Source organism: Pelophylax lessonae (genome assembly GCF_965119305.1).
Source record: "Pelophylax lessonae genome assembly, chromosome: 6".
In the NCBI taxonomy this organism is placed as follows: Eukaryota; Metazoa; Chordata; class Amphibia; order Anura; family Ranidae; genus Pelophylax; species Pelophylax lessonae.
In genome coordinates, this window is record NC_138773.1 from 26,443,312 (window position 1) to 26,587,490 (window position 144,179).

The 144,179-nt window shown below is 45.2% G+C and overlaps 2 protein-coding genes across 5 annotated transcripts; both read left to right on the forward strand.

Moving 5' to 3' along the window:
* Nucleotides 1-1,320: 1,320 nt before the first annotated feature.
* Nucleotides 1,321-37,452, forward strand: LOC309557931 (nuclear factor 7, brain-like; the record flags this gene model as incomplete). The annotated part of the gene is made up of 9 exons (XM_082260803.1): nt 1,321-1,525; nt 6,076-6,150; nt 17,196-17,347; nt 29,070-29,537; nt 29,621-29,716; nt 33,399-33,632; nt 33,722-33,744; nt 35,348-35,478; nt 36,725-37,452. 9 exons carry the CDS (start codon nt 1,321-1,323, stop codon nt 37,261-37,263), a joined length of 1,923 nt encoding a protein of 640 aa, XP_082116929.1. The 3' UTR covers nt 37,264-37,452.
* Nucleotides 37,453-52,699: 15,247 nt separating this feature from the next.
* BCKDK (branched chain keto acid dehydrogenase kinase) lies at nt 52,700-115,345 on the forward strand. 4 transcript variants are annotated; one of them, XM_082260792.1, is made up of 15 exons: nt 52,700-52,787; nt 79,933-79,989; nt 93,960-94,013; nt 101,218-101,283; nt 101,362-101,562; nt 102,092-102,160; nt 105,651-105,761; nt 107,032-107,079; nt 107,172-107,291; nt 110,104-110,202; nt 110,817-110,890; nt 112,431-112,559; nt 112,636-112,725; nt 113,966-114,127; nt 115,111-115,345. In XM_082260792.1, the coding sequence occupies exons 5-15, from the start codon at nt 101,371-101,373 to the stop codon at nt 115,253-115,255; spliced, it is 1,239 nt and encodes a 412-aa protein (XP_082116918.1). In that variant the 5' UTR covers nt 52,700-52,787; nt 79,933-79,989; nt 93,960-94,013; nt 101,218-101,283; nt 101,362-101,370; the 3' UTR covers nt 115,256-115,345. The 4 variants fall into 4 exon arrangements, with proteins under 4 accessions (XP_082116918.1, XP_082116917.1, XP_082116919.1 ...); XM_082260791.1 differs by having other exon boundaries at nt 93,963-94,013; XM_082260793.1 differs by lacking the exons at nt 52,700-52,787; nt 79,933-79,989 and adding an exon at nt 87,713-87,982.
* Nucleotides 115,346-144,179: the final 28,834 nt, after the last annotated feature.

The following is a 144,179-nucleotide window of genomic DNA, read 5'->3' on the forward strand; positions in this document are numbered from 1 at the left end:
GATGTAATAGTGATTCAGTATAAAAGGTGAGTTTACTGCTAAAATAAATGTAAAATTCAAGACTTGCGCGTTTGCAGTTTGTCGCTTAGCAGTGCGGGGTGTACCAAGATGGCCGTCACCACCTTCTACCTGCAGGTTTCTCACTATATTACTATAATGCAGATGTAATAGTGATTCAGTATAAAAGGTGAGTTTACTGCTAAAATAAATGTAAAATTCAAGACTTGCGCGGCATTTGCAGTTTGTCGCGTAGCAGTGCGGAGTGTACCAAGATGGCCGTCACCACCTTCTGCCTGCAGGTTTCTCGCTATATTTACTATAATGCAGATGTAATAGTGATTCAGTATAAAAGGTGAGTTTACTGCTAAAATAAATGTAAAATTCAAGACTTGCGCGTTTGCAGTTTGTCGCTTAGCAGTGCGGGGTGTACCAAGATGGCCGCCGCCACCTTCTACCTGCAGGTTTCTCGCTATATTTACTATAATGCAGATGTAATAGTGATTCAGTATAAAAGGTGAGTTTACTGCTAAAATAAATGTAAAATTCAAGACTTGCGCGGCGTTTGCAGTTTGTCGCTTAGCAGTGCGGGGTGTACCAAGATGGCCGTCACCACCTTCTGCCTGCAGGTTTCTCACTATATTACTATAATGCAGATGTAATAGTGATTCAGTATAAAAGGTGAGTTTACTGCTAAAATAAATGTAAAATTCAAGACTTGCGCGGCGTTTGCAGTTTGTCGCTTAGCAGTGCGGGGTGTACCAAGATGGCCGTCACCACCTTCTACCTGCAGGTTTCTCACTATATTTACTATATTACAATGATAATACAAATATAATACTGTGATTTAGTAAATGAGGTGAGTTTACTGCTAAAACAAATGTAAAATTCAAGGGTTGCGTGGGTAAGAAGAGGTCTGTCGCTGCTTCGTGTTCTGTCACATTAGGAAACCTGTTGGAACGCATAGCGGCCATGTTGGAACGCATAGCGGCCATGTTGGAACGCACGGCGCATGCGCAGTAAGTTGGTCTAGTCCTCGCGTCACTTCCGGTAGCAGTATTCTGACAGGACAATGGCTGGGACTGTGTGGTCTCCGGGAAGATGGCGGCGCTCTGAGCTGCAGACAAATCACTCAAAAGATGCTTTTTTTTTTGGGGGGGGGGGGGGGGTCTGTGTGGGAGGAGCCTACGGAGCGGAAGGGGAGGTCCAAGCGTGTTTCCTCCTCCTTTGTGTGGTGAGCTGTGTTAGTCTCGGTGTGACCTTTTCTTCCCTCACAGCATCTTCTCCGCCCATCCCCCGCCACCTGTACCCCCCGATCCCGCCATGGCCGCCGTGTCCCAGCAGCCGGAGAATGAGAAGCTGGAGGTGAAGGAGGGAGGAGAGGAGATGGAGAGCAACCCGGAGGAGGAGGAGGAGGAGAACATGGAGGAGGACGGAGAGGAGGGGGGAGGGGAAGACGACCAAGAGGAGGACTTCACCGTAAAAGTCGGCTCCACCTACTCCTGTAAGAGGCAGGACGGCACCTACCGTGAGTATAATATTACCCCTCCCCCCACCTACCTACCTCATCCCTCCCCCACCTACCTACCTCACCCCTCCCCCACCTACCGTGAGTACTTACCTCATATCTCTATAATATTACCCCTCCCCCATCTACTACCTACCTCACCCCTCCCCCACCTACCGTGAGTACTTACCTCATATCTCTATAATATTACCCCTCCCCCCACCTACTACCTACCTCACCCCCTCCCCCACCTACCTACCTCACCCCCTCCCCCACCTACCGTGAGTACTTACCTCATATCTCTATAATATTACCCCTCCCCCCACCTACTACCTACCTCACCCCCTCCCCCACCTACCTACCTCACCCCCTCCCCCACCTACCGTGAGTACTTACCTCATATCTCTATAATATTACTCCATCCCTGAGTGTTAGAATGAGTAATAAAGGGGGGGTGTAGGTGAGTTTGGAGGGGGGGATGGTTGTTGGTGTCAGATGTGTCGGTCGGAGTATTTCTGGGATTCTCACACCCAATCATCTCTCAGGATTACAGAGAATGGGGGGGGGGGGGGGAGAGAAAATATCCAGTGAGCGGGGGATGGGTGGAGGAAAATGTCTTGTTGATGTCAGAGGAGAACGGGCAGACAATGGTTCCAGATGACAGAAATAACCTCCCATTACACCCAAGGTATGCAGATTACTATCTTTGAAGGAAGCAGATGGGCTACAGCAGCAGAAAACCACACCAGGTGCCGCTCCTGTCTGCTACCTTGGATGTAATGATTGGTTATGAGTTATTGTTGTGTTTCTATCATCTGTAACCATTGTCTGCCCGTTCTCCTCCAACATCAACAAGACATTTTCCTTCACCCATCCTCCGCTCACTGGATATTTTCTCTCCCCCCCCCCCCTTCTCTGTAATCCTGAGAGATAATTTGTGTGTGAGAATCCCAGAAATACTCAGAGCGGTCACCTGACACCAACATCCATCCCACATCCAAACTCACTTTCTTCCCCCATTCTGATGCTTCAGCAAGTCCTCTTCACCACATCTAGAGTTGCTGCCATGTGATTGGCTGATTATCAATTTGTCTTACCAACCAATTGAACAGTTGTACCCAATAAAGTGTCCGGTGAGTGTATATTCTAGGGATCGACTGGTTACCGGCAAAGCCGATATATCGGGGGCTTATATGCACTTCCCCCGATATATTGGAATCGGCCTCTGAGGTTACTGATATTTGGGGAAAGTGCTGTACTGAAGTCATTCCTGCAGCTAGAGGCGTCACCCCGGTACCGGCGTTCCGTGAGAAAAACCTACCCTCGTCACTTCCGGCCAGGAACAGCTGAGGATCAGACTAGTGCGCATGCTCACAGCCCCCGATACGTAATGGAAGAGCTGAGGATCAGACTATTGCGCATGCTCACAGCCCCAGATACGTAATGGAAGGGCTGAGGAGCTGACTAGTGCGCATGCTCACTAGTATCAAATGATCACGGTGTCCGTGAAAAAAACCTACCGACACAGCGGTTACATTAAAACAGCTGTGCTGCACTACGAGTCATCTCTGCTCCTGTCCCTGTCACTTCCCTGATCTCGGCTAGTAAATAAATATAAAAGCGGCTGGCGGCTCCGTGATTTATGTTCTCATACACCCGCCGCCACTTTTATATTTATTTACTAGCCGAGAGCAGGGAAGTGACCGGGACAGGAGCGGAGATCACTCATAGTGCAGCACAGCTCTTTTAATGTAACCGCCGCATTACATACAGTGCCGTGCAACCGGAAGTGACGAGGGTAGGTTTTTCTCACGGAACACCGGCATCCATAGCCGACTGTCGGCTGTTTTGTAATGACAACTGATGGGGCAGAGAAGGCTCGGCTGTCATTACAAGGAGCGGGAGGGGATGTTTGGCTCTGACCAGGTCTCCATGTAAAAACCCGGAGAGGGTGTCGGGACCCGGAGGGGGATGTCTGGGACCCGGAGGGGGGTGTCTGGGACCCGGAGGGGGGATGTCTGGGACCCGGAGGGGGGATGTCTGGGACCCGGAGGGGGGATGTCTGGGACCCGGAGGGGGTTGTCTGGGACCCGGAGGGGGTTGTCTGGGACCCGGAGGGGGTTGTCTGGGACCCGGAGGGGGATGTCTGGGACCCGGAGGGGGTTGTCTGGGACCCGGAGGGGGTTGTCTGGGACCCGGAGGGGGTTGTCTGGGACCCGGAGGGGGTTGTCTGGGACCCGGAGGGGGTTGTCTGGACAAAGGTGAGTCGGGACGAAGTAGCGACGAGACATCGCTGGGAGTGGCAGCAGAGGAGGTGGAGCTGGAATCGTCAGCGTGGTTGCTGTGACAGATTCTAAAGAGAAGGGGGGGCAGTGTCTTTGCAGATACAAGCGCATACTGATTGCTATCTGGTAAGAGGCCAACCCAGGTGTTTTGCACGAGGTGATTGCTTGTTCACTAAGGAGATCGGATTTTGTACAGCATATGAGTTTATTATTTGCACCTTACCTTTTTCCGTTCGGTAAGGAGGAATTTCACTTGGTGGTGGATACACTTCGGATGTGGAATTGATTTAAGTTTTTCACCCATTTGTCATCACCCATTTATGGACACTTATGAACTTTTGTGTTTTTGCACATACTGAATACTCACCAATATCTTTGTATATTTAAGTTTGGTTATAAGTTATAATTTTGTTCATATATCTATTGTTGTTTAGCGCACCCCAACACACCATAGAATAAAGACAAATTCTTACCTTTTTAAAATTGATTGCAGAGCGCGGCCATCTCTGGTGTGGGCATCTGAAGCTGCTGCGTCCCTCTTCCTGGTTCCTGGCTACCCAGAATGCTGATCACAATCTCACGCATGCGCTGTAGATTGCGATCGGCAATCAGAGTAGCGGCCGGGGGCCGTTCCCATTGCACCCTGGGATTGATGACGCTCATCTCCCAGGACGCAATGCAAAGGAGGAAGTGACATCGGGGGGCTGCGGCCGCACAAGGAGGAAGGAAGAGAAGTTCATTTTCTTTAAAAACAAGGAAAGTAAAAAAAAAAAAAAATATTAATTATCCAATTCTTTTTCAGGATTTTTTAATGTAACATTCATTTTTAGGGTGGAACTCTGCTTTAACCACTTGCCGACCGCCGCACGACTATCTACGTCGGCGGTCAGCCCCTCACAGGCAAACTAACGTAGGGCTACGTTGCTTGCTTGTGAGGGTCTAGGGAGCGAACGCGCGCCGCTGGAGGCGCGCTCCCGCGTGGTCACGGACCCCCCCCCCCCCGCGCGCGTGTGACCAGCGGACCCGATGTCCGCCGGCCACTCGGCGATCGGCGGGGGAGAGGGAGAATGTCAGGCAGCTTGTGTAAACAAGCCACCTGTCATTCTCCTCGCTGTAAAGACACTGATCACATGGATCTACTATGTAGATCCGTTGATCAGTGTCCTTACAGCTCAAGCCACAGCCAATCACAGTAGAAAGCACGCCCCTAGGGATACACACAGCCCCTCCCTCCCAAATAAAGTTAACCCCTTCACTACCAGTGTATTTTTACAGTAACAGTGCATATATATACCACTGATCACTGTAGTAATGTCACTGGTAACCCCAAAAGTGTCAAAAATGTCAGTCAAGGGTCCGATCTGTCCGCCGCAATGTCGCAGTACCGCAAAAAAATCGCAGATCGCCGCCATTACGCGTTAAAAAAAAAAAACAACAAAAATTACAAAAATCTTTCCCTTTGTTAGTAAACGCAATAACTTTTGCGCAAACCAATCAAAATACGCTTTTTGCGATTTTTTTTTTTTTTTTTTTTTTTTTTTTTTTTACCAAACATAGGTAGCATAAAACAAATTGGCCGAAAATGTTAAAAAATTTTGATTTTTTACATTTTTTTGGGGGGAATTTCATATAAAAAATATGAAAAATATTGTTATTTTTGCAAAATTGTCGCTCTTTTTTTTGTTTATAGCGCATGATCAAAAAATCGCACAGGTGATCAAATATCACCAAAAGAAAGATCTGTTTGTGGGAAAAAAAGGACGCCAAATTCGTTTAGGTACAGCGTCGCACGACCGCGCAATTGTCCGTTAAAATCACGCAGTGCCGAATCGCAAAATACCCCCTGGTCGGAATGGGGGTAAAATCTTCCGGGGCTTAAGTGGTTAAGTGCAGAGGAAGGGTTTGGGGTCCCTCCACAAAAGTACCTGTGGAAAAAAAAAAAAACTTTTTTTTTTTTTTTTTTTTTTTTTTTTGAATGTCCGAAAATAGCGGCCGTTACCAATATCCAATGACCAAAATATCGGCATTAAAAAACAATATCGGTCGATCACTAGTATATTCTATATAATATAAAACATTCCTGATGCTTTCTATTCATTTTAAATGTAGAGAGTTCTGAGTGCAGAGATAGATCTGCCGCAGGATGTTGTCCAGTGTTCATCACATAAAGTTTATTGAATGGGAGGAAGGCGGCTGTAGGTCGGCTCCCGGCTCTCTGCAGTGATTGGCTGGGGAGGTGATCCTCGGTTCTCCTGGATAATTATTGTATATTCTCTTTTATTGCAGATGATGCGGAGGTGGTGAAGACCAGAATGAACAAGCAGGCGGGGAGGGAGGAGTATTTCGTCCATTACGCCGGCTGTGAGTACACCTTGTATATGTAGTGCAGAGCCCCGGAACTTCTCAGTGTCAGCCACAAACATTGTAACCATTTCCTTTGTAGTCACCTTTTCTATAAAGTTTTGTCTCTTATTCTATAGTTTTTATTTTATTTATTTCTCATTTACCAGACTCTGTGTCAGCCACAAACATTGTAACCATTTCCTTTATAGTCACCTTTTCTGCTTGAAGTTTTATCTCTTATTCTATAGTTTTTATTTTTTTCTCATTTACCAGACTCCGTGCCGGCCACAAACATTGTAGCCATTTCCTTTGTAGTCACCTTTTCTATAAAGTTTTGTCTCTTATTCTATAGTTTTTATTTTTTTCTCATTTACCAGACTCAGTGCCGGCCACAAACATTGTAGCCATTTCCTTTAGGCCCCTTTCACACTTGTGCAATTTCAAAGTCGCACGATTTTACCGCGACTTTGTTGCTGCGATTTTAATGCGAGTTTGACTGGGCTTATGTCTTTTCCTCAACGCATCAAAATCATGCTGAAAGTAGTGCAGGGACTACTTTGAAGTCGGTGTGACTTCAAGTCACGCAGATGTGAATGGGGCTCATGGGGAAGGACTTGTCATACATTTTTTTTGCAGTCCCAAATCGCATGACAAGTCGCAGAAGTGTGAAAGGGGCCTTATAGTCACCTTTGTTCTATATGGAGTCTTGTTATTCTATAGTTTTTATTTCTCATTCATCAGACTAACATGGCCAGCCACAAACATTGTAGCCATTTCCTTTTATAGTCACCTTTTCTATTTGTCTCTTATTCTATAGTTATTTTTTTTTCTCATTTATCATAGTAATGCTGGCCATACACGCACAGAATTTCGGCCATTTGCAGACTGAACGATTATTCATCGGTCGAAATCGAATTGGCCACTAAGTGCCGGTTCACATTACTGCGAGTGCGGCGATCGCATATAATTCGGAGCACACTGCTCCTTCATTACATGCGATCGGAGGTGTCGATGCGAATTCAGTCATACACTTTGTATGGCTGAATTCGCATTTTATCCGCACCAAAGACGCACAGGACCCTTTTTTCCAGCCGCATCAGGATCGGATCGCACAGTGGTTCACACTTGTGCGATCCAATCCTGTGCGAACTGTCAGATCGCACTGCGATATGCGATCAAACTGGGGGTGTCCTTAACATTTAATTGATACCCCCTGCGTATCTCATATGGCAGTGTGAACTGCCAGGGGTGCGTTTGCTATGCGGGAACAGGCTGCGAATTCGCAGCCTTCCCGCATCGCACAAGTGTGACCCGGGACGAACTGACGGAATAAACTCTTTTACATAATTTGTTTTCATGATCATAATGATCATTTGATAACATGCGCAATACGAGTCAGAATATTTACGTTTCAATTTTACCATACACATTGAAACGATAAAATTTTTCGCTATGGATCCATCGACATGAGCCGGGCACACGATCAAAATCGTCGGTAAACTTATGTTCACTAACGGCCCGATTTTCAAACGATCTTTCCTAAAACGACCATTATCGGCCGAAATTCTGTGCGTGTATGGCCAGCAGTGCCAGCCACAAACATTGTAGCAGTTCCTTTATAGTCACCTTTTCTATATGGAGTTTTGTCTCTTATCCTTTAGTTTTTTATTTTTATTTTTTTATCCTTTGCATTTAAAGGGTAAGTTCCCCTTCTTACAAAAAATGGAAAAGGTTGTCTAACACAAAATATCCTGGCCCCTCCCCACCCGGACCATGCTGTACATAAACAGCCATCATCACCGGTGTATCAGATCTTATGTTGTGATGCAAAGCCTTGGATTGAGTATCCACCATAATGCACTCATTGGTCAGCACAGCCAGGTGACCACAAGCATCTCTGAGACTGCGCCTTCCAGTAAGGTGTCCCAAAATAAAACATTGGTTCTGATTGGTCTCGTGGTCATACTTGCCAATTAGCAGTTTGCCATCACAAGCATTTTAATCACTTGCCGACCACCCCACGCAGATCTACTGCGGCAGGGCGCTTCTCGGCTGCGCATAATCACGTAGATCTATGATTAGACACAGCGGGGGGGGCAGACTGCGGGAGGAGCGGGCACAATCGCCGCCGGCCTCCCGCGATCTTCAAGGAAACTGACAGGAGAGCCACCCGCCTATGTAAAGCAGACGGCTCTCCTGTCAGGCACAGTGAGATCGGTGTCTCAGCTAACACCAATCTGTGTGCCTGTCACAAAATCCCCCCCCAGTTAGTAAGCACAATAAGGCTCACACTTAACCCCTTGATCACCCCCAGTATTAACCCCTTCCCTGCCAGGGTAATTTTTACAGTAACAGTGCATGTTATTTAGCACTGATCACTGTATTAATGTCACTGGTCCCCAAAAAGTGTCACTAATGGCTCGTTTCCACTGAGCGGTACGGTACGCAATGTTTGCTGTTTCCATTGTGAATGGTACCCTAATTCCGTACCGTACCACTTTTTTGGGACCCCTCCGTTGGGGTACCAATCACATTAGTACCGTACCAACAGGGTGGAGCTACACTCTGTAGAACTTTGGTTGACAGAGATCGTTGATCACTGCTTTCCGGCTACACCACGCCTATCATGAAAGGGTACTATTGGCGGTGGAAACGCAAGGTGTACCGTTCTGTACCGTACCACTCATTGGAAATGAGGCATTAGTGTCAGATTTATCTGCCGCAATATCGCAGTCCTGCTAAAAATCACTGATCGCTGCCATTACTAATAAAAACAGCAAAAAATAAAATAAGTCCAAAAATCTATCCCATAGTTTGTAAACGCAATAACATTTGCGCAAACCAATTAATATACACTTTTTGGGATTTTTTTTTTTTACCAAAAATATGTAGCGGAATTGGCCTAAACTGATAAAAAAATTTGATTTTTTTTTTTAAATTTTTATTGGGAATGTTTTATAACAGTAAAAAAAAATATATATATATATATATATATATATATATATATATATATATATATATATTCTAATATAATAAAAAAAAAATTATTTTTTTTTCAAAATTGTCGCTCTTTTTTTTTGTTTATAGAGCAAAATCTAAAAACTGCAGATGGTGATCAAACACCACCAAAAGAAAGCTCTATTTGTGGGGGGGGGGGGAATGACATCAATTATATTTGGGTACAGCGTCGCATGACCACGCAATTAAAGTAACGCAGTGTTGAATCGTAAAAACTGGCCTGGTCATTAAAGCGGAGTTCCGGGCACAGAATCGTTTTTTTTTTTTCAATCTCCCCCTAACAATCACCCTTACACATCGATACATCCGCTAATCCTGGTTAGAATGGTGAAATAATGAGTTTGCAAGAATAAAATCTTACTTTATATAATTTCTGATGTGCGGCGCCATCTTTGTTGTGGATTGCCGAGTCCGTTGTGGGGAAATGTCTTCCCTTCTTCCTGATTCCAGTGGGCGTAGGCCTGTGAGTCAAGAAATGAGAACAGTGGTCGGCCGCCCATGTGACTGCAAAGTGCATCATGGGAGGGCCGAGGAAGAGCTCCCAGGACGCATTGCGGCAGGAAGTGACGAGGAGAGCCAAGGCACAGGAGGGAGGAAGTCCTTTGAAAGGTGAGTATACAAACCTCTGTAAACAGGTAAGTGAAAAAAAAAAAACTATGGGAATATCCAATTCTGACTCAGCGAAGAGTAAGGAATACAATGCAGTAATTATTAGAAATTGAATTTTGTGCCCGGAACTCCGTTTAAGGGGGTTAAAAGATACCAAACCCGGCACTCCGGGCCATCACAGGCACAATGTACGGTGGGCTCTGGAAGGGGTGGCCAGGATATTTGAAGCTCACCTTTTGGTGTTGTGAAAAGGTGGACTTGCCCTTCAATGAATTTGTAGGTCTTGACTTTGACCTTCTCCGCACTCTTCTTTAGGGTGAACAGATATCTGGGTAGGATTTAATGGCTGGTATGGAAGACGAGTTCAGTGCAGGACCACTCCTTCATATTCTTGTACCATCTTTTCCCTTCTTGACTCTTAATTATGTGACCGTTGGTGCTCTCACACAACGCTTACATATGGCCATCACTTTGGATTGACTGAAATGTTTGATAATTTACCAGTCAAAAGACTTTTCAAATGGCTTTATCCACAAAAGAGAAACCGAAAATCGAGAAAGCCGGATGGTGCAAAAAAAAAAAAAAAACACTTAAATTATAAATTTGAACCTAAAATAAATTGGCTTGATTGGTGCACATTAGCATGAAGAACTCGTTCAATGCCAAGGTTTACCAACAGTTACTTTGAGCATGCTCACTAGGCCACCGGCAAAACCAGAGACGCTAGCTTGGGATTGAAAATCTGAATAAATAATCTGCAAGGGCCAAAGGTAAGACCACTACAAGAATATCCCAATAGTTGGTGGTGAGGAGACCTGTCCCTGAAACATGTTAGTGCAGTGGAGGTACTTCAAGGGATACAATTTCTGTTCCTCCCTGAACCATCTATTGGAACATTCCTGTAGTTCTTTTCCTGTTGAACCAGCTATTGGGGTTCTTACCGCTCCCTTTCCCTTGTCTCTCCTATTGGACTTTCTTGTAGATCCCTTCCCCCCCCCCCCCCCTCGAACCTGCTATTGGGACATTCTTGTAGATCCCCCCCCCCCCCCCCCCCGAACCAGCTATCGGCACGTTCTTGTAGATCCCTTTCCCCTTTGAACCAGCTATCGGCACGTTCTTGTAGATCCCTTCCCCCCCTCAAACCAGCTATTGGCACGTTCTTGTAGATCCCTTTCCCCTTCGAACCAGCTATCGGCAAGCGTTCTTGTAGATCCCTTTCCCCTTCGAACCAGCTATCGGCAAGCGTTCTTGTAGATCCCTTTCCCCTTCGAACCAGCTATCGGCAAGTGTTCTTGTAGATCCCTTTCCCCTTCGAACCAGCTATCGGCAAGCGTTCTTGTAGATCCCTTCCCCCTTCGAACCAACTATTGGCACGTTCTTGTATATACCTTCCCCTCTTGAACCAGCTATTGGCACGTTCTTGTAGATCCCTTTCCCCCTCGAATCCACTATTGGCACGTTCTTGTAGATCCCTTCCCCCCTCGAACCAGCTATCGGCAAGCGTTCTTGTAGATCCCTTTCCCCTTCGAACCAGCTATCGGCACATTCTTGTAGATCCCTTCCCCCTTCGAACCAACTATTGGCACGTTCTTGTAGATCCCGTCCCCCTTCGAACCAACTATTGGCACGTTCTTGTAGATCCCGTCCCCCTTCGAACCAGCTATCGGCACGTTCTTGTAGATCCCGTCCCCCTTCGAACCAGCTATCGGCACATTCTTGTAGATCCCGTCCCCCTTCGAACCAGCTATCGGCACATTCTTGTAGATCCCGTCCCCCTTCGAACCAGCTATCGGCACATTCTTGTAGATCCCGTCCCCCTTCGAACCAGCTATCGGCATGTTCTTGTAGATCCCTTCCCCCCCCCCCCCCTTTAAAGTAGCTTTTGGGATGTTCTTGTAGATCCCTTCTCTTTGAGGTGGACGCTGCAGGAACCAGATTATCCATCTCACATTTCATCTCACCTTTACAGCTACTGTTGGTGGGATGCCATTGGAGGAGTTACTGTAAAATGTCAAGATTAAGTCGCTCTCATTTTTTTTAATCCACTAGAATATCTTTTATCTGCACTATCCAGTATATTCTTTCTTTTGCATACATATATGTCCTTGAGGATAAAATCAGATCTGTGTTGGTAGCAGAGTGTTTCATTCATGTGAGTCATCAGGCCAGACTCTGACATTTGTTTTAGTGTGACCAGATTTTATTTTTTTTATTATTATTATTATAACACTTTGGAATGAGAGGTTGTTTGCACTATGGTTATTTTATCTCTCCCTGTGGATCTTGTTGTGAGGATGTCTACTTGTGTACATACCACTATAACACAGAGGGTATCACTGGGTTTGACCACTATAACACAGAGGGTATCACTGGGTTTGCCCACTATAACACAGAGGATATCACTGGGTTTGACCACTATAACACAGAGGGTATCACTGGGTTTGACCACTATAACACAGAGGGTATCACTGGGTTTGCCCACTATAACACAGAGGGTATCACTGGGTTTGCCCACTATAACACAGAGGATATCACTGGGTTTGCCCACTATAACACAGAGGGTATCACTGGGTTTGCCCACTATAACACAGAGGATATCACTGGGTTTGACCACTATAACAGAGGGTATCACTGGGTTTGACCACTATAACAGAGGGTATCACTGGGTTTGCCCACTATAACACAGAGGATATCACTGGGTTTGACCACTATAACACAGAGGGTATCACTGGGTTTGACCACAATAACAGAGGGTATCACTGGGTTTGACCACTATAACACAGAGGGTATCACTGGGTTTGACCGCTATAACACAGAGGATATCACTGGGTTTGACCACTATTACACAGAGGGTATCACTGGGTTTGACCACAATAACAGAGGGTATCACTGGGTTTGACCGCTATAACACAGAGGGTATCACTGGGTTTGACCGCTATAACACAGAGGGTATCACTGGGTTTGACCACTATAACACAGAGGGTATCACTGGGTTTGACCGCTATAACACAGAGGGTATCACTGGGTTTGACCACTATAACACAGAGGGTATCGCTGGGTTTGACCACTATAACACAGAGGGTATCACTGGGTTTGGTTCTCTTGAAGAGGGTTCTCCTATATTGCAGTTTTTGTCCTGTTGGTCTGGTGAGTGCATTTCAATCCTTTCTCTGGTGGTCTCACTTCTCGCTTTTACACACTTATCACTTTATTTGACACATTGTATTACCACCTAAATCATGAAAACGCATCTGATGTTGACCTCCATGCTGTATATTGTTGTCACAGGCCGCTTGTCCACTCCATATCCCCAGACGTTGCGTGACTTTTGTTAAAGGCTAACTCCCCCTTTAAGACCATGGTATACCAATATTTGGGGTGTAACGTGGTGCCAAGCAAACCTTCCCATTCCCATGTCCTTCATTCAGATCTGTGAATGAATAAACAAGTCCTGGACTTCTCAATGGAACACAAGTGTGTTGATCGCCATACTCAGACCATTGACACGTCCTGCAGCTCTCGCACCAGGCATTTATACCTCCAGGACAGTCTTGGAGCTGGAGAAAGAATCTGAAGGAGCCCGAAATTGCATCTGACATCAGTTGCAATGCTTTGTAGACTCCGTTGCAAAAAAAAATATATATATGCACATTTTTTTTTTTTTTGTTTTAATATGTGCATATACATTTTTCTTTTGGTGGGCTTGGCCTTTAAAACACAAGTGTGGGATATGGAAAAAAACAATCAATCATACTCAGAGGGCTGCAGCAACAACCTGATGCTACAGCTGTCCTCCGCCAGCTCTAAGACTGAGAATTGAGCCATCACATGACCTCTGATTGGTTCTCTGCCTTCAGTGACGCTCCACCCCCTTCAGCACTCACTGGAAAGCCAGGCTGTGGAGGGGGGCGGATGGCTCAGGTTCTCAGCACACCGCTAGGACTGAACCAGCGTCTGGTCAGGCATCTAGATGGATCCCGACATTGTTAGGATACCTGGAAAGCCTGGACCAGCTCTGCGAAGTCATCCAGCAGCAGTACGGGTCACAGGAGTGCAGAACGAAGTGCACTCCTGTAACCTACAGGAGCAGTATGGCCAAGAGAGATTTAGCAATACTTCTTTAAATAAAGAAGTTCTAAGGTAGCAAGCCCTGCCTTGGCATTTCTGAACAGTGGAAGCCATGGAGTTTGGCGCCTTCAAATCTTCATTTCTCAGGTCTCTCAAATCAAAGACCTGGTGGCCGGTGTGCTTATCTGTGTTTACCTGCAGTGTAACGCACCCTTTTACTGTTGGTAAACTCAGTGAGTGTCCAATGTGAAATGATGTGGGCTGTTAGAACAGAACTAAAGGCATAGTCTGCATAGGGTTTTGTAGAGCTCAATGGAGCAGAAGTGCATGATGTCAGTACACTCATAGTTTGATTACTTCCTCCAGCCCCATAATGGTACCTTGGTATGGACTTGGAGCTGGGGGGAGAAGTCTGCAAAAATCTGCGCCCTCGGTGCATTAATCATGGTTGTAAAGTTCTGCAGGCACCAGTGCAAAAAAAAAAAACCCCGAGAAAATCATGTTTCTCTTATGTTCATTGACGGACACAGCTCCTGATCTTCTTAACCAGTTGGGTTATACTGCCCCCTACAGGAGTAGGATACTAGGCAGAAAAAGTCTGGCTACACCTATGGGCAGTCCCAGGGGGTATACTCCCTCTCTCTGCTATAGGTACTCAGTTTTTTTTTTTTTTTCTGCCTAGTCAGGAGTAAGGACCTAGTTCCTTGCTGGGAATTCTGGTCCTGGCAATATTAACATAAAAAAATATGAGTGGTGACTAAACAGTCCAACAGATGGACGTGAACAAAAAGCCAGCAATGTCCTTCAAAGCAGTGATCAAAAAATGGAATACAGTCCTCTTGTACACCAGTGTGCTTAAAACATCCACCAGTCAGACTGGACACTCACCACAAGGATGATCAATCTGCGCCTGTAATAGCAAAGTAAATGCTCCTCCTCCTCCTCAAAGAATATCAGCTGCAGATCAACTCCAGGTCCGTGTCTCCAGTTAAAATGTTCTCATAATGGCAACATGTGAATAAACACAAAAGCAGGGACTCCTAGCGCGATTCTGTATTTTTATTAAAGAGGAAGTAAAGTCCCCCAAAAAAACCGAGGAAAAAAAAAGCCCTGGAAAGAGGCATAATGAGCTAGTATGCATCGCATACTAGCTCATTATGTAGTACTTACCTTAAAACGAAGCCCCCGCCGTGCCGCCACCTCAGCGACAGGACAGCGACCTGTCCGGCCGTCCTGCTTCCGGGTTCGCGTCCTCCGGCCATCTGATTGGCCGGAGGTGCGATTACATCAATCCCGCGCCTGCCGCCGTTCACGGCACTGAGCTCTGAAGGAACGGCACGGGTGGCCGTTCCTTCAGAGCGCCGATGACGTCATCGGCAGTATGCACTCTAAATATCTCAAACGGTGCAAGTTTGGGAGATATTTATAGCACCTATAGGTAAGCCTTAATATAGGCTTACCTATAGGTAAAAGTTTGTGAGGTGGGTTTACAACCTCTTTAAACCAAGCACACAGCACACGAATCCCCCCTTCCCAATGGAAAACTACTCACACGTTTGCAGAAAGAATGTCAGCGTTGTACAAAAATAGAGCCGTCATTCCGACGCTGCACCCATCGAATACAACCGCTCGGTACCTGAGCCGTTGGAGAACTGCAGCGTGGCGTCATCAAGGTGACTGCGTACTCACGCCCTAACGCGTTTCATCATCACAGACTTCTACGGAGGGCTCCATTGGGTAGGGGGATTCATTTTCTGTGTGTTTTTGTTAAATAAAAATAAAGAATCGCGCTATGAGTCCCCCTGAGACAATGAGTTCAGGGAGATTATTACACCCCCCCCCCCCCCTCTCTCCAGGTTGGCTGCAGGAGTGGACACATGTTACAGATTTCCCTCTAGTAATGGGTGTAACCTGTTCCTAAAGGTGAACTTATCCTTTAAGTGCCGGTTCACACTCACATGGTACTGGAACCTCATGCAGTTTTGAACAGGAATCGCACTCCTCTTCTTTTTTTTTTTTTTTTTTTCAAATTCCATGATGTGATTCTTCAGCAGTCCATTCGTTCTGTGTGTCTCAAATTGCACTGCATCGGCACCAAAATTGTAAAGGGCCCTTTTTTTTTTTTTTTTTCTCATCCTTCAGGACACTCAAAACAGACCAAGGGGGTGAGCCGTGCCCATGTGTGGTCAGAATTGGCAGACAGAAGCCAAATTTCAAAGACTTCCCCAAAATTGGCTTTATTTCACCCTGCTTACTCTGCTATGATTGGTTTGTCCCATTTTTTGCATTGTGTAAAATTGGCAGAAAACTCATTAGTATTAGCGGGGTTGTATTTGACCCCCCCTTTTGATATGATTAACCTACTTTTTTTTGCCACTCTATTTTTTTTTTTTTCTACTTGGTTTCATTTTTGAATCCTATCTTAGTCATTCTCTATATTGCAATTTCCTAAAGCTGAACTCCAGGCATACAAATATTTTTATCCGCTAAGGATATCTGTTTACTTGTGTGCACCAAATGCCATTGATATTCAAGATCTTGCCTTGCAAAAAAATGGGAGGGGCCCAGTAGGCTCCACCCACTACAGGCTGCCTGCAGAAAACTACAGGAGTTGGTGGAGAAAAGACCAGTCGACCTGCACAGGGAGAGAGCAGCAGCAGTGAGCGGTCTTTGCCTCTGTAATGCAGTTTCAGTGTGTTACTGCACAGATCTGGAAGAAATGATGCACGCTAAGATTCAGGAAGATTTCACATTACAGTACTTCCTTATCCTGGAGTTCAGCTTTAAAGGGGTTGTAAAGGCAGAAGGTCTTTTATCTTCATTCTATGCATAAAAAAAAAAAGTTGGGTGCAGCTGCAGCCCCCTCGGCTCCCCCTTACCTGAGCCCCTTCCCATCCAGCAATGTTGCATGAGAGATTCTGCAGTCCAGGACTGTCCCTCATTGGCTGAGGCAGCAGTCAAGCGCCATTGACTTCCTCTGCTGTCAAAGTGAGTGAGCCAATGATGAGAGAGGGGGCGGGGCTGGACCTCTTCTGTGTCTGAATGGACACAGGGAGCTGTGACTCGGCTCAGGTGCCCCATAGCAAGCTGCTTGCTGTGGGGACACTCCACAGGAGGGAGGGGCTAGGAGCACCGAAGAGGGACCCGAGAAGAGGAGGATCGGGGCTGCTCTGTGCAAAACCATTACACAGAGCAGGTAAGTAGAACATCTTTGTTATTTTGAAACAAAAAAGAGACTTCAGTATTCTAAAAATCTTAAAGTGATACTAAAGTCTTGTTGGAGCTCAGAATTGAGCCAAGTGTTCCACGCTCCCTCGCTTTTGTTTTATTATGAAAATGCTTATTGTGAGCTTGCTTTTCTCCTGCAGTGAACCGCCGCCAAAACGAGTGGGTGGACAAAACCCGACTGGTGCTGCCTAAGCCAGTGGAGGATGTGGGCAATGGACCGGACCAGGAGGCCTTGGATAACGAAAAAACACCTCAGAAAGCAAAAACGGAGGAGGGCGAGCCTGAACCGAAGGTAACGCGAGGCGCGAGTACCGCCTGTCCATCCGTCAGCTCTCACCGCATGATTGGAATTGTTCGTTCGTCCCGCTGATGGCGGCTCAGTGCCTCTGGCAAGTTGCGAATGGCGTTTCTTATGTGCGCTTGTGTCTGTGCCAGAGACGTGGCGTCTGTTTGATGTAGCTGACGTTCATCCTGAGCGGTCTAATGTGTGCGTGTGGAGAATTTCCACTGGTGCCAAATGGGGGACTGGATAAGAGTTTATTTCCAGTGTTCCATGGACACCTAACCAGTTAAAGGAAAAGTGTGCTTTATTCTCATGCCCCATTACCCTGCTCAACATGTTGCAGACATGGGGGAGATCTATTCTGTGACCTGCACAGGTCTTCTGTTGGGAGCCTTCTGTCAGCATTTGTACTTTAACCCCTCCCCGGCATCCCCTAAATTCTGTTCATCGGGGGGTAAGAGATTGGCTGATCATGTGACTAATGTGATTGGCTGTCACAATAGTCACATGATCTGGAGCTAGTCCTGCCGGGTCCAAGAGCCGTCCTTCACAGCTGCTTCTTTGTGCTGTGAGCACACGACCTCAACCGCCCAAGGAATGCATATGTGTGGCATGTTGGCGTTAAAGTCCACCCTTTTGCCGCCTCACATGTGTTAGGCGGTTGAAGAGTGTTAAAGCGGTAGTAAACTGCATCCAAAAAAAAATGGGCAGTTTGTCATAAAGTTAAAGTGCTAGTATGCATACAAGCACACTGACAGACTTACCTAAAAAACAAAACCCTCCAGCCCTCAACGCTGGAGGCGCTTCCATCTTCACCCAATCTTCTTTCTGGGTTCGGGCTTCGGCAATATGAATGGCCGAGTCAGGGATGACTACACTGTTTATGGCACTGCTCTGAAGGAACGTCTCATTTCTTGAGAGCGCAGGTGACGTCACTGGCTGCATGCAAAGTAAATATCTCCTAAACGGTGCATATTTACAGTACCTATAGGTGAGCCGCCTTATATGTTTACCTAGAGGTAAAAACTATACATGGGAGTTTACTCTCCCTTTAAGACTGGTGCATGCACAGCAGCCTGTGGGGTTTACACATGCCGCAATGCTTGGCTTCATGCTGAAGCAGGAATTGCACCCCCTGTCGCTTTTCAAAGGGATTAGCACTTCCTGGGCGCGGCCCATTCAAAATGATGGGGACGCTGTGCAATGGCCCCCCGAAAACATGCAATGCATTGCGGTGGTAAAGCGATATTGGAGATGGTACTGGGATGCTATCCTCTGAGCTTCGGTGACAATGTTTGGAGGTCTAATGCTGTCCTTCCACAGCCAATATCCCTTTTCAGTATCCAGCAGAACTTTACTACTGCTTTTCTGAACTCTGTACTACAAAGGTGCCCTGAATCTAATTCAATGCAGGATGACTGCAGTGGACTGTCACTAGAGACCTCCAGACACTTTTGTCACCAAACCCCAGAAGATCCACGAGGGCCTGATGTGTTTTAGTGTTTGAAGACGTTTGCCTGAAATACTATGGACATCTGCAGAAGTTTAGCGAAATTTTAATTTTGGCATAAAGCTCCCGGGGCCCATTTTTGAGGCAGAGGTTTAATTCCACATTAAAGATGAGCCTGTATATATGGGAGGTCTACCTCTGTAGTCAACAGATATCTGTTGGCATGATGGAGCAGAAAAGGGGCATTAGGTTGTACATCAACTGCCTCAGCCCATGGATGCTATCAGTGACCACCATGTTCTCTTGCATTCAGTCCATGAATTTGTACAATGGACTATAGTAATATGTGGTAAAACGCACTTTTTACTTGCAGCGGGAACACGGTATTGTTAGGTTAGCCTTTAAACCCCAACTCTGAGCACAATAAGTTTACTAGGTTTAAAGCAGCTGAAGATTCCGTTTCTTCAATCTCCACCCCCTTGGTGATGGCCCTCATCTAAATCCTGGCAAATCTCCTCCACATTTACATGTTGGGAGAACTTTGTCAAAAGGTTTATACGCCATATTGACCAGACTTCTGATCTTAAAACCCAAGTCTGGTCCTGATAAGCTTACTAATGGCACTTTTCCACTGCAAGTACCGGCTCGGCTCTACTCGGCCCTGCTTGGCTCGGTTTGCTTTTCCACTGCATGGTACGGTGTTGGAACAGTTCGGTACGGTATGGTTTGCTTTTCCACTAAAGTAGTACTAAAGTTAAGTGGGTGGGATAACAACGGGGTGGGTGGGATTCTCTGACCAATCAGTGGCTAGTAGTGACTGCATGCAAAGGATTGTGGGATATGGAACCACAATCGAGGTGGTACTGTTTTTGAGAGCCGTACCGTTCGGTTCCATGCAGTGGAAAAGCGCCGCCGTACCGTACCGAACCGTTCCTACACTATACCATGCGGTACCAGCAGTGGAAAAGCACAAAAGCGAGCCGAACCGTTCGGTTCCATGCAGTGGAAAAGCGCCATAAGGTTCATGCAGTTAGACTATGTTGTATCAAGCCACCTCTACGATGACGGCTTTCTTCTACATCCAGCAAATCTGGTCACTTGTAAGGATTATTGGCTTCCACTGTACACCCCCCCCCCCTGCTGTACTTTTGGGATGCATGGATGTAAACGCTGTAGGTCTCACTCCCAACCCTAAAGGTGTCTCTCTGCCTTCTTCTCCTCCAAGCCATTAAAGTGTTACTATACCCAGGAGCCTGTATTCACTAGATTTGGTCTCCCACAATACATTTACTAGATCTGGTCTCCCACAATACATTCACTAGATCTGGTCTCCCACAATACGTTCACTAGATCTGGTCTCCCACAATACGTTCACTAGATCTGGTCTCCCACAATACGGTCACTAGATCTGGTCTCCCACAATACGGTCACTAGATCTGGTCTCCCACAATACGGTCACTAGATCTGGTCTCCCACAATACGGTCACTAGATCTGGTCTCCCACAATACGGTCACTAGATCTGGTCTCCCACAATACGGTCACTAGATCTGGTCTCCCACAATACGGTCACTAGATCTGGTCTCCCACAATACGTTCACTAGATCTGGTCTCCCACAATACGTTCACTAGATCTGGTCTCCCACAATACGTTCACTAGATCTGGTCTCCCACAATACGGTCACTAGATCTGGTCTCCCACAATACGGTCACTAGATCTGGTCTCCCACAATACGGTCACTAGATCTGGTCTCCCACAATACGGTCACTAGATCTGGTCTCCCACAATACGGTCACTAGATCTGGTCTCCCACAATACGGTCACTAGATCTGGTCTCCCACAATACGGTCACTAGATCTGGTCTCCCACAATACGGTCACTAGATCTGGTCTCCCACAATACACAGAACAGGGAAATGCAAATGTAAAAGCTGCTAAATACCATCAGTAGTATATAGCAGTCTTGTGATTTCTATCAGTTCCTGGCGAGGCTGCAGGGCTCCTTACCCTCTGTTTAGACAGTGCTGATTGGCCCTGTGCTGCTTAAATGCACTTGCCCCAAGAATAAAGAAACCTGTCTAGCAATACACACCAAACTGTGCATGTGCAGCCTGGCTCCAAAGGCTGCCTTATCCGGACATGGTTTGGAATCAGTGGAAGGAGGAGAGGATCTGTGCATACAGGATCAAGCAGCCTTTTTACACAATGCAGAGGATAACCCCTTGGGTTCCGCAGTGAGCATAGCAAGCATGCTTTACTGCATATACAGACTGATTTCACTGTTGTGGGATTAGAGCCGCTTTAAAGCACACAGCCCAAGAAAGCTCTAGAGAAGAGGGAGGTAGACGCGACCAGAGCACAGTAGTCTGAGACCTGTACATCTGAGTTGCCCAGTGCAAGCTCCAATATTCCCCGAATGTGAACAAGCAGATTTGCCAGATGCAGAAGAAAGCAGCTATCGACGAGGTGGCTGCTGAGACAATGGAGTCTACAAACGCGTTAACCCTAGTGAGCTTTCTGTGCCAAAGTTGGGCTTTACGATTAGAAGTCTGTATTGCAGTATAGGCCAGTGATGACGAACCTTGGCACCCCTGATGTTTTGTAACTATATTTCCCATGATACTCATGCACTCTGCGGTGTAGTGGGGCATCATGGGAAATGTAGTTCCAAAACATGTGGGATGCCAAGGTTCGCCATCACTGGACTATAGGCACTTGCCTAAATTCTACAGCATGTAAATGTGGAGATTTGCCAGGATGTGGTAGAAAGCCATCACCATAGGGGTGGCTTTTGAAACAATGGAGTCTTCAGCTGCTTTAACCCTTGTAAGCTTATTGGGCTTTAAAGGCTGACCTCACACTATTGTGCTATTCTCTTGGCAAGAAGTGTGTTTTAACCCATATTACTGTAGTTCATGGCACAGATTCACAGCTTGAATGGAGGACAATATGGTGGCCACTGGTGGCATTAATGGACTGAAGCATTTGGTGTATGACTTCATGTCCCTATCTGCTCATTCATTGTGCTAACAGATATCTGTTGACTACAGAGGTAGACTTCCCTCATGCACGGGCTTATCTTTGGTTGAAAGTGAAATTAAACCTTTCTCTTCCTGGGGGATTTATGCCATAATGTACTTGTATGCACTGCATATTGGCTGCTTATGGCAGACTTGCCTGGCAAGCAATACCTTGCAGTGGTCCTGTGTCAGTACTTTCAGCTATCACGGGCGCCTCCTTCTTCACCCAATCTTGACGGAGTTCGGACGTTGGACCGTACACGATGGCGTCACTTCCGTACATGGGCGCGATGGCGTCACTTCCGTACATGTGCGCGATGGCGTCACTTCCGTACATGTGCGCGATGGCGTCACTTCCGTACATGTGCGCGATGGCGTCACTTCCGTACATGTGCACAGGAGTAGCTTCACAGCACAGAGTGATATAAATGTACACTGAGCTGCACATGCATGGCCCCGTGTACAAATAAACTGACAGGCAGGGAGAAGGGTTTATGACTGAAACCAGTAAGGTCCTTTCTGTCATACAAAACCCTCCTGTTAGTGTTTATTTATTTTTATTTAATTCTGTTTTATCATGTCTGTCACCCCAGGTGTGGAAATCTTTCAGGTACTGGGTCACCCTTGGTTGATTATACCTAAATTATTTAATGAGTTCCATGGGGGGAATTTTTTTTTTAGATCTTACAATTTTAAAACCCTGACTTGAGGTTATGCAGCACCTGATTATGGATTGAAGTCGTACAAAATGCGGGTTAACCTTTCCTGAAAGATTCATTTTTTTTCTTTTCATCACTGCTTCACTCATCTTCCAGTCTGTCGCTGTGTACATCTGTATAATTGGCTCTAGCATCCATTTTCACTGAAATAAAAAAACAGAACTAAAAAGTTTCCCTTGGGGCTTGTTTACACTTGTGGTGTTCTCTGAAGAGCCATGTGTTTGTATCACTCTTCAGAAAGCGTTTCACAGGCAGTGAGGTGGTGTATTGCCTCTTCACCTCATGCTTAAGAGGAAGTAAACCCTTTTTTTTTCTACCTGCAAAGTAAGTGCATTGCATACTAGCACATTATGTGACACCTGCAACGAAGCCCGCGTTGTCTCCACTGCCGGCCGCATCCCTCTTCACCCGTCTTCCTTTTTGGGTCTGAACTCCGGCTGTATTACTGGCCGTGTGATGTCACTCCCGCGCAGGCCGCCGGTCATGGCACAGGGCTCTGAACAAAACGGCACGGGCGGACGTTTCTTCAGAGCGCATGCGCCGATTATGTCATTGGCTGCATGAAATGTAAATATCTCCTAAACAGTGCAAGTTTAGGAGATATTTATTTACAGTACTTATAGGTAAGTCTCATTATAGGCTTACCTATAGTTAAGTCATCAAGTGTGTTCACATGCACTTTAACCGCTTGTGGGGTGCACTATCGTGCTGCAACTGTTTGAGTTGCTTGCCGTTGTGGAGTGCTTGCAGTGTGGTCCTATTCGCTTTAGTGTCACATTTTAGCGGGAGCTACACCTTCCAAAAGCTATGGGGTAGAATTCCTGCCATGGCCATAAAGCAAACCACCATGGCATGTTAACACCCCTGGCTGCGCCTTCTGCAGATAAGGGCAGTTGGGGGAACAGTAAAAAACATGGGGCTTTACCCCCCTGTACGAACCCTTAATGCAGTAGTAAACTGTAGCATTACAAAATAAAAATTAAAAATCCCTGCAAGGCAATGGCATAATGTGCAAGTATGCATCACATACTAGCAGATTATGAAATGCCTTAAAAATGAAGCCCTTCATTGGTTTGCTGTCACCACTGACAGGGCTTCTATCTTTACCTGGTCTTCCTTGTGGATCTGCGGGTTTTGGCTCAGTGGCTGGGGTCGTGATGTCACTCCCGTGCATGCGCGTGGGAGTGGCACTGAACTTTAAAGGACCGGCACCGTATGCCAGACCTTCAGAGCGCATGTTCGGTGACGTCACTGGCTGCATCCAGTGTGAATATCTCCCAAACACCGCAGGTTTAGGAGATATTTACTGTAGCTACAGGTAAGCTTTATTATAAGCTTACCTGTAGGTACAAGGTCAAGAAATGACTTTACTACCACTTTATTGAAGTCATAATTAGGAAGAGCCTGGCTGTATTCTACAAATACATGAACATTGGCAATTCCAAAGGTTGCCTTTACGTGAAGGTTTGTTACTTGAGACCAGCATTGCCCGTGCTTTTCCTGAACACTAGGCCGTCAGTTATAGTAAAGTACTAGGACTACATAGTTATTGTAGTTCACACAAAGGTAAAATGTGACTGTAATATGACTTTCTCTACTAAATGTTTCTCCAAGTTGGATGTCAGATTTATACCTACTGAAATAAAATTGATGTTTGGTAAAGTTGATGATATCTTTCTTTACAATAAAGTGTTAAGATTTGTCAGCACCGGCTTATCTTTCCATACTCGGCCTCATGCACACGGGACGTTTTTACAGACGCTGTTTTTGGCTTTAGGTGATTTTTTTTTTCTGCAGCCAGTAAACTCCCCAGCATGTTGTTCTAGGTGTCCATGCACACGCAGGCTGTTAACAGCGTTTTTTTTAGCAGGGGCGTTTTCTGGCTGGGGAAAAAATCCAGAACTAGTGGGTTTGAAGAGGAGGTTTTTAGCTGTAAAAACGTTCTAACGCTGAAAAACGCGGCTGTTTGGCATTTGAGATTTTGAGCCATAAGCTTTTCTGGGAGTATAGTTTTGCTAAAAATGCAAACGCTGCAAAACGCTTAAATTATAACATTGCATTCTACAGCTAAAGCTACTGGCATTTTTTAAAATGTCCAGTGTGCATGAGGGTTGATAAAAGGTAAATTCCATCTTTGTAGTATTTGGGGGGGAACCTCACATCCCAACCATTTTGGTCGTATTGCTTTCATTTAGGGATGCACCGATCTGATATTCGGATCGGATATCGGCCCCGATACAGGCAAAATAGCTGGATCAGTAAAATTAATAGATCCACGGGCCGATCTGGTTTTGCTCTTTATGGGCTCTTTCACGCGGTCCGCCTCCGTAGGCGGATCCGTGCTGCTCAGCGGGGATCGATCCGCGGTCCCCGCTGAGCCGGCGGATGACACCTCCGTCTCCGCATGCAGTGTGGAGAGGGAGGTGTCACAGCCCCCGCTGCTCTCTATGGGGAATCGGATGAGAGCGGACCGCCTGTCCGCTCTCATCCGATCCCCAGGATGGATGGAAAATAGGGTTTCCATCCGTCCGGATTTCACGGACAGGATCGGATGTGGATGGCAGCGGGTGTCAGCAGACATGTCACCGCTGACATCCGCTGCTCCATAGGGCTGAATGGGGCATCCGATCAGATCCGCCTACAAAACTGACAGGCGGATATGATCAGACCGCCCGTGTGAAAGAGCCCTTAAGCTTGTGAGGGAGCAAAGAACAGCTGTCAAAGAAAAAAAAAAAAAAAAGAGCCTCCTGCAAATGCCTTTCAACTCTCCCAGTTAAGTAAACACAATGATTACAATGTATCTTTTCCTTCCTCTGCCGGAGGAGGGAAGTTTAACCTCTTAAAGACTAAACCCATGACATTTTAGATTTTGAATGCACAATGTTATAAGGTATCTGCCGATACCGATCCGGAAGTATTATTTTGTTATAAGCTCCCAAAACAGTACTTCCGGATCGAACTCAGGATCGGCCGTTTCACAAAGCGTAAGATCGGGACCAAAAAAGTCGGATCGGTGCATCCCTACTTTCTGTATCATAAAATGTATTCTCGCATATGAAAATTGCCAAATACACTTGTCTGAAATCCATGTTCTTTTGCTAGTTTTGGATATTTTTATTTTTTTATTCTATTTTTTTTTTTTGTTTTCCCTGTCCTGAAAAGTGTATTTACTTACAATGGGGCCTCTAAAGTAGATTTCCAGCCTAAGCCTAACTAGTCTTAAAGAGGAAGTAAAGCTTCCTCTGTAACTTGTGCCTATAATAAGGCTTACCTTACCTATAGGTACTGTAAATATCTCCTAAACTTGCACTGTTTAGGAGATCTTTAGTTTGCATGCAGCCAGTGACATCACTGGCGCATGTGCTCTGAAGGAAAGGCCGCCTGTGCCATTCATTCAGAGCCCTGTGCCGTGAATGGTGGCTGCTGCGCACATTTGCGGGAGTGATGCCATCGCGGCTCCGGCCAAGCAAATGGCCGGAGGACGCAAACCCGTAAGAAGGACGGCTGAGCATGTCGGCCGTGTCACCGGTGAGCGGGCGGCACTGCGGTGGCTTCGTTCGAAGGTAAGGATTTCATATTGTATAAATATAACAAAAAACTATCAACGCAAAAACATGTGACTAATAAAAGTGCATATAATAAACTGTGCAATAATTCAGTGCAACCAATAATAAATATAAATAACGAGACCGGCAGCATACACTCAATGTGCCTACACCTCACAATCCAAGCTAAATGAACAAAAAATAGTGATGCGCCAGTCAAAAAGTGCACAAAGTGTGATTTGTGCACTTTTTGACTGGCGCATCAAGATTTCATATTGAGCTAGTATGCGATGAGCACCATGGCTCTTGAAAAGACAGGACAGGTAAGTATATCTCTTTTTTTTTTTTTTTTTTTACAGGAGTACCGTCTTCTCTTCTACTATAATTTGTAATGCAATGTTGGTAGTATTAGGAAGCGGTGCCTGTATTAGCTGAAGAATAGCCTGGGGACTCATTCACTATAAATTCTGAAACTTGGCACCCTTTAAAGAGGAAGTGAACCCTCCTCTGCAACTTGTACCTATAGGATAGCCTATAATAAGGCTTACCTATAGGTACTGTAAATATCTCCTAAACTTGTACTGTTTAGGAGATATTTACCTTACATGCAGCCAGTGACATCACTGGCGCATGCGCTCTGAAGGATTGGCCACTCGTGCCATTCTTCAGAGCCCTGTGCCTTGACCGTCGGCTCCCGCGCGCATGTGCAGGAGTGTCCAGCCAATCAGATGGCCGGATGAAGGGCGACAGAACATCTCACCCGTGAGAGAGGTGAGCGGGCGACACTGCGGGGCTTCGCTCTAAGGTAAGTATTTCATAATGAGCGAGTATGCGATGCATACTAGCGCATTATGTGTTTTGTCTTTCAGGTGTTTGTTTTAAAAAATAAAAAAATTCTGAGGTTTACAACCTCTTTAAAAATTATGGACAGTCTTGAGGCACCCCATTCTAAAATGTAAAAACTTTTCTAATCGTCTTATATAATGCAGCAACATCCACAATTCTGAGTAGGACACCCAACATTAGAGGTGATTTATTCTTTCAAATCAAATACACTTTTGTAAACTGGTACTGACTAGTATTCCAATGTTTCTCTTCTCCCTCAATTTTTCTCTATCCATCTAATGTGAGGGGCAGGGGAGGGTCAAACAGGGATGCTATGCAGGCGACTGAAATCCTCATCAACTGATTATGACAATGGTTGTTAGGACGCCGGCAGTTAGAAGGTTGTAATTATGCACAATGAAAACCTTTTTTTGAACATAATTTTTAGCCGCTTTGCCAAGGCACCCCAGAAGAAACCGCAAGGCACCCCAGGGTGCCTGGGCACACTGGTTGAGAAGGGCTGTCCTAAAGGATCACATTACTTTGCTGATTTGGAAAACTGTTTTGGACCTGTGATTACAATAGCAGTACCAGGTTGCTGGTAGGAAGTCAGTGTGGCAAGAATCAGAAGGTGACTTCTCTGGGAAATCAAAGCTGAACTCCAGGAATTCTCTCTATGGCATAGCTACATTGATCCAGCTTGGCTCAATATAAGTATTCATATCTCATACCTGAGGGCATGCTGGGAAGGCTGACAATCGCTGTAGTTGACGGTGCTGCTACAGTGATTACCAGAACCTTCTGGTTCTTGTGTCTCAGCACTGCTGTCATTCACAAGATGCTTATTTATTATACATACATACATACATACATACATAGATTAGGTGGAGAGGTGGTGTATGCAATAAAATGAATGGTGGTAGTGGTAGTGCTGGGCAAGCAACTCCCTGGGAGGATCACAGCAGTCACTGTAGTAGCACCAATTTCTACAGAGGATGTTGGCTTTCCAGCAGTCCTTCTGGTATGAACTATGCATACTTGTATCGTGCCAATATATAAAAGTTTGGTGCAAAGCACCGGTTCCCTGCGCTCAGAGAGGTGTAGTCTCTTTTCCACCTCTATTGGGATCTTGCAGCTGTTTCTGGAGCTATGGACACGACAACCCAGGAAAAATACTATGGCCTTGCTGCCCCTTGAACGATCAGGGAAGTCTGGAAACACTGTAAACAAGCAAGCAAACACAGGGGCGCACCGGCCTAGTGAATTATCCTTTGGAAGGTTTATTTTCTTTTCTTTTAAATAAACCTTCCCAAGGATAATGCACTAGACCGGTGCGCCTCCTGTGTTTGCTTGTTGTTTACATTGTATCGTGCCAAGCTGGACCAACGCAAGCAGGCAATTAAGATTATACCTGAAGTTCAGTTTAGTGCTAGATATTAGTGGCGCACCGAAATGAAAATTTTAGCAAATCCCCGGTTATTGGAAACCCTGGATGTGGGTTGCCATCGTCCCTGTGTAGTGAAAACGAAGGAAATCTTCCTGGGGATGGGACTGTCCCCAGGCAACCCTACACAGTCCCACCCCCAGGGAGATTTCTTTTGTTTTCGAAATAAAAATTCCAATGGCCAAAATGTAAATTTACCATACACTTGGCTGAAAACTGTAACCGAAATTGACATTAAAAAAATATTTTAAATGAATGTGGCTGGTGTTTTTGCATTAAAGTCGGTGGGACGCAGTTATGCCATTATCCCCTTTTTTTTTTCCTATCTGCAAAATGCAGGTAACTCTCAATTTTCTGCCAATTTCATTTTCTGTGCATCCCTACTATTTGCCATTCCTCAGAGTGTGACCAGAACTGCTGAAAACCAATAGATGGTACGGAAGTGGTACTGTCCTTGAGTTGTCAGTGTTCTGAATTAGCAGAGACAATGGCATGCATTGTATACCTCGAGGGAAAGGCAGCCACTTAAGTCCTGCCATGTAAACATGGCATTGTTGCACAGATCTTTGGAGAGCCTTATCTACATACATAAGGAACAATGCTTGCAGTTCTCTGGTTGAGCTCCAGCGACGTTGCTTAATAATTTGTTAGGAATTTTTACAGAAATGCTTTGTGCAGACCCTGCCGCTGATCTGTCCCCTACCATCTTGACTCTTCTTTCTTTTTCTAGAAAGCCAAGGTGGAGGTCCATGAAGCCCCCCAGGGTGGTTCTGCCGCGGCTTCTGGGGATTTTGCTGAAGAGTTGACCTGTCTGCTGTGCAATGAGCTCTTCAAGGATCCCGTCATGGTCGAATGTGGCCACAACTTCTGCCGCAACTGCATCGACAAGACCTGGGATGGTCGGGATTCCTTCATATGCCCCGACTGTAAGGAAGAAATAACTGATAAGCGATACACCACCAACCGAGCCCTGGCCAACCTTGTGAAGAAGACTGCTGGTGCTGCTGCCACTGTGACTCCCTCCAAACCTTCAGGGAAAGAAAGGGCCCGTCCTCTCGAGAAATGCCCCGAGCATGACGAGAGGCTGAAGCTGTATTGTAAGGATGATGGAACCCTGAGCTGTGTCATCTGTCGTGACTCCCTGAAACATGAAAATCATAACTTCCTTCCCATCCTGGACGCGGTGGGCGTGTACAGAGTAAGTGATATGGTATGATGGCTGGTCATAAACCGTTGTGGTTGGGTTCTCCGTTAACCCTTTTTGCCTTTTGTTCCCTACAGACAGAGATGTCTGCTATAGTGTCTCCGCTAGAAGAAGCCTTGAAGGTGACTGAGCAGCTGACCAACCAGCAGAATGAGAAGATTGAGAAGCACAGTGTAAGTGAACACATACAAGTGGCTTGCAGGAGCATACAGGTTGTTAGTGGTTCTAAAGTCACAATTTTTTTATTTTCTATAACCTTAATGCATTCTCTGCAAGAAGGTAAAAAAAAAAAAAAGCCCCGCTACCTCTCCTACCCACCCGCATCTCTAAACACTTACCTGGCTCTTGTCACTAGTGTTAATTTTGACATCAAATTTCGATTTAGTTTTAGTCTTTTGACTAAAATGCCATTTTAGTTTTAGTCCTGTTTTTTAGTCGACTAAAATCAAATAAATTTAGTTAAATTTTAATGCATTTTTTCTTAACCACTTAAGCCCCGGAAGATTTTACCCCCATTCCGACCAGGGGGTATTTTGCGATTCGGCACTGCGTGACTTTAACGGAGAATTGCGCGGTCGTGCGACGCTGTACCTAAACGAATTTGGCGTCCTTTTTTTCCCACAAACAGAGCTTTCTTTTGGCGGTATTTGATCACCTGTGCGATTTTTTGATCACGCGCTATAAACAAAAAAAGAGCGTCCATTTTGCAAAAATAGCAATATTTTTCCCTTTTTTTTATATGAAATTCCCCCCAAAAAAAATGTAAAAATCAAAATTTTTTTAAAATTTTCGGCCAATTTGTTTTATGCTACCTATGTTTGGTAAAAAAAATCGCAAAAAGCGTATTTTGATTGGTTTGCGCAAAAGTTATTGCGTTTACTAACTAAGGGAAAGATTTTTGTCATTTTTGTTGTTTTTTTTTTTTAACGCGTAATGGCGGCGATCTGCGATTTTTTTTTTTTTGCGGTACTGCGACATTGCGGCGGACAGATCGGACCCTTGACTGACATTTTTGACACTTTTGGGGTTACCAGTGACATTTCTACAGTAATCAGTGCTATACATATGCACTGTTACTGTAAAAACACTGGTAGTGAAGGGGTTAACTTTATTTGAGAGGGAGGGGCTGTGTGTGTCCCTAGGGGCGTGATTCTAACTGTGATTGGCTGGGGCTTCAGCTGTATGCAGAGTGATCAACGGATCTACATAGTAGATCCATGTGATCAGCTCTCATACAGCGAGGAGAATGACAGGCAGCTTGTTTACACAAGCTGCCTGACTTTCTCCCTCTCCCCCGCCGATCGCAGAGTGGCCGGCGGACATCGGGTCCGCCGGTCACACGCGCGGGGGGGTCCGTGACCACTCGGGAGCGGGAGCGCGCCTCCGGGGGCGCGCGCTCGCTCCCTAGACCCTCACAAGCTAGTGACGTAGCCCTACGTCACTTTGCCTGTGAGGGGCTGACCGCCGACGTAGATAGTCGTGCGGCGGTCGGCAAGTGGTTAAGAACTGTCAAACATACTCTTACAAAATAAATCTAAACATTAAAAAAAAAATCTAATATGTTTTGGGTTGAACATGCACTACAGACACACATTTAGCCATTTTGATGTGAATTCAATTTAGTTTTAGTCAGTCTTTGACTAAAATGCTGTTTTAGTCGTATTTATTCATCTGATTTGTATTTGTTTTAGTCTACTAAAATCCTATTTAGTCGCAGAAATTAACTCTGCTTGTCACTGTAACGGAACCGTGACCCACACTGTTTGTGGGCTTCCATTAGTATAGGGCTTCATTCAGTCTTGAACATAGATATCAGATTTTCCAGCCGCCCCCCCATACAAAATTAGCCAACAACTTAGCTTGTACTGGAACCTTCCCCTTTTATTGAATAGTCACACAGTTTATATACAGTATGGACATCCCCCTCCTGATCAGATTACCACTCACAGATCAGGGGTTGTCTGATTACATTATCATATGCAGATGAAATTGTATACAGAAAGATTTAACCTAAACTAATTATCTAGCCATCTGGACAGAAATAATATGTGAGTTGATTAACAATTAACAATGGGACAGACAGGCTTAACAGAATCCACATCCCACCTCAATACACAGACAATAGGAAGCGACTGCCAGTGACAGATTGTCTGTCTGTCTGTCTGTCTGTCTGTCTCTGAGATTGAAGTACAATACACATTATCAAAATTGTCTCTTCATTGAAGTACAATACACATTTTTATAAGTGTAAACACAGAATCCATTTGAAGTAATCCAAACCATATTCTCAGTGCATGAAGTACCTGTCTTTCACTCTATTAATTTATAACCTGAACAATGTGTCTATGTATATATACAGTCGATTGAGATATTGATAGAGATATATATATATTCTCAATCTATAACCAGGCCAGCTGTGAAGTTAATCTCGTCTGTGAGGTTACGTGTTCTAATGACCAAGAGTGGGGCAGGAGTTCACAATTTCTGGAGGTGATGAGGACAGGAGGTCTTGGGGAGTAGTAAAGAGGACTGTTTGGAGAATATATTGAGATGTGGTTGGTGCTGTAGCTCAAGTTGTGGATGGCTTTGTATGTTTAGTATTTTAAATTTTATTAGTTGGGCGAGCATAAGTCATTGGAAGAATTGAGATTGGCAAAGAAGGAATTGGATCATGAGTGCCTTCAACAATATAGCTTCACCATGGAAATCTGGAATATTGGCTTACCGACTGCCTCACATAGGAGTATGGCGTCAAAGCACTGCTGCTGCGCTGGATCACTTACTTAGATACGTGATCCAGCACTTTCTGGTAGGGACCATGCACGTGCGCTGCCGCCGCAGACTGGCTTTTCTGTGATTAGTCACAGCAGAAGCCGGGTAGCGGGTCCCGGCCAATGGATGACCCCACCTGCACCCACTGATTGGCAAGGAGGAAGACAGACAGAGCTCTATCAATGTAAACAATACAGAGCTCTGTCCTGTCAGCGGGTATGTGCCTTTTTTTGTTTCCCTGCAAAGCACATTTTTTAGTAAAAGCAGCACACAGTACACCTATAAACACTGGTTAGACACGCATTTAACCCTTTGATCGCCCTAGATGTTTTTTTTTTTTTTTAATTAAATTCATTTATCAATATTTTAATTATTACAAAATTCATTATAAACCTTGAATAATACACAATCCATAATTCTGTATAATACAAGGTACAATTAATTTACCAAAACTTCTTTTCCTCCCCCTGCTCCCCTACCCCGCCCTAGATGTTTAACCCCTTCCCAGCCAGTGTCAGTACAGTGACAGTGTATAATTTTAGCACTGATCACTGTATTAGTGTCGCTAGTATCTATACCATAGTTTGTAGACACTATTTTGTGCAAACCAATCAGTATACGCTTATTGGGATTTTTTTTTTGGAAATGTTTTTTATAGCAGAAAGCAAAATAAATAAAAAAAAAAAAAAAAATATATATATATATATATATATATATATATATATATATATATATATATATATATATATATATATATATATACATACATATACATATACATATACATTTTTAATTTATTTTTTTTGCACAAGAAATAACCCAGTGGTGATCAAATGCCACCTAAAGAAAGCTCTGATTGTGGAAATAAAATGATATAAATTTTATTTTGAGTGCAGCGTTGCATGACTGCACATTTTGTCAAAGTAACGCAATGCAAAAAATGGCCTGGTCATGAAGTCTTGCCAGAAAATGAAAGGTGTCTTTGATTTCTTAATTGATGGATATTGGGGTGCAGCTAAAGTTGTCTCTTGAATGTAAATCCTGTCTATCTCTGAACTGTAACCTCTTCTCTTCCAACTCCAGTCCAACATGAAGGAATACCGGGAGCACATTGTCTCAGAGTTTGAGAAGCTGCACAAGTTCCTGAAGGAGCGAGAGGAGGAACTGCTAGAGAAGCTCCAGCATGAGGGTGACAGTCTACTGAAGGAAATGGAAACCAATGTGGCCAAGATGCAGGAGGGTGGAGACAACATTAAGCAGCATATCACTGTGGCCAAGGAGAGGTTGGATGATACAGACTCAATTTCCTTCCTGACTGTGAGTGGAACCATCCAGTTCTCATTGAATGTTGGGTCTTTTAGTTGTCCTTGAATCTCCCCTTACATTTTTTTTTTTTTCTTTTGCAGGACATCAAGTCGTTCATTGAGACGTAAGTTAATTTAATCTGTTTAGCTTCATTGCTTTTAGTAATCTTATAGAATATGTAGTAACAGAAATCAGGCAGCAAGGTAGACATGCTTTCTGTTAACTGCCAACTGAATGAAAACGGTTTACCCATTTTTTTTTTTTTTCCCCGTAATCTGAGTTTTTTTTTTTTATGTCAACTCCAAAACAGGCTAGCCAAGTAGGGTTTTCTGCTTAAAGATCTTGAACTTAGCTGTTAATTTAGGATCTTATACTGTACAACCTTTTCCTGAGAACTGCAGATTACTTTACCCCCCAAAGGAAAAAATAGAGCACGTGACCAGAAGCATTGCCGATCCTCACATTAACATAGCCTTGACTAGAGGTGTTTTTACGTAATCATGGAACACTTGCATCCAGGGAGCCATCATCAGAGGAGTTTGAAGGCTGTCATGAAACTCGCTCACATCAAGGTATCCATGCCCAGACAAGGTGCAGGTTTTTCATGGAACACACTTGTATCAAGATGACCATGATCCGAGGATTTGCCGGTGATCATGGAACACTTGCATGAAGGTAGCCATGACCAGAGGAGTTGCCGGTTCTCGTGGAACACTCGCATGAAGGTAGCCATGACCCGAGGAGTTGCCGGTTCTCGTGGAACACTCGCATGAAGGTAGCCATGACCAGAGGAGTTGCCGGTTCTCGTGGAACAATCGCATGAAGCTAGCCATGACCAGAGGAGTTGCCGGTTCCCAGGGAACACTCGCCTGAAGCTAGCCATGACCAGAGGAGTTGCCGGTTCCTATGGTACACTCGCCTGAAGCTAGCCATGACCAGAGGAGTTGCCGGTTCCCATGGAACACTCACCTGAAGCTAGCCATGACCAGAGGAGTTGCCGGTTCTCCTGGAACACTTGCATGAAGCTAGCGATGGTCCGAGGACTTGCCGGTTCTCCTGGAACACTTGCATGAAGCTAGCCATGATCAGAGGAGTTGCCGGTTCCCATGGTACACTCGCCTCAAGCTAGCCATGACCAGAGGAGTTGCCGATTCTCCTGGAACACTTGCATGAAGCTAGCCATGGTCCGAGGACTTGCCGGTTCTCCGGGAACACTTGCATGAAGCTAGTCATGGTCCGAGGACTTGCCGGTTCTCCTGGAACACTTGCATGAAGCTAGACATGATCGGAGGAGTTGCCGGTTCCCATGGAACACTCGCATAATGATAGCCATGACCAGAGGAGTTGCCGGTTCTCGGAGCAGTGCTGCCCTTGAGGGTCCTCTCCAGCTTCTGGTTGTGCTGGCTAAGCTTGCCTAATTGACTCCTGTGATGGTAGTTATATGGGAGCATACTCGTACACAGGATGGGAGTTCAGATTTGTCAGGTTTCAAGAAGTACGTGCTTGTTTGAGGTCATTGCCTCACTAAGTAGTGAACCCAGCACATAGACGATAGGCCTAGAAACCCGCACCTTTAAAAGTCGTCTTTTTTTCTTTAGAAGTGCCTGAATGTTAATGTAATAGGGTTCCTGCTCTTTGCAAGGAGGCCTTTTTGGGTCATGGACCCTTACATGTTCCTTCAACTTGTAAGTTCTACAATGTTCAGTTTACTTGTGCTTCCCTTCTAGGTGTCAGCAGCAACAAAAAGAGGTCATGTCCTCTGCAAACACTCTAATTGAGAAAGACCTGTGCCAGGGGACTTTCAAGGGACCAATTCAGTACTCGGTGTGGAAGCAGATCAAGTCTGTTGTTGTGCCGTGTAAGTTCTGTTTTCAAAATATTTTCACATTTTAGAATACAATATTCGTACAGGACAGCTCAGTATTATCAGGCAAGGCATTTCTACCATGGTACCTGCTAAGGACTTTACCTTCTAGTACATAGGGGTGGCCCACAGTGTGTGCTGGGTTAGGCCCTGTTTTTAAATGGAGCTTTGCCAAGAAACTAAACATTTAGGTCCCCTTAAAGATGTATGAGGTTTATAATTAAAATAAAACATCCATACTCCTCTCCATGCTGCAGCTTTCCATTGCTAGCTCTAAGCCCAGGAACTGAGCGATGACCTGAACCCTGACCACTCTGGTCTGTCTTTTTGGAGCAGAGGGTGGTGACTCATTCACTGCTTTCCATGCAGCCCCTCCAGCGCTCAGTGGGAATTGAGGAGGGTGTAGCTGGCTTCGCATTTCGGATGAGAGCTGGAGCCAGATGTCAACCGGGTGGCTGGGTGAATCCCAACAATATGGTCAGGATCCTTCCAGATGCTGTAGCTGCTCGGTGACATTAGCTGACAGAGGACTCTTCCCTTAAGTTGGCTGATTCTGGGTCACAAGAGCAAAAAGCTTTAGCCATTTTTTTAAAATAAAATGAGGCTGTCATGAGTATATTTTATGATCTGGTTACTGCTTTCCAGCACTTGAACTAAAGAGAAGCCTGGTATGAAAGTCTCTTTGGCCAGGCTGTCGCTATTCAATTTTATTTTTTAAGAAATAAGGCAGAGTCACTGCTGGAAGGCTGGATCAGGGGCAGATGAGCTACTGGAAAGCAGGAGCAGGGGGAAACAAGCTAATGATTCAATACTGGGGAGCAGGGAGTGGATGCACTACTAGATCACTGCTGGGAAGCAGGAGCAGACTGAGATTGCACAAGTCACTGCAGGGAGTTTGGGAGGTGAGCTATGGAGTCACTACTGAGGTGAGAGCAGTAGGAGATGGGCTAGGGACTCTTTTTTGGGAAATGGGGGGCAAATGAGCTATTGAGTCATTGCCGAGAGTTGGGAGCAGAGGTCAGTGTGCTGCTAAGCCACTTCTGGGATGTGAGAGCAAGGGAAGATGAGCTTCTAAGTCACTGTTGGGAGACAGGAGCAGAACTACCACCAAGTTACTGCTGGGAGGGGAGCTGAGCTATCTAGTTGCCGCTTGGAAGGGGGAGCCCTGCTGTTGCTCTTAACTTTGGTATTGACCATCTCATTTAAACTGAGAATTACAATGCATTTTGTTGTCTTTCAGATCTGACTCCGATGTTGCTGGATCCCAGCACGGCCCACCCCAATCTGATCCTATCTGATGGGCTGACCAGCGTTAAATATGGTGACAACAAGCTCCCCCTTCCCGACAATCCAAAGCGTTTCAGCCAGTGTATTCTTGTGCTCGGCTCTCAGGGCTTTGATTCAGGTCGCCATTACTGGGAGGTGGATGTGGGAGACAAGACTGCTTGGGATGTCGGTATGGCCAGCGAGTCCAGCAACCGCAAGGGTAAGATCAAGCTGAATCCCAAAAACGGCTACTGGGCCATCTGGCTGAGGAATGGCAACGCCTACAAGGCCCTGGAGTCACCATCCAAGACCCTGATTCTCCAATCCAAACCAAAGAAAATTGGAGTGTATGTGGATTATGAAGGAGGCCAGATATCCTTCTACAATGCCGATGACATGACTGCCATCTACACCTTCAATGCCACCTTCACAGAGAAGCTGTACCCGTATCTGTCTCCATTCCTGCACGATTCTGGGCGCAATGCTGATCCTTTACGTTTTGTTCATAACTGATCATCTAGGTCGTGTTGGTGGAATGGTTAATATTGCATTGTTTTAATGGTTTTTTTCATAACTGCTTCCAGTTATTATTCTAGTTGAACAGTATTACTTCACTGCAGAATAGTCTGTTGTCATTTCGTTTAGATGTCAAAATGAAGGTTTAACCTGCACATGATGTAGATCTCACATTGGTTGTATTTTTTTGTTGTAATAAAAGTAAAATGAAATGTAATTTATTAGTCCTTGATCTGCAAATAAATTAAACCCTTCCCACTTACAGGGCCTACAGCTTATTAAAGGTAGATGTAAAGCCAAACCATGAAATTGACTGAAGAAACTTAAGGTCTAACTCTGTGCCACTGGCTCCCCCTGGAGGGCCCTTCTGCTATAAAGATCTTGTTCAGGGACTTAAAGTGGAGTTCCGGTCGGCGATTACGTCATTCGGCGATTCGCAGTGTGTGCTGGGATGTATCTCAGGGCATGAAATCTCGCATTATTACACAGAAGATGAGCTCTGCCCCGCCTCCTCTCAGTGAGCTGTATGTAGTGTATTGAGGCCATGCTCTGCCCCGCCTCCTCTCAGTGAGCTGTATGTAGTGTATTGAGGCCGTGCTCCGCCCCGCCTCCTCTCAGTGAGCGAGGACTGAAAGCATTATATCCTCACTGAGCTCACTGAGAGGAGGCGGGGCGGAGCACAGCCTCAATACACTACATACATACAGCTTACTGAGAGGAGGCGGGGCAGAGCATGCAGTGCAGCTCATCTCCTGTGTAATAAAGCGAGATTTCATGCCATCCCAGCACACACTGCGAATCGCCGAATGACGTAATCGCCGACCAGACCCGGAAGTGAGAAGAGGATAAATAAAGCAGAAAATAAGGTATTTACTAGCAACAAAAAAAAAAAAAACTTTTCATTGGTAAAAGTCGTTTTAATTTTAAAGGGGATTACATACATCTATGTAATCCAATTTATTAAAAATGGGTGGAACTCCACTTTAAGCATTGTCAGTTACAAGCACCCCTGGAGGGATCTAGGAATGGCTTTCCTGGGGGGGGGGGGGGCTGGGTTGCCAAATCAGTCAATTGACTTTGATTGCAGAGGCCACAAGTGAGCTCCTCTGCTGCCTTCTGTAGATTCTATGTCTGATTTGCATCCAGCTTTAGCAGCTTCAAAGCCAGCTGATTTGCAGAGATTGAGTCACTCATGGACTGATTAGCTTACCTTACCCAAAAAGAGTCAGTCTTCTGCTATTACTCCCAACGTAAAGGAAACTGTTTAGGCAAGGACTGCAGTGACTTTTCCATTACACCCACTTTTTTTTTCTTTTTTAAAGTTTTTTTATTTAGTGCTTTTAACAAGAAAAACATTGGGCCACGCAGGGCGAGGTACAAAACAAACCAAACAGTGGAAATCACAAACACCCCCCGATCAGGTGCACCAAACACCCAGGAACAGCTCAACTTCAGGATATGTACCTTAAGGGGAAAAAAAATTGTGCATTCTCGTCACATTCTTACATGTTCATGACCAGGCAATACAGAATATCAACTCAATGTATCATAGGTTCTCATGCTATGGAGGAGGGATGTTCAATCCAGACCGTGTCAAACTTCCCTGAACAGCCCCTACTTAAGTACGTGGCTTTGTAGAGTGGGATCACCTTATTCACCAATCCCTTCCAATACAGAAGGGGTGGAGCCATTGTCTCATTCCAATAAAGAATGATTGCTTTGCAAGCATAAAACAATACCAAACTGATGAGCATGCGCTGAGCCCTAGTGGGTACCAAATCTCCCACCAGGCCCAGCAAGCAGTTGGAGATTGTTGTGGGTACAGGCACGCTCGTAATGTCAGACGATATGACCGAAGTCTGCTGGGGAGTGCGTGCATCACCAGCACTCCGCCGACGATCCTGGGAACACCCTGGAGAGTCTGGCGGGCGTATAATAAATTCTGTGTAAAAATTTAAATTGAATGAATCTGTCCCTAACTGATATCAAGTGCGAGAAAGGAAGGCTCCAGTCTTCACCCTCTAGATCTGGTACCTCCTCCACCCACCTTGCCCTGCACTTGACCTCCGAGAGGGGGAGCAACCTGAAATAATGCCTGATAAAGTTCTGACAGTGTTTTTTTTTCATAGATTCCCTGTGCATAGCATCTTCCAAGGCCGAGGTCATAACTTCCACCCTAGCGGACCCAAACTGTGAGATGAAAGCATGCCTCAGCTGGAGGTATCGGAAAACAAAAAAGGGGGATTCAGTAAATCAAATCTACTCTTTAAGTCATCAAATGAACACCGTAAACCCTCATTTGTAAGGCCACCTAAAGTCTTGACTCCCTTGGACACCCATATGATGGGATCTGGTGTGGACAGAAACTCCTGAAGGCGAGGGTTGAGCCACAGCGGTGACGCGGGTGACTGGGAAGTAGACCCGGACGCCGTCGGTGTCTGCATATGGTCCCAAGACTTAATGGTGGCTCTCATGGTCCCTGTCAAAGGGAAATCGGCCCCCAGTCCCCGGTGCACCAGTTCCTTTGAAATAATGGTTTCATTGGTTTTACTGTAACCTGTTCACATTACACAAAACCCTGACCGTCATCTGTCTTTGAACAGATTTAGAAATTCTGCATGAAATCCACTAAATCTGGTGCCTCCTTTCACCAGGGAGACTTACTGCCTTGTGTAGACCTTAAAGTGATTGTAAAGGCAGAAAGTTTTTTTTTTTTTCTTTCTATCTTAATGCATTCACAAAAAACCTGCCTGTGTGCAGCAGCCCACCCCTAATGCCTACCTGAGCCCATCTCTATCCAGCGATTTTGCAGGAGAGACTCGGCTTATTGGCTGAGACAGCAGCGGGAGTGCCATCAGCTCCTGCTGACAGTGAGCCAATGAGGAGAGAGAGGGGGTGGAGCCTAGCTGGGGCTCAGTGTCTGAATGGACACATGAAGCTTTGCTTGGGTTCCCCATAGCAATGCGGTGGGGCACTCATCGAGAGGGAGGGGTCAGGAGAGCCAAAGCGGAGGATCCGGGCTGCTGTGTGCAAAACCACTTTACAGAGCAGGTAAGTATAACATGTTTATTATTTTTGGGCAAACAAAAATGAGATTTTAATATCACTTTAAGGATGCTTACCTTCATGTCTCTATCCTTCCAGCACAACAGCAATTTATGTTTTGCTATTGGGCCTCTACACTACCAGGTTATGTTCCCATCCTTCGCTCTCTTTTCTGCATCTCAGGTATTCACCAACGTGCTGGCTCCAGTATTGGCCCTGTTGAGATCTCAATGCAAACCCATTGTGGGATACATGCCCAACCTCCAAGATGACTTGTGTTACTTCTGCAGAAGAAACTTCAGACTCTCCAGTCCACGAGTCGTCTGATTCTCTGCTTTTGCATATACTGTATATCCAAAGCCTGATGGTAGCCTCTTCTAAGGCTGTTCCATTTGTCCACTCTCACTCCAGACACCTACGTTGTAATGTTCTGTTGTCATGGGATAAGTTGATATAGTCTATGGCAAGACTTATTGGTCTATCCATGAGGGCCAGGTTGTCCCTGGTTTGCAGCTCAGGAATTGGTCTATTGAAGGAATGTATTGTTTTCTTTAAATCTTGTGGAAAATCCTCATGCCTGATAGGCTGGGGAGAAGTTCTTGGCACTCTGCCATTGAAGGGGACATGGTAGCCAGAGTTGTCTTGCAATCAACATCCTGGAGCATCAGGCGATCTGGCTCTGTCTGCAGCATTGGAGCATCTTATCCAGCTCCAGTCAGACAACACTATGGTAGTGGTGTACGTCAATCAACAAGGAAGTCTTGCTGTGGCCAAAGAGGTAGACTGGATCCTGTCTTGAACAGAACTTCATGTTTTAGGCTTGTTCATGTACATTCCAGGCATGAGCAATTAGCATGGCAGATTTCCTCAGCTAGCAGCACCTGGACCTGGGGAAGTGAGCTCTAAAACTGAAGCTTTTCTAGGACCTGTGTCACAGGTGGGAGGTGCTGGATGGTGGACCTCTAGGTTCAGCAACAAATTAAACAGGTTTAATTCTGGGTACAAGAATCATCTATCCGAATCAATGGATACTCTGATGGCTCCAAGGGATCAGTATAGCCTAATAGTATGCCTTCTCTTGTTTAAAAATTCTTCCTCATCTTGTTTGCAAGATCTAGATCAGTGGTTCTCAACTCCTGTCCTCAGGACCCACTAACAGGCCAGGTTTGCAAGATAACTGAAATACATCGCAGGTGATATAATTTGCTGCTCAGTGATTGCAGCATTCAAGTCTGCATCTCCCCAAGGTAATACTTAAACTCTGGCCTATTAGTAGGTCCTGAGGACTGGAGTCGAGAACCACTGATCTAGATGGAAGGTAATTTTGGTGATTTCTATTGCACTGGACTGGCATAAGCATGTATTACACCAAACAGATGCTCAGTGGGCACTGCCAGATCAACAGGATCTTCTGTCCCATAGACCGATTTGCAATCCTACTTCACTGTCCCTGGGTTTAATAGCATGGCTGTTGAAGCTCTGGTTCTGAGGGCCAAGGGAATCTCTGCTTAACTGCAGGATACTGTAGCAAGTTTCTCTTCAGGCTCATTGAAAGACAAAGCTGGATCTCTAGATTGTTACACTTGGGTTATTGGGCCACCTGCAGGATTAGGACGCTAAGTACAACAAAGAAAGTAACATCCTAGGGGGCAGCTCCTGCTAGTGCCCAACCCCCCATCTGCAACTCACAGCTCAGTTTTTTGCACAGCACTTAGAAATTAGGATCTAGAATTTATTTATTTTTTTACAGGTTTTTAGTTTATGTGGAAGGATTTTTTTTTTTTTTATCTTCTATCAACTGTGATGCTGGGTGACAGGCCAGATATATACAGTAGATCCTGGTAGTCTACCCAGTACTGCATCCAAACGCGTTTCCTTGCTTTGGCGGGATTGGCTGTGACAACTTTACTTCTTGTGGAGTGGCTCAGAGGGGCTTAACTCCTCAGTGGACATGTACAATGGATTGGTTTGTTGTTTTTGTCCTGTTACCGCACCACGATTGGGCTGGTGACGCCCAGGTTGCAGAAAAAAGGCGGCCCTTTCCCCCTAGAGACACCTTTCCTTTGGGAAGGTTACCGCTGTTAGACTGTAGATCCCCGGAGCTACTGCAAAAAGTGTTCTCCCTGGGCTGGCCGTATTTTGAGTTTTCCCTTACCCCAGGTTGTCTTTTCTCTGGGTCCTCTGGTGGGTACTGTTGCTGGTATCACCTCTGCCAACCACTGCCGGTTTCCCCCTCCAAAGACAAGCCTGCTAAGCCTACCATGTCTCCTGTTTTCAAGTGTCCCTGGCAAGCCCAAGTCTACAAAGTCTGCAGAAAAGCCCACCTCTGCATGAATGTTCACCCCACCACAACATCTCAAAAGTGACCATCCAGTTCTGGATCTGAAGGCCTTGAATGCCTTTTTAAAGGAGCTGAGGCTTCAGATGGAATCAATGAAAGCGGCGGTAGCCTCTCTGCACCAGGGAGATTTCCTGGCCTTTGTTGACATCAAGGACAGCCACACCCTCATCTTCTGCCATTAGCGTTTTCTCCTGTTTGCAGTGGGGGAGTTGTATTACCAGTTTATGGTGTGTCCCTTTGGTCTTGCATCTGCGCTGTGGGTCATCACCAAAGTGCAGGATCCCTATCATGCGATACTGGATGACCTATTCCTCTGCGAAGACCGCGTTGGATTTGGAATGCGATTTTTCAGTAATGATTTAGTTGCTGAAGGACTTTGGGAGGGTCTTGAATCTTTGCAAGTTACCCTTGCTCCCCTCCCGTCTGTTGGGAATACTTAGGGCTCTTTCACACGGTCCGCCTCCGCAGGCGGATCCGTGTTGCTCAGCGGGGATCGATCCGCAATCCCCGCTGAGCCGGGCGGATGACAGCTCCGTCTCCGCTTGCAGAGCGGAGAGGGAGGTGTCTCAGCACCCGCTGCCCTCTATGGGGAATTGGATGAGAGCGGACCGCTTGTCCGCTCTCATCAGATCCGCTCCGCTCCGATTACTGAACGGATGGAAAAATAGGGTTTCCATCCGTCCAGATTTCAGCACAGGATCGGATGCGGATGGCAGCGGGTGTCAGCGGAGGTGTCTCCGCTGACACCCGCTGCCCCATAGAGCTGCATGGAGGATCCGATCAGATCCGCCTAAAAAACTGACAGGCGGATCTGATCGGACCGCCCGTGTGAAAGAGCCCTTAAGCTTTTTTCTGGACACCAGGGTGGCCAGGGAAAAACTTTAGATAATTCATCTTCGTTTCAATCCAGTGGGGTTGATTTACTAAAACAGGAGAGTGCAAAATCTTGTGCAGCTGTGCATGGTAGCCAATCAGCTTCTAACGTCAGCTTATTCAATTAGGCTTTGACAAAAAAAATAAAACTATTTTGCACTCTCAAGTTTTAGTAAATAAACCCCCCTGTCTTCTCTCTGGGCCTGATGGTGGCTTCTTTCACTTTCAATAGTTTTTTTTAATTACATTTTTTAGAATACAATCATAGCAAAGTGCAAGTAATAATGTAAAGAAGCAGAGTGATATAACAATTGCATGTTGAGGATAATAGAAGCTTCTTTCGAAGTGGTAGCTTACAGTGACTTGCGAAAGTATTCGGCCCCCTTGAACTTTGCGACCTTTTGCCACATTTCAGGCTTCAAACATAAAGATATAAAACTGATGTCTGTGATTGGTTGACAGAGATCACAAGGTACAGAGCCACTCTGATTGCTCTGTTCATTGTGGCTGTGATCTAGGCTGTCCAATGACAACCAGATCACAGCCATTCAACAGCTGCACTGGCCAATCTGTGCATGTGTATTCTGCAGTGCCATTTAAAAATGGCGCTCTCAGGAAATTGTGTCCAACGCTCCGCTTTATTTATTTTGGCATGGCAGTATTGAGGTGGTTAACCATTTGCCAAAAACTATAGGGCAGGTGCGCTGTTCAGAATCACACCCACACATGTGTGTGTGTGTGTGTATATATGTATGTATATATATATATATATATATATATATGCACACACATATACATACAGTGCCTTGCGAAAGTATTCGGCCCCCTTGAACTTTCGGTGGAATGGCCAGTGGGCTGCATCTCTGATCAGTCTTCTCCTTGTATGAGCTGAAAGCTTAGAGGGACAGCCAAGTCTTCGTAGATTTGCAGTGGTCTGATACTCCTTCCATTTCAATATTATCGCTTGCACGGTGCTCCTTGGGATGTTTAAAGCTTGGGAAATCTTTTTGTATCCAAATCCGGCTTTAAACTTCTCCACAACAATATCTCGGACCTGCCTGGTGTGTTCCTTGTTCTTCATAATGTTCTCTGCGCTTTAAACAGACCTCTGAGACTATCACAGTGCAGGTGCATTTATATGGAGACTTGATTACACACAGGTGGATTCTATTTATCATCATTAGTCATTTAGGTCAACATTGGATCATTCAGAGATCCTCACTGAACTTCTGGAGAGAGTTTGCTGCACTGAAAGTAAAGGGGCTGAATAATTTTGCACGCCCAATTTTTCAGTTTTTTATTTGTTAAAAAAGTTTGAAATGTCCAATAAATTTTGTTCCACTTCATGATTGTGTCCCACTTGTAGTTGATTCTTCACAAAAAATTACAGTTTTATATCTTTATGTGGGAAGCCTGAAATGTGGCAAAAGGTTGCAAAGTTCAAGGGGGCCGAATACTTTCGCAAGGCACTGTATGTGCAACATCATGCCAGTCTTCTGTAGCAGGAGATTCTGGTCAAATTCAACAAGGTTCTGGGGCCACTGAACAGGACCATTTTCCTATTCCACCTGACAAAGGAATTGCTGTCCTGGTGAGCTTGCCGTCTCTTACTGCTGTCTAGAATGTTCTTTCTCCGTCTTCATTGTATGATCATTAAGACCAAGGCAGCCATCAGAAAATTTGGGGCCCCTTACACAGCTTTAGGCCTGGGCCCCCCTGGGCTGACCACCAACATTCCCCATGGTCCGCCCACTGGCCATTCCACCGATCCGTTCAGTGCACCCACTTTAATTTTATTACTCTTACAACTTAATATTTGAAAATGAATAGTGTATTCCAAGTCATCAGTGCACCTACCAACCATAAGACCCCTTAACACCTGCCTACCTCTCTTTAAAACTCCAGATACCAGATATTTTTTTCTCTCAGTTGGAGGATTCTGTCAGGGAGGAGACACACACCCACACACTCACCTAAGAGAGGGGAGGACATTGTGGGGAGAATACACCGCATTATAAAATCTCTGTCACCTCAGGAGCCTCCATCTCCTCATAGACAGCCTCTGTCCCCTCAGCCTCCTCTCCCCTGACAGAACTTTTTTCTTGCCATGTCTGAGTAGGGTTGCCTTTCTCCCATCAGACATACTACAGGAGACGGTCAGAGACTGCAGGCATACTACAGAAGATGGTCAGAGACTGTTGGAAAACTACAGGAGACGGTCAGAGACTGCAGGCATACTACAGGAGACAGTCAGAATCTGCGGGCATACTACAGGAGATGGTCAGAGACAGCAGGCATGCTACAGGAGACGGTTAGAGACTGCAAGCATACTATGGGAGATGATCAGAGACTGCAGACACATACTACAGGAGACGGTTAGAGACTGCAGGCATACTACAGGAGACAGTGAGAGACTGCGGGCATACTACAGGAGACGGTCAGAAATGCAGACACATACTACAGGAGACGGTCAGAGACTGCTGGAAAACTACAGGAGACATTCAGAGACAGCGGGCATACTACAGGAGACGGTCAGAGACTGCAGACATGCTACAGGAGATGGTCAGAGACAGCAAGCATACTACAGGAGATGGTCAGAGACTGTGGACATACTACAGGAGAAGGTCAGAGACTGCAGACATGCTACAGGAGACGGTCAGAGACAGCAAGCATACTACAGGAGATGGTCAGAGACTGTGGACATACTACAGGAGACGGTCAGAGATGGCGGACACGATACAGATTTTCAAACTGATTTAGCAGACTTGCCCTGTTTACTCACTGTGTCTGCCTTCTCAGTGTGGTGTGTCCTCTGTGCCAATGCCGAGCCAGCGCTGTGCCTTTCTCCTTAGTGTTATCCTGTCAGGCTGGTGGTAGGAGACTGCACCGGAGGCCACAGCGGGACAGAGAGCAGCTGTAGGCAGACTGACAGAGGATGGAGCAGCAGATCCAGGCAGTATTGCAGCCAGAAAGATCTACAGCGGGACAGAAGCTCCAGTGAAAAAGATCCTCTCATGCTGTGCTCGGCCGCACCCCCTTCAGCCCTCCTTAGCTATTTATAAAAGGCGCCAAGCGGTGCCATGACATCACTGGCTCCACCCTCGGACGGACAGTTGGCAACCCTGTGCACGGGCCCCCTACAGGTGTATCAGCTGTACCACCCTGATGGCGGTCCTGATTAAGACAGATGTCAATTTGATTGGGGGGAGTGATGCGTCATTTGTCAGTGAGGTCAAGGGACTCAGGAGGAAACCAGCTTTCCATCAGCATTCTGGAGCTCAAGGCTATCCATCTCTCTCTCCCATCGGATGGCTCTTCTCGAGGGTTACCTGATCCAGGTTCAATCGGGCGATGGCGCGGTTGTTGCCTACATCATTCACCACAGCAGTACCAAGAGTTTGACAGCTGTGTAGGAAGTGGCTTGGATCCATGTATCGGCCTTATCTACTATCCAGGGAGTAGTCTACACACAGATGTCCTAACCAGATTTGTGAACGCTGGTGCATACCAGACGTAGATCTCCCTGCGTCAAGACTCAATCCGAACATTCTCAGGTTTGTGGCCAGGACAAGGGATCCCTGGGTCGGTGCTATGTATGCCCTGGTGGATCTGTGAGAAAAGTAATCCCTGATTTATTCCTTTCCTCCCCTGAACCTCCTACCCTGGTTGTTTTGGAGGATAGAGCAGAAGGGCATTCCAGTAATTGTGGTGGCCCTAGGTTGGCCATGCCAGGCCTAGTTTGTGGATCACATCTGGTTGGTTGCTGATGTGCCGTGCCATGCCATCTTCCACTTAGGCCGGACCTTTTCTCCCAAAATCCAATCCTGCGCCCTGCTTTACAGTAGCTGGCTTTGACAACATTACTGTTGAAAGCAAGGTGCTGAAGGAGAAGGGGATGCTTTGGGCTCGGAGGTCTACTTCCTGTTTCATTTATTATCGAATATGAAAGCCTTAGTTAGCCTATTGGACCTTCCTTTAACAGGGTGTCGACCAACAGATGCAAAAAAACCAAACAACAAATGGTGCATTGGCCTAGTGCATTATCCTATGGATACTTTTTTACAAGTCAATAAAAAACCCTACATGGTTTGTGAGTATATATATTTTTTATTGACTTTTAAAGTATCCACAGGATAATGCACTAGGCCTGTGCGCCCATTATTGCAGTGCTCTTTGGACCACCCCAGTCATCAGAGGGCAGCAGCAAGGCCTGGTTTATCCCTTATAAGGAGTGCGCCTGTGTAATCGTCCCTAGTCCACCACGTTCATGCGCAGGAGGTATTTAAAACGTTTATCTTGTGGGACCAAAAGATGGCCATGAGTACCATGAAGGGTCAGGTTTTTGCCTCAGCCTTGCTTTTTCAAAACCCATTGGCTTCCCTTTCCCTGGCTCGTACCTTCATTCAGAGAGTTAAGCAAGTTGTTCTGCCTACAAGACCTCCACTGATACCGTGGGATATGAATCTAGTTTTGTCAGCCCCGCAAAAGCCTCCCCTGGAGAACGTCCGCAAAATTCCTCTTCTGACTCGCTTGCAAAAAGTGGTCTTTCTGGTGGCCATAACTTTGGTGTGCAGATTCTTCAAGCTAGCGTCTCTTTCTGGTAAGCAACTGTTTTTGGTGGATATAAGGGATAAGGAGCCTCAGTTGTCTTGCCTGCTGAAGTTGATGTTGACGTTTTACATCTATGACATCATCTTGCCTTCTCTGTGTCCTAATTCTTTCCTATGCTAAGGAAGTGGTGCTTCATTATTTGAATGTGGTTCAGGCCGATAAAGTTTACTTGAATTATACCACCTCGATTCTGAAATAAGATTCCCTGTTGATAGTCACAGATGAGCCTAGAAAGGGGCAGGCGGACTTGTTGTCCACCATTTGTTGTCAGACTATGGTTCAGGCCCATGGCCACTTGGCCTGGGAACCTTTTGTTTTCCTTTAACCACTTCCCGACCAATGGTGTCATATGCCTGATGAGGGAGCTTTAGGCCTCATTCTGATCCCGAGCCTGGGCATAGTTCATGGGCGGGGTTAAAACCGGGACCCTACTTGAATAAGCCTCACAGAACCCAAAACATTGAGCCAGCTGCCCTCTTACTACAGACTCCTTGGTCTCTTTGTAAGGTGCCTCCACTGCATCAGGACCTGGCGAACTGCTTCCAGCCTCAGATCCCCAATCCCATTCTGTTTCATCTTCAGACCTCCAATTGTCAATTCCTTCCTCAATTGACCTGAACTTGTTTTGGAAGCTTTGAGACCCCACATTGATGGCCCCGGCCTCTTCCTCACCGCTCACACTGGCCGAAGGAGTCCCAACTGCCGCCGGTCTTCTCTCCTTAATAGGGATGGGAGCAGACCCTGTCACTGCTGCGGGGACCTTCGGTGCATCAGGTGGCCACTTCCCGGCCCTCACTACCTGCATGCACCCTTTGATTGGGTTTCCTTTGATGGGTAAGCTGAACCACTGCCAGGTTGCATGGCCTCCATCAATACTCTGAAGAATCCCCTCCCTCCTCCGTGGAGGGGTCCCGATTCCATAACTGTCATAGCTCGAGCGATCCCTGTCTCCCACGACACACATAACTGTCTGGGGCGACCCTCGCTCTTCTCAGCCCGCAGCAGCAGATAGCCCGCACTGGCTCCACGCCCGCACCCGCATGGTCACACTCACACACTGGGGACATACCAGGCCTAAGTGTTCCACGCCTCCTCCGGTGCACATTGCCAGTTCTCCATCAGGCACCATCCACACTCCTGTATCCCACAGGATAGTCACCTCCGACTCTTCGGTCTGCTCCCGGGTCTGCCCAACAGGTTCCCTGCCGATGAGTGGAATAGTCGCGGCTGCGCACTTTCATTCTCCAGCAAACTCCATGTTGCTTCTCCTCTCACGTGTCTCCCTCTCAGCCACACCCGAAGGAGGAAGTCATTTAAGGACTTCCCTTGTCACTCCTGATTGGCAGGGTGTGACCGACGTCTCCACCCACATTCCTTGTTTGGCGGTGGCTCCTCCTGCTAGGCAGAATTTTCTAGCTCACGCTTTCCCGCGCGGTGCAGTAACCCCTACAATGCCACGCTCTCTCACCTCAGCCGACACCGAAGTTACTGCAAAGCGGACCATGTCCCTCACCAGACATGCATCCACTCTTCTTGCTTGTAGCAGGGCCCCAGCTGCGCCTCCATCACCTTGGGCCAGCTGTCCCTCTTTGCCAGTCCACTGTCGTATGCACCGTCAACAGTCCTCCTCCCAGCACATGTACAAGAAAGGCCCGTCACCATACTGTCTCTGAAGAAAGCCCCACTGCCCTTCCCAGCATGGCTGACTGCTATCTTCACAGTATTGACACTGTCGCTATACAGAATAAATGTCCCGCTGTCGTATGCACAGTCAAAAACATTCCATGTAGCCTTGAAACTCACACAGCCCCTGGCACACCGATCCACATGCCCCTGGCCGCCATTTTCTCTGTCCACATTTGCACCTTTTCCTGTCAGGCAGATGCAGTCTTTTTGCACAGTCAAAGGCCTTTTTCGGACCGTCCAGCATTTTACAGTGGCATACAGTTCATAGCTCAGATGGGAGATTCACACCATTTTACAGGTCTGACTGAAAATTTTGCGTTGTGTGGCAACCTTCAAAGAGCACTTTTGTCTTCATCCCACTCTCCCTATCTCCTGTAGAGCAGGCCTCACACTTGGATTGAGTATTAGAACAATGTCCCGGACATAAAAATTGAGATTGTGAAAATTTTCTTCGGCCATTGCCATTAGCAACCGGGCCAGTAACCCAGGGCGACATCCCAGACGAGCCCCCAAATGTAGCACTACTCCCAAGGGTGCTGCTGAAGACGGGTTCCCCTGGGTTACCATTAGCAACAGTAGAACATTCAGACATGTTTCCAAGTGATTTTACCTCAGACAAGGACCAGTCCAGTTTCTTTGGGTTTTGTGATTTTATTTGTAACTTGGATAGGAGAAGGGATGAGTGGGATACTCCAATAACTGAACTATGCACAAAAAAGCAGGGACTTGTACAAAAAGTGCTGACTGATGCTGGTTAACGCTGACTGACTCTGGTTAACGCTGATTGAGCTAGTCACAGCCAAGCCGCTTACTGTATTTCGCCTTTGACTGTGAAAGAGTCTACAGGTACTGTGGTGGAGGGATCTGGGGGTCTAAAAGACCCCAAACCCCTCCTCTGCACTTAAAAGCATTCAAAACGCCAAGTTTGGCTGTTTAGAATGCTGTAAGTTTTTTTAATTCGGCGCCGCCAGTACCCAGAAGTGATGTCATGTCATGACATCACTTCCGGGTACTCGGTGGCACCGAATTCAAACAAATGGAGACCCGGTCAGACGGCGGCGGTGTAGATGGGGACCCATTCTGACGGTGGCGGTGCAGATGGGGACCCGGTCAGATGGTGGCGGTGAAGGTAGGATGCCTGGGTCTCCCGGTGGGACAGGAGACCCGGGCGTGCCACGGAAGGCGGCGGGAGGGGGGGGGACGTCCCCTCCCGCTCCTTGTAATGACAGCCGAGCAGCTTCTCAGCCACATCAGTTGTCATTACAAGACAACCGACCGTCGGCTATGGACACTGGTACCGGGGTGATGCCTCTAGCTGCAGGCATCACCCTGGTACATGTGTTTCCCGAAATATCGGTAAATCAGAAGGCCGATTCTGATATATTGGGCAAAGTGCATATCGGCCCTCGATATATCGGCTTTGCCCATAATCGGTCAATCACTAGTTTGTGCTATCTTGCCATTTCAGGGCCTCTGAAACTGTGATAGGTAGTGAGGAGTGAAATCAACAATTTACCCCCTTAGAAAGCCTGAAGGTAGTGATTGGTTTTCGGGGTCCTGTACACAGCTAGGCTCCCAAAAAGTCTCACATATGTGGTATCCCCATACTCAGGAGAAGCAGCAGAATGTATTTTGGGGTTTATTTCACATATACCCATGGCATGTGTGAGCAATATATCATTTTAATTACAACTTTGTGTAAAATAAGTTTTCATTTTTTTTGTCATTTTTCAAACACCTTTTTTTTTTTCAACAAAATTAAATATTTAATGGGCTCAACATGCCTCAGAATATTTCTTAGTATGTCTACTTTCCAAAAAGGGTAATTTGGGGGGGGGGGGGGGGCGGTTTGTACTGCCCTGCCATTTTAGCACTTCAAGAAATGAGATAGGCAGTCAGAAAGTAAAAGCTGCGTAAAATCCAGTATTTACACCATAGTTTGTGGACGCTATAACTTTTGCGCAAACAAATAAATATACGCTTATTGAGATTTTTTTTTATCAACGACATGTAGCTAAATACACTTTGGCCTAAGGCTGCATTCACATGTCAGCGTTTGGATCGTGGGCAGAATCGCCGCGATTCCGTCCGCGATACGGAGATTATTGCAAATCGCGGGACGCCTGTGCGTTGCCCGTGATTTGCAATAGCCCCCCAAACGCTGAGCGATGTTGCCGCGATTTCCGCCTGCCGAATCGCGGTAACATCGCGCAAAAAAAAAATCGTGGGACGCATTACGCCCAAAAAAGTACAAGAGCTTCTTTGGAGCGTATTGCATCCCGCAATTTTTTTTGCGCGATGTTACCGCGATTCGGCAGGCGGAAATCGCGGCAACATCGTGTGAATGCAGCCTAAATGTATAACAAAAAAATTGAGTTTATTGGATGTATTTTTTAAAGAAAAAGCAGAAAATTATTATTTAATAAACTGATTGCACTACAGGAGCAAATTGTATGTGATTATATGATGAATGGACCGATGACATCATTCATCAGTGACATCATCACTCCATATATACAAATTACTGGGCTGACAATACCTATATAATATCACAGTTCTCCATATCCCACATAATCAGTGCAGGACACACAGGGAGCTCCCATCTCTGTCATATAACATACAAGTGACATCACCCAGAACATGTACACTAATCATGTCACCATACAGTCATTGTGAAGATCTGTCTAAGTGGTAGCAGCTGGATGTGGTTGCCATGGGGATGTGTAGCCGGGAACATTGTGTTCTCTGATTCTGCGGTGACTCAGCTTTCTCCTCCTCCATCCTCACATCCTGATCTCACACAGCCCCATCCTGGGCTACAACAACATGGCCGCCCGGCCCCGCCCACCTCCTGGCAGCGACATCACTGGCTGGCTGCGGCTCCGCCCCTGGACTCGCTGCATGCTGGGAGGGAGAGTGCTGCTGAGGGGTCGCCTGGAGGAGTCAGGGGAGGCCGAAGAGACAGGTGAGTGTGTGTATATACTGCCTGATATATACAGAGAGAGGACTGTACTGACTGATATATACTGTATACTATACACAGAGGACTGTACTGCCTGATATATATTATATACTATATACAGAGAGAGAGGACTGTACTGCCTGATATATATTATATACTATATACAGAGGACTGTACTGCCTGATATATATTATATACTATATACAGAGAGAGGACTGTACTGCCTGGTATATATTATATACTATACTCAGAGAGAGGACTGTACTGCCTGATATATATTATATACTATATACAGAGAGAGAGGACTGTACTGCCTGATATATATTATATACTATATACACAGAGAGAGGACTGTACTGCCTGATATATATTATATACTATACACAGAGAGAGGACTGTACTGCCTGATATATATTATATACTATATACAGAGGACTGTACTGCCTGATATATATTATATACTATACACAGAGAGAGGACTGTACTGCCTGATATATATTATATACTATATACAGAGAGGACTGTACTGCCTGATATATATTATATACTATACACAGAGAGAGGACTGTACTGCCTGATATATATTCTATACTATATACAGAGAGAGGACTGTACTGCCTGATATATATTATATACTATATACAGAGAGAGGACTGTACTGCCTGATATATATTATATACTATATACACAGAGAGAGGACTGTACTGTCTGATATATATTATATACTATATACAGAGAGAGGACTGTACTGCCTGATATATATTATATACTATATACAGAGAGAGGACTGTACTGCCTGATATATATTATATACTATATACACAGAGAGAGGACTGTACTGCCTGATATATATTATATACTATATACAGAGAGAGGACTGTACTGCCTGATATATATTATATACTATACACATAGAGAGGACTGTACTGCCTGATATATATTATATACTATATACAGAGAGAGGACTGTGCTGTTTGATATATATTATATACTATATACAGAGAGAGGACTGTGCTGTCTGATATATATTATATACTATACACATAGAGAGGACTGTACTGTCTGATATATATTATATACTATATACAGAGAGAGGACTGTGCTGTTTGATATATATTATATACTATATACAGAGAGAGGACTGTGCTGTCTGATATATATTATATACTATATACAGAGAGAGGACTGTACTGCCTGATATATATTATATACTATATACAGAGAGAGGACTGTACTGCCTGATATATATTATATACTATATACAGAGAGAGGACTGTACTGCCTGATATATATTATATACTATATACAGAGAGAGGACTGTACTGCCTGATATATATTATATACTATATACAGAGGACTGTACTGCCTGATATATATTATATACTATACACAGAGAGAGGACTGTACTGCCTGATATATATTATATACTATATACAGAGAGGACTGTACTGCCTGATATATATTCTATACTATATACAGAGAGAGGACTGTACTGCCTGATATATATTATATACTATATACAGAGAGAGGACTGTACTGCCTGATATATATTATATACTATATACAGAGAGAGGACTGTACTGCCTGATATATATTATATACTATATACACAGAGAGAGGACTGTACTGTCTGATATATATTATATACTATATACAGAGAGAGGACTGTACTGCCTGATATATATTATATACTATATACAGAGAGAGGACTGTACTGCCTGATATATATTATATACTATATACACAGAGAGAGGACTGTACTGTCTGATATATATTATATACTATATACAGAGAGAGGACTGTGCTGTTTGATATATATTATATACTATATACAGAGAGAGGACTGTGCTGTCTGATATATATTATATACTATATACAGAGAGAGGACTGTACTGCCTGATATATATTATATACTATATACAGAGAGAGGACTGTACGGCCTGATATATATTATATACTATATACAGAGAGAGGACTGTACTGCCTGATATATATTATATACTATATACAGAGAGAGGACTGTACGGCCTGATATATATTATATACTATATACAGAGAGAGGACTGTACTGCCTGATATATATTATATACTATACACAGAGAGAGGACTGTATTGCCTGATATATATTATATACTATATACAGAGAGAGGGCTGTACTGCCTGATATATATTATATACTATATACAGAGAGAGGACTGTACTGCCTGATATATATTATATACTATACACAGAGAGAGGACTGTACTGCCTGATATATATTATATACTATATACAGAGAGAGGACTGTACTGCCTGATATATATTATATACTATATACAGAGAGAGGGCTGTACTGCCTGATATATATTATATACAGAGAGAGGGCTGTACTGCCTGATATATATTATATACTATATACCGAGAGAGGACTGTACTGCCTGATATATATTATATACTATATACAGAGGGCTGTACTGCCTGATATATATTATATACTATACACAGAGAGAGGGCTGTACTGCCTGGTATATATTATATACTATATACAGAGAGAGGACTGTACTGCCTGATATATATTATATACTATATACAGAGAGAGGACTGTACTGCCTGATATATATTATATACTATATACAGAGAGAGAGGACTGTACTGTCTGATATATATTATATACTATATACAGAGAGAGGACTGTACTGCCGGATATATATTATATACTATATACAGAGAGAGGACTGTACTGCCTGATATATATTATATACTATATACAGAGAGAGGACTGTACTGCCTGGTATATATTATATACTATATACAGAGAGAGGACTGTACTGCCTGATATATATTATATACTATATACAGAGAGAGGACTGTACTGCCTGATATATATTCTATACTATATACAGAGAGAGGACTGTACTGCCGGATATATATTATATACTATATACAGAGAGAGGACTGTACTGCCTGGTATATATTATATACTATATACAGAGAGAGGACTGTACTGCCTGATATATATTATATACTATATACAGAGAGAGGACTGTACTGCCTGATATATATTATATACTATATACAGAGAGAGGACTGTACTGCCTGATATATATTATATACTATATACAGAGAGAGGACTGTACTGCCTGATATATATTATATACTATATACAGAGAGAGGACTGTACTGCCTGATATATATTATATACTATACACAGAGAGAGGACTGTACTGCCTGATATATATTATATACTATATACAGAGAGAGGACTGTACTGCCTGATATATATTATATACTATATACAGAGAGAGGACTGTACTGCCTGATATATATTATATACTATATACAGAGAGAGGACTGTACTGCCTGATATATATTATATACTATATACAGAGAGAGAGGACTGTACTGCCTGATATATATTCTATACTATATACAGAGAGAGGACTGTATTGCCTGATATATATTATATACTATACACAGAGAGAGGACTGTACTGCCTGATATATATTATATACTATATACAGAGAGAGGACTGTACTGCCTGATATATATTATATACTATATACAGAGGACTGTACTGCCTGATATATATTATATACTATACTCAGAGAGAGGACTGTACTGCCTGATATATATTATATACTATATACAGAGGACTGTACTGCCTGATATATATTATATACTATACACAGAGAGAGGACTGTACTGCCTGATATATATTATATACTATATACAGAGAGAGGACTGTACTGCCTGATATATATTCTATACTATATACAGAGAGAGGACTGTACTGCCTGATATATATTATATACTATATACAGAGAGAGGACTGTACTGCCTGATATATATTATATACTATATACAGAGAGAGGACTGTACTGCCTGATATATATTATATACTATATACACAGAGAGAGGACTGTACTGTCTGATATATATTATATACTATATACAGAGAGAGGACTGTGCTGTTTGATATATATTATATACTATATACAGAGAGAGGACTGTACTGCCTGATATATATTATATACTATATACAGAGAGAGGACTGTACGGCCTGATATATATTATATACTATATACAGAGAGAGGACTGTACGGCCTGATATATATTATATACTATATACAGAGAGAGGACTGTACTGCCTGATATATATTATATACTATATACAGAGAGAGGACTGTACTGCCTGGTATATATTATATACTATATACACAGAGAGAGGACTGTACGGCCTGATATATATTATATACTATATACAGAGAGAGGACTGTACTGCCTGATATATATTATATACTATACACAGAGAGAGGACTGTATTGCCTGATATATATTATATACTATATACAGAGAGAGGACTGTACTGCCTGATATATATTATATACTATACACAGAGAGAGGACTGTACTGCCTGATATATATTATATACTATATACAGAGAGAGGACTGTACTGCCTGATATATATTATATACTATATACAGAGAGAGGGCTGTACTGCCTGATATATATTATATACAGAGAGAGGGCTGTACTGCCTGATATATATTATATACTATATACAGAGAGAGGACTGTACTGCCTGATATATATTATATACTATATACAGAGGGCTGTACTGCCTGATATATATTATATACTATACACAGAGAGAGGGCTGTACTGCCTGGTATATATTATATACTATATACAGAGAGAGGACTGTACTGCCTGATATATAATATATACTATATACAGAGAGAGGACTGTACTGCCGGATATATATTATATACTATATACAGAGAGAGGACTGTACTGCCTGGTATATATTATATACTATATACAGAGAGAGGACTGTACTGCCTGATATATATTATATACTATATACAGAGAGAGGACTGTACTGCCTGATATATATTATATACTATATACAGAGAGAGAGGACTGTACTGTCTGATATATATTATATACTATATACAGAGAGAGGACTGTACTGCCGGATATATATTATATACTATATACAGAGAGAGGACTGTACTGCCTGGTATATATTATATACTATATACAGAGAGAGGACTGTACTGCCTGATATATATTATATACTATATACAGAGAGAGGACTGTACTGCCTGATATATATTCTATACTATATACAGAGAGAGGACTGTACTGCCGGATATATATTATATACTATATACAGAGAGAGGACTGTACTGCCTGGTATATATTATATACTATATACAGAGAGAGGACTGTACTGCCTGATATATATTATATACTATATACAGAGAGAGGACTGTACTGCCTGATATATATTATATACTATATACAGAGAGAGGACTGTACTGCCTGATATATATTATATACTATATACAGAGAGAGGACTGTACTGCCTGATATATATTATATACTATATACAGAGAGAGGACTGTACTGCCTGATATATATTATATACTATACACAGAGAGAGGACTGTACTGCCTGATATATATTATATACTATATACAGAGAGAGGACTGTACTGCCTGATATATATTATATACTATATACAGAGAGAGGACTGTACTGCCTGATATATATTATATACTATATACAGAGAGAGGACTGTACTGCCTGATATATATTATATACTATATACAGAGAGAGAGGACTGTACTGCCTGATATATATTCTATACTATATACAGAGAGAGGACTGTATTGCCTGATATATATTATATACTATACACAGAGAGAGGACTGTATTGCCTGATATATATTATATACTATATACAGAGAGAGGACTGTACTGCCTGATATATATTATATACTATATACAGAGGACTGTACTGCCTGATATATATTATATACTATACACAGAGAGAGGGCTGTACTGCCTGATATATATTATATACTATATACAGAGAGAGGACTGTACTGCCTGATATATATTATATACTATACACAGAGAGAGGACTGTACTGCCTGATATATATTATATACTATATACAGAGAGAGGACTGTACTGCCTGATATATATTATATACTATATACAGAGAGAGGACTGTACTGCCTGATATATATTATATACTATATACAGAGAGAGGACTGTACTGCCTGATATATATTATATACTATACACAGAGAGAGGACTGTACTGCCTGATATATATTATATACTATATACAGAGAGAGGACTGTACTGCCTGATATATATTATATACTATACACAGAGAGAGGACTGTATTGCCTGATATATATTATATACTATACACAGAGAGAGGACTGTACTGCCTGATATATATTATATACTATATACAGAGGACTGTACTGCCTGATATATATTATATACTATACACAGAGAGAGGGCTGTACTGCCTGGTATATATTATATACTATATACAGAGAGAGGACTGTACTGCCTGATATATAATATATACTATATACAGAGAGAGGACTGTACTGCCTGATATATATTATATACTATATACAGAGAGAGGACTGTACTGCCTGATATATAATATATACTATATACAGAGAGAGGACTGTACTGCCTGATATATATTATGTACTATATACAGAGAGAGGACTGTACTGCCTGATATATATTATATACTATATACAGAGAGAGGACTGTACTGCCTGATATATATTATATACTATACACAGAGAGAGGACTGTATTGCCTGATATATATTATATACTATACACAGAGAGAGGACTGTACTGCCTGATATATATTATATACTATATACAGAGAGAGGACTGTACTGCCTGATATATATTATATACTATATACAGAGGACTGTACTGCCTGATATATATTATATACTATACACAGAGAGAGGACTGTACTGCCTGATATATATTATATACTATATACAGAGAGAGGACTGTACTGCCTGATATATATTATATACTATATACAGAGAGAGGACTGTACTGCCTGATATATATTATATACTATATACAGAGGACTGTACTGCCTGATATATATTATATACTATATACAGAGGACTGTACTGCCTGATATATATTATATACTATATACAGAGAGAGGACTGTACTGCCTGATATATATTATATACTATACACAGAGAGAGGACTGTATTGCCTGATATATATTATATACTATATACAGAGAGAGGACTGTACTGCCTGATATATATTATATACTATATACAGAGGACTGTACTGCCTGATATATATTATATACTATACACAGAGAGAGGACTGTACTGCCTGATATATATTATATACTATATACAGAGAGAGGACTGTACTGCCTGATATATATTATATACTATATACAGAGAGAGGACTGTACTGCCTGATATATATTATATACTATATACAGAGGACTGTACTGCCTGATATATATTATATACTATATACAGAGGACTGTACTGCCTGATATATATTATATACTATATACAGAGAGAGGACTGTATTGCCTGATATATATTATATACTATATACAGAGAGAGGACTGTACTGCCTGATATATATTATATACTATATACAGAGGACTGTACTGCCTGATATATATTATATACTATACACAGAGAGAGGACTGTACTGCCTGATATATATTATATACTATATACAGAGAGAGGACTGTACTGCCTGATATATATTATGTACTATATACAGAGAGAGGACTGTACTGCCTGATATATATTATGTACTATATACAGAGAGAGGACTGTACTGCCTGATATATATTATATACTATATACAGAGAGAGGACTGTACTGCCTGATATATATTATATACTATATACAGAGAGAGGACTGTACTGCCTGATATATATTATATACTATATACAGAGAGAGGACTGTACTGCCTGATATATATATTATATACTATATACAGAGAGAGGACTGTACTGCCTGATATATATTATATACTATATACAGAGAGAGGACTGTACTGCCTGATATATATTATATACTATACTCAGAGAGAGGACTGTACTGCCTGATATATATTATATACTATATACAGAGAGAGGACTGTACTGTCTGATATATATTATATACTATATACAGAGAGAGGACTGTACTGCCTGATATATATTATATACTATACTCAGAGAGAGGACTGTACTGCCTGATATATATTATATACTATATACAGAGGACTGTACTGCCTGATATATATTATATACTATACACAGAGAGAGGACTGTACTGCCTGATATATATTATATACTATATACAGAGAGAGGACTGTACTGCCTGATATATATTCTATACTATATACAGAGAGAGGGCTGTACTGCCTGATATATATTATATACTATATACAGAGGACTGTACTGCCTGATATATATTATATACTATACACAGAGAGAGGACTGTACTGCCTGATATATATTATATACTATATACAGAGGACTGTACTGCCTGATATATATTATATACTATATACAGAGAGAGGACTGTACTGCCTGATATATATTATATACTATATACAGAGAGAGGACTGTACTGCCTGATATATATTATATACTATATACAGAGAGAGGACTGTACTGCCTGATATATATTATATACTATATACAGAGAGAGGACTGTACTGCCTGATATATATTATATACTATATACAGAGAGAGGACTGTGCTGTCTGATATATATTATATACTATATACAGAGAGAGGACTGTACTGCCTGATATATATTATATACTATATACAGAGAGAGGGCTGTACTGCCTGATATATATTATATACTATATACAGAGAGAGGACTGTACGGCCTGATATATATTATATACTATATACAGAGAGAGGACTGTACTGTCTGATATATATTATATACTGTATACAGAGAGAGGACTGTACTGCCTGATATATATTATATACTATACACAGAGAGAGGACTGTATTGCCTGATATATATTATATACTATATACAGAGAGAGGACTGTACTGCCTGATATATATTATATACTATATACAGAGAGAGGGCTGTACTGCCTGATATATATTATATACAGAGAGAGGGCTGTACTGCCTGATATATATTATATACTATATACAGAGAGAGGACTGTACTGCCTGGTATATATTATATACTATACACATAGAGAGGACTGTACTGCCTGATATATATTATATACTATATACAGAGAGAGGACTGTACTGCCTGATATATATTATATACTATATACAGAGAGAGGACTGTACTGCCTGATATATATTATATACTATACACAGAGAGAGGGCTGTACTGCCTGGTATATATTATATACTATATACAGAGAGAGGACTGTACTGCCTGATATATAATATATACTATATACAGAGAGAGGACTGTACTGCCGGATATATATTATATACTATATACAGAGAGAGGACTGTACTGCCTGGTATATATTATATACTATATACAGAGAGAGGACTGTACTGCCTGATATATATTATATACTATATACAGAGAGAGGACTGTACTGCCTGATATATATTATATACTATATACAGAGAGAGAGGACTGTACTGCCTGATATATATTCTATACTATATACAGAGAGAGGACTGTACTGCCGGATATATATTATATACTATATACAGAGAGAGGACTGTACTGCCTGGTATATATTATATACTATATACAGAGAGAGGACTGTACTGCCTGATATATATTATATACTATATACAGAGAGAGGACTGTACTGCCTGATATATATTATATACTATATACAGAGAGAGGACTGTACTGCCTGGTATATATTATATACTATATACAGAGAGAGGACTGTACTGCCTGATATATATTATATACTATATACAGAGAGAGGACTGTACTGCCTGATATATATTATATACTATATACAGAGAGAGGACTGTACTGCCTGATATATATTATATACTATACACAGAGAGAGGACTGTACTGCCTGATATATATTATATACTATATACAGAGAGAGGACTGTACTGCCTGATATATATTATATACTATATACAGAGAGAGGACTGTACTGCCTGATATATATTATATACTATATACAGAGAGAGGACTGTACTGCCTGATATATATTATATACTATATACAGAGAGAGGACTGTACTGCCTGATATATATTATATACTATATACAGAGAGAGGACTGTACTGCCTGATATATATTATATACTATATACAGAGAGAGGACTGTACTGCCTGATATATATTATATACTATATACAGAGAGAGGACTGTACTGCCTGATATATATTATATACTATACACAGAGAGAGGACTGTATTGCCTGATATATATTATATACTATATACAGAGAGAGAGGACTGTACTGCCTGATATATATTCTATACTATATACAGAGAGAGGACTGTACTGCCTGATATATATTATATACTATACACAGAGAGAGGACTGTATTGCCTGATATATATTATATACTATATACAGAGAGAGAGGACTGTACTGCCTGATATATATTATATACTATATACAGAGGACTGTACTGCCTGATATATATTATATACTATATACAGAGAGAGGACTGTACTGCCTGATATATATTATATACTATACACAGAGAGAGGACTGTATTGCCTGATATATATTATATACTATACACAGAGAGAGGACTGTACTGCCTGATATATATTATATACTATATACAGAGAGAGGACTGTATTGCCTGATATATATTATATACTATATACAGAGAGGACTGTACTGCCTGATATATATTATATACTATATACAGAGAGAGGACTGTACTGCCTGATATATATTATATACTATATACAGAGAGAGGACTGTACTGCCTGATATATATTATATACTATATACAGAGAGAGGACTGTACTGCCTGATATATATTATATACTATACACAGAGAGAGGACTGTATTGCCTGATATATATTATATACTATATACAGAGAGAGAGGACTGTACTGCCTGATATATATTCTATACTATATACAGAGAGAGGACTGTACTGCCTGATATATATTATATACTATACACAGAGAGAGGACTGTATTGCCTGATATATATTATATACTATATACAGAGAGAGAGGACTGTACTGCCTGATATATATTCTATACTATATACAGAGAGAGGACTGTATTGGCTGATATATATTATATACTATACACAGAGAGAGGACTGTACTGCCTGATATATATTATATACTATATACAGAGGACTGTACTGCCTGATATATATTATATACTATATACAGAGAGAGGACTGTACTGCCTGATATATATTATATACTATACACAGAGAGAGGACTGTATTGCCTGATATATATTATATACTATACACAGAGAGAGGACTGTACTGCCTGATATATATTATATACTATATACAGAGAGAGGACTGTATTGCCTGATATATATTATATACTATATACAGAGAGGACTGTACTGCCTGATATATATTATATACTATACACAGAGAGAGGACTGTATTGCCTGATATATATTATATACTATACACAGAGAGAGGACTGTACTGCCTGATATATATTATATACTATATACAGAGGACTGTACTGCCTGATATATATTATATACTATATACAGAGAGAGGACTGTACTGCCTGATATATATTATATACTATACACAGAGAGAGGACTGTATTGCCTGATATATATTATATACTATACACAGAGAGAGGACTGTACTGCCTGATATATATTATATACTATATACAGAGGACTGTACTGCCTGATATATATTATATACTATACACAGAGAGAGGGCTGTACTGCCTGGTATATATTATATACTATATACAGAGAGAGGACTGTACTGCCTGATATATAATATATACTATATACAGAGAGAGGACTGTACTGCCTGATATATATTATATACTATATACAGAGAGAGGACTGTACTGCCTGATATATAATATATACTATATACAGAGAGAGGACTGTACTGCCTGATATATATTATATACTATATACAGAGAGAGGACTGTACTGCCTGATATATATTATATACTATATACAGAGAGAGGACTGTACTGCCTGATATATATTATATACTATACACAGAGAGAGGACTGTACTGTCTGATATATATTATATACTATATACAGAGAGAGGACTGTATTGCCTGATATATATTATATACTATATACAGAGAGAGGACTGTACTGCCTGATATATATTATATACTATATACAGAGAGAGGGCTGTACTGCCTGATATATATTATATACAGAGAGAGGGCTGTACTGCCTGATATATATTATATACTATATACAGAGAGAGGACTGTACTGCCTGGTATATATTATATACTATACACATAGAGAGGACTGTACTGCCTGATATATATTATATACTATATACAGAGAGAGGACTGTACTGCCTGATATATAATATATACTATATACAGAGAGAGGACTGTACTGCCTGATATATATTATATACTATATACAGAGAGAGGACTGTACTGTCTGATATATATTATATACTATATACAGAGAGAGGACTGTACTGTCTGATATATATTATATACTATATACAGAGAGAGGACTGTACTGCCTGATATATATTATATACTATATACAGAGAGAGGACTGTACTGCCTGATATATATTATATACTATACACAGAGAGAGGACTGTATTGCCTGATATATATTATATACTATACACAGAGAGAGGACTGTATTGCCTGATATATATTATATACTATATACAGAGAGAGGACTGTACTGCCTGATATATATTATATACTATATACAGAGGACTGTACTGCCTGATATATATTATATACTATACACAGAGAGAGGACTGTACTGCCTGATATATATTATATACTATATACAGAGAGAGGACTGTACTGCCTGATATATATTATATACTATATACAGAGAGAGGACTGTACTGCCTGATATATATTATATACTATATACAGAGAGAGGACTGTACTGCCTGATATATATTATATACTATATACAGAGGACTGTACTGTCTGATATATATTATATACTATATACAGAGAGAGGACTGTACTGCCTGATATATATTATATACTATACACAGAGAGAGGACTGTATTGCCTGATATATATTATATACTATACACAGAGAGAGGACTGTACTGCCTGATATATATTATATACTATATACAGAGGACTGTACTGCCTGATATATATTATATACTATACACAGAGAGAGGACTGTATTGCCTGATATATATTATATACTATATACAGAGAGAGGACTGTACTGCCTGATATATATTATATACTATATACAGAGGACTGTACTGCCTGATATATATTATATACTATACACAGAGAGAGGACTGTACTGCCTGATATATATTATATACTATATACAGAGAGAGGACTGTACTGCCTGATATATATTATATACTATATACAGAGAGAGGACTGTACTGCCTGATATATATTATATACTATATACAGAGAGAGGACTGTACTGCCTGATATATATTATATACTATATACAGAGAGAGGACTGTACTGCCTGATATATATTATATACTATATACAGAGAGAGGACTGTACTGCCTGATATATATTATATACTATATACAGAGAGAGGACTGTACTGTCTGATATATATTATATACTATATACAGAGAGAGGACTGTACTGCCTGATATATATTATATACTATATACAGAGGACTGTACTGCCTGATATATATTATATACTATATACAGAGAGAGGACTGTACTGCCTGATATATATTATATACTATATACAGAGGACTGTATTGCCTGATATATATTATATACTATATACAGAGAGAGGACTGTACTGCCTGATATATATTATATACTATATACAGAGAGAGGACTGTACTGCCTGATATATATTATATACTATATACAGAGGACTGTACTGCCTGATATATATTATATACTATATACAGAGGACTGTACTGCCTGATATATATTATATACTATACACAGAGAGAGGACTGTTCTGCCTGATATATATTATATACTATATACAGAGAGAGGACTGTACTGCCTGATATATATTATATACTATATACAGAGAGAGGACTGTACTGCCTGATATATATTATATACTATATACAGAGAGAGGACTGTACTGCCTGATATATATTATATACTATATACAGAGAGAGGACTGTACTGCCTGATATATATTATATACTATATACAGAGAGAGGACTGTGCTGTCTGATATATATTATATACTATATACAGAGAGAGGACTGTACTGCCTGATATATATTATATACTATACACAGAGAGAGGACTGTACTGTCTGATATATATTATATACTATATACAGAGAGAGGACTGTACTGTCTGATATATATTATATACTATATACACAGAGAGAGGACTGTACTGCCTGGTATATATTATATACTATATACACAGAGAGAGGACTGTACTGCCTGATATATATTATATACTATATACAGAGAGAGGACTGTACTGCCTGATATATATTATATACTATATACACAGAGAGAGGACTGTACTGCCTGGTATATATTATATACTATATACACAGAGAGAGGACTGTACTGCTTGATATATATTATATACTATATACAGAGAGAGGACTGTACTGCCTGATATATATTATATACTATACACAGAGAGAGGACTGTACTGCCTGATATATATTATATACTATATACAGAGAGAGGACTGTACTGCCTGATATATATTATATACTATATACAGAGAGAGGACTGTACTACCTGATATATATTATATACTATATACAGAGAGAGGACTGTACTGCCTGATATATATTATATACTATACACAGAGAGAGGACTGTACTGCCTGATATATATTATATACTATATACAGAGAGAGGACTGTACTGCCTGATATATATTATATACTATACACAGAGAGAGGACTGTACTGCCTGATATATATTATATACTATATACAGAGAGAGGACTGTACTGCCTGATATATATTATATACTATACACAGAGAGAGGACTGTACTACCTGATATATATTATATACTATACACATAGAGAGGACTGTACTGCCTGATATATATTATATACTATATACAGAGAGAGGACTGTACTGCCTGATATATATTATATACTATACACAGAGAGGACTGTACTGCCTGATATATATTATATACTATATACAGAGAGAGGACTGTACTGCCTGATATATATTATATACTATACAGAGAGGACTGTACTGCCTGATATATATTATATACTATACACAGAGAGAGGACTGTACTGCCTGATATATATTATATACTATATACAGAGAGAGGACTGTACTGCCTGATATATATTATATACTATACAGAGAGAGGACTGTACTGCCTGATATATATTATATACTATACACAGAGAGAGGACTGTACTGCCTGATATATATTATATACTATATACAGAGAGAGGACTGTACTGCCTGATATATATTATATACTATATACAGAGAGGACTGTACTGCCTGGTATATATTATATACTATATACAGAGAGAGGACTGTACTGCCTGATATATATTATATACTATACAGAGAGGACTGTACTGCCTGATATATATTATATACTATACACAGAGAGAGGACTGTACTACCTGATATATATTATATACTATACACATAGAGAGGACTGTACTGCCTGATATATATTATATACTATATACAGAGAGGACTGTACTGCCTGATATATATTATATACTATATACAGAGAGAGGACTGTACTGCCTGATATATATTATATACTATATACAGAGAGAGGACTGTACTGCCTGATATATATTATATACTATATACAGAGAGAGGACTGTACTGCCTGATATATATTCTATACTATATACAGAGAGAGGACTGTACTGCCGGATATATATTATATACTATATACACAGAGAGAGGACTGTACTGCCTGGTATATACTGTAGTGTTTGCGGCGTATGGTCTGAGCACTGACAGGCTGACCCCCCACCCCTTCAACCTCTGCAGCAATGCTGGCAGCACTCATACCTCTATTTCCCAAAGACAACCTCTGGATATGACGCTGAGCACGTGCACTCAACTTCTTTGGTCGACCACAAAGAGGCCTGTTTTGAGTGGAACCTGTCCTGTTAAACCGCTGTATGGTCTTCTTGGCCACCGTGCTGCAGCTCAGTTTCAGGGTCTTGGCAGTCTTCTTATAGCCTAGACCATCTTTATGTAGCGCAACAATTCTTTTTTTCAGATCCTCAGAGAGTTCTTTGCCATGAGGTGCCATGTTGAACTTCGAGTGACCAGTATGAGAGAGTGAGAGCGATGACACCAAATTTAACACATCTGCTCCCCATTCACACCTGAGACCTTGTAACACTTAGGGCTCTTTCACACGGACATTCCATATGTCCGTAAATCACCCCATCCATTTGCGGATGATATACGGACATAATGTATGTCAATGGGATTGCAGATGTCAGCGGAATACCATCCGCTGACATCCGATTTTCGTCCTTTCAGTTCTGTTCCGTTTTTTGGAACGGAACAGAACCCTATTTTTGTCACGTTTAAAAAACGGAACGGATGCAAAATCGGATGTCAGCGGTGTCATATGCTTTGATCTAAAGTAAACATTCCATTGTATCTCTGGCTGTATGTTTCGGGTCGTTGTCCTGCTGGGAGGTGAACCTCCGCCCCCAGTCTCAAGTCTTTTGCAGACTCTAAGAGGTGTTCACCTTGCCCCTGTGTTCACCTTACCCCTGTGTTCACCTTACCCCTGTGTTCACCTTACCCCTGTGTTCACCTTACCCCTGTGTTCACCTTGCCCCTGTGTTCACCTTGCCCCTGTGTTCATCTTCTGTCCATCTTCCCATCAACTCTGACCAGCTGCCCTGTCCCTGCTGAAGAAAAGCATCCCCACAACATGATACCACCACCATGTTTCACAGTGGGGATGGTGTGTTCAGAGTGATGTGCAGTGTAATGCTGGCCATACACGCACAGAATTTCGGCCGTTTGCAGACTGAACGATTATTCGTCAGTCGAAAGCGAATTGGCCACTAACTTACAGAATAAACTCTTTTACGTAATCTTTTCCATGATCATAATGATCGTTCAATAACATGCACAATACAAGTCAGAATATTATTTTAGTTTCAATTTTACCATACACGTAACAACTTTTGTAGAAACGATAAAAGTTTTCGCTATGGATCCATCAACATTAGCCGGGCACACGATTGAAATCGTCAGTAAACTTATGTTCACTAACGGCCCGATTTTCGAACGATCTTTCCTACAACGACCATTTTCGGCCGAAATTCTGTGCATGTATGGCCAGCATTAGTTTTCCTCCACACATAACGTTTTGCTTTCAGGCGAAAAAGTTAAATTTTGGTCTCATCTGACCAGAGCACCTTCTTCCACATGTTTGCTGTGTATGAATACATTTAATGCACGCCACACTTTTCAGATGTATATTTGAAAAACAAATTTGAAAACTATTTATCATTTTCCTTCCACATCACAATTATGTGCCACTTTGTGTCGGTCTATCACATAAAATCCCAATAAAATACATTTATGTTTTTAGTTGTAACATGACAAAATGTGGAAAATTTCAAGGCATATGAAAACTTTTTCAAGGCAATGACCCATCTACACTCTTTGGGCACTTTATTAGGTACACTAGTACTGGGTTACTGGATTGGACCTCCTTTTGCCTTCAGAACTGCCTTCATTCTTCGCAGCATAGATTCAACAAGGTGTTGGAAACATTCCTCAGAGATTTTGCTCCGTAGTGACATGATAGCATCACGCAGTTGCTGCAGATTTGTTGGCTGCACATCCATGATGGGAATTTTCCATTTCACCACATCCCAAAGTTGCTCTATTGCAGTCCTCAACTCCGGTCCTCAGGGCCCACCAACAGGCCAGGTTTGCACGATAACTGAAATACATCCCAGGTGTAATAATTTGCTGCTCAGTGATTGCAGTTACTCTAGTCTGCATCTCCCCAAGTTAATACTTAAAATCTGGCCTGTTAGTGGGCCCTGAGGACCGGAGTTGAGGACCACTGCTCTATTGGATGAGATGTGGTGAGTGTGGAGGCCATTGGAGGACAGTGACCTCATTGTCATGGTGAAGAAACCAGTGGTGAGAGGATTGGAGCTTTGTGATATGGTGCATTATCCTGCTGGAAGGAGCCATCAGAAGATTGGGGCACTGTAGTCATAAAGGGATGGGCACAGTCAGCAACAATACTCGGGTAGGCTGTGGCGTTTAAACGATGCTTAATTGGTACTAAGGGGCCCAAAGTATGCCAAGAAAATATCCCCCCCACACCATTACACCATCAGCCTGAACCGTTGATACAAGGCAAGATGGATCCATGCTTTCATGTTTGTGCCGAATTCTGACCCTGCCATCTGAATGTCGCAGCTGAAATTGAGACTCCTCAGACCAGGCAACATTTTTCTAATCTTTTATTGCAAGGCTTGACAAATGCCAGGCGCCAGGTCGCCATGGCAACTAGATATTGTTTCCTGGCGCCTGGGGTTTTGTCATTTACAGGTGCTTCAGCTCGGCTGCCATTACAGGGCAGGCTTCAGGGCACCACTATCATCATGGGGAATGTAATAAGGGGGGGCAGCGGGGATGAAGACGACCCAGGAATGGAGCAGGAAGAGAGAGGTGCAGCATCTGCTGACATAGCTGGAGGACCAAATGGCCAGCAGAGTGCAGTAAAGTTAAGGGATCCACAGCAACTGGTCATCTACGCTGCTGCTGCGAGGTATTGCTGGTGTAGGCTGAGAGATTCGGCGGCAAGGCTCAGGGATGTGGAGGCTCCAGAGTCCTTGGCTTCTGCTCCAGTGGCATAACGTGGTTGAAGTCAGCCACAGAAGGAAGCAGAGGGAACGAAAGAAGAGCAGGCACTGGGAGCGGAGCTGCCATTCAGATAATCAAAGCCAGGGGGCCGAGGGGGGATTTATTGGCCCATCCACCATCCTTCCTCTACAAATGTGTGCTACATGTCTGCTGCAGAGAGGAGAACTACGTGATCTCCAATGTCTGAGGAGGACTAAGATGTAATGTTGGGAAAGGTTCCATTTGCGACTTCTGCTGTGAAGAAGGGGGGGGGGGGGCTCATCTCCCAGTTAAGATCTGATGAGGGGGGAGAGAGGAGAGCCACTATCTGATTCAACCACCTTTGGATTATTTGTACGTTACACTTTGTGTGTGTTTGTAGTCACAGATGGGTTGGAGAAGCCCCTACTCGGTTATTTTCAGGTTGGAGAATCCCCTGCTTGGTTATTTTCAGGTTTGTGAAGCCCCTGCTCAGTTACTTTCAAGTTGGTGAAGCCCCTGCTTGGTCACTTTCAAGTTGGTGAAGCCCCTGCTCGGTTATTTTCAGGTTGGAGAAGCCCCTGCTCGGTTATTTTCAGGTTGGAGATGCCCCTGCTTTGTTATTTTCAGGTTGGAGAAGCCCCTGCTCGGTTATTTTTAGGTTGGAGAAGCCATTTTTTGGTTATTTTTAGGTTGGAGAAACCCCTGCTCAGTTATTTTTAGGTTGGAGAAGCCACTTTTTGGTTATTTTTAGGTTGGAGAAGCCACATCTTGGGTATTTTCAGATTAGGAGAAGCCCCTGCTCGGCTATTTTTAGATTGAAGCCCCGGCTTTGTTATTTTCAGGCTGGAGATGCCCCGGCTTTGTTATTTTTAGGTTGGAGAAGCCCTTGCTCGGTTATTTTTAGGTTGGAGAAGCCACTTTATGGTTATTTTTAGGTTGGAGAAGCCACATCTTGGGTATTTTCAGATTAGGAGAAGCCCCTGCTCGGCTATTTTTAGATTGAAGCACCGGCTTTGTTATTTTCAGGCTGGAGATGCCCCGGCTTTGTTATTTTTAGGTTGGAGAAGCCCCTGCTCGGTTATTTTTAGGTTGGAGAAGCCCCTGCTCGGTTATTTTTAGGTTGGAGAAGCCCCTGCTAGGTTATTTTCAGGTTTGAGAAGCCATTTTTTGGTTATTTTTAGGTTGGAGAAGCCACGTCTTGGGTATTTTCAGGTTAGGAGAAGCCCCTGCTCGGATATTTTTAGATTGAAGCCCCGGCTTTGTTATTTTCAGGCTGGAGATGCCCCGGCTTTGTTATTTTTAGGTTGGAGAAGCCCCTGCTCGGTTATTTTCAGGTTGGAGATGCCCCTGCTTTGTTATTTTCAGGTTGGAGAAGCCCCTGCTCGGTTATTTTTAGGTTGGAGAAGCCATTTTTTGGTTATTTTTAGGTTGGAGAAACCCCTGCTCAGTTATTTTTAGGTTGGAGAAGCCACTTTTTGGTTATTTTTAGGTTGGAGAAGCCACATCTTGGGTATTTTCAGATTAGGAGAAGCCCCTGCTCGGCTATTTTTAGATTGAAGCCCCGGCTTTGTTATTTTCAGGCTGGAGATGCCCCGGCTTTGTTATTTTTAGGTTGGAGAAGCCCCTGCTCGGTTATTTTTAGGTTGGAGAAGCCACTTTATGGTTATTTTTAGGTTGGAGAAGCCACATCTTGGGTATTTTCAGATTAGGAGAAGCCCCTGCTCGGCTATTTTTAGATTGAAGCACCGGCTTTGTTATTTTCAGGCTGGAGATGCCCCGGCTTTGTTATTTTTAGGTTGGAGAAGCCCCTGCTCGGTTATTTTTAGGTTGGAGAAGCCCCTGCTCGGTTATTTTTAGGTTGGAGAAGCCCCTGCTCGGTTATTTTTAGGTTGGAGAAGCCCCTGCTAGGTTATTTTCAGGTTTGAGAAGCCATTTTTTGGTTATTTTTAGGTTGGAGAAGCCACGTCTTGGGTATTTTCAGGTTAGGAGAAGCCCCTGCTCGGATATTTTTAGGTTGAAGCCCCGGCTTTGTTATTTTCAGGCTGGTGATGCGCCCGCACACACCTTGTCTGGGCTCCAGACAGCCTCGGGCTTTGTTTGTACTCTTCTTTCCTAGAAGTTTTATGGCTTGTTACAATAACATTAAAAAAACTGCTCCTTCAAATGGGGGGTCCAGGAGCTTCGTCTGCAAGCACATTTTCAGCCAAACTTGTTTTGATAGGGTATGGAATGGTGAAACCCTATATTGTGTGTCTCTACTGTTGTCTCATGTACAGTACATCAGAACACACAATATTCTGCAGGTGTCAGAGGAAGAGGGGAGCTCATTTAATGGGGACACCTGAGCCAGTGAGAAACATTGAGAACCTGTGCTGAGTTCCCAGGTCTGTACACCTGCTGTGCCCATTATGAGGGGTTTCCACCATCCCTGTGCTGAGTTCCTGGGTCTGTACACCTGCTGTGCCCATTATGAGGAGTTCCCACCATGCCTGGGCTGAGTTCCTGGGTCTGTACACCTGCTGTGCCCATTATGAGGGGTTCCCACCATTCCTGCTGGATTTATTTATATGGAATTTTATATGGAAAATCTAACTGGAGAAGCAGGAATTCACAAAGATGGTCGGAGACACCCAAAACACCCAGCATTGAAGTGCAGGACCTCTGTCTCTGTCCTATAAAAGATCAGGCAAGCTCGTGGGAGCATAAAAACATCACATGAGCCTTGTCGGATTTATGAACACACCTCAAGGTCTCTTTTTAGAAGTTAAAACGCTTGCAGGTTTTATAACGTGTAATGCAGTTTTTTTATTATTGCTTTGCTGCCCTTGACTCTTGCAGTATCCAAACCTACCCCATGTGTGATCCCTACAGTCAGTCCTGGGCTGGTCTCTGCTCCTGCATGCTGGGATTGGTGGTTACTCTCCAGCTGGGTTTGTGATTGTTGTACAGACAGATCCTTCCCTTTCCCGGAGTCTCTTGTCCCCGCAGGGCCTCAGTACAGAATGTACAGAACATATACTGTACACACAGACTACATTCCCGGTAGATTAACCCCCGCCGTGCCTGCCCCTCCCTGGATGGATGGAAGTATTTATGACCAATGCAAAAGCTGCTCCATACAATGTGGAATCAAACGGGCACCTATTGGGTTATGGGTAGGAACGCAGGTTATATTTTTCAAACAGGCACACATCCTTCGAGAGACAATTGTGTGTTTCCTGTTTACAGCTTTAGAAACTAAAACTAGTAGGAAGAGCTTTCCAGGCATGTGCAGTGTGTCCTGGGGGAGAATCGGGAGTGACATTTGGATTTATTTAGCAATCTGGAAAAATACAGTGGCTGCAAATCTGTTTAGCTCGCATGCCCTCTCTCTGTCTCGCTTGTGTACCCTCTTTCTCTCCCCCCCCCCCCCCTCTCGCTCTCTCTCTTGCACATGCTCTCTCTCACTTGCTAATATGCCCTCTTTCTTTTCCTCTCACCCTCTCTCTCTTGCTTTGCGTGCCTTCTTGCTCGCGCTTGCTTGCGTGCCTTCTTGCTCGCGCTTGCTTGCGTGCCTTCTTGCTCTCGCTTGCTTGCGTGCCTTCTTGCTCGCGCTTGCTTGCGTGCCTTCTTGCTCTCGCTTGCTTGCTTGCTCGCATGCCTTCTTGCTCTCTCTCGCTTGCTTGCGTGCCTTGAGCTGGCTTTTTCCACATGCTTTAAAAGGGGGCTTGTTGGAGTTGCTGCTGGCTGGGTTTTTTCCTGGTGCACAACTGAGGGTTGAGCAGGGTTCCCCTGCTACCCTGGGGGTTGATGACTAGGGCAGGGATGTCCCCTGGGCTCCCTGCTGCAGTTGTTGAACTGGGGGAGCGGATGGTTTGGCGTCCATGTCTCGCACGACCGGATCCGGCCCCAAATTTACTGGTTGGCAGCTATGTGGGGCAGCCCCAGTGAGGGTGGCTGAAGCTACTACCCTCCGTTTGGGCATCCGCTCTCCCCTCTGCTTCCCCTGGGTGGTCGGCTTGGCTGAGGCTCGTGCCCCTTTTAGCGCTGCGTGCCCACGTCACGTCGGGCGGCCCCCTTTAAAGGGGGCTATTTCCTTTTGTGCAAGCCTCTATGGAGGGGCTCGGAGGGCAACCCCCTTGATTTTTGCAGAGTCCATTAAGTGGTCCATTTGTGGACCCTGGGACGGCGTCCCCCTTGTGAGATCGTTGTCGGGGGGCCCTGCCCTGATTGTCTTTCCGGGTGACCTAGTATATAGTGTCTACCGCCCTCCCCTGCCTCATCTGTCCATCAGATCCTGAATCTGTTTCGGCTGCCGCGGACGCGACTCACCCTACTGGGTCTGCGTCCACGCACCCTGAGTGCTCAGGCAGTGAGGATGTTTCCTCTGCTCCTCTAGCCGTGCATGAAAAGGCGCTGGTGGATGCACTGAATGTGTCAGAGCATGAAACTTTCAACATGGCGAAGATGCTGCATCGGAGGCCCCTTTTGACACTACAGGTCCTCCACTGTGGCGGGGATGTTCCCCTTTCCCGCTTACTTTGATAACAGTGGGGTTGTCCAAAACACACTCTTGTCGTCCCTAAGCTTTTTGCTATGAGGTATCCTTATAAAGATTCCCTGCTTAAAAAGTGGATGGTCCCACCTGTAGTGGACTCGCCGGTTGAGGAATTAAGCTACCTTAATTCCGGTTGAGAAGTCCTTGGCCTTTAAAGATCAGGTTGATAGGAGAGCAGAGGCTTTGGCCCGCCATATGTTTCACTATGGCTGGTTCGGCTTAGGCTGGTATTTACTATTGCTCTGGTGTCGTAAACTGACAAGTGAGCTAAATTTTTACGCTGGGACTTGGAGGGGAAATGGCTTCCCCTGCCTTTGCGGAGCTGGCGGATCAGTTAATCCAGGGGCTACAGTTTATCTGTGATGCCTCTTTGGATGTGGCTCCTTTTGATTAAGCTGTCTGTATCAGCAGCGGTCCTTTGGTATCTTATCTGACATAGCTGGTCAACAAGACTTGATACTTGATGGGGTGATTGTCCCGGTTCCGGCTTTGGGATGTTTTCAGGGATTTTACTCAAACCTGTTTACAGTTTTCTGGAAGGAAGGCAAGGTACGTCCAATTCTAAACCTGGACCTAAAGGAGCTAAACTGCTTTGTGCGGTTACAGAAGTTCCGAATGGAGTCCATTCGCATGGTAGTGGCGTCCCTACATCTGGGGGATTATCTCACTTCTATCGACATCAAGGATGCCTACCTTCACATTCCAATATGCCTTGGGCAAGGAACTCTGCTTTGCCTTGGGGCGAGGAACATTATCAGTTTGTGGCGTGTACCTTTTTGGTCTCGCCTCCGCTCCTCGGGTCTTCACAAGTGTTGGCCCCGGTGCTAGCATTGTGGCGTCAGTGGGGGATCGCGGTACTGGGGTACCTGGATGATCTTCTTCTGAGAGCCGAGTCTCCGACTGCTCTGATGGACACCTTGCAGATTGCTCTGCGATCTCTGAGGGAGTTCAGCTGGATTCTGAACCTTCATGATGCTGCTCCTGGTTCCGTCTCTAAAACTGGACTATCTGGGTGGATTGGGACTCAGCCAGAGTGTTGCTTCCTCTGGAAAAACTCCAGAAATTGCAGAAGGCAATTCAGCCTCGGTTGTCCAGCAAACAGTCATCCCTTTGGGCTTGCATGCAGGTGCTGGGTCTGATGGGGTCTACCTGCAAAGCGGTTCCGTTAACACAGTCCCACACGAGATCTCTGCGAAAAGAGATTCTGGTGAAATGGGACAAGAATACACAGTCTCTAGAGGTGGCTTTGTTCTCCGGCGCTTCGACAGGGAAATCCTTCTCCCCCTATACTGGGCGGTTGTCACCATGGTGCCAGCCTGTCCGGGTGGGGAGGTGTCCTCGGCACAGCTTGTGCTCAGGGGGTCTGGACTCGGGAAGAGTCTAGACTTCAGATCAATGTACTGGATTCTGAGCGATCAGACTTTGTCTGGATCATTGAACAATTCGTCTTCGGGGTGTCCGATAGGAATTTAATCGGACAATGGCACGGCGGACAATCAAATTTAATCGGACAATGCCAAGCGAAAATTGAATTTTTGACTTACCGTAATATACATTTCTCTGATGTTCATTGACGGACACAGCACCCACCTCACTGTGGAGTTGGCTTTCTTCTGACACTGCTTGTAACACAACTGAGTGCCTATTGCTGAGAGTGGGTGTATACCCCCTGGGACTGCCCATAGGCGTAGTCAAGCTTTTTCCTGCCTAGTGTCCTAATCCTGTAGGGGGCAGTATAACCCAATGATTAAGAAAAATCAGAAGCTGTGTCCATCAATGAACATCAAAGAAATGGATTTTACGGTAAGTCAAAAAATCCCATTTTTTTTTTTGCTTGCTTGCGTGCCCTCTTTTTCTCTCTCTCACTTGCTTGCGTGCCCTCTTTTTCTCTCTCTCGCTTGCGTGCCCTCTTTTTCTCTCTCTCGCTTGCGTGCCCTCTTTTTCTCTCTCTCGCTTGCGTGCCCTCTTTTTCTCTCTCTCGCTTGCGTGCCCTCTTTTTCTCCCTCTCGCTTGCGTGCCCTCTTTTTCTCCCTCTCGCTTGCGTGCCCTCTTTTTCTCCCTCTCGCTTGCGTGCCCTCTTTTTCTCCCTCTCGCTTGCGTGCCCTCTTTTTTTCTTGCTTGCCCTCTCTTTCTCTCGCTTGCGTGCCCTCTTTTCCTCCCTCTTGCTTGCTTGTGCGCCCTCTTTTTCTCCCTCTCGCTTGCGTGCCCTCTTTTTCTCCCTCTCGCTTGCGTGCCCTCTTTTTCTCCCTCTCGCTTGCGTGCCCTCTTTTTCTCCCTCTCGCTTGCGCGCCCTCTTTTTCTCCCTCTCGCTTGTGCGCCCTCTTTTTCTCTCTCTTGCTTGCGTGCCCTCTTTTTCTCTCTCTCGCTTGCGTGCCCTCTTTTTCTCTCTCCCTCTCGCTTGTGTGCCCTCTTTTTTTCTTGCTTGCCCTCTCTTTCTCTCGCTTGCGTGCCCTCTTTTCCTCCCTCTTGCTTGCTTGTGCGCCCTCTTTTTCTCCCTCTCGCTTGCGTGCCCTCTTTTTCTCCCTCTCGCTTGCGTGCCCTCTTTTTCTCCCTCTCGCTTGCGTGCCCTCTTTTTCTCCCTCTCGCTTGCGTGCCCTCTTTTTCTCCCTCTCGCTTGCGTGCCCTCTTTTTCTCTCTCTCGCTTGCGTGCCCTCTTTTTCTCTCTCTCGCTTGCGTGCCCTCTTTTTCTCTCTCCCTCTCGCTTGCGTGCCCTCTTTTTTTCTTGCTTGCCCTCTCTTTCTCTCGCTTGCGTGCCCTCTTTTCCGCCCTCTTTTTCTCCCTCTCGCTTGCGTGCCCTCTTTTTCTCCCTCTCGCTTGCGTGCCCTCTTTTTCTCCCTCTCGCTTGCGTGCCCTCTTTTTCTCCCTCTCGCTTGTGCGCCCTCTTTTTCTCCCTCTCGCTTGTACGCCCTCTTTTTCTCCCTCTCGCTTGTGCGCCCTCTTTTTCTCCCTCTCGCTTGCGTGCCCTCTTTTTCTCTCTCTTGCTTGCGTGCCCTCTTTTTCTCTCTCTCGCTTGCGTGCCCTCTTTTTTTCTTGCTTGCCCTCTCTTTCTCTCGCTTGCGTGCCCTCTTTTCCTCCCTCTTGCTTGCTTGCGTGCCCTCTTTTTTCTCCCTCTTGCTTGCCCTCTCTTTCTCTTGCTTGCTTGCGTGCCCTCTTTTCCTCCCTCTTGCTTGCTTGCCCTCTTTTTCTCCCTCTTGCTTGCTTGTGTGTCCTCTTTTTCGCTCTCTCGCTTGCTTGCGTGCCCTCCTTTTTTTTTTTTTTTTTTTTCTCTCTCTCTCGCTTGCGTGCTCTCTTTTTCCCTCTATCTCTCGCGCTTGCTTGCGTACCCCCTTTTTTTTTTTTGTCTCGCGCACATGCCCCCTTTCCTCTCTTGCTCTTTCTCTGTTGCTTGTGTTTTAAACAGTGGAGTTTTCCTTTAAGTATCTATGAAATTTGATTTGTCATCTGTCCATGTGCACAAGTTTTGAGGTGTCAGTAAACACGTATTTGACAATAACAAAGTCTCCATTACATGTCATGTGTGTCACCTTTTTTTTTTTTTTTTTGCGGTTAAAACTGGTGAAGTTGCAGGCAGAATTGTGTGCAGTGCGTGGTGCGCAGTGTGTCTCTGCCGGGGCTGCGTGTCCTCACATACTGTTATTTCCTTGTGGCCCCCCCCCCCCCCCTCCCACAGAGTTCATCCAGGGTCGGTATGTTCCAGATCTGCAAATGGTAGACGTTTACACTCAGCTACTGTACGAAGGAAGGGAGGGGGGGGGGACATTATGTGCTCATCACCCCCGCCACATCTGTCTGTAAATGATTCACACAGTTTCCAGGTATGGGGTGTAGAGATTGCAGCCTCTGTTCGGCCTCCTGTGTATTTTGGCTCTGCGTCTAACTCTCTCTCTTTTGCGCAGGTCTGGAGGATCCTGAGAATCGGACGGCGTTGTCGTATGGGTTTTCACAGCACAGGGGTGAGAGCTGCTAAGATTTCCTCCTTTTTTATATCTTTGCATTGTTTCTTCAGTCCTTGTTTTACTGTTCCTTCTGGGCTCCAAATGTTACCAATTACTATGCGTATGTCCATACCAGAATCCCTGATTGTTAAAGCTCCAGGCACATGGTTCAGTACACATACGAAATATGTAGGTATGGGAATTTCTGTAACTGCCAAAGGATCTGTAACTCTGTGCAGCCAGCCTTGTGATCCGAAGCACCCATGCCAGGCAGCATGGTCCAGAATAGGCATGCTTGGACACTAAGGCTCTGTAGAATAATAGAGGGTAGAATAGAGGCTCTGTGACGATACTCACCATTACTGGGAGTGAAAGACCGATACTTAATGGTTTGGATTGCTTCAAATGGGTTCTGTGTTTACTTATGATAATGTGTATTGAACTTCAATGTCAGAGACCGGCTCTCCCTATTGTTTGTGTATTGAGGTGAGACACGTGTATTCAGTTAAGCCTGTCTGTTCCATTGTTAAATGTTAATTAGCTCACATGTTGTTCTGTCTAGATGGCTGGATAATTAGTTCAGGTTCATTCTATTTCTGTATACAATTTTATCTGCATATGATAATGTAATCAGGCAACCCCTGACCTGTGTGTGGTAATCTGATCAGGAGGGGGATGTGTTCATGTGTGTATAAATTGAGTGTAAAACTGTTCAATAAAGGAGAAGATTACATTACAAGCCAAGTTGTCGGCTAGCTTTGTATGGGGGTGGCTGTGAAAATCTGATATCTATGTTCACGACTGGGAGGAAGCCGTATACTGACGGAGGTCCACAAGTACAGTGTGGGTCGAGGTTCCATTACAGGCTCAATCCCGAGTTAGAGAAAATTGGTGCCCAATATAGCAATCGGGATTCCATGACCCCTTCATTGAGGTCACTTTGAAACCAATGTTGTCAGCTGTGGTTCCTGCATCCTTGGCTTTGCATATCGGATTTTTAGAACACGACAGGTTCACGTTAAAGCAAACTTTTTACTCTAATAGGCTGGAGGAACCAATCTATGGCCCTAACAGTTGGTACCTAAAGTTGCCTGCACGCGTTGGTACCTAAAGTTGCCTACATACCTTGGAGACCCTCAACAGGGCCAAAGCCAAATGCAGATTTCCAACTTGGGACTAGTCTTCTACAATACACCCTGTGTGCCGGTCTGGAAATGTATATGGCACACATCTGTGCCTGCAGAAACAACCTTGCAATGTTTTCACAGTGATAACACATTTCTTTAACCACTTCCCACCCGGCCACTGTACATATACACCTGGGCAGGGCAAGTGTCATTCTGGGAGATTGTGCCTATACTTTCTCCCAGAATTTCACCTCGGGGCACGCAACGGCATGATTCTGTGATCACTGATGCTGTGCTCCGCCCTGGTACCATGTGATCGCTGTGACGATTCACAGCAATCCTATGTCTAGCCATTGAGAACTACTGGGATCTCTGTGATTGGTCACTTGGTACAGGGCCAGGACATTTTCACTGTACAATGTGATAGCTGTGACATCCGTGACGTCATCTTGCAGGCTGGTTGCTGCAAGCATGCACACTTTAATCAGGAAGTTGCCTGCGTATTGGGACTTTACTGCAGGATGACCGCGGGAAATCCAAATGGAGGAATGCTGTTTAAAGCGGAGTTCCGGGCACAAAATCTATCTTTTTTTTTTTTGTGCCCGTCCGCTTGTTCTCCTTCACCTGAAAAGGAATTGGATAGTTAGGTTTTTTTTTTTTTTTTTACTCACCTTGCAATTGGAGATCGAATATACTCACCTATTCTTCACTTCCTCCCTCTGCGCCACGGCTCCGCCGTCACTTCCTGGCTTGCAATGATTCCTGGGAGCTGAACGTCATCGCTCCCAGGAATCAATGCAACGGCACTGGCCCCGCTCGTCACTTCCGGGGCGACGCCGCATTCCCTGCTAAACAGCTTCTGGGCATGCCCAGAATCTGTGGAGGAATGCGGCGCCCCACCGGAAGTGACGAGAGGGGCCGGTGCAGGCGCATTCTGGGAGAAGAGGACGCGGAAGAAGACGCAGAAGAGGATCGCGCTGGCTTCAGCTGCCCACAAGAGAGATGTCAACGCTGTGGAAGACATTTTATAAGTGAGTATTTCTTCTTGCAGGTAAGGGGGTATGTTCACTGAAAAAAAAATTCTGTGCCCGGAACTGCGCTTTAAGGCTGTGATCTACAGGACAATACATAATAGGACATTGTCCCTCGCCTCCCACATACATATGTGATCTATATCACACTGCCTTCTCTATCTACCGCTCACCCTAATAACCTACATGTGTCCTACCTGGAACTTTCCTGAAAACCACATAGCCCGGAAACCAAGGACATGGATCAGCAACTATATCCCAGTTACTGTTTACCTTATGTAGCACCCTCCTAGGTAGGTGCTAGGAAAACACATTGGTGGCTCTTTCTGCTTATCAGGAGAGCCTGATCTGTTAGTTTAGCCTGTCACATGTTTCCAGGTGTGACTTATTGGGTCTAGGGAGTCTCCCCACTGTATCCAATGAGGGAGCTTGTTGGACAGTGGAGGAAACCTAACCAATGACTGTCCCAGTGGGCGGGCATTGCCGCAATGCATCCTGGGATTGGGAATAAATCCTGAAGGGGCATGTGACAGGGTGTCCCAGGAGGAGGTGGATTGCTGTCTCTCCTCCTGCAGGTGTGAGGAAGGTGGTCCAGGCGGTCGGCCTAGAAACCAGGAGTGGAGCTGGGCTGCAGAGGATCCAGAGTGCTGACCAGTGGAGCTGTTGGGCAGAAGATTTTGGGAAAAACAGTATCGTGAGTACCGAGGAATCTGCCTAAGAGAGGAGACCACTCCAGAGACGCTAGGGGGATCAAGGAGCCAGCTCACACAGAGTGTTACAGTAAAGGGGGGTGCCAAGTAGTTAACCCTGAAGATTAGGGATAAAGGGGGCGCCAGGAAGGGCCCTGAAGTGGTTCAGCAATACAGTCTACCTCCGAGTACAGCTTGCCTCAGAATAGAGTTTACCTCAGGAAGCTTAAGAGATTCCTTTCACAGCCAAGGGCAAAGTGAAGAAGTGGCCTAGCCGTGACTAGCTCAACTCATCGTTGCTCATCGTTGCTCATCGTTGCTCATCGTTGCTCATCGTTGCTCATCGTTGCTCATCGTTGCTCATTGTTGCTCATTGTTGCTCATTGTTGCTCATTGTTGCTCATTGTTGCTCATTGTTGCTCATCGTTGCTCAGCGCTGCTCATTGTTGCTCAGCGCTGCTCATTGTTGCTCAGCGCTGCTCATTGTTGCTCAGCGCTGCTCATTGTTGCTCAGCGCTGCTCATTGTTGCTCAGCGCTGCTCATTGTTGCTCAGCGCTGCTCAGCGTTGCTCAGCGCTGCTCAGCGTTGCTCAGCGCTGCTCAGCGTTGCTCAGCGCTGCTCAGCGTTGCTCAGCGTTGCTCAGCGTTGCCCAGCGCTGCTCATTGTTGCTCAGCGTTGCTCATTGTTGCTCATTGTTGCTCAGCGTTGCTCATTGTTGCTCAGCGTTGCTCATTGTTGCTTAGCGTTGCTCAGCATTATTCAAGTTGTCCCTGCTTATTGTGCATAGTTCAGTCAGAGTATCCCACTCATCCCTTCTACTATCCAAGTTCCTAATAAAACATAAAAACCAAAGATACTGGACTGATCCTCGTCTGAGGTAAAGCACTTGGAAAAAAGCCATAATGTTCTACAGCTGCTAATAGTAACCCAGGGGAACCCGTCACCAGCAGCTCCCTTGGGAGTAGTGCTACACTTACATACTGCCTATTCATAGGTCAATGCTACAAATTTGTTAAGAATATATAGCGGGGGTCTCCAAAATATGGCCCTCCAGTTGTTCATGAACTACAATTCCTATCATGCCTAGTCATGTGTATGCCAGACTTTACCAATGCCTCATGGGACACGTAGTTCCGCCACAGCTTGAGGACCATAGTTTGGAGATCCCTGATATATAGTCTTGATCTTGTGATCTCACCATTCGGGGGGGTTTAACTGTATTCATATCCCCCCCCCCCCCACCTACTATAAACAGGAGTATGTGTCTATGTATGCGTGATATGAGCAGCTGCTAGTCCTGTATTTGACAGCATTGTCAGTTTTAACCCTTGGTGTGGTGGAGTTTTTTTTTACATGAATTGATAATCTAGGGTATTGGTGAAGCTGTGTATTTTTTATAATTTAACTAACTGATCCTCCTATTGTATAATTTAACTAACTGATCCTCCTATTGAGACTACCTTGTGGATCTTTAATCTTCTTCTTTTTTTTGCACATGTGATAGCTATGGCCAATCACAGCTATTACAGTAGTTCTCAATGGCTGCATTAATGCTGTGGCGGTGATCAGAGATAATGGCTGATAGCACTGACATACAGCAATATCAGAGCAGCCAGTCTCTGTACATAATCACCGCCACAGCGGTAACGATGTCACCATACTGCACTTACTATAGTGACAGAATGTAGCTTAATTTCTGCATTTTTCAAAAAACTTGACAAAAAATGACTTAAACCTCTCCTTGGACTGTTTTTTCTTTCGAAAATGGATTAATTTGGGGGGGGGGGGGGGTATTTGTACTGTCCTTGCTTTATAGGGCCTCGTGAGGCATGTATCCTGATGAGGATTGATCAAATTTCAAATACACACTATATTGCCAAAAGTATTGGGACGCCTGCCTTTACAGGCACATGAACTTAAATGGCATCCTACGGCTTAGTCCATAGGGTTCAATATTGGGTTGGCCCACCCTTTGCAGTTATAACAGCTTCAACTCTTCTGGGAAGGCTGTCCACAAGGTTTAGTAGATTGTCTATGGGAATGTTTGACCATTCTTCCAGAAGCCAATTTGTGAGGTCAGGCACTGATGTTGGAGAGAAGACCTGGCTCGCAGTCTGCGCTCTAATTCATCCCAAAGTTGTTCTATTGGGTTGAGGTCAGGACTGCAGGTCAGTCAAGATCCTCCACTCCAAACTCGCTCATCCATGTCTTTATGGACCTTGCCTTGTGCACTGGTCCAAATCATTTGGTGGAGGGGGAATTCTGGTGTGGGGTTGTTTTTCAGGGGCCCCTTAGTTCCAGTGAAGGGAACTCTTAAGGTGTCAGCATACCAAGACATTTTGGACAATTTCATGCTCCCAACTTTGTGGGAACAGTTTGGGGATGACTCCTTCCTGTTCCAACATGACTGCGCACCAGTGCACAAAGCAAGGTCCATAAAGACATGGATGAGCGAGTTTGGGGTGGAGGAACTTGACCGGCCTGCACAGAGTCCTGACCTCAACCCGATAGAACACCTAGAATAAATTAGAGCGGAGACTGCGAGCCAGGCCTTCTCTTCCAAAATCAGTGCCTGACCTCACAAATCGCATCTGAAGAATGGTCAAACATTCCCATAGACACACTCCTAAACCTTGTGGACGGCCTTCCCAGAAGAGTTGAAGCTGTTATAGCTGTAAAGGGTGGGCCAACCCAATATTGAACCCTACGGACTAAGACTGGGATGCCATTAAAGTTCATGTGCGTGTAAAGGCAGGCGTCCCAATACTTTTGGAAATATAGTGTTTATCATAGTTTGTAAACGTATAACTTTCACACAAACTAATATATATATAGAGAGAGAGATCTAGATGTATATAAGGTGTGTGTATATATATATATATATATATATATATAGTGCCTTGCAAAAGTATTCGGCCCCCTTGAAATTTGCGACCTTTTGCCACATTTCAGGCTTCAAACATAAAGATATAAAACTGTAATTTTTTGTGAAGAATCAACAACAAGTGGGACACAATCAAGAAGTGGAACGAAATTTATTGGATATTTCAAACTTTGTTAACAAATAAAAAACTGAAAAATTGGGCGTGCAAAATTATTCAGCCCCTTTTACTTTCAGTGCAGCAAACTCTCTCCAGAAGTTCAGTGAGGATCTCTGAATGATCCAATGTTGACCTAAATGACTAATGATGATAAATAGAATCCACCTGTGTGTAATCAAGTCTCCGTATAAATGCACCTGCACTGTGATAGTCTCAGAGGTCCGTTTAAAGCGCAGAGAGCATCATGAAGAACAAGGAACACACCAGGCAGGTCTGAGATACTGTTGTGGAGACGTTTAAAGCCGGATTTTGGATACAAAAAGATTTCCCAAGCTTTAAACATCCCAAGGAGCACTGTGCAAGCGATAATATTGAAATGGAAGGAGTATCAGACCCCTGCAAATCTACGAAGACCTGGCCGTCCCTCTAAACTTTCAGCTCATACAAGGAGAAGACTGATCAGAGATGCAGCTAAGAGGCCCATGATCACTCTGGATGAACTGCAGAGATCTACAGCTGAGGTGGGAGACTCTGTCCATAGGACAACAATCAGTCGTATACTGCACAAATCTGGCCTTTATGGAAGAGTGGCAAGAAGAAAGCCATTTCTTAAAGATATCCATAAAAAGTGTTGTTTGAAGTTTGCCACATGCCACCTGGGAGACACCAAACATGTGGAAGAAGGGGCTCTGGTCAGATGAAACCAAAATCAAACTTTTTGGCAACAATGCAAAAACGTTATGTTTGGCGTAAAAGCAACACAGCTCATCACCCTGAACACACCATCCCCACTGTCAAACATGGTGGTGGCAGCATCATGGTTTGGGCCTGCTTTTCTTCAGCAGGGACAGGGAAGATGGTTAAAATTGATGGGAAGATGGATGGAGCCAAATACAGGACCATTCGGTCCTGTATTCTGTTTGAAGCCTGAAATGTGGCAAAAGGTCGCAAAGTTCAAGGGGGCCGAATACTTTCGCAAGGCACTGTATGTATATATGTGTGTGTGTGTGTGTGTGTGTGTATATATATATATATATACACACACACACACACACACACACACACACACACACACACGTGTGGGTGTGATTCTGAACAGCGCACCTGCCCTATAGTTTTTGGTAAATGGTTAACCACCTCAATACTGCCATGCCAAAATAAATAAATAAAGCGGAGCGTTGGACACAATTTCCTGAGAGCGCAATTTTTAAATGGCACTGCAGAATACACATGCACAGGTGGGCCAGTGCACCTGTTGAATGGCTGTGATCTGGTTGTCATTGGACAGCCTAGATCACAGCCACAATGAACAGAGCAATCGGAGTGGCTCTGTACCTTGTGATCTCGGTCACCAATCACAGACATCATACATGTAAACACTGCCAATGTTTACAAACCGCTCATTTACAATAGAAAAAAAGGGGTGTGCTAAATGTTGATAAAGCAGGAATGCAGATTGAATGTAAAGATGGCGACACCAATGATTGGGGGGTTTTTTCGGGAGGGGGGGGGGTTAAAGAGGCACTGACCGCCGATAATTGTGAGATAGTGAAAAGAAAAAACAGTGGTTAAACAATACCACCAAAAGAAAACTCTATCTGTATCAAGATTTAAAATTTATTTTGTGTAAGGTGTTGAATGACGGAGTAATTGTCAGTCAAACTTTCACAACCCCCCCTGAAAAATGTCCTGGTAATGATGGGGTGATATAGACTGATAGTGAAGTGGTTAAACAGCTGGCATTGTGCAATATACCTGCCGGGCCATGTGTTTTCCCTGAGCTCGTTATCTGCGTCTCCCTGAGCCAGAACAAGCACGGGCCTCTCCTGCCAGGACACAAACCTGTCGGATCGGTTTCCCGTTTGCCACGGCATCTGTGTAACCTTGAGCTGCCAGTCCCAGAAGAAGCAGATGGCAGAGGATGGGAGTCCTGGCCCAGACACGCTTTTCGAGGTCGTTTATTTTCGTGTCGCTTAAATGCTGCCACTGAGTTTATGCTGCAGGCCTGCTGAACTTGAGAGCGTTCGCTGAAACTGGGACAGAGGTAGACATGGTGGTGCCAGGGTCAGATTATGACTGATCGGGACATTTCCCTACAGATTTGCCCTCTTTGTCTTTGCAGGTTTGTAATCCCATTGTAGATCCTTGTAAGCGGCAGACTGTGTAAATGGAGGACCCCTGGGGGGGGGGGTAAAATAGTTGTCAGCGTTGAGTGTGAGACCCAAGGACAAGAGAGATAATGAACATAAAACCGGGTTCATATTGTGGCTGGCTTCGTATTATTTGGCTTCATTTCAATGGAAATCTAGGGAAAAAAATCTGTTGGGGTTTTTTTTTTTATTTTCTTTTTCTGTGTGTTCAGTATTGTACGGAACGTATACTAACTGTCTGCTCTTATTTTTACATTGTTTGTCATAGTGCTTGGTTTTCACCTAGCGTTCCAAACTCTCAAAATAAAACCAACTTTCTTTCTCCTCCTTTTCTTCTCCTTCTCCCCCCCCCCCCTTCTTCTTTCTCCTCCTTCCTCTCTTCCTCCCCTTCTACTTTTTACTTTCCTCCTCCTACTTTCTCCTCATTTCTCCCCCCCCCCCCTTCTACTTTCTCCTCATTTCTTCTCCCCCCCCCCCCTTCTACTTTCTCCTTGTTTCTTCTTCCCCCCCCCCTTCTACTTTCTCCTCGTTTCTTCTTTCCCCCCCTTCTACTTTCTCCTCGTTTCTTCTTCCCCCCCCCCTCTACTTTCTCCTCATTTCTTCTCCCCCCCCCCTTCTACTTTCTCCTTGTTTCTTCTTCCCCCCCCCCTTCTACTTTCTCCTCGTTTCTTCTTTCCCCCCCTTCTACTTTCTCCTCGTTTCTTCTTCCCCCCCCCTCTACTTTATCCTCATTTCTTCTTTCCCCCCCCTTCTACTTTCTCCTTGTTTCTTATTTCCACCCCCCTTCTACTTTCTCCTTGTTTCTTCTTCCCCCCCCCTTCTACTTTCTCCTCGTTTCTTCTTCCCCCCCCCCCTTCTACTTTCTCCTCATTTCTCCCCCCCCCCCCTTCTACTTTCTCCTCGCTTCTTCTTTCCCCATTCTGCTTTCTCCTCATTTCTTCCCCCCCCTTCTACTTTCTCCTTGCTTCTTCTTTCCCCATTCTGCTTTCTCCTCATTTCTGCTTTCTCCCCTTCTTTCCCCCTTTACTTTCTTCTCCTCCCCCCCCCCCTACTTCCCCTTGTTGTACTTTCTCCTCCTTTCCTCTTTTCCCTTTTTTTTCCTCATTATTTATTTTCCCCCCTTCTTTCTCCTCCTTTCTCCCCCCCCGTATTCTTTCTACTACTCCTTTCTTTCCCCCTTTCTCCTTTCTTTCCCCACCCCCTTCTTTTTTCTCCTCTCTTCCTCCCCTTCTACTTTTTACTTTCCTCCTCCTACTTTCTCCTCATTTCTTTTTACCCCATTCTGCTTTCTCCTCATTTCTTTTTACCCCATTCTGCTTTCTCCTCATTTCTTCTTTCCCCATTCTGCTTTCTTCTCCTCTTCCCCCCCCCCCCCCTCTACTTACCCTTGTTGTACTTTCTCCTCCTTTCCTCTTTTTCCCTTTTTTTTTTTTCCTCATTCCTTCTTTTCCCCCCTTCTTTCTCCTCCTTTCTCCCCCCCCGTCTTCTTTCTACTCCTCCTTTTTTTCCCCCCCTTCTTTTTTCCTCCCTTTTTCTCCTTTCTTCTCCCCCTCCCCCTCCTACTTTTTCCTCATTTCTTCTCCCCCTCCCCCCTTATTCTTTCTCCTCAGTTCTTCTGCCCCCCTTCTTCCTTCTTTCTTCTCCCCTCCCCCTTTTTATTCTTTCCCTTCTTTTGCCCTTTTTCCCCTTCTTTTGCCCTTCTTTGTCCTTTTTATTGGCATTTCCCCCTTCTTTTCCCTTCCCCCCCCCCTTCTTTTCCCTTTTTTTTCCTTTTTTATCCCCCCCTTTTTCCTTTTTTTCCTCCTTTGCCATTTTCCCCTTCTTTGCCCTTTTTCCCCCTTCTATGCCCTTTTTCCCCCTTCTATGCCCTTTTTCCCCCTTCTATGCCCTTTTTCCCCCTTCTATGCCCTTCTTTGCCCTTTTCCCCCTTCTTTTGACCTTCTTTGCCCTTTTTCCCCTTCTTTTGACCTTCTATGCCCTTTTCCCCCCTTCTATGCCCTTTTTCCCCCTTCTATGCCCTTTTTCCCCCTTCTATGCCCTTCTTTGCCCTTTTCCCCCTTCTTTTGACCTTCTTTGCCCTTTTTCCCCTTCTTTTGACCTTCTTTGCCCTTTTCCCCCCCTTCTTTGCCCTTTTTCCCCCTTCTTCCCCTTCTTTGACCTTTTCCCCCCTTCTTTGACCTTTTCCCCCCTTCTTTTGACCTTCTTTTTGCCTTCTTTGCCCTCTCATCTTTTCCTTTCCTGTTATCTTCTTCCTCCCTCCCTTTGATCTGCCGGTTGCCTTCTTCTTTTTTTTTTTTTCTTATACTGGCTACTGGGTGACATTCCTTTTATCACTTTGATCTGAAAAGTATTTAGGCTAAATGATATAATTACTGGGTCTCTGTGCTTCTCTACACAATGCATGACTGGAGGGAGAGGTACTATTTATAGCTTCTGGAATACCTCTTAGTGCCCTGCCTCAGTTTTCCTCTCGAGCCCATAGTCCAAACAGTGGGAGGAGTTATGCATATATCAAAATGCCTTGATGGGTGGGTGTCAGTCTGGAGGAGTGGGCGTTCCTAAGCATGCTGTATTTGCATGGAGACCGCCCTATGTAACACCCACATGTTATGCTGAGCCTCCATGATTGAAAAGAAATGATATTCAATAAACGAAAGGGGTGGGCCAGGTCTGGCTTGGGAGGAAAGACCTAGATCAGTGATGGGGAACCTTGGCAGTTGGCACCCCAGATGTTTTTGAACTACATTTCCCATAATGCTCATGTACTCTGCAGTGTAGTGGAGCATCATGGGAAATATAGTTCCAAAACATCTGAGGTGCCAAGGTTCCCCATCACTGTTCTAGATGATGCTGAATGTCCCCTAGCCAGAAAATTAGATGGGCTTTATCTGTGGCTTCTAGTGCACATTATGAGAAGCTCACAGTGTGCAGTGATAACAGAGTAAGACATTCCAGTCCAGGGGAGGAGCCGCTACAACTGTGCAAGATTGAAGGGAAGGCCAGAGGTCAGATTTAAGACTCCTCTTCAGAGATGCACCGAAATTTCGGCCACTGAAACATAGCGGCCAAAAATGGTGTTATTGGCATTTTGCAGATTTAATGGAAACCAAAACGCACGCGATTTTGCTGCGATTTTACTGTGCTTATGGTTTTTCATAGTTCACGTGACTCAAAAACATAATACGGGTGCGTTTATTGCTGCGTGTATGCGTTTTCAATGCATATCAACGGGGAGGTGTGTTTTTGGTGCATTTTTTTATTTACTGACCAAAAAATGCAGCAAGCAAGATTTGTAACGCCAAAATGGAAGCGCAACGTACCAGTGTGAAGACATGCATAGAATTTAAAGGGATACATTTTTCCTGAGCTTTTTCTTGGCGCTAAATGTGCCGATAATGGCCGACAATACATTTTATATTTATTTAAATTCATGATGTTAATTAAAAAGTCGAATATAATACAATTATATATAAAAATATAAAAAAAAAATTTAAAACTGTAATTTTCGGTTTCGGACAAGTGCATTCCTGCATTTTCAATTTCGACACCAAAAATTTCCTTGTGTGCACCTCTTCTCCTCGTGTTCCTGCCAGTACACAGAGTGTTTATATGTATAATGATTGGCAGCCAGGCTGCAATCCTAGTGCTGTGGGGTATATATGGGCCATCGTGGTCCTCTGTATGCGGTCCTACTACATCCATTGTTAACCACTTCCATACCGGGCCATTTCTGGCACTCCGCTCCTACATGTAAAAATCATCTTTATTTATATATATATATATATACAGTATTTAGCAGAGACCCTAGGGAAAAAATTGGCAGTCATTGCAAATTTTTGTCATGTTATTTGGGCAGAAAATTTTCAAACGTGTTTTTTTTTTTTTTTTGGGGAAAAAAAACCTTTTATGAATTAAAAAAAACAAAAACACTAAAGTTAGCCCAATTTTTTTTGTATAATGTGAAAGATGATGTTATGCAGAGTTAATAGATACCCAACACACTTTAAAATTGCGCACACTTGTGGAATGACGCCAAACTTCGGTACTTGAAAATTTCTATAGGCGATGCTTTAAAACATTTTTACAGGTTACATGTTAAGGCCTCTTGCACACTGCAGCTTAAAAATGCTCGGTACAGCTTTTTTTTTTTTTTTATGAGCTAAAATACAGCCCATTCATTGTAATGTGCCTATGCACAGAGCCGCGTAAATGAGCGCCGCGTATTCTTCAGTAAGAACAAAATAGAAAAATCTGCATTTTTGGACAGTAATTTACGCCTAATGCGCGCAAGTACGAGCAAATGCGATCAAATGAGCGCACGCGATCATACTGTTGATCTGGAAAAAAATTTGCATATTCAGAGGCGCGAATTTGCGCGAACGCAAATACGCGCAAATGCGCACTTTTCAATAAGACAAAAATTACGGCTGAAAAAGGAGATGCTCAAACAGGAGTATCGTGTGTAAGAGGCCTTAGAGTTACAGAGGAAGTCTAGGGCTAGAATTGTTGCTCTCACTCTAATGTTCGCAGCGATACCTCACATGTATGGATTGAACTCTGTTTACATATGTGGGCGCGGCGCGACGTACGAATGCGTTTGTGGAGACGGGGGCACTTTTCTTCTTCCTTTTTTTTTTATTTTATTTTTTTTTTGATCACTTTTATTCCTATTGCAAGTAATAGGAATAGTGAATGAGAGGTCCTCTTTATGGGGAGATCTGGGGTCAATCAGACCTCAGATCTCTCCTGCAGAATGGAAAGCCTTGAATAAAAAAAAAAAAAAAAACATCCAGCCGAGATCACAGCAGTATTGGCAACTGGCAGGCCGGGCGTGAAGTCATCCTGTCACGCCCTGGCCTCTTGAGAGTCATAGAGACTCCTGGGGACCATCTGGTCATCGGCAGTCTCTATGGTGTACTTCCGCCGGCGGCCGATTCCTTCTCCGGCTTGCCACAGGGTGCCAGCCAGCCATTCACCACAGGGTGCCAGCCACCCACCAAAGGGTGCCAGCCAGCCACCCACCCACCACAGGGTGCGAGCTGGTAGAAGCACTGGAGGGCGGCAGGACGGGGGGGGGGGGCGATGTCCCCTCCTGCTGCCTGTAAGAACGATCAAGCAGCTGAACAGCCGCTATGATTGTTCTTATGGTGAAGGGAATCACCGGCTTAAAAAAAAAATGATATCCGATTGATGCCTGCAGCTGCACCCATCAGATATTCAGATATCCTCACTTAAAGCCCTGGAGGTCATATGACGTCCAGCGGTAAGGAAGTGGTTAAAGTGATATTGTATAGTCCCTGTTTTTTTATTTTTTTTTTATTTAAAAATAACAATTGTTAATTTTGCCTGCCCTGTGAAGTGGTTTTGCACAGAGCAGCCCCGATCCTCCTCTTTGCGGGTCCCTCTTTGCTGCTCCTAGCCCCTCCCTTCAGTCGAGTGCCCCTACAGTAAGCAGCTTGCTATGGGGGCAGCCGAGCTGCAGCTCCGTGTACCTATTCAGACATGGAGCTGCCATTTGGCCCTGCCCCCTCTCTCTCCTGATTGGCTGACTGACTTTGACAGCCGCTGAAGCCAATGGCGCTGCTGCTGCGTCTCAGCCAATCAGGAGGGGAAGTCCTGGATGGCCGAGGGACTTGTGGATATTGCTGGATAGAGACGGGGCTCAGGTAAGAATTCGGGGTGCTGGGGAGGCTGCAACACACAGACGGCTTTTTATCTTAACGCAACAAATACATTAGGATAAAAAACCTTCTGACTTTACAACTCCTTTAAGCTTTTATCCTGGGGCCGTTCTTGTTTTGTGTATTTGACAGATGCATTAGGATAAGATTGTGTCTCCTCGGTGTCCATTTTCCTGTAGCCCTGTCTGTTTTCTCCTCCCTGTCTTCTCCATGTGTCTCTTATCTCTCATCACTGTGCCAAAATTAACCAGTGTCCCCTCTCTCCCAGCAGATGGATAGATCTTCTCGCGGCTTCCTTCCTGTGACCTGAAGTGGTGTAGAGGTAATGTGGGTGCTGGAGGGCGATGTGTCTGCTACCCCCCCCCCTTTCCTGACCTCCCTCTTACATTTTTTGGGGGCCCCCTATATGTTAACCAGACCTTGCTTTTCCCTGGGATGTCTGCTGCAAACTTAACAGACCCGAGTCTAGGAAAACTCCTATAGGCCCCTTTTCACACTTGTGCGACCTAAAAGTTGCGTGATTTTGACTGGACTTGAAGTAATGCCTAGGTCTATGGACCTCCAAAACGCATCAACGTTGGACCAAAGTAGTACAGGGACTGCTTTTAAGTCGTTACGTCTGGAAGTCGCACAGATATGAACGATAATATTTGGAAATCATGGAGTACGATTTGTCATGCGACTTTGCAGTCCCAAGTCGCATAAGTGTGAGAGTGGCCTAAAACCTACATGACATTTCATAGTTATTTTGTATATCAACAGCCAAGTGGAACTCCAGGCCCCCCCCCCCCCCATTCCTAAAGTGGAACATTTTAAGCACCTGCAGGAAAAAGGGTAGTCTTAACCACTTAAGCCCCGGAAGATTTTACCCCCTTCCTGACCAGGGGGTATTTTGCGATTCGTCACTGCGTGACTTTAACGGACAATTGCGCGGTCGTGCGACGCTGTATCTAAACGAATTTGGCGACCTTTTTTTCCCACAAACAGAGCTTTCTTTTGGTGGTATTTGATCACCTGTGCGATTTTTTTTTTTTTTTTTTTTTTTTGATCACGCGCTATAAACAAAAAAGAGCGTAAATTTTGCAAAAATAGCAATATTTTTCCCCTTTTTTTTATATGAAATTCCCCCCCAAAAAAATGTAAAAATCAAAATTGTTTTAACATTTTCGGCCAATTTGTTTTATGCTACCTATGTTTGGTAAAAAAAATCGCAAAAAGCGTATTTTGATTGGTTTGCGCAAAAGTTATCGCGTTTACTAAGAAAGGGAAAGATTTTTGTTGTTTTTTTTTTTTTTAACGCGTAATGGCGGCGATCTGCGTTTTTTTTTTGGCGGTACTGCGACATTGCGGCGGACAGATCGGACCCTTGACTGACATTTTTGACACTTTTGGGGTTACCAGTGACATTTCTACAGTAATCAGTGCTATACATATGCACTGTTACTGTAAAAATACACTGGCAGTGAAGGGGTTAACTTTTTTTGAAAGGGAGGGGCTATGTGTGTCCCTAGGGGCGTGCTTTCTACTGTGATTGGCTGTGGCTTCAGATGTATGAAGAGTGATCAACGGTTCTACATAGTAGATCCGTATGATCATCCTTCATACACAGGGGAGAATGACAGGCGGCTTGTTTACACAAGCCGCCTGACTTTCTCCCTCTCCCCCGCCGATCGCAGAGTGACCGGCGGACATCGGGGGGGTCCGTGACCACGCGGGAGCGCGCCTCCGGTGGCGCGCGCTCGCTCCCTAGACCCTCACAAGCTAGTGACGTAGCCCTACGTCACTTTGCCTGTGAGGGGCTGACTGCCGACGTAGATCGGCGTTAGGCAGTCGGCAAGTGGTTAAGAGTGGAACACCACCCTCTTATAGAAGGAAACTCCTTGACTCCCCTCAAAGTGGACCTCCAGTCCCCCCCCCCTTCCCCACCACTACCCGGTGCCCTTGTAGTTTTTTGGGAACCACAAGTCATCTGCCAGGGAGCCCTGTAGAGCCGTGCTAGATTTACAATGTGACAGCAGGTATGGGGAGAGGAACCTCACCTGCTGTCCTGGGGGGTGAGGGGGTGCTGCATATTAACATGTTTCTAAAGGTCAACTTGTGCTTTCAAGAGGAAAATGATGGAGAGGGAGCGATGCAGGCAGGGGGTGTTATTACTTTTCCCTTCTGCTCCAGGATTCCCCCCCGGAGTACTGTGAGCCCAGCCTGTATGATGAGGCATCCCTTGGGTGGGGAGGTGGTGGGGTTTGAAAATGAGAAACTGGGCTCATAGGAAATGGGGAGAACCAGTGTCCGAGATTACAGGTGCTGGATCGTGGGAGGGAGCAAGGAGAGGGTAGTAAGGAATTAAGTTTCTCTTGCGTTCATTGAAGGACATTGCTCTTCATTAGTCTTGGAACGGTTATTCCCCCTGCGCTCGAGTGGTATGCCAAAAAGTGTGAGTGATCTTATGTGGTCTTTGTAGGCACCACCTTAGGTCTTGCCTCCCCCCTCAGGACCAAGGGTATCCAAATACACTGAAAGAGTAGCACTTTTTGGCTCTGAGGAAGGAAGGTCCTCCCTTGAAACGCGTCAGTCATATGCAGATACAAATTGAAAAAGAATAGCGCACACATGCAAAAGAAATAACTATCAAATATGGAGACAATCCATAAATAAAAATGGGGGTTTGGTCCCACCATATGGCCATATCGTGCTCAAGCCCACTACTGCGTCAAAGTACCCCATTATCAGTGGGTCCTACACTATCCATAAAAAAAAGGGGTGAATCCAGCCTCTCTTACCCTTGGAGACAACACTCCTTGCTGGGAGAGATGTGCGACTGCACTACAAGCGACTCCTCCTATATCTACTTGATAGTGGACACTGATGGAGTACAGGTGTGTGTGGGGGGTGTCCCTTGTAGTGCATCAGCATATCTCTCCCAGCAAGGAGTATTATCTCCCAGGGTTAGAGAGGCTGGATTCATCCTTTTCTATGGATAGTGTAGGACCCACTGATAATGGGGTACTTTGACGCAGTGGTGGGCTTGAGCACGAAATGGCCATATGGTGGGACCAAATCCCCATTTTTATTTATGGATTGTCTTCATATTTGATAGTCATTTCTTTTGCATGTGTGCGCTATTCTTTTTTAATATACATGTCTTTTGGTTCATAGCTGCACCAGCTTTAGAAATACATATTCAGGGTTTGCTCCCCCAACTTGCTTGTTTAATATGTGGATACAAGCACGTCACCCAGCACCGTTGAAGTGTCCTGGCTGTTTTGGAGGCGATTAGTTCCATGTGTGCAGCCATCATTTGTTTGTTAGTACAATGTATGTTGCTCGGGTGCCCCCGTAGCAAGTTGCTTGCTGTGGGGGGCACTTGACTGAAGGGAGGGGCTAGCAGCAGCAAAGAGGGACCCGCGAAGAGGAGGATCAGGGCTGCTCTGTGAAAAACCAACTGCACAAGGCAGGTAAGTTTTTACACAGGTTTGTTATTTTTAACCACTTCTGGACCGGAAGGATCTACCCCCCTTAATGACCAGGCCATTTTTTGCGATTCGGCACTGCGTTACTTTAACCACTTAAGCCCCGGAGGATTTGGCTGCTAAACGACCAGGGGGTATTTTGCAATTCGGCACTGCGTGACTTTAACGGAAAATTGCGCGGTCGTGCGACGCTGTACCTAAACGAATTTGGCCTCCTTTTTTTCCTACAAACAGAGCTTTCTTTTGGCGGTATTTGATCACCTGTGCGATTTTTTAATCACGCGCTATAATCAAAAAAAGAGCGTCAATTTTGCAAATATAGCAATATTTTCCCCTTTTTTTTTATATGAAATTCCCCCCAAAAAATGTAAAAATCAAAATTTTTTAACATTTTTGGCCAATTTGTTTTATGCTACCTATGTTTGGTAAAAAAAATCGCAAAAAGTGTATTTTGATTGGTTTGCGCAAAAGTTATTGCGTTTACTGACTAAGGGAAAGATTTCTGTCATTTTTGTTTTGTTTTTTTTTTTAACGCGTAATGGCGGCGATCTGCGATTTTTTTTTTTTTTTTTTTTTTTTTTTTTTTTTTTTTTTTTTTTTTGCGGTACTGCGACATTGCGACGGACAGATCGGACCCTTGACTGACATTTTTGACACTTTTGGGGTTACCAGTGACATTTCTACAGTAATCAGTGCTATATATATGCACTGTTACTGTAAAAATACACTGGTAGTGAAGGGGTTAACTTTATTTGAGAGGGAGGGGCTGTGATTCTTACTGTGATTGGCTGTTGCTTCAGCTGTATGCAGAGTGATCAACCGATCTACATAGTAGATCCATATGATCAGCTCTCATACAGAGGGGAGAATGACAGGCAGCTTGTTTACACAAGCTGCCTGACTTTCTCCCTCTCCCCCGCCGATCGCAGAGTGGCCGGCGGACATCGGGTCCGCCGGTCACACGCGCGGGGGGGTCCGTGACCACGCGGGAGCGGGAGCGCGCCTCGGGGGGCGCGCGCTCGCTCCCTAGACCCTCACAAGCTAGTGACGTAGCCCTACGTCACTTTGCCTGTGAGGGGCTGACCGCCGACGTAGATCGGCGTGCGGCGGTCGGCAAGTGGTTAACGGAAAACTGCACAATCGTGCAACACTTACCAAAATAGAATTGATGTCCTTTTTTTCCCACAAATGGAGCTTTTTTTTTTTTTTGGTGGTATTTGATCACCTCTGCAAATTTGTTTTTTTTTTTTTTTGCACTATAAACAAAAATGAGCAACAATTCTGGAAAAAAAAAAACAATATTTTTCACTTTCTGCTATATAACATTCCCGAAAAAAAAAATGTCAAAATCAAATGTTTTAATCATTTTAGGCCAATTTGTTTTCTGCTACATATTTTTGGTAAAAAAAAAATCGCAAAAAGCGTATTTTGATTGGTTTGTGCAAAAGTTATCTCATCTACAAACTAAGTGAAAAATGTATGTAATTGTTATTTATTTATTTATTTTTACTAGTAATGGCAGCGATCAGCGATTTTTTTTTTTTTTTTTTTTTTTTTTTTTTTTTTTTTTTTTGCAGGACTGCGGCGGACAGATCGGACCCCTAACTGACATTTTTGACACTTTTGGGGGGACCAGTGACATTACTACAGTAATCAGTGCTAAAAATATGCACTGTTACTGTAATAATGACACTGGCAGGGAAGGGTTTAATACTGTGGGTGATCAAAGGATTACGTGTGAGCCTAGGGGAGTATTTTCTAACTGTATGGGGGCGTGGCTTGTGAAATGATCATAGAGATCTGTGATCCTATATAGAAGGATCACAGGGGCTATGTGATCATTCCAGAGAATAGAACGGTCAGCTGTGTTTACAACCGCAGGCTGTCTTTCTCTCTCAGCGTGGAACGATCGCGGCTGCCTGGCGGTAATCACAGCCGCCGGTCCCGTGGATTGGCATCCCCACTGCCAGCGGCGTACGCTTGCCCCTCAGCAGCATTCGCACGACAGACGTACCCGTATGTTGTTTCGTGCAGCCGAGCCGGCCTGCGACAGGCGGTCGGCAAGTGATTAATAAACCTTTTTAATGGTACTGCATGAGGGCGGTGCACCCTTCTTGTCTTCTCCATTAGTCTTGGCCCAAAGAGTTACACACCACCTTCAGGACACTAGGCAAAAAAAAAAGCCCAGCACCGCCTATGGGCAGTCCTAACTGTTGTTAGACCTTCCTTCCTCTTCTAGCGGCAGTTCACTTACAGCACACTCCACCAGGGTGATTACTACCTCCTGGGCCTTCCCACATCTGGTGTCTGAGTCTTAGGGGGTGGATACCTGTCCGTCTGTGCTCACCTTTACCAAGGTGGCGCTGTTCCTTTTTTTTTGCCTAGTGTCCTACTTCTGAAGGGGGCACTATAACCCTGCAGTCCAGACTCATGAAGAGCTGTGTCCTTCAGTGAACTCTGTGAAAGGGATTTTATGATGAGTAACAATTCAGTGTTTTTTTTTTTTTAAACCTAGAAGGGAGGGGGCGGGGCACAAAAATAGGAAAAGATAAAACATTTCCATTGAGTTCCACTTTATCTGCTGTGTGAATGTGTTTACAGCCCAGTATTGTTCATTCTTTATTTCAGAAAGCCAGAATTGTAAATGTTTTGTATGTGCCTGTATGACCCCTAGTTGTGCTGTGGGCCCCCCCTAGTTGTGCTGTGGGGACCCCCTAGTTGTGCTGTGGGGACCCCCCAGTTGTGCTGTGGGGACCCCCTAGTTGTGCTGTGGGGACCCCCTAGTTGTGCTGTGGGGACCCCCTAGTTGTGCTGTGGGGACCCCCCTAGTTGTGCTGTGGGGACCCCCTAGTTTTGCTGTATCCCCCCCCCCTTCAGTCTTGCTGTATCCCCCCCTTCAGTCTTGCTGTAGCCCCCCCCTTCACTCTTGCTGTAGGCCCCCCCCCTTCACTCTTGCTGTAGGCCCCTCCCTTCACTCTTGCGGTAGGCCCCCCCCTTCAGTCTTGCTGTAGGTCCCCCCCCTTCAGTCTTGCTGTAGGCCCCCCCCCTTCAGTCTTGCTGTAGGCCCCCCCCCTTCAGTCTTGCTGTAGGCCCCCCCCTTCAGTCTTGCTGTAGGCCCCCCCCTTCAGTCTTGCTGTAGGCCCCCCCCTTCAGTCTTGCTGTAGGCCCCCCCCCTTCAGTCTTGCTGTAGGCCCCCCCCTTCAGTCTTGCTGTAGGCCCCCCCCCTTCAGTCTTGCTGTAGGCCCCCCCTTCAGTCTTGCTGTAGGCCCCCCCTTCAGTCTTGCTGTAGGCCCCCCCCTTCAGTCTTGCTGTAGGCCCCCCCCACTTCAGTCTTGCTGTAGGCCCCCCCCTTCAGTCTTGCTGTATGCCCCCCCCTTCAGTCTTGCTGTATGCCCCCCCCTTCAGTCTTGCTGTAGGCCCCCCCTTCAGTCTTGCTGTAGGCCCCCCCCCCTTCAGTCTTGCTGTAGGCCCCCCCCTTCAGTCTTGCTGTAGGCCCCCCCCCCTTAGTCTTGCTGTAGGCCCCCCCCCCTTAGTCTTGCTGTAGGCCCCCCCCTTCAGTCTTGCTGTAGGCCCCCCCCCTTCAGTCTTGCTGCAGGCCCCCCCCTTCAGTCTTGCTGCAGGCCCCCCCCCCCTTAGTCTTGCTGTAGGCCCCCCCCTTAGTCTTGCTGTAGGCCCCCCCCCTTAGTCTTGCTGTAGGCCCCCCCCTTCAGTCTTGCTGTAGGCCCCCCCCCTTCAGTCTTGCTGTAGGCCCCCCCCCTTCAGTCTTGCTGTAGCCCCCCCCTTTCAGTCTTGCTGTAGCCCCCCCCCCTTTCAGTCTTGCTGTAGCCCCCCCCCCTTTCAGTCTTGCTGTAGCCCCCCCCCCCCTTTCAGTCTTGCTGTAGCCCCCCCTTTCAGTCTTGCTGTAGCCCCCCCTTCAGTCTTGCTGTAGCCCCCCCTTCAGTCTTGCTGTATCCCCCCCCTTCAGTCTTGCTGTAGCCCCCCCTTCAGTCTTGCTGTAGGGCCCCCCCCCCCCTCAGTCTTCCTCTATGGACTCATATTAAGTCTCTCTGTATTCAGGATTGGAAGTGCTGGGCCCAGTCTAGGCGTTCCTCTTCCCCGGGGTCCTGGTACGTATTTACCATGGTTCTGTTTGTGCCAGTCTTTCCTCCTCATTCCAGACCTGTCTGACCTGCTTCTCCTTCTCAGGAATCCCCTCCCAAGTGGTGAAAGATGTTGCGAAAGACCATAATAGAGGTGTTGGCTCGAGGGGTCCTGACTCCCCCTCTCCGTCTGTCCTTCATATTGGTCCGATCCCGCTCCACCTCCGCAACAGACCACCACCATGTGGAGCTGGCCAGGGAAAGATCCAAGACCGTCACCTCCTTCTACAACCAGTCCGGCATTGACCAGGCGGCAGAGAAGGTAACCATCCACCAAACTGGTTCCATCAAAACTGGGATATAAATACACGGGGGGTGGGGAGATTTTCAGATTCTCACCTGCTTCTGTCCTAATATTATACAAGTCATTTTACTTAGCTGCTGATAGGATGGGGGGGGGGGGGGTAGAGTTGGTGGTACATTAGATTAGATGATAATCTCTATTTTGAATATACATATCCTATAGTTCCTCATGATCCTTTTAGCTCGTGGTTGCCAGAGATATACACTATATTACCAAAAATATTGGGACGCCTGCCTTTACAAGACTAAGACTGGGATGCCATTAAAGTTCATATGCATGTAAAGGCAGGTGTCCCAATACTTTTGGTAATGTAGTGTAGTTGAGCTTGTCAGTCATGGATCCATACCACCCACATGTCTGTTTTCTTCTGTGATAACTCATCTGAGTACTGCCTGTGTTAATAAATGGGAGAATGGGAATGGAAAGGTTGGTAGTGTGATAGTCCTGAAGCATTGATGATTTGTGTTGTTTCCTGATTAAATTTTAGCCATCCGTGCGTCTGACTCCCACCACCATGCTGTACTCGGGTCGCTCTCAGGATGGCAGTCACATTCTGGTAAGTCTCCTCAAATTGTGATGAATTCTGATTGGTTGATCGCATAGGCATCTGTTGTAAAAATGCTTGACTATGCTGCTGCTTTAACACTCCTGCAAGTTGAATCTTTAACCTGTGACACAGATGTACGTCAGTAAAAGGGTGTGCTTTAGCTCCTACACGCTGCACATGTGCATTACCGGGCAGCCAATGTTTCTGTTCTGCGAGTTCGCTCCCGTGGGACTGGCCCTTAACCACTTAAGCCCCAGAAGATTTTACCCCCTTCCTGACCAGGGTTTTTTTTTTTTACTGCTTGACTTTAATGGAGAATTGCGCAGTCGTGCGACGCTGTACTTAAACGAATTTGACGTCCTTTTTTTTCCCACAAACAGAGCTTTCTTTTGGTGGTATTTGATCACCTGTGCGATTTTTTGATCATGCGCTATAAACAAAAAAAGAGCGTAAATTTTGCAAAAATAACAATATTTTTCACATTTTTTTATATGAAATTCCCCCCAAAAAAATGTAAAAATCAAAATTTTTTAACATTTTCGGCCAATTTGTTTTATGCTACATAGGTTTGGTAAAAAAAAATCGCAAAAAGCGTATGGTTTGCGCAAAAGTTATTGCGTTTACTAACAAAGGGAAAGATTTTTGTCATTTTTGGTGTTTTTGTTTTTTAACGAGTAATGGCGGCGATATGCGTTTTTTTTTTTTGCGGGACTGCGACATTGCGGCGGACAGATCGAACCCTTGACTGACATTTTTGACACTTTTGGGGTTACCAGTGACATTTCTACAGTAATCAGTGCTATAAATATGCACTGTTACTGTAAAAATTACACTGGCAGGGAAGGGGTTAACTGTATTGGAGAGGGAGGGGTTAAGTGTGTCCCTAGGGGCGTGCTTCTAACTGTGATTGGCTGTGGCTACTACTGTAAAAACAGAGATCAATGGTCCTACATAGTAGAACCGTCTGATCTCCATTTTTACACAGGGGAGAGTGACAGGCGGCTTTGTTTACATTAGCCGCCTGCCTTTCTCCCTCTCTACCGACAATCACAGTGTGACTGGCGGACATCGGGTCCGCCGGTCACACGCACGAAGTCCTTAGTGAACGAGCCGGGGCGGGCGCGCACCTCAGCGGGCGCGCGCTCGCCCGCTATTGGCTCACAAGCCAGTGACAGGCTAGTGACGTATATATACGTCACTTTGCCTGGCCGGGGCTGACCACCGCAGTATATTTACTTACGCCGGTTGGCAAGCGGTTAATCAAGTAACCACTTTGACTGCCATTCACAGTGGTCACATGATCATCAATCCTTCCCTCCCCCCAGGTGTTCTGAACTTTTTAAAGGGACCCCGAAGCGAGTGGGAAGTGGTTTCCTGGAGCTCCCAGGCAAGTAATATTCTAGTTATGGAAATCAGGAATTAAGTTGTTCCTCTTTTTTACACGTGAGCTCCACGATTATATTCCAGTGAATATAAAAGAATTGAAACTTTTCTGCTTCTTAGACATGTGTTCCTGACTTTTAAAGAGGACTCACACTATGGAGGCAGTGCCCAAAAAAAGGTAGACCAGACACAGGGCAGGTCACCAGTATTGCCTATAGCTGACCTTGACCCCATTACTGACTTACCATGCCTTGCTCTGCATCCGTCTGTGTGTGGGCTGCTATCGCTGCAGAGGAGCTGGACATCCCCTTCCGCCCTGTTTACTGGTGATTTGATGACTAGTGGGGTAATGATGAAAAAGCATTGGAAGAGGTGGAGGAAGCACAAATGACAGAACAAATAAAGAAGCAGGGAGATCCTTGCACTGCAGGCCCTCCGGTACAGCTTCCTCTCCAGAAAAGAGAGCAGTGAGGAGCACAGTAATGACCTCACCAAATCTCACTCCAGGTCTGGTGAGGCTAGCAATCGCTGGTTGCAGTGCCTTAGATGGTCTCACTCTGCAGATATACAGCTATGAGACTCCAGGCACAGGAAGTACGCTTGTATTTTTTTTAGGAGCAATTCCAGAAAAAAAGTAGATTGTTCAGGATGCTGCTAAGTGACATCCGCCATTTCTAGATGTTCCCTATGAGTTCAGGTCAGGGATAGACCGATTATTGGCAAGGCTGATATGCACTTTCCCCAATATATCAGTATCGGCCGATATTGCCGATATTTTTGTGACGTCATTCTGCCTTCTTAGGCCGCCTCCCTCGCCTTGGACAGCCTCGTCTGGAGTCAGGACTAGTCTCGCGGGAGTGTACCACAGCCATACACCCACCCACAGCAGCCCGGTGCCAGCCAGCCACCCACAGGCACTGTACCAGCGGAGCCAGCCACCCACAGGCACTGTACCAGTGGAACCAGCCAGCCACCCACAGGCCCTGTACCAGCGGAGCCAGCCACCCACCCACAGGCACTGTACCAGCCAGCCACCCACCCACAGGCACTGTACCGGCCAACCACCCACAGGCACTGTACCAGCCAGCCACCCACAGACACTGTACCAGCTGAACCAGCCAGCCACCCACAGGCACTGTAACAGCGGAACCAGGCAGCCACCCACAGGCTCTGTATCAGCGGAGCCAGCCAGCCACCCACAGGCTCTGTACCAGCCAGCCAGCCACCCAAAGGCTCTGTACCAGCCAGCCAGCCACCCACAGGCTCTGTACCAGCCAGCCAGCCACCCACAGGCTCTGTACCAGCCAGCCAGCCACCCACAGGCTCTGTACCAGCCAGCCAGCCACCCACAGGCTCTGTACCAGCCAGCCAGCCACCCACAGGCTCTGTACCAGCCAGCCAGCCACCCACAGGCTCTGTACCAGCCAGCCAGCCACCCACAGGGTCTGTACCAGCCAGCCAGCCACCCACAGGGTCTGTACCAGCCAGCCAGCCACCCACAGGCTCTGTACCAGCCAGCCAGCCACCCACAGGCTCTGTACCAGCCAGCCAGCCACCCACAGGCTCTGTACCAGGCAGCCAGCCACCCACAGGCTCTGTACCAGCCAGCCAGCCACAGGCCCTGTACCAATTAGCCACCCACAGCCTCTGTGCCAGCCAGCCACCCACCACAGGGTGCCAGACAGCCAGCCACCCACAGGCACTGTACCAGCCAGCCGCCCACAGGCCCTGTACCAGCCTGCCAGCCACAGCCCCTGCGCCTGCCAGCCACCCACCACAGGGTGCCAGCCATCCACCATGGGGTGCCAGCAAGCCAGCCATTAAGCATTAAACAAAAATTAACATGTTTAGTACCAGATTTGTGTCAAAAATTGCCTTTATTTTTCAAAACTTTAAATGTACAAAATATCGGCAGATATCGATACGTTGTGACCAAAATATCAGTATCGGCCCTGAAAAAACCATATCGGTCTATCCCTAGTTCAGGTCCACTTTAACAAAGACGCACTAAACCAACAAATTGGTGTCTAGACAATATGGAGGCTCTGTATTTCCTGTGTTGTCATTCCTCCGAATTTTTCTGATTGTGTTCATATTTTTTTCTTTTTCTTTGTAGAAAAGTGCAAGATACTTGCACAAGGAGCTTCCTGTCCGCATTGCTCACAGAATTAAAGGATTTCGCAGTTTGCCCTTCATCATCGGCTGCAACCCCACCATCCTACATGTGGTGAGTAATTTGCATACTCAAACTTCAGCCACTGCTGGTATTTGAAAACTCTCCTTAGGTTATATTGACACATTTTTTACTTTTAAAAACTAAAACCAAAAGGAGCCTACCTTCTCCTTACACTTTCCCTCCCTGCCTATAGTAAAATGACGACCGGACGGGAGCAATGTTGTTCTGGGAGGACGTAATTTGACGTCCGCGAAGAACACGCCTCTTGGACGCTATCTCTCACCGGCTGTGTTCACCAGACACAGCTGCTTGACTGATCACTGCACCGGCCCGCTGCCAGTGTCATGTGATCGCTGTGACCAATCACTGCAGATCACATGACAATTGTAAATCATGTCTTCCTTTCATGTCATCCATTGCATACAATTGTGTTGCTAGCTGTGATTGGTTACAGTGAACACATGGTACAGACAGGCCAATCACAGCCCATCCATATCACGTGATTAGCTTTGACCAATCACAGCTAATCGCAGCTAAAGACACTGAATGAACCAGTTTCATTCAGTAAAAATGATTGCTTATACCAATGAAATTCATTGGTATATGCAATCCTAATGTGTAAAAATGAAATACAGTCTCTCACAAAAGTAAGTACACCCCTCACATTTTTGTAAATATTTTATTATGTCTTTTCATGTGACAACACTGAAGAAATGACACTTTGCTACAATGTAAAGTAGTGAGTGTACAGCTTGTATAACAGTGTAAATTTTCTGTCCCCTCAAAATAACTCAACACACAGCCATTAATGTCTAAACCACTGTCAACAAAAGTGAGTACACCCCTAAGTGAAAATGTCCAAATTGGGCCCAATACGCCATTTTCCCTCCCCGGTGTCATGTGACTCATTCGTTTTACAAGGTCTCCGGTATGAATGGGGAAGCAGGTGTGTTAAATTTGGTGTTATCGCTCTCACTCTTGCTGGTCACTGGATGTTCAACATGGCAATTCATGGCAAAGAACGAATGGCTATATGATTGCTGGATGTCCTCCAGCCAGGAAATGAGTCTATCTGACTCACTGAAGCTTCTAATGCACGATTTGAGAAGCTGAACACTCAATGAAATAAAAAACTGATTTGAAACTCTACCACCCAATTGGAAAAAAATTAAAAAAATCAATTTGAGAAGCTCACAGTGTGCAGTGAAATCAGAGTAAGCCATTTCAATACAGAGGAGAAGCTGGTACAACTGTGCAAGACTGAATGGAAAGTTGGGGTTCAGCTTTAATGACCTGATTGATCTTTCTCTGTTGCCTGCAGCATGAGCTATACATTCGTGCCTTCCAGAAGCTGAGCGAGTTCCCGCCGGTGAGTGGCACCTTCTGTCTCTTCCTCCCATACAAATGTTTCCGGTGTGTAGTCTCTGCAGACAGAGGTTACCCGTGTCTCTTCCCACACAGATCACAGACCACGAGGTGGAGAGCCAGTACTGCAAACTGCTCCGGCAGCTCCTCGATGACCATAAGGATGTAGTGACCCAGCTGGCCGAGGGGATGAGAGAAAGCCGCAAGCACATCCAGGTAATGTGGAGAGAAAAATTTTAATTTGCTTTGATTTTTTGCAGTGGCGCAGCCCACATCATTGTCTAATAATTCCATGCTGGGGTCATTTTTTATTTATTTTTCTGGACATTCTTTTTATTAAAGTTTGTATTTGACATAACAAAGTGGCAACATTTGCCGCAAAAATGGCCACACAGGGCCGTAAAACAAAACATTTGGTAGGCATTTTAGAAAAAAACAGACACCTGCTATTCTAACAGTACCTTAAGTATGCAAGGGCACTTTACAGCTGAATTCCAGGAACTTTGTAAAAAAAGTGAGGACGCACTATGAGTTGTTGTAAGTCCAAGGAGCTGCATGACATCTCCTGTGCTTATCTCTATTATTTATATTTGACGGGTTTATTGCTCTGCAGGGAATTACACTGGAGACACTGGGGGCTCTGAGTCCCAGTTCACACCTATACAATGCAGGAACCCTGCAAATCCACTGCGGGTTCCTGCATTGCTTCATCTCGCAGGCAGTTCACACTGCCATATGCGAATCGCTGGGGGTGTCAATACAAAGTTAACAACGCCCCCCAGATCAGTTCACATATCACAGTACGAACTGACAGTTCGGACATGAATCAGGTCGCATAGGTGTGAACACCCATGCGATGTGATTCTGGTGCGGACCCAAAAAAGGGTCCTGTGTGAGTTGTGTCTGAATGCGATGCGAATTCAGCCATAAAATCTGTATGGCTGAATTTACATTGCATGTGATTTGCAGAGCAGTGCGCTCCGAATCACATGTGATTTCTGTCATCACAGATATGTGAACTGGCACACAGAGAGGAGAAAGGCAAACAGAGCATCTATGCTCGTCCCTCCCTTTTGCTGCCCATTCAGAGAAGCCTTTGTATTTTGTGAATGCGTTCACTTAATGCACAGGCTTCTGTGACTGTGCAGGAGGAGGGGTGGGCATAACCCCTGCAGTGATTCCCTCTCTCTCTCTCTCTCTCTCTCTCTCTCTCTCTGTCTCTGTCTCTCTCAGGCAGAGCTCAGAAAAATCAGCGATAGCAGTCTCTCACGAGTACTATGAAGTTGTCAGATATAAAAAAAAATAGAGCTAAACCCAGGAGGTATCGTACACTTCGCTGAACTTAATTTTATTGTATTCCCTAATTTTCCTTTATCTTTTCTGCTGAAGTTCAGCATTAAACTGGACTTGAATATTTAAGCTGCTACTAAACACCCATCATGTGTTATAAGAGCGGTAGGCCTTTTAACCTCTCTCTCTGAACTCCTAGAAAACATGAGTTGCTTTCTGGCTTCAGTAAAGTGTACAGAATATAAATGAAAGTAGAATGGTGACCTCCCATTTATAAAATAATAATAATTTGCGGATGAATTGGGTCCATCTTCACTTAGTTTTTTCTGAGTCCTCCTGCAAAGTCCCACAAAACAGCTGTAGATCCTGCAAGTGAAGTCCATCTAAACTAGATTCCGGTTATGAAGTGGCAATGGTGCTGCACTGCTCCTGAATTCAGAGCATAGTTGCCCCCATCATTTGCTTGCACTACAGTGGGAGGAGATGTTACAGGGGAAATGGCTATCGGCGTTGTCACTGCTGATTCATAAGACTGTAGCTTGTCAATCAGTACCTGGCCACACACCTAGTCACACCCACAGCTTTCTGTAAATGAACCCCTCCCACTTTGAACTGCAGTGTCTGGTAGGGGGAGTGAGTGAGACACAAAGGAAAAAAGGATTGGACGAGCTACAGCTCAGTCAGGAAAGGTGAAGGAAGATGTGCATCGCACAGCAATTGTTTTTTTTTCCTTTTTTAGACAAGTGGTGGTCAACTTTCATGATATTGGGGGGGGGGGGGGCGCCGGCTCAGGTGCAGCCCCTGGCATCAGCATAGGGCCATACATTCTGTAAGATTCAGGGACAACTGACATACAACAGGATATAGCCAAAGACTTGGGATGATACAAGTAAACAAAATCTGAGTCTGTGGACATGCTACAAGAGATGATCCGAGACTACAGGCTTGCTACAAGAGATTGCCAGAGAGTGCAGACGAGGAAGGTAAGAGGCTTCAAAGATGGCTATAAAAGTGTTTAGAGTCAGGAGCTTGGATCATGAGACTACAAACCCATCACATGAGACTGCTAGGGATTGCTGCTATAACAGAGCAATAAGGAAACAAAATAGGGTTTCTAGTGGCCCAGAGGGCTGCACAAAATGTGCCAAAGGGCTTCAATTTGGGCAAAAGGGGCTTAGCCTCAGGTCACAATATGAACCACATGTGAATCACACAGGGACCGCACCGCATTAATGTGCAATTCATATGTGATTCATTCAATTTGAATGGGCTCAAATCACACTGCATTGCGCCAAAGACGTGCACATACCTTTTTTTTTTTTTTTTTGGAGCTGCACTGCAACTGTATCACATGGTCATTTTGTACCATGTGATCTGGTACGACCTGTGTTTGGGGTGTCAACTTTGTACGGACACCCACAGCGGATCGCAAGGGCAGTGCGATTGAAATGTGGTGCAGGAAACACGCACGGATTGCGGCGTTTCCCGCTCCGCATTAGTGTGACCCTATGCCAAGACTGCCATGCAGGAGATTTTGTACTTTTCGAGTGACGTGGGTAGCACAGTTGTAGTGTGTGTTGGATGAGCATTGGTAACTCTGATTGCTCTCTTGCCTGGAATCGCTCTCTAGCCAAGTTCAGTTAATCTGGAAATGATTTATTGGGGGGTGTGCGGAGAGTCTTGTGACCATAAAGCTTGCTGTGATCTCAAATAATCCAGCCGTTTCCTCCCCTCTCAGGACGAGAAGGTGATTCGATTCTTCTTGGATAAAACATTAACATCCCGCCTGGGAATCCGGATGCTGGCAACGCACCACCTGTCTCTGCATGAGGACCGGGTAATCATGTCTTCTCATCCTCGCCTGTAGTAATCGGCCATCTTGGTCTCTGTTCTTCCTTGACACGTTGGCTTCTTTATTCTACTAAAAATCAACACAATACTGTCAAGGACTCTTTGGCCTATATGTGTGGTGCTCCTAATACTGTTTAAATTGTGACTAGGTTGTCCTTCCTGCACCCTTGCTCCCCAGTTATAGAAAAGAATGGGGCTTCGCTGTGCTTTTATAAACCTGCCCAATATTTTTTCTTTGGAAAGCATCAGTAAGACCATGCTTCAATATTTATTAATCAGCCCCTTACCGTCAGGTTTATTAATCGACCCCTAACCTTTAGGATTATTAATCGACCCCTAACCATCAGAATTATTAATCAGCCCATAAATGTCAGAATTATTAATCAGCTCTTTACCGTCAGGTTTATTAATCGACCCCTAACCATCAGGATTATTAATCGACCCCTAACCATCAGGATTATTAATCGGCCCCTAAATGGCAGGATTATTAATCGGCCCCTTACCATCAGGTTTTTGAATTTGCCTCCTGTTATGTATTCATCCCATAATATTCTGCTGACTCTGACATTCACATTGTTTCTGTTTTTTTTTTTTCTCTAGGCAGATTTTGTGGGGATCATCTGTACCCGTCTGTCCCCCAAGAAGATAATCGAGAAGTGGGTGGATTTTGCCAGGTAAATACAGTTATTCCACTGTCAGGATTTCCTTGCCTCCAGATCACATGAGTCATACAATGGGAGTGTGGGGGGCAAATGTAGGGGTTGTAGGGTTGTGGTGCTCTTTTAAGGATTGAGCTTGGTGGTTCATTTTTTAGGAGTTGAGGTCGGGTGGCGGGGGTAGCCTTGTAGGGGCTGAGGGCGATGGTTGTCGGGGGCCGAGGGCTGTGTGGTGGCCTTGTATGGGGGCCGAGGGCTGTGCGGCGGCACTGTATGGGGGCCGAGGGCTGTGCGGCGGCACTGTATGGGGGCCGAGGGCTGCGCGGCGGCCCTGTATGGGGGCCGAAGGCTGCGCTGCGGCCCTGTATGGGAGCCAAAGGCTGCGTGGCGGCCCTGTATGGGGGCCGAGGGCTGTGCTGCGGCCCTGTATGGGGGCCGAGGGCTGCGCGGCGGCCTTGTATGGGGGCCGAGGGCTGCGCGGCGGCCTTGTATGGGGGCCGAGGGCTGCGCAGCGGCCTTGTATGGGGGCCGAGGGCTGCGCAGCGGCCTTGTATAGGGGCCGAGGGCTGCGTGGCGGCCTTGTATAGGGGGCCGAGGGCTGCGCGGCGGCCTTGTAAAGGGGCTTGAGGGTGGTGATATCTTTATAGAATAAAGGAGGAAAATATTCTGGTGAGATCTCTAACTATAATAACAAATGCTGATATGTAAGTTACTCGAAGACTTTACACTATTGGGGCAAAAGTCTATGGACGTCTGACCATCACTACTATTTGAGGTTGTTGGTCATTACATTCTGAAACCAAAGCCATTGATATAGAGTTGTGGCTACACCATCCGCTGCTTTTCTGGGAAGACTTTCTACAGGATTTTGGAGTGTCTGAATGGGAATTTGTGCCATTTATATAGAAGGCCTGGATCACAATATGCATTTCATTCCAAAGGTGTTCAGTGGGGTTGAGGTCAGGGCTCTGAGCAGGACAGTCATGTTCCTCCACACCAAACTGGTCACACCATGTCTTTATTGAGTTGGCTTTGTACTCGGGCACAGTCATGGTGGAACAGAAAAGGGTCTTCACCAAACTGGTACCACAAGGTTGAAAGAGCACAATTGTCTACAATGTCTTTGTATGATGTAGATTTAACAGTACCAATCTCTTCAAGTACCTGACCTCCATCATTTAATGGGGGGGTCCACATGCTTTTAGCCATATACTGTATGTGGAAGCTTTATTGCTGACTTATTTTGAAACATACAAGTTCCAGAGCTGTCCTTCTCATACGTGCTTTACCTAATGACTGACTTTGAGTGAATATGCTGATCAGGACATTAAACTACGCCGTTTCTGTACAGTCCTGGGGAGGGAAGGACTGGGCTGCAGTAAGACATTGCAGGCTATGGAGAGATGTGAGTCATGCAGACAGCAGTCATCAGCGTGTGAGCTTGTATGGGGGATGAGATCATATGCATGTGTTCATTTTGTGTCTGCTGCTCTTGAAGCTCACACTCTTATTTCATGAATTCTTGGTTTCATCAAAGACATTATACTTCCTTTTTTAGGCGTTTGTGTGAACACAAGTATGGGAACGCCCCTCGGGTTCGAATTAACGGTCATGTGGCAGCTCGTTTCCCTTTCATCCCAATGCCACTGGATTACATTCTTCCAGAGCTGTTGAAGAACGCCATGAGGTATGTCTAATGTGAGCTGTAAGCCAACAAAGGCCAGAAAGAACAAGAGCTCAGTTTTCTTTTTCTGTCCCTTTAGGGCCACCATGGAGAGTCACCTCGACACACCCTACAATGTTCCCGAGATTACCATTACCATCGCCAACAATGACATCGATCTGATCATCCGGTAGGAAGGCGCTTCTAATTGATCTGTTCTGCACTAAATACCTTGCGTATCAGAGCTTCATTTGCAAATGTGTTCTTTGCCTATAGGTCTACCTTAACTACTTCCCGACTGCGCTATAGCCAAACGATTGCTACTCGGTTGTCCAGTTCTGGGAGGGCACCCATGGATGTCCCCCCAAAACCATGCCACCCCCGGGACATGCACCTACCGCACTAAGTGATCCGGGTGAAGGGCCAATCACAGCGGCCCTTTACCATGTGATCAGCTGTGTCCAGTCACCGCTTATTACATGTAAACTAACTTGCCGGTTATCGGCTTTCCATTCCTCACGTGCTGTCACAGCGTGAGGAAAGGAGAGCCAGTAACCAGCAATTCTGACAGGGCACATTTTCACTGATCAGAAGTGCCCTAAAACTCGGTGCAGCCCCCATCTGCGCCCATCGGTGCAGCCCCCATCTGCGCCCATCGGTGCAGCCCCCATCTGCGCCCATCGGTGCAGCCCCCATCTGCGCCCATCGGTGCAGCCCCCATCTGCGCCCATGGGTGCAGCCCCCATCTGCGCCCATGGGTGCAGCCCCCATCTGCGCCCATGGGTGCAGCCCCATCAGGGCCCATGGGTGCAGCCCCATCAGGGCCCATGGGTGCAGCCCCATCAGGGCCCATGGGTGCAGCCCCATCAGGGCCCATGGGTGCAGCCCCATCAGGGCCCATGGGTGCAGCCTCATCAGCGCCCATCGGTGCAGCCTCATCAGCGCCCATTCGTGAAGGAGAAATATACATTTTTTGCAAAATGTTATTAGATTAGATAGTAGGTCTATAAAAGCCTACACCTGAGCATATAGGACGATAGGTGCCCTGTGTAAAAGAACTTCAATATTTTTGTGAAAGTCAAAAAATACTTTTAAAGTGTTTTTATATTGTGTGTTCTGTTGAGAGTTGCTCGTTATGAGACTAAATATGGCAAATATATAATAAATTATTAACTGCACTCTTACTTCCCCATAATAATGCTTCCACTTACATCATGCAGAAAATATACACAAAAATTATAAATGTGCCACCAAAGGAAATATGTGCTTTCCTTTTCCCCAAACAAATGTGAACATGTGATTCTCTCACCACTCAGAGCCATAAAGAACGTCAATAAAAAAAATACAAAATGTTGAAAAAAAGTCCAGATATTGTTCCAGACAAAGTCACAGCACATTTTATTGCAGTCATACGTTTCTTTTCTCCATAGGATATCTGACCGAGGAGGTGGAATCCCCCACGATCACCTGGAGAGAGTGACGGATTATCATTTCACCACGGCAGAGGCCAGTGCTCAGGACCCCCGCATCAATCCCATCTTTGGAAATATGGTGGACATGGTGAACAGCGGGCAGTCTGGGCCTATGCACGGGTAAGGGGGGGGTTTATCATCTGAAATCTGTCTATTGTCGTATGATGGGGTTTACTCTTCTTTTTGATACATATGTCTGTGCTAAATTAACACTTATTACATAGATCCACTATATTAAAGAAAAAGTTCACCTTTGGGAACATGTTACATGTCCCACCCATTTTAAGAGTGGAACATCCAATATGTTGTCGCTTCTGCGGTGGCCCACCTGCATGTTGTCGCTCCTGCAGCGCCCCCCCCCCACCCCCTGCATGTTCTCGCTCCTGCGGTGGCCTCCCTGCAAAAAAAAAAAAGTACATTTATTTATTTATTTTAAAAGATTTTATCCTTTTAAAGGAAATTTGCAAAGAAAGGTGTGTCAGTAAGCACCCATGTAGTTATATCGGCTCATTCTCTGGCATTATATTCCAGAATGAGCGCTAGTGTTGATAGAGGTCATGTTTTTTCTTTAATTATAATAATAGACCAGTTTATAGTTACCAGCTCTGTGCAATAGTATTTCAGAGTGGCCCCCAAACCTCCTCCTCAGGGATCCCCCTGTCGGCAATCTTGACTCTTCCTCTCCTATGTCTGTCCCCAAAACAAGCCTCTTGCTATGCGGCAGACACGCGGGCTTGTTCCCGCGACGGCCTGTGTGTGCCTATAGACACACATCGCTCACCTTGAACCCTTGCCCCCTACTTTCTGCTGACTGGCTTTGTTTGAGGAAGAAGGGAGCAAAGACCTTCTGCCAGGTACTGTGTTGGATGGATGAAGGACCCAGACAAGTGTTACAGAAGGGAAGGGGGGAGGGGGAGAAAACAGGTAGTGCAAAGTGTGTTTTTGTGCAGCATACATTAAGGCAAACAAATTACTCTTTAGAACCACTAATAATTTTATTTAGGTGTTTGACATTCAGCATTAATCTCCTGCTATGGTTGTCATGTAAAAGGATATTGTGAGGGTTTTTTAATCATTGTTATTATTATTTTTTTTTTATGTAGCTTTGGCTTTGGCCTGCCAACCTCCCGGGCATATGCCGAGTACCTGGGCGGTTCCCTCTGCATCCAGTCTCTTCAAGGCATCGGGACAGATGTGTACCTTCGCATCAAACACATTGACGGAAAGGAGGAGAGCTTCCGCATCTAAGGAGGACAGCCGGGAGTCCCTACAGCTTCTGACCACAGATGATTGCCTACATTGCCCTGTGTTCCCCACCCCCCACCACCACCACCGCCATTCCACTGGCTCATGGGATTGTTTCCTTCTACACTTTGGTCTGCTTGTCTTCAACAATAGTCAATGTGGACCCCAATTATTTGTTTTCAGGAGCCAACTGCGATCCTGAATTTGCCTTCTACAGGAACCCATGTGGACCCCTTTCTTTTTTTTTTTTTTGTCCTTAGGAGCCAATGTGGCCCCCGATTCTTTGCTCTCCAAACATTTGTTTATAAGCTTTCCTGGGACCCAGTTTCAGGATGAGCTCTTCTATTCCAATTACCGTAAATTCCTCTACAAAGAAGACGTCCGGTTTTGTATGCAGTAACTTGCCGCTCTTTGGGATTCCAATGAATGAGATTAAAGATGGATTATTGAGATTCGTAATGAGATGAGATCTGTGGTCTGTTTGTGGACCGTTCCGTGCCAGTATTCAACATATAAGCTGATTACCAGTATTTAGAACTTCTTACCGAAAATGACGTTCCTGTTTCGGGATTTGACTAATTTTCAGGTAATTTTTGGATTTTCTTTGGAGGATCCCAACAAAGGATGCCCAATCCTGGGTCCATGCATGTCGATGTTCTCAAGAAGATGATCCCACTGTCCTGATTTCCTTTTTTATTTTACAATTGGAATCAAACAATCCCTCTGAATTCCCCAAGGTGCCGTGTGTCTGGAGAAGAAGTACCCACGGTCATCAACCAACTTATAGCACTTAAGGCTTCTGGCCTCCAGGATTTCTGACCTTTCTTTAGAGACAGTCATGGTGAGACTTACGGAGATGCTGTGGACTCCATGATTTTGGTTGGGCGCAGAATGGAATCTCTGTGCTCAGCAAGGAGGTGAAGGTGTAAGGATTTATTCAGTGATAAGTCTATTTTACTAGTTTCCTGATGGAAATTGTAAGCCGAACTTTGTGGCCGTCCCCTCCCCCTCCTTTCTTGTTATTCATATTCAGCAAGTCCTCTTTGTGTACTTTTCAGCCTTATGTTCCACCACGTGTCCTGAGCTGTAACGCTATAGAAGAGCTTGTGTTCCAAATATCACAGCGTGAGATTTCATACTTGTGCAATATTCTGGTGCTTGTTCGTTTGATACCAAATGTTATCTGCTGGGCACCTCAGGACTCTGGCCACCTACCCCGAGGGAGTCCAGCTACGGTCTGTGTACCACCCCGAGGGAGTCCAGCTACGGTCTGTGTACCACCCCGAGGGAGTCCAGCTATGGTCTGTGTACCACCTCGAGGGAGTCCAGCTACGGTCTGTGTACCACCCCGAGGGTGTCCACCTACGGTCTGTGTACCACCCCGAGGGTGTCCACCTACGGTCTGTGTACCACCCGAGGGAGTCCACCTACGGTCTGTGTACCACCCCAAGGGAGTCCACCTACGGTCTGTGTACCACCCCAAGGGAGTCCACCTACGGTCTGTGTACCACCCCGAGGGAGTCCAGCTCCTGTCTGTGTACCACCCTGAGGGTGTCCAGCTCCTGTCTGTGTACCACCCTGAGGGAGTCCAGCTCCTGCCTGTGTACCACCCCGAGGGAGTCCAGCTCCTGCCTGTGTACCACCCCGAGGGAGTCCAGCTCCTGCCTGTGTACCACCCCGAGGGAGTCCAGCTCCTGCCTGTGTACCACCCCGAGGGAGTCCAGCTCCTGCCTGTGTACCACCCCGAGGGAGTCCAGCTCCTGCCTGTGTACCACCCCGAGGGAGTCCAGCTACTGCCTGTGTACCACCCCGAGGGAGTCCAGCTACTGCCTGTGTACCACCCCGAGGGAGTCCAGCTACTGCCTGTGTACCACCCCGAGGGAGTCCAGCTACTGCCTGTGTACCACCCCGAGGGAGTCCAGCTACTGCCTGTGTACCACCCCGAGGGAGTCCAGCTACTGCCTGTGTAACACCCGAGGGAGTCCAGCTACTGCCTGTGTACCACCCCGAGGGAGTCCAGCTACTGTCTGTGCACCACCCCGAGGGAGTCCAGCTACTGTCTGTGTACCATTATTGTTCTTAGCCAGCAGTATATTGACAGAGACTCCCATGTGTCTGACCTGCAGGGATTAATGCAGATACCTGGCGAAAGGTGCAGTCGTTCCTTGAAGACGCTCTAAAGGGGATTTTGAATCGCCATGACCTGGAGTCACTACCCTACTCGCCTTCTAAGACCAGAGTGTGGGGTTCCCATAGTGTTTCAGGGGGGAAGTGATGCGCCACATTCTGGTTTCTGTTCCTCCGGAGTCATGTAACTGCTTTAATCAATGTCTCCTCCAACATTGAAGTGGGAGGAGACTCATTGGGATAGATTTGCTAAAACTGGTGCACTCAGAATCTGGTGCAGCTGTAGCCAATCGGCTTCTAACTTCAGCTTTTTCAATTAAGCTTTGACAATAAAACCTGGAAGCTGATTGGTTTCTTTGCAGAACTGCACCAGATTTTTCACTCTCCAGTTTTAGTAAATAACCCCAAATCTGTTATCCTCATTGGGAGTTTTCCTTTGTGACTTGATCTATCCCATCACTTTGTGGACATTTTTCCTGTTGATCTTCCACCTCACTATGACAATCAGTTTATTATAAGGCGTCATTCTCTATAATTAAATGGTTTCCATGTAGAATTGTTGTTCTCATGTGACATTTATTCAGATACCGTCCATTGCATGTTTATATCGCTTCCTCTGCATCACAGTTCCTAGTTAAAGAGGTTGTAAACCCTCTTAGAAATTGTACCTACAGGTAAGTCTTTATTAAGGCTTACCTATAGGTGCTGTAAATATCTCCTAAACTTGCACTGTTTTAGCAGATATTTACTTTTAATGCAGCGGATGAGGCGCATGCACTTTGAAGGAAGGGCCACCTGTGCCGTTCCTTCAGAGCCCTGTGCCGTGAACGGCGGCTCCCACATGCATGTGCGGGAGTGATGTGATTGCCAGATGGCCGGAGGATGTGAACCAGGAAGCAGGACAGCCGAACATGTTGGCCGTGTCACTGGTGAGCGGGCGGCACGGCGGGGGCTTCGTTCTAAGGTAAGCATTTCATAATGAGCTAGTATGCGATACATCCTAGCTCATTATGCCTTTGTCTTGCAGTTTTTTTTTGGGGGGGGGGGGGGGTTTACAACCTCTTTAAAGTAGGAGCAAGTTTTATGGAAAGGAAAAATTCTGTAGGGCAAGTTGTCTCTGGAAACAGGTCCAGGTTCTTTCTGTTCATAACTGTTCCTGTTAAAGCTGATCTTCACTGCATCTGTGCGCCATAAACCAAAAACACTATTTAATACATTTTTAATGTGCAAAGCAATCCCCCCCTCAATCCATCCATGTCTCTATGCTTTATTTTGTTGGAAAATCACTTTGAAAAACATCCCCCTAGCATTTCTGTTCTTGGCCATCTTGAGTAAGGGCAAATGATTAATGTAGTATTTACTTCCTGGAAGCCATTTGGCTTAGGCTTGCATGCAGAAGAGTATGCTTGGCTGAGAAAAATCTCTCCTCCTCTTAAGTAAACATTCCTTGTAATAGAAATAAGCAGGACAGGATTTTAATGTGAGATCTGGGGGTCAAGATCCTCCTTCTCGGGACTCCGGGTGGAGCTCCCGGCCCCCTCCCTCCTTGTTGTAGTGCCCGCACAGCAGGCAGCTTGCTGTGGGGGCACCTGAGCTGAGCTGCTGCTCTAGGTGTCCATTCAGACACGAAGAAGTGGTTTGGCCCCGCCCCCTCTCTCCCTCCTCATTGGCTCACTGACTTTGACAACAGCAGTGTGTGCCCTGTGAAGTGGTTTTGCACAGCGCAGCCCCGATCCTCCTCTTCGTGGATCCCTCTTTGCTGCTGCTAGCCCCTCCCTTCAGTCGAATGCCCCCACAGCAAGCAGCTTGCTATGGGGGCACCCGAGCAGAGCTGCAGCTTAGTGTGTCCATTCAGACAGGGAGCTGCCATTTGGCCCCGCCTCATCTCTCTCTCCTGATTGGCTGGCTGACTGACTTTGACAGCAGCGGGAGCCAATGGCGCTGCTGTATTTCAGCCAATCAGGAGGGGGAGTCCCTGACGGCTGAGGCACTTGTGGACATAACTGGACAGAGATGGGGCTTAGGTAAGTAAGTATTGGGGGGGGGGGGCTGCTGCTGCACAGAGAAGGTTTGTATCTTCATGCAAAGAATGCATGAAGATAAAAAAAAAATCTGCCTCTACATCCACTTTAGGGTCCTTTCACATGGTGCGCCATCCGACGAGGTCCGTTCTGCTCAGCGGGGGATCGATCCGCCGATCCTCGCTGAGCAGGTGGATGGCAGCTCTGTCTCTGCTCTGTGTGCACAGGCGGAGCTGTCAGATCTCCGCTGTCTCCTATGGGGGAATCAGATGAGAACGGACCGCCTGTCCGTTCTCATCCGATCCCATCCTCCAGACGGATGGAAAATAGGGTTTCCATCTGTCCGGATTTCACAGACCGGATCGAAGAGCAGCGGGTGTCAGTGGAAATGTCACCGCTGACATCCGCTGCCCCATAGGGAGGCATGGAGGATCCAATCAGGTCCGCCTGAAAAACTGATGGGTGGATCGGATCGCCCGTGTGAAAAGACCCTTAAGTTGTCTGCAGGAGTCATGGGCAGAGCTCCCAAAAACTATGTGAAGGAGTGTGTGTGGCTGCCTGACAACGTTGCTGCTTATTGCAAAGGGCAGGAGCTTAGTGTTGTCAGCTTGGAACAGGAAGTGTTCTTACTGACAGGATCTCAATGTATAAAACTTTGCAACCGAGTCACTAAAAATAATTTGCTTAAGAAAACAGAATACAGTGAGACACGGGCCCAGACCTACTGATAAACAGATTGTTAACCTATAATTTATTACATGATGAAATCACAGCGGGTCATTTTTTTTTTCTTCCATTCAGGTTGCAGCTGTACAAAGATAACTTGCACCTATTTCCAGATGTGACTAAAGTACGTTTCAGTCTCATAGCTGAGGTAGGAAGATAATGAGAAGCCACACAGGCAGATTTTAATTCTGATTGGCCAGCGGCGTATGACGCTGTGTAGCCTCCTGCGTTCTTGGCCATGGTGGCATTCCATGAACGAATGTTAGTATGACCCATAAGTTGAACATAATAATAAGTAGCAGATCTTTTCTTATTAAGTAGGTCGTAGCTGAGAATGATGCACACGAGGCGAATGGTTAACGTGGCTCTGCTGAAATAAATGTTTTGTGCCACCTGATTCGTCACCCCCCGCCCCCTCAACCAGCGGGTTAATGTGTGACAGAGAGAGCTGACAGGAGACTTGCAATAAGTCGGACCTGGCCAGAAGATTTGTGTATGAGAATAAAGCACTTGCCTGCTCACAGATGCCATTCGTGCCCTTCCCCCACCCTCCAGTGACTGTGCCTGTGGAGAGTTTTTGATTTTTCGGTGTATATTTTGTTTTTTTTTTTCTTTTTGTTCATTAATAAAATTGTCTGAATCGGGCATAAAACCACCAGGGGGTGCATTCTGCTTTGTCTTATTGTCTTGGGGATACTGGGGAGGGGGAGGGGGGGTGACACCCTGCACTGAAGATCATTTCAAAAGGAGATCATCAGTAAAGCACCCCAAAGATTATGCAGTTTTTTTTCCTTTCACCATGGGTGGGTGGAAGGAATTAAAATTGCTCGACTCCCCCCATCAACACAGTCGGTGTTGATTGGGGAATCCCTCCCGCAATGCTATGGTATTCTGCCGGCCAGGAGCACAGGGAGCCTTCCCTGCCAACAGAACACAATGATCATTGCTGGCGGCTGACAGGCTGGTTGTACTGAAATCGATTGATGGATTGATTTCAGTACAGCCAAGCCTGCCCATAGATGGATTGACTCTTGGTCCCTGCTGAACAGGCCAAGATTCGATCCTTCTATGACCGGCTCAAGGGTTATTCACACCAGTTGCAGTGATCATCACAAGTGTACAAGGAAAACAATTGTTCTGTGTGTGTCCCGTTCACATCACATGTGGGCATTGCATAAAAATTCAGCATTAATGTACAATACACCATCACAGTGCATACATTTCCAGTGTGTCCTTTTTTTTTATACAATGGATATAAAAAGTCTACACACCCCTGTTAAAATGTCAGGTTTCTGTGATGTACAAAAATAAAATTATTTCAGAACTTTTTTCACCTTTTAATGTGACCTATAAACTGTACAACTCAGTTTATAAGCAAAGTGAAATATTTTAGGGGGGGGGGGGGGGTAGAAATAAAAAACTAAAATAATGTGGTTGCATAAGTGTGCACACCCTTTTATAACTGGGGATGTAGCTGTGTTCAGGATTAAGCAATTAAATTCAAACTCTGATTAACCTCAAATAGAGTTTTGCTGTTCTAGTAGGTCTTTCCTGACGTTTTCTTAGTTGCATCCTACAGCAAAAGCCATGGTCTGCAGAGAGCTTCCAAAGCATCAGATGGATCTCATTGGTAAAAGTTATCAGTCAGGAGAAGGGGACAAAAGAATTTCCAAGGCATTGGATATACCATGGAACCCAGTGAAGACACTCCTCATCAAGTGGAGAAAATATGGCACACCAGTAACATTACCAAGAACTGGTCACCCCAAAATTGAAGAAAAAAAACAAAACGGGTCAGGGAGGCTGTCAAGAGGCCTACAGCATTATTAAAGGAGCTGCAGGAATATGTGGCAAGTTCTGGCTGTGTGATACATGTGACAACAGCCTCCCGTATTCTTCATATGTCTGGGCTATGGGGTGGAGTGGAAGACGGAAGAATTTTTCTACCAAGAAAAACATCCAAGCCTGGCTAAATTTGGCAAAAATACATCTGAAGTCTCCCAAAAGCATGTGGGAAAATGTGTTTTGGTCTGATGAAACCAAGGTTGAACTTCTTGGCCATAATTGCAAAAAATGTTTGGCGCTAAAACAACACTGCACACCACCAAAAGAACACCATACCCACTGTGAAGCATGGTGGTGGCAGCATCATGCTTTGGGCTGTTTTTCTTCAGCTGGAACAGAGGCCTTAGTCAAGGTAGAGTGAATTAAAGAGAGGGAGGAGGTGGTGTAGACCAGTGGTCCTCAACCCTGGCCTACAGGGCCCACTAACAGGCCAGATTTGCAAGATAACTGAAATACATCCCAGGTGATCTCATTTGCTGCTCAGTGACTGCAGTACTCTAGTCTGCATCTCCCCAAGGTAATACTTAAAATCTGGCCTGTTAGTGGGCCCTGAGGACCGGAGTTGAGGACCACTGGTGTAGACCACCTCAGAAAGGCTGCATTAATGGGGCTCACAACGGTACCGTGCAAAAATGATTTTATTGATGGTGATGAAGTTTAACAAAAAGAATAAAATTCCATGGAGAAACCACCATGGTAGCAGTGCAATGTTGACCTTGAAAACCCGGATGGGTGGACAAAAGATGACAAGATGGAATTCCTGAGGAAGCAGGCGTCACGCACCCGAAACGCGTTGACGTCACACGCTTGATGGTCCCGCCCCCCATCCTTTGCCCATACACGGCACTGTGGACACAGCCAATACCGCAGCTAGCGCAGCCAAAGCCAAATGGGACCCATGTGAGGGCTGACTTCCGGGTCACGGAGGGCAATGCGGCATGGTTCAAACCCAGGAACTGTGTGATACCCTATGAGATAGGAGCCGTTCCTGATCAAGTGATTCAAAGGCATTGTGGTGAAAAAGATCCTCTCCCTGTGGATGTTCCCTACAACCTGTCTGAACCATCAAGAGGTATGGAGAGAGTTATGCTGAGTAGGTCGGCTGATCGGCACTGACACGGAAGAGAACTGGTAAGACAGTTCCTTTTATATCTTCAAGTGAATTGTCTTTATGCAATCTATAGCCGGCACTCAGCCACCATACCTGGAAGCTGTTCTAAAGTTGTAGTCAATTGGAAACGGACTTTTGGCTAAATTGAATGTTTTTGAGTTGGATTGCTCTGTTGTACTAGCCATCTAACAAGTCTAGACCACATACTTTGCAGCATCTTCACCACAATCACCTGTCTGTGACTTACTTTACACAGCCACTTGTCTTTTATACCGTACGCTATAGTTTGGATCTCCACAGACCTACTCCTGGACAGCTGCGTTCCCTCACAGGGCTCATTTGATGGCTGCAAATTTAGAACCCATTGTGAACTGACCACATATCCCTTAATTCTCAATCATAGGGCGACTATAATGGACTGTGATAACTGTCAGGAGAGGTGGTCATGAAGAGGTTAACCATTCCTCAGCTGAGTATCTGCATCTCTATCAAGCATACCATTTTGAACTTGTAGTTTGTGCCTATCCTGCAGATACATCACGCAGCGGGTTACTTCACATCCTGGGGAATCTTTTTGGACAATTGTCATCACAGGTCGGCATGCCCAGCGCTTGTCCCTTGAGTGGGTAGTAGTGAAGTTGTGACGGATCACTCCCCACTTACGGGACTAGTGCTGAGTTAGGGGGCTAGGTATTGGGGGCTGGTGGGGGGACGCTCGCGTGTGAATTCCATCTTGTCATCTTTTGTCCACCCATCCGGGTTTTCAAGGTCAACATTGCACTGCTACCATGGTGGTTTCTCCATGGAATGTTATTCTTTTTGTTAAACTTCATCACCATCAATAAAATCATTTTTGCACGGTACCGTTGTGAGCCCCATTAATGCAGCCTTTCTGAGGTGGTCTACACCACCTCCTCCCTCTCTTTTTTGTCGATTTGTTTCTCGGTTGCTGAGGGTTCCCGACTACATATGAGTTGCAAGGTACCACAGAATGACTCCTAGTATTGTGCCATAACTTAGGAGTATATTTTCTCTACCATATCTTTTGTTAATTAGAGGGAATTAAAGGACAAAATATGCCGTCAGACCGCAGCAATCTGAGCATACAACAAAGTACTAGGTAGTGCCAAATCCCTAATTGACTAAATATGGGAGGATTGGAAGGCAAGGATTTTTTGGCACACAAATATTGTAAAATCAATTTATTTATTGAATTCTTGTAAAAACAAGGAAGTGTACTAAAATCTGAACAATAGCCTTAAATAAGGCACATATACATTGCAATACAGAATATCCAACTATATACGAGAAAAAAAAGAAACTCTTGATACTAGAGTATAAATGGGTACTTCACATCAGAGGGATCTAGCGAAGGGTGACAGAAGATGAGACTGTCGTCCAACAAGATCAGTTGATGCTGTATTCAAAATTCACATTGTTAGTGTTCACATTGCTCGACATGTTTCGCTACAATTAGCTTCGTCTGGAGCGTTTATAGTAAAGTATTCTGTATATTGCATAAAGGAAAATAACACGAATCGCGTCAAGTGTAGCTAACGAGGACGGTATCGTAGGTCAGAACAGGAGTGGATGGAGCATATATTGGAAGGAAACGGAAGCCATTTAAATTTATAGCATCCCCAGATTAAATGGGTGCTAAACAAAGATCAATCAGTCACAGTAAAAATGGGTAGTATAACATAAGTCCAGACTGTAAATACACAGCGTAAATGCTGCAGAGGGCAAGGTCATAATACTCGCCAGTCTGCCATAATATAACTGGGTAATATATGAATGCAGGCTATGAATCCAAAGCGTGGGTGCATTAATAACTCCTGTGTGTATGCACGAAAAACCCTCCCCTGATGGGGAACCACCGCCAGACAAAGCTAATTGTAGCGAAACATGTCGAGCAATGTGAACACTAACAATGTGAATTTTGAATACAGCATCAACTGATCTTGTTGGACGACAGTCTCCTCTTCTGTCACCCTTCGCTAGATCCCTCTGATGTGAAGTACCCATTTATACTCTAGTATCAAGAGTTTCTTTTTTTCTCGTATATAGTTGGATATTCTGTATTGCAATGTATATGTGCCTTATTTAAGGCTATTGTTCAGATTTTAGTACACTTCCTTGTTTTTACAAGAATTCAATAAATAAATTGATTTTACAATATTTGTGTGCCAAAAAAATCCTTGCCTTCCAATCCTCCCATATTAAGGTAGAGGGAATGATGAACCGTTCCAAATACCAGTCAATATTGGCACAAAACCTTCAGGCTTCTGCTAGCAAGCGGAAAATGAAGAGGAACTTCATCTTTCAGCATGACAATGACCCAAAGCATACATCCAAATAGAGATGTGCCGGTTTTCTGTAATTCGATATATCGTGGTATTGCATACCCACGGTATTGTTATTGTGGCATTTTTTTTTAAATACCGTGTTTATCTGCTCTCCAAGTCTGCCTTTTGAATTGATACATTTCAGTGAGCTGACTCCTATGAAACAGTTCACTTGCTCAATAGAAACCGCTCTGGTAATATGATTCATGATGAGAGAGCTTAGCTCCTCCCTGTAACCAATCAGATGGCTCCCGGCACACACCCGCATGCTTCTTCCAGGGCTCGGACACAGACAGAAACACTGCCTACTACAAGAGCAAGTCTCTGCAGATGGATAGATAGAATAAGATATATATATATATATATATATATATATATATATATATATATATATATATATAGATAGATAGAGATATACAGTGAAACCTTGGTTTGCGAGTACCTTTGTTTACGAGCGTTTTGAAAGACGAGCAACATTTTTTAAAAAAAATCTGTCTTGATATACGAGCAGTTTTATACACTATAAGCATGCCATCCCCTCTGTTACATAACATTATGTGTCCCAGTGCTTGTACTGTATATAAAGATGCCGCTTTATACTGTTTCAGAGTGTTAAAGATGCCGATTTATACTGTTTCAGAGTGTCCCAGTGCTTGCTGCATATGTCTCCTCGTTTCTCTGCCTCTCTCCCGCCTCGTCTCTCTGCTCTCCCCGGCGGGAGGGGCCGATCACTCCTTCTGACGTCATCTGAGGAGGAGGGGAGGAGAGAAGCAGAGGGCTGCAGTGAACAGTCACACAGTGCCAGACACGCTCTAATACAGTATAAATCGGCATCTGTTATGTAGAGCACGGACACAGGGACACATAATGTTTAACAGAGGAGATGGCATACTTATACTGTACAATTATGTACTTTATATATAATAACAGCATATCTTTATACCATTAAATGCTTGTGGAACGAATCATCTGAGTTTCAATGCTTTCTTATGGGAAAACTTGCTTTGATATACGAGTGTTTTGGATTACAAGCAAGCTGCTGGAACGAATTATACTCGCAAACCAAGGTATTACTGTATACATACATACATGGGCATAGCAGTGTATATATATATATACATATACATATATACACACACAGGCATAACAGCCCACATTACATAATTATATAGTCATCAAGCAGTGTCTGGCCTACCTGGTGATGACTGGTCCTGGCGCTCCGATCCAATGGCCTGGTCATTAAGGGGACAAATCCTTGCGGTCCAGAAGTGGTTAAACCTGCAGGAGGACCGGTGTAATTTATTTATAAATGACTTTACTATTGCTTTAGGCCTGGTTCACATGTATGCGGGTTGGCGGTTCACATGTATGCGGGTTGGCGGCCCACATTTGCACAGGCATAGCAGCCCATTGATGTGAATGGGCTCGAGCTGCTATGCCTGCGTTTTCGGCTGAAAGAAGGCACATGCAGAATTAAAAAAATGCAGTGGCCGTGAAATCCATCCTTCTTTTGCATCATGTGACTTACCTGCAGTTGCTGCACATGCAAACTGTGTTTTTAAATGCTGGGCCCACGTATATAAAAAACGCAGAAAGCTTGCCAGAGCAGGAACTGCAGGTAAGTCGCATGGTGCAAAAGCAAGATGGATTTCAAGGCCACTGCATTTTTAAAAAATGCTGCATGCACCTTTTTTCTGCAGTAATGAGGGCATAGCAGCCCGTTCAAATCAATGGGCTGCTATGCCTGTGCAAATGTGGGCCGCCAACCCGCATACATGTGAACCAGGCCTAAAGCAATAGTAAAGTAATTTATAAATAACACCGGTCCTCCTGCAGGTTTAACCACTTCTGGACCGCAAGGATTTGCCCCATTAATGACCAGGCCATCGGATCAGAGCCGAGTGCCAGGACCAGTCATCACCAGGTAGGCCAGACACTGCTTGATAACTTAAGCCCCGTACACACGCACCGATTGTCGGCTGCAAATATTCGGGCGCCGACCGATCGGCCGATTGTAGGCTTGTTAGTATGATGCTTCCAACAACCGACAGCGCATTTTCGGCCGAACAGAATCTGTTGTGCAGACTTTAAAATATTTGTTGGCCGTCACCAGAACGGCCGATTGTTCGCCAGTCAGTACAGAATTCGGCCGACAATCAGCAGATTTGCAAGACTGGGCATGCTCAGAGAAGAAAAAACACACGGAAAGTTAACCATGACATCACTTCTGCAGTCGGCTGTTGTTGGCCGACAAAATTCGTGTGCAGTCTTTTGTAGTTTTCAACCGACAGGACAGCCCTGGACAAAAGACGGCCGATCGTTCGGTCGACGATCGCTACGTGTGTACAGGGCTTTATTTTAGGCCTGGTTCACAGAGTCTGTACTGACTGGCTATATAATAATGTGCAAAAGTGAACAAAAGTCCCTAAATCCAGCAATGAAATTCAAGTGAGGTAGAAATGTAATAATTGAATACCGTATACCGTGGCAAAACCTTAATTAAATCGCAGCATGAAAATCTGATACCGTCACAAGCCTACATCCAAATCACCAAAGGAATGGCCGAGCCAGAAGAAAATTAAAGTTTTGGAATGGCCCAGACTTGAATCAGATTGGATATCTGTGGGGTGATGTGAAGAGGGCTGTGCACAGGAGATGCCCCCCGCAATCTGACAGATTTGGGGTGTTTTTGCAAAGAGTGGGCAAAAATTGCCAAGTCAAGATGTTCCATGCTGATAAATTCCTACCTAAAAAGACTGAGTGCTAGAATAAAATGAAAAGGTGCTTCAATAAAGTATTCATTTAAAGGTGGAAAAAGTTCTGAAATTATTTATCTTTGTCTCATTTTTTTTAGATCACTGGAACCTGACATTTTAACAGGGGTGTGTAGACTTTTGTTTTTATATCCTCTGTGTGTGTGTATGTGTATAGTTACCTGTAACAAGGGGTTTATAGCAAGAGAGCTAGAAAAGGATTGGGAAGGAAACCCAAGCGGTATAGGCTAAAAAAAATCAATGATTTATTGAAAATACAAAAAGGAATCACATCTATCGACAATAAGTCACAACAAGGACATGCATACATTTAATAAAATAACCCAGGTGGTATTGCAGGTAAATTAAAGAAAAGCAAACTGAGCAATAAACATTACATGGATCTATTGATACCACACTGCGCTGATTTGGTTGGATGTGATATAGAAGCAATAATGAACTAAATTGCTTTACTGGCCACTAGGTGGCATCATATACATCTGTGAAGGCACTCACAGCTGAATTCACAGAGCTAACAACAAACCCGATCAGCAATTGACAAGTGTATGGATCATTTCAAAAATCAATGGGATAAGTTGAGCACAGTCAAGGTATTACACTGCTAATAGAAGTCTCTAATATGGAGAATCATAATAGCTGGCGAGTTGGTAGCAATATGCATTACATAGATCTGGTAATACCACACTGCGCTGACTTGGTTGGATGTGATAAGGAAGCAGCGGTGAGTTAAGCCTCGTACACACGCAACCAATTTCCGCCGACCAGTCGTCCGTCTTTTGTCCAGAGTGGTGTCTGTTGGTTGGAATGTGCTCTAGACTGCACACGAATTTTCCCGTACGACAGAATTCTACTTCAGAAGTGATGTCATGTGTTGGATTGCTTTCTATGTGTTCTTTCATCTCTGAGCATGCCCAGTCTTGCTCATAAGATTTTTCCCTGTCGAAATCTGTACTAATGAGACGAAAATCGGACGTGTGTTGACGGAGGACAAAAATTTTAATGCCTGCACACCAGGATTTTGTCAGCCGAAAAGTCGGAGTCGGTTGTCGAAAGCACCATACTAACAAGCCGAAAATCGGCAGATCAGTCATCGGACGAAATTTCCCGGCCGAATTTCTTATCGTGTGTACGTGGCTTAAAGCGGAGTTCCACCCTAAAATAATACTTACCTCCATCTTCCCGCTCCAGGTCACCTGAAAAACAAATGGATAATCGCAATTTTTTTTTTTTTTTACCTGGTTTAAAAGAAAATATACTCACCTTACTTCCTCTTCTTCCCCTCGGCGGCCACGGCGATTCGTCACTTCCTGGCTTTGCAATGATTCCTGGGAGCTGAACGTCATCGCTCCCAGGAATCAATGCGCCTGCACCGGCCCCGACGTCACTTCCGGTGCAGGCGCTGTCATACCTTGCTAAACAGCTTCTGGGCATGCCCAGAAGCTGTGCAGGGATGACGCTGAGGCACCGGAAGTGACGGGGGGGTCGGTGCAGTGCATCGTGGGACCGAAGAAGACAGAAGAGGACACAGAAGAGGATCGCGCTGGCTTCAAGCTGCCCACACCTGAGATGGCAGCGCTGGACAATACATTTTCAAGGTACCGTAAGTATTTCTTCTAAAAGGTAAGTGCAACCCGGGACAGATCAGAGGCTATCCATTGTGGAATGTACTAGCCCTGACTGTCCCGGGGGTATTTTTATTAAAAAAAAAAAAATTCCCAGGGTAGAACTCCGCTTTAAGATTGTTTTACTGGCCACTAAGTGGCATCATGTATGTCTGTGAAGGCACTCACAGCTGAATTCACAGAGCTTACATCCGACCCAATCCGCAATTGGTGAGTGTATGGGACCTTTTGGAAACCAATTTGGATATATTGAGTACAATCAAGGTACTACGCTGCTAGTGGAAGTCTCTAATAGGAAGAATAATAATAGCTGGCCAGTTAGTAGATGAGGAAATTAGAGATCCATATATAACATCCAGGCCAATGATCGATCCAGTGCTGACACAGGTTCTGTTATTATAGATATTGGTGAGTGCAATCCACTATGTCGCATAAGTAGAACCTGAAAAGGTATCTTTCTTCCTCCAATAGGTACAAAGTGTAGGCATCATATATAGCAAGAGATGCATCCAAACAGGCAAATATAGTTTAGATGTACATAATACGGACAATAAACTGTCCTTGTAGACAATCCATCTGGGATGCGCAGGTCAATTATCACATGGGATTATGGTGGTAGTCCCTCCATTAAATTGCTTCAGACTAAGAATATGTGGCTTTAGTGAAAATAAAGTACAAAATCCATGTTAGTGAATAATCATATCCATGGTAAATGGAGATAGGGGAAAACAGGAAAGAATGCAGGAACCCAACTGGGTTCACCAATATGCAAGGGATATGGTTTGGGAGTATTAACCACTTAAGCCCCGGAAGATTTTACCCCCATTCCGACCAGGGGGTATTTTGCGATTCGGCACTGCGTGACTTTAACGGACAATTGCGCGGTCGTGCGACGCTGTACCTAAACAAATTTGGCGTCCTTTTTTTTCCAACAAACAGAGCTTTCTTTTGGTGGTATTTGGTCACCTGTGCGATTTTTTGATCACGCGCTATAAACAAAAAAAGAGCGCCAATTTTGCAAAAATAACAATATTTTTCACATTTTTTATATGAAATTCCCCCAAAAAAAATGTAAAAATCAAAATTTTTTAACATTTTCGGACAATTTGTTTCATGCTACCTATGTTTGGTGAAAAAAATCGCAAAAAGCGTATTTTGATTGGTTTGCGCAAAAGTTATCGCGTTTACTAACAAAGGGAAAGATTTTTGTAATTTTTGTTGTTTTTTTTTTTTAACGCGTACTGGCGGCGATCTGCGATTTTTTTTGTGGTACTGCGACATTGCGGCGGACAGATCGGACCCTTGAATGACATTTTTGACACTTTTGGGGTTACCAGTGACATTTCTACAGTAATCAGTGCTATATATATGCACTGTTACTGTAAAAATACACTGGTAGTGAAGGGGTTAACTTTATTTGGGAGGGAGGGGCTGTGTGTGTCCCTAGGGGCGTGCTTTCTACTGTGATTGGCTGTGGCTTCAGCTGTAAGGACACTGATCAACGGATCTACATAGTAGATCCATGTGATCAGTGTCTTTGCAGCGAGGAGAATGACAGGCAGCTTGTTTACACAAGCCGCCTGACATTCTCCCTCTCCCCCGCCGATCGCCGAGTGGCCGGCGGACATCGGGTCCACTGGTCACACGCGCGGGGGGGGGGTCCGTGACCACGCGGGAGCGCGCCTCCTGGGGCGCGCGCTCGCTCCCTAGACCCTCACAAGCAAGCAACGTAGCCCTACGTTAGTTTGCCTGTGAGGGGCTGACCGCCGACGTAGATAGTCGTGCGGCGGTCGGCAAGTGGTTAACTCACTGCTCAGACGCCTTCATTTCCCAATATTCATCCATTTCTCCTGATTAGGGATAGATGTCATCAGGCTTCCTTTGTAATAAGCAAAAAAGCTGTAAATTCTGAAGCAAGTTCAGTTTGCAAAAGTCCTGGATGGAGGGGCCTGAAGCACTTGTAGTCAGCGGATTGTTTGCAGATAATACCGGGAGTTTTCCCCCGCTGAACAACAGGCTGCGACCAGATGCAGCGTGCCACTTGCCACCATCACCTGCCGAAGAAAAAGATAACAAAAAGAGGGGCGCACCGACCTAGTGCATTACCACTAAAAACATTTTCTAAAATGGTAAAAAGCATAAAATATACTCACAAACAAAGTGTGATAATACACACATATCAACAATTCAATGTATAAATAAAGACGTCTCCAAGGAGGCCAGGCACTGCGTGGTGCTGGACGGCGTGCGGCAGAACCGCACGGAGCTGCTGTAGCTTAGGCTGGCTGACACATTTCGAGGGCGAACCCCCTTCCTTCAGTTTGTATCGGATACCCTTGGTCCTGAGGTGGCAGCAAGACCTTCAGTCATACCCATTCATATTTGTTGGAAACTCACCTCTTCCTTCCCATTATTGCACTACAGCGCAGGAGAATTGAACACCATCACCTGCCACCAGATGCAGCGTGTCACTTGCTGCCATCGCCTGCAACCAGATGCAGCTTGTCCCTTGCCACCAGATCCAGCATGTCTTATGCCACCAGATGCAGCGTGTCACTTGCTGCCATCGCCTGCCACCAGATGCAGCTTGTCCCTTGTGACAGTCACCTGCCACCAGATGCAGCATGTCTTATGCCACCATCATCTGCCACCAGATGCAGCTTGTCACTTGCCATGCAGGAACACCTGTGCAGCCAAAAAAATAGCCCTTTTGCACTGGTATACCCTTAAGCACACCCGTGTGAATGGGACCTGAGGGAACAAAAATGTTTTTTTTTTTTTTATTATTTTGTTGTGGGCGCTCGAGGGAGATCCTCTGGGTTAGCCACTTGCTGACCCAGCTTTTTTCTGACATTTGTTGCTTACAAGTTAAAATCTGTATTTTTTCCTGGACAATTACTTAGAACCCCCAAACATATTTTTGAGCACAGACCCTAGAGAATAAAATGGCGCTCGTTGAAATTTTTTTATGTCTCACGGCTTTTGTGGTTTTTCAAACACAATTTTTGGAGAAAAATACACTTTAATGAATTATAAAAACAAAACATATACCACATTTTGTTTTGTATACTATGAAAGATGATGTTATGCCAAGTAAATAGATACCTAACATGTCATGCTTTAAATTTGCATAAGGGAAAAAAAAATACCGGGGTTATGGCACCTAGCCGCAGCCATAACCCAGATTTAACGTAAAATATTACGTATACTTACAGTTACGCAGTTGACAAGCGGTTAGACACTGTTGTAATGTCTTTGAGTGTTGTGCAGATCTGCAAATCCAGGAGGATATGTAACAGAAAAGTAAACAATAACTCTCCTGCGGTATTGAATGCTAAAATATTCATTATGGATCTACTGATCCTGTATCCCAATGTGTAGATCCCCAAAGATTATTGTTCTAGGTCAGAAGAGTTGCAATATACAAATCCACCACTAGGTGTCCCCAGAGTACTATTCAGGTGCAGGGAGCTGCTTTGAAGGTTTGGAGATCAGCATGTTTCCTGTATGGCCAAAATGATCCCAGAATCTCATATTTCAGTACATGCAGTGGCGTAGCGTGGGTTGTCAGCACCCGGGGCAAGGGTAGTAATTTGCGCCCCCAAACCCTCGGGATTTTAGCACTCGAGTCTCTTCCACTAAATTAGTTAAAGAAACCCTTATCCCCTAAGCACATGTGTTATGAAAATACTGATTAAATTAAAGTAAAATGCATCTAAATACAAGTTTATTTTCACTTTATTGGATGCGAACATGCATTACACATTCTCCACATTTTCAGCAGGTCTATGAATACATTGTAAGTGAAAAAATAAATAATTTCAATGCAGACAGACCAGCGTGCCCCCTTTCAATGCAGACAGACCAGCGTGCCCCCTTTCAATGCAGAGTGACCAGCGTGCCCCCTTTCAATGCAGAGAGACCAGCGTGCCCCCTTTCAATGCAGAGTGACCAGCGTGCCCCCTTTCAATGCAGAGAGACCAGCGTGCCCCCTTTCAATGCAGACAGACCAGCGTTCCCCCTTTCAATGCAGACGGACCAGCGTGCCCCCTTTCAATGCAGAGTGACCAGCGTGCCCCCTTTCAATGCAGAGTGACCAGCATGCCCCCTTTCAATGCAGAATGACCAGCGTGCCCCCTTTCAATGCAGAATGACCAGCGTGCCCCCATTCAATGCAGAATGACCAGCGTGCCCCCTTTTAATGCAGAATGACCAGCGTGCCCCCTTTTAATGCAGAATGACCAGCGTGCCCCCTTTCAATGCAGAGTGGCCAGCATGCCCCCTTTCAATGCAGAGTGACCAGCATGCCCCCTTTCAATGCAGAATGACCAGCGTGCCCCCTTTCAATGCAGAATGACCAGCGTGCCCCCTTTTAATGCAGAATGACCAGCGTGCCCCCTTTCAATGCAGAGAGACCAGCGTGCCCCCTTTTAATGCAGAGAGACCAGCGTGCCCCCTTTCAATGCAGAATGACCAGCGTGCCCCCTTTCAATGCGGAGAGACCAGCGTGCCCCCTTCAATGCAGAGAGACCAGTGTGCCCCCATTCAATGCAGAGAGACCAGCGTGCCCCCATTCAATGCAGAGTGATCATCGTGCCCCCTTTCAATGCAGAGTGACCAGCGTGCCCCCTCCAATGCAGAGAGACTTACCTGCAGCGGCGGATTCTCCTCAGTTCCCCGTGTCTCCTCGAGTCCTCCCGCCTCCTCCTCGGCCAATGGCTTGCGTTCGCCTTTTGGCCAATCAGTAAGCGGATCTCGGACCTGCTTCCTGATTGGCCAGGAGGAGGATTTTCATTCGCTATTGTCACACAATGGGTGGGCTGGGGGCGCACTGCTCTGCGCCCCGGGTCCACCCTTTTCTGAAGCCTATTAGAGACTCTGGCTCTAATCAGGTGATTAAAAAAAAAAAAAAAACATTAAACTCCATGCGTCCGGTGCCCCGCATGTAGATTAGGGGGCCGGACGCATAGATAGGGGGGCGGCGCCCCTGCACCCCCAACGCACCAGCCGCCACTGAACGGACAGGTGAGGCACAGTCCAGCCCCGCCCTGCCATTTTCAGCCATAGGGCGGCCGCGCTGGACATCTCCCAGCCTAAAGATGGAGGCAGCCGCAGACAGTGTGTGAACTGTGTATGTCAGAGTCAGACAGAGTGACACTGCGGATGCGCCCCCCCAGATGTTGTGCCCGGTGCGGCCGTCCCCCCCTGCACCCCCCACGCTACGCCACTGAGTACATGAGGGTCCATTCAGCTTTATTTTATTAATGTATTCTCTTACCGGACCGTGTCACATAATGTTTCATCACATTGTTGTTGTTTTTTTCATTAAACTTTATTGTCTTGGTCCAAATCATTAATTTATGTCAGTATGGCTAAATATCCATCCAGAGCCTCTGGTTTATAGACCAGATACATCCTAAATATAGAACCATTTATCCAACTGTACAGACGGAGCCTCTGGTTTATAGACCGGATACATCCTAAATATAGAGCCATTTATCCAACTGTCCATCCAGAGCCTCTGGTTTATAGACCAGATACATCCTCAATATAGAGCCATTTATCCAACTGTCCATCGAAGAGCCTCTGGTTTATAGACCATATACATCCTATAAATAGAACCATGTATCCAACTGTCCATCCAGACATATACCTATATAATTTACCTATAAATGGTGACGTGTTCAATACTTATTTTACCCGCTGTACATCCTACATGTAGAGTCATTTATCCAACTGGCCATCCAGGGCCTCTGGTTGGTATCCTGTCAGGCAGTCCATTGCACTATGTGGTGGATGGTAAAGGTGGTTGTAGAATGAGATTGTAACGTGTGTGGTATGGGAAGGTCGGAATGCAAATATCACTTCAGTGAGACACGAGGACATGTTCACGGTACACATGACATCTGTCCTATCGGATGAGTTTTATATAGTAGGATGGTAATAAATACATGGGGGGTCTGGGATTAGGTTTTCTATAGACCCGGGAAATTTGCGGAAACTTTGACGCAGAGGAAGCAATCACCGGATGACACCTGTGTGACCACACTCACCAAGACCTAATCCTCCAATTCATTGTCACCGGTCCCTGTTGACTCCTGCGGTGAGTGCAGCACCCACGCCTTCAATACGGCTTTCTATTTATAGCTGCGGTTTATGTTATGAATGGATCCGAGCCAATCGGATAAGGGAGATAAATAGACCTGGGGAGTGCATTACATAATCACAGCATTACACAGAAGCAGGGGCTGATGACAAGGCATAACTGCCTTCCAGGACTACAAGTACCAGCATGGCAATCTGCACAGGTCACAGTACCATCTCTAGACCCGACATCCCTGACATGTCGCAATATACAGCTAAAGTGTCATTTTTCAGAAACGCTCCACCTTTTATCATTAAAAAGCTCCACTGGTGGCTTTACCTGGGCTGAGATGATGTCATCAGTCTGCTGCAAGCAGTAGGAAGCATTTTCTCAGTCTCCTCCAGGGTAGCCATCAGAAATTTTGGGGCCCCTTACACAGCTTTAGGCATGGGTTCCACCAAGGCCTGACCACCAACGTTCCCCAGGGCCCGCCCACTGGCCATCCCTCTGAATTAACCCACTGGCCATCCTACCGAGTCCTTTAGTTTTATTTTAACACTCTTACAACGTAATATTTCAAAATGGAAAGTGTATTCCAAATCATCAGTGCTTACAAAATTTAACAGTAAGGAATTATATTTTGGCCAAAAAATATGAAGCCTGCAACCACGACAATAAGGAAAACTCTTACGAGCAGGACCCTACACTAAGACTAACTGCACCATGATGATAAGGTGACCTCTTACGAGCAGGACCTTACACTAACACTTACTGCACTACTACGACAAGGTGACCACTTATGAGCAGGACCCTACACTAACACTACCAGCACCACCACGACAAGGTGACCTCTTATGAGCAGGACCCTATGCTAACACTAATCGCACCACCATGACAAGGTGATTTATGAGCAGGACCCTACACTAACACTAACTGCACCACCATGACAAGGTGACCTCTTATGAGCAGGACCCAACACTAACTGCACTAAAATCCAGCTCTCTCACCAATGCCCCCCCCCCCCGCTCTTTCACCTCTCACAAATTCCCCCCCAGCTCTTGGCCCAATGCCCTCCCAGCTTTCTCACCAATGCTCCCCCCCCCAGCTCTCTCACCAGTGCCCCCCCAGCTTTTTTTTCTCAGTGAATAGATGCAGGTACCCCCCCCCCTTTCTGAGTCACCCTTTCCTCCGCCCCCTACCCACCTCTGAGTACCATCCCTTAGTTCCACCCCCTACCCACCTCTGACCACCATCCCTTAGCTCCACCCCCTGCCCACCTCTGAGTACCATCCCTTAGCTCCACCCCTACCCACCTCTGAGTACCATTCCTTAGTTCCACCCCCTACCCACCTCTGAGTACCATCCCTTATCTCCACCCCTACCCAGAGTACCATCCCTTAGTTCCACCCCCTACCCACCTCTGAGTACCATCCCTTAGTTCCACCCCCTACCCACCTCTGAGTACCATCCCTTAGTTCCACCCCCTACCCACCTCTGAGTACCCTCCCTTAGTTCCACCTCCTACCCACCTCTGAATACCATTCCTTAGTTCCACCCCCTACCCACCTCTGAGTACCATCCCTTAGCTCCACTCCTACCCACCTCTGAGTACCATCCCTTAGCTCCACCCCTACCCACCTCTGAGTACCCTCCCTTAGTTCCACCCCCTACCCACCTCTGACTACCATCCCTTAGCTCCACCCCCTGCCCACCTCTGAGTACCATCCCTTAGCTACACCCCTACCCACCTCTGAGTACCATTCCTTAGTTCCACCCCCTACCCACCTCTGAGTACCATCCCTTAGCTCCACCCCTACCCACCTCTGAGTACCATCCCTTAGCTCAACCCCTACCTCTGAGTACCATTCCTTAGTTCCACCCCTGCCCACCTCTGAGTACCATCCCTTAGTTCCACCCCCTACCCACCTCTGAGTGCCATCCCTTATTTCCACCCCCTACCCACCTCTGAGTACCATCCCTTAGCTCCACCCTACCCACCTCTGAGTACCATCCCTTAGCTCAACCCCTACCTACCTCTGAGTACCATCCCTTAGTTCCACCCCCTAACCACCTCTGAGTACCATCCCTTAGCTCCACCCCTACCCACCTCTGAGTACCATCCCTTAGTTCCACCCCTACCTACCTCTGAGTACCATTCCTTCGTTCCACCCCTACCCACCCACCAGTATAACCCCTTTTGGAAAAACCAGAACCACATAATTTGTATGGAATTTGTTAATGATAACAAGGAAAGCGGTAAAATAGAAGATTCCCTGTAGCCAGCAGCAATAGATCCCCTCAGCAACAATAGATCCTCCCAGCAACAATAGACACCCCCCCCCCCAAAACAATACCTCCCCCGCCCACCAGTATAACCCCTTTTGGAAAAACCAGAACCACATAATTTGTATGGAATTGTTAATGATAACAAGGAAAGCGGTAAAATAGAAGATTCCCTGTAGCCAGCAGCAATAGATCCCCCTCAGCAACAATAGATCCTCCCAGCAACAATAGACACCCCCCCCCCCCAAAAACAATACCTCCCCCAAAAAAATTAGATCCACTTTAGCAACAATTGATCTCCCAGCAGCCAGCATTAATAGACTCCTCCCTCAATAGTAGATCCCTCCCAGCAACAATAGTCCCCCTGCAACAATAGATCCCCTTCAGAGATAAGATAACCCAAAAGCCAGCAACAATTGACCCCATCATCCCTTGCCATTGCATCAAGTCAGTGTCAGAGGTGCCGGGACTGCGTTCCCTCGCATTCCTGCTGAAAAAAAGCCCTGGTCAAACCATCTTTCCACTTGGGTACAACCAGCATGTCTGAATTCCAGTATGGGAATAATCCTTGTGTTCTCCCGGCCAGGTCGGCTCCCTGCCAGAACACAATAACTCCGCTGGAGGGATCCTCCAATCAATGCTGGGGGAATTGAGTGTGGTTGGAGGAAAGAAAATCTCAGAATCCATGCCCTGCCTTAGCGGCATACGTGTGGCTGGTGCTGCGTTTTCCCTCCGTACAACAAAGGGTGAGATTACATCTGCCCTGCTTTAGGTGGACTGACCCTTTAACACATTCACTTATCCTGGCAAGGACAGTAATGAACCCGGCAATGATATAATTATCTATACACCTCTCCACCCATCTATAGATAATTATCTTCTAGGAGGAGAATATATAGTGCTGATCATCCATAATCCCTCCTGACAACACCCTCAATTCCATCACTCCCAGGTACTGAGCATGTACTCTAGTCTGGGTGAGTCTAAGATGGAAAAGGACTTGGGGGTACTGGTAGACAACAGGCTTGGCAGTAGCATGCAATGCCAAGTCGCTGCAAGCAAAGCCAACAGAATACTGGGATGTATAAAAAAGGGGATTCACTCCAGAAATAAAGAGATTATTCTCCCTCTCTACAAGACTCTGGTCCGGCCACATCTGGAGTATGCTGTCCAGTTCTGGGCACCGGTCCTCAGGAAGGATGTGCTGGAACTGGAAAGAGTCCAGAGAAGGGCAACAAAAATAATTAGGGGAATGGAGGACATCGGCTATGAGGAAAGACTACAAGCACTGAACTTATTCTCTCTGGAGAAGAGACGATTGAGGGGGGATATGATATCAATGTACAAATACTGTACTGGTGAAGATCCTAGCATAAGGAAAAACCTATTCAGAGAAAGAAAATACAATAAGACACGTGGCCACTCACTAAGACTAGAGGAAAGGCGGTTTAACCTTAAAATACGCAGGGGGTTCTTTACTGTCAGAGCAGTGAGGATGTGAAATTCTCTTCCACAAGCAGTGGTATCAGCAGGGAGCATCAATAGTTTCAGAAAACTATTAGATGGGCACCTTAGAGACCACAACATACAGGGGTATACAATGTACAACATACAGGGGTATACAATGTACAACATACAGGGGTATACAATGTACGGTTAGCAGCAAACACACACACACATCATAGGTTGAACTGGATGGATTGATGTCTTTTTTCAACCTCACTAACTATGTAACTATGTACTCATAATGGGCACATCACAGAGTCTGTACACCTGCTGTGCCCATTATGAGGGGTTCCCACCATCCCTGGGCTGAGTTCCTGGGTCTGTACACCTGCTGTGCCCATTATGAAGGGCTCCCACCATCCCAATGCTGCGTTCCCAAGTCTGTACACCTGCTGTGCCCATTATGAAGGGTTCCCACCATCCCTGGGCTGAGTTCCTGGGTCTGTACACCTGCTGTGCCCATTATGAAGGGCTCCCACCATCCCAATGCTGCGTTCCCAAGTCTGTACACCTGCTGTGCCCATTATGAAGGGTTCCCACCATCCCTGGGCTGAGTTCCTGGGTCTGTACACCTGCTGTGCCCATTATGAAGGGCTCCCACCATCCCTGTGCTGAGTTCCCGGGTCTGTACACCTGCTGTGCCCATTATGAGGGGTTCCCACCATCCCTGGGCTGAGTTCCTGGGTCTGTACACCTGCTGTGCCCATTATGAAGGGCTCCCACCATCCCTGTGCTGAGTTCCCGGGTCTGTACACCTGCTGTGCCCATTATGAGGGGTTCCCACCATCCCTGTGCTGAGTTCCCGGGTCTGTACACCTACTGTGTCCATTATGAGGGGTTCCCACCATCCCTGTGCTGAGTTCTCAGGTCTGTACACCTGCTGTGCCCATTATGAGGGGTTCCCACCATCCCTGTGCTGAGTTCCTGGGTCTGTACACCCGCTGTGCCCATTATGAGGGGTTCCCACCATCCCTGGGCTGAGTTCCCGGGTCTGTACACCTACTGTGCCCATTATAAGGGGGGGTTCCCACCATCCCTGTGCTGAGTTCCCGGGTCTGTACACCTGCTGTGCCCATTATGAGGGGTTCCCACCATCCCTGGGCTGAGTTCCTGGGTCTGTACACCTGCTGTGCCCATTATGAAGGGCTCCCACCATCCCTGTGCTGAGTTCCCGGGTCTGTACACCTGCTGTGCCCATTATGAGGGGTTCCCACCATCCCTGATATATTTTTATCAAAGGGGACCAAAACACCATAAACTCCCAGGTGTGGAGGAACAGAGCCAGGAACTATGGCGGGGAGATCCTGCTGGTGGAGGAGGTTGGAAGGAGATTATCATCAATGGATATCTATTGGATTTATGTCCTCATTATTTCTTCTTTCTTTCCAATAAACTCCTTAACATTTGGTTTACCCAACCACAGATGTATTTAAAAGCCATTTGCGTAAAGAATTTTGTCATGTATCTGTACTGGCCCTTTAACAGCTCTGATGCAGGTGTGATTGTGGTGGGATGAGTCATGTGACCTGAGGCTGCGGCCAGTGGGATTAGTTTTAGTGCGTGGGTGTGTGTCACATTGTGATTGATTCCCCCATTGTATCTTATGCAATGTTCTATTTATGGGGCAATGATCTATTTTGGGATCTTTTCACAAACTTCATATTACTCAATGTCTGTGTATGAGGGGGAGGGGAAGGAGACGTAGACATCACCCGCGGAAAGGTTCAACGCGATCAGATTTATAGGTTATTCAGTGGATTGGTTTCACCTGTAATATAGAAATAATGAGCTGGGAAATTTCCCAGTACTGCGTTATATAGAGAAGAATATGCCAAAACCTATATCATATTAATTCTAATCATTAAATATTCAGTTGCTTAAAGGGCCACTCCACCCGAAAAAAATTGTACGCTATAGTTTGAGTCTGGTTTCCCCACAGTTGTTTGTGTCTCAATCCCTCCCCGAATGGTGAGTTTCTATTAAAGTTTGTGTTACTTCTATTCCACGAAAGTGCCATCTCCCTGCTGTAGTTTGTGTCTCTGCCCCTCCCACAATGATAGGACTTCCCCCATTGTAGTTTGTATCTCAACCCCTCCCCACAATGAGGAGATTTTCCCCGTAGCAATTTGTGTCTCTGCCCCTCCCATAATGATGAGATTTCCCTACAGTAGTTTGTGTCTCTACCCCTCCCATTATAGGAAGATTTTCCTGCAGTAGTTTGTGTCTCTGCCCCTCCCACAATGATAGGACTTCCCCCATTGTAGTTTGTGTCTCAACCCCTCCCCACAATGAGGAGATTTTCCCCATAGTAATTTGTGTCTCTGCCCCTCCCACAATGATGAGATTTCCCTGCAGTAGTTTGCGTCTCTGCCCCTCCCACAATAGGAAGATTTCCCTACAGTAGTTTGTGTCTCTGCCCCTCCCACTATGGGGAGATTTGCCTGAAGTAGTTTGTGTCTCTGCCCCTCCCACAATGATGAGATTTCCCTGCAGTAGTTTGCGTCTCTGCCCCTCCCACAATAGGAAGATTTCCCTACAGTAGTTTGTGTCTCTGCCCCTCCCACTATGGGGAGATTTGCCTGAAGTAGTTTGTGTCTCTGCCCCTCCCACAATGGGGAGATTTCCCTGCAGTAGTTTGTGTCTCTGCCCCTCCCACAATGATGAGATTTCTCTGCAGTAGTTTGTGTCTCTGCCCCTCCCACAATGAGATTTCCCTGCAGTAGTTTGAGTCATGGCCCCTCCCACAATGATGAGATTTCCCTGAAGTAGTTTGTGTCTCTGCCCCTCCCACAATGAGGAGATTTCTCTGCAGTAGTTTTTGTCTCTGCCCCTCCCACAATGATGAGATTTCCCTGTTGTAGTTTGTGTCTCTGCCCCTCCCACAATGATGAGATTTCCCTGCAGTAGTTTGTGTCTCTGCCCCTCCCACAATGAGGAGATTTCTCTGCAGTAGTTTTTGTCTCTGCCCCTCCCACAATGATGAGATTTCCCTGTTGTAGTTTGTGTCTCTGCCCCTCCCACAATGATGAGATTTCCCTGCAGTAGTTTGTGTCTCTGCCCCTCCCACAATGATGAGATTTCCCCGAAGTAGTTTGTGTCTCTGCCCCTCCCACAATGATGAGATTTCTCTGCAGTAGTTTGTGTCTCTGCCCCTCCCACAATGAGATTTTCCTGTAGTAGTTTGTGTCTCGGCCCCTCCCACAATGATGAGATTTCTCTGCAGTAGTTTGTGTCTCTGCCCCTCCCACAATGAGATTTCCCTGCAGTAGTTTGAGTCTCGGCCCCTCCCACAATGAGGAGATTTCCCTGCAGAAGTTTGTGTCTCTGCCCCTCCCACAATGGGAAGTAGTTTGTGTCTCTGCCCCTCCCACAATGAGGAGATTTCCCTGCAGTAGTTTGTATCTCTGCCCCTGCCACAATGATGAGATTTCCCTGCAGAAGTTTGTGTCTCTGCCCCTCCCACAATGAGGAGATTTCCCTGCAGTAGTTTGTGTCTCTGCCCCTCCCACAATGATGAGATTTTACTGCAGTAGTTTGTGTCTCTGCCCCTCCCACAATAGGAAGATTTCCCTGCAGTAGTTTGTGTCTCTGCCCCTCCCACAATGGGAAGTAGTTTGTGTCTCTTCCCCTCCCACAATGAGGAGATTTCCCTGCAGTAGTTTGTGTCTCTGCCCCTCCCACAATGGGAAGTAGTTTGTGTCTCTGCCCCTCCCACAATGAGGAGATTTCCCTGCAGTAGTTTGTGTCTCTGCCCCTCCCACAATAGGAATATTTCCCTGCAGTAGTTTGTGTCTCTGTCCCTCCCACAATGAGGAGATTTCCCTGCAGTAGTTTGTGTCTCTGCCCCTCCCACAATGGGAAGTAGTTTGTGTCTCTGCCCCTCCCACAATAGGAAGATTTCCCTGCAGTAGTTTGTGTCTCTGTCCCTCCCACAATGAGGAGATTTCCCTGCAGTAGTTTGTGTCTCTGCCCCTCCCACAATAGGAAGATTTCCCTGCAGAAGTTTGTGTCTCTGCCCCTCCCACAATGGGAAGTAGTTTGTGTCTCTGCCCCTCCCACAATGAGGAGATTTCCCTGCAGAAGTTTGTGTCTCTGTCCCTCCCACAATGAGGAGATTTCCCTGCAGTAGTTTGTGTCTCTGCCCCTCCCACAATGATGAGATTTCCCTGCAGTAGTTTGTGTCTCTGCCCCTCCCACAATAGGAAGATTTCCCTGCAGAAGTTTGTGTCTCTGCCCCTCCCACAATGGGAAGTAGTTTGTGTCTCTGCCCCTCCCACAATGAGGAGATTTCCCTGCAGTAGTTTGTATCTCTGCCCCTGCCACAATGATGAGATTTCCCTGCAGAAGTTTGTGTCTCTGCCCCTCCCACAATGAGGAGATTTCCCTGCAGTAGTTTGTGTCTCTGCCCCTCCCACAATGATGAGATTTGCCTGCAGTAGTTTGTGTCTCTGCCCCTCCCACAATAGGAAGATTTCCCTGCAG

Coding starts and splice junctions, on each gene's coding strand:
- BCKDK (XM_082260792.1), top strand. CDS start 101,371: ATGTTGCGAAAGACCATAATAGAGGTGTTGGCTCGAGGGGTCCTGACT. Junction 107,080..107,171: donor AGCTGAGCGAGTTCCCGCCG/GTGAGTGGCACC, acceptor CTTCCCACACAG/ATCACAGACCACGAGGTGGA. Junction 110,891..112,430: donor AAGTGGGTGGATTTTGCCAG/GTAAATACAGTT, acceptor TTCCTTTTTTAG/GCGTTTGTGTGAACACAAGT.